The following is a 142,064-nucleotide window of genomic DNA, read 5'->3' as shown; positions in this document are numbered from 1 at the left end:
CACAAAAAAGTTAGTCTGTAAGTCTACAGAAAAATATTTTGGAATTGTTTGGGAACTTCGATAGTGCTAAAATGGGTTCAATAACTTCTTTATTTCCCATCCAAACCTATGTCATGCCTTGACATTTTTTGTTCGCCTTGTCAATACAAATCAATTTCTGCAAATAAATGCCCCTTTGGGCCACTTAAATTCACTCATTAATCTTTTACCGTGGTACACGCAGTATAATTTCACTATAAGTACCACATTACTTTTCCCATAATCTACAGTAAAAAATACTATATTCATGAAAAATGTTTACTGCATTCACACAGTTATTTTTCTCTGTGGGTTTTTACTGTGCTTTACAGAAGATAAAGTGAATAAAAGGTTTTCAGTTAGTTTGCTGTATATTTTTACTACGGCTAATCGTAAATTTCACTGTGACTACAGTAAATTTCTTTTTACTATAGACATATTGGAAAAAAAAACCATAGAGATTAGGGTGGATCATAAATTCTGACCCCCCAATTTTATTGGCGAAATGGAGTCTTGGGGATAGTAGAAGACCGTTAACGAGTTGGTTTCGATCGGGAAAAAATTTGAACATATTAGTGGGGGGGCCCAAAGTTGGGTCTGAAGCTCCAAAATAGAGGTTTTTGGGTGATTTCTTAGGAACTAAATGAGATATCAAAACGGCTGGGGTCTCAAAAGTTGCGGAATTTTATTCTCTTTCGATTGACACTACTGTCAGCTTCGTAAGACAACTCTTTGATGGAGCAACATTGCGATTTATCGGCCCAAAAATGTTCAAAAGTCCCGAAAATGTCATATAACTTTTTTCCCGTTGCTGGTAACCGACTTCCGGATATACCGTTCGATTTCTTGTAAAAAAATAATCAAAAAAGGTCAATACATTTTGTAAGCTCCGACTTGTAATTAAAAATTTCTGGGTCATTTAATGTAGAAAAATACAAAAATTTGAATTGTTTTGAAGCTATGCACAAGATATAAGCATGCCAGAGTAACGGCTGGGGTCTCAAAAGATGCGGAATTTTATAAGCTTTCGTTTGAGCCCAGAACGAGCCCTGTAGGACAACTCCTTCTATAGGAAACATGTGAAAAACTGCCAGAAAAAGCGTCGAAATTTCAGTCCCCGATGAGTTTGCTGGGAGCAGTGCTCTTTTTCAAGTTCTTTTTCATGCAGTTTTTCACATGTTTCCTATAGAAGGAGTTGTCCTACAGGGCTCGTTCTGGGCTCAAACGAAAGCTTATAAAATTCCGCATCTTTTGAGACCCCAGCCGTTACTCTGGCATGCTTATATCTTGTGCATAGCTTCAAAACAATTCAAATTTTTGTATTTTTCTACATTAAATGACCCAGAAATTTTTAATTACAAGTCGGAGCTTACAAAATGTATTGACCTTTTTTGATTATTTTTTTTACAAGGAATCGAATGGTATATCCGGAAGTCAGTTACCAGCAACGGGAAAAAAGTTATATGACATTTTCGGGACTTTTGAACATTTTTGGGCCGATAAATCGCAATGTTGCTCCATCAAAGAGTTGTCTTACGAAGCTGACAGTAGTGTCAATCGAAAGAGAATAAAATTCCGCAACTTTTGAGACCCCAGCCGTTTTGATATCTCATTTAGTTCCCGAGAAATCACCCAAAAACCTCTATTTTGGAGCTTCAGACCCAACTTTGGGCCCCCCCACTAATATGTTCAAATTTTTTCCCGATCGAAACCAACTCGTTAACGGTCTTCTACTATCCCCAAGACTCCATTTCGCCAATAAAATTAGGGGGTCAGAATTTATGATCCACCCTAATAGAGATGCTGAGAGTGCACATTTGATCACAAGCTCAAATTTATTCAAAACATTACACAGGTTTAAAATCGTGCAACACCGCGTTCAAAATTGTACATTAACATCTACCGCGGTCATTTTAAAATATTCAAAGAACACTCTCAAAATTTTTTTTGTAAAATGACAACAAAACCTCTGCAAATTTTCTATCACAAACCCTTTGTATTTTCAAATTACAACCACGTCGTATTTTTACAAGAAGTTTTGTAATTTAACGACATAAGGAAGACAGTTTTCTGGATCCATGAAGTCCTTTGCAGAATACAAAAGTAATCATCATTTGAAGAAAAAAGTCATTATATTACAACTAAACTGGTAAAATCGGGGAAGTTTCTTTTTTTTTTCTGGCCTCAGTAGAATATGACAAGAGTCATTATTTGAAGAAAAGTATCGTTTTTTAATTTTACGACAAAATGTGTAAAATCAATAAGATTTTTTGGTTGTAAAAATATGACACTTCCCTTCACCTTCTTCTGCAATGGTTATACTTCGATTTCCCTGACAGATTTGAACCCACAACTTTACTCTTTCGGTGCACGGTCTCTACCACTGAGCTACCAAGACACACGCTAGCTGGGGAGCCAGCTACCTAATGACTTTACTGTTCTTTAAACAAGTAAACGTTAGCAACTTAGTTCATCCAATTTCTTTTCATAAATTTACAACAAGGGTCATAAAATGTAACAACGATAAATTTAATCCAATTTTTTGAAGTAAATTAACACAAAGTATTGTAGTTGGAGATTTACGATAAAGTTTATCCAAAACTGTATCCTGAATTTACAACCAGTGATGTACTTGGAGCCTTACAATAAAGTTCATCCAAAAATATATCTTGAATGAACATCCCGTGTAATACCTCATCCAGATTTTGTTCATAAATTTACAACAATCGTTGTGTTTTGCGTTTTACAAATAGTTCATCCAGATTTTGTTCATAAATTTACAACAATCGTTGTGTTTTGCGTTTCACACATCACTGGTACTTTGACAAAGTGACGAAAGTCCACAATCTCATATTTTTCAGGAGAGTCAAAACAAGTCTAAAATTTGAGCTGCAAAATAGAGTTTTGGGATTTGATGGTTGGGTTTAACACCATAGAATCCTGAAGGCATGAGTGTTCTTTAGGTTCAAGAGCCATTGCAATCGGCAGCTTAGTTCCCGAGATAGTGGACATTCGCCATTTCTCAGCGTACGAACATGAGGTCAAAACGACGAAAGTCCAACCGTACTTTGACAAAACGACGAAAGTCCAACCGTACTTTGATAAAACGACGAAAGTCCATACGTAATTTGACAATATGGCGAAAGTCCACCTTTCCTGCTAACACAAATTAAATGAAACTTTTCAACTCTGGCATGTTTTATGTTCATGCCGTCACTGAACTCATGAATAATTATCTTAATTGGAAAGCAATAGTTAACTACGACCGGTTTTTGCAGTTGGGACTTTCGTCATATTGTCAAAGTACGGTTGGACTTTCGTCGTTTTGTCAAAGAACGGCTGGACTTTCGTCATTTTGTCAACGTACGGTTGGACTTTCGTCATTTTGTCAAAGTACAGTTGGACTTTCGTCATTTTGAAGTATTTTCCTACGCTGAATCTATTAGAGATATCGACATATGCTTTTCACCAGTCGACAGAAAATCAAAAGTTCTAGAACGCAGCCAAAAATCTCATTTTATCAAAATTTTGGACTTTCGTCACTCTGTCAAAGTATCAGTGACATAGTTCCTCCAGATTTTGTTCATAAATTTACAACAATCGTTGTGTTTTGCGTTTTACAAATAGTTCATCCAGAATTTTTTTCATAAAATTACAACGATTGTTGTGATTTGCGTTTTACAAATAGTTCATCCAGATTTTGTTCATAAATTTACAACAATCGTTGTGTTTTGCGCTTTACAAATAGTTCATCCACATTTTTTTTCATAAAATTACAACGATTGTTGTGTTTTGCGTTTTACAAATAGTTCATCCAGATTTTTTTCATAAATTTACAACAATTGTCGTGTTTTGCGTTTTACAAAGTGTTCATCAAAATTTTTCTCATCATTTTACAAGAATTTCTTAGAGTGAAACGCTTTTTAATTATTAGGCAGAATCCTCTGCAATACGAAGCACATTCTACGATGCTTTCATTTTCTTCATAATTACGAAACAGATGCCTTGATTCTTGCATTTGATGAAACGGAAAATCTTGTTAGGATTACCAGGTTGTCCGGAGCTCGCTCAGCGAACCAGCGCAGCCTCCGCGTGGCATCTGTCGGAGTCGATCCAATTAGCGTGACTGAGTTGACTGGCCTCCCGCACTCTCTGGTCCTGGATCGAAAATGGCGGGTAAAGGTGAGTGATTCTCTCACGATAGTAACACGAATAACAAGAGGCACTACACTACAAACTGTCTACTTAGTACACACTTACAAATGCATGCTTGCAAGTACACACAAACACATACTTGGCCAAGTGCAATGTTAATACGCTTAGGCCTATTGATGCGCTCAAACGTCAATACGTTATTAAATTATTAACTAAAAACTCAGTTCGAGGTTGAAGGTATACGATGAAAAGGTTCAGTAGGATCTTAGGAGTGCAGTTCTTGCTGTTTGTGAAACGATGCTTATGTAATGAAGTGCACATCGCGTGCAGAACAGCTCTGCACATCTTCACGCTTGAACTGGAGTTAACTTTATAGTTGTAAAAAAAATATCTTAATTGCTTTGGGAGAACTTGATAGGAAAACAACTGCCTCCTATACCCGCCAAACTAGAAACCTCCAATATTTCTATTTCTAATGAGTTCCTGGTGGCTAAAGCAAAGTAAGAATATCTTTTTTGATTAATGGGGTTTTAAAACGCACCCTTTAGGATTTTTCAATTTCGTTTTGAACAATAGCTTTTCGTTTTGTATTTTGAACACACTAAATTACCATGTAGTTATTTTGCGCACAAGCCATACACGAAACTGTGCGTGCATGCGTCTCAAAATGCACGAATTTCATGAGACAAAACGAATGTTTTCGTGCGGAGTTGCGCACAAATTCGTGCATTTTGAAACGCATGCACAGTTAGTTTCGTGCCTACACACTAAACTTCTTACGGATACATCCTATCTGTATTACGGACATTTTTGTGCAATTGCAATTACGGATAGATTTTGCTTGTAATACGGATGAAATCATCCGTATTACAAAGAGTTTTACGTCCGTACCATACGGATATTTTCGTCTGTATGTTACGGACACGAAAACCTTTGTATTACGGATAAAATCATCCGTATTACAAGCAAAATCTATCCGTAATTGCAATTGCACAAAAATGTCCGTAATACAGATAGGATGTATCCGTAAGAAGTTTACTGTGTACACTGAGAAAGAAACAGTCTTGATCAATACCCAATTTTGGGCGAGGTATACTTTATCTCCCAAATTTGGGCGAGGAAAGCTTCCTCGCCCAAATTTGGGCGAGGAAAGCTTCCTCGCCCAAAATTGGGCGAGGAAGGGAGTATCAGCTACCTATGGCTCCGCATGGTATTAAGACCCAAATTTGGGTGAGGAAACCTTCCTCGCCAAAATTTGGGCGAGGAAAACATTCCTCACCCAAATTTGGGCAATAAAGAATTCCTCACCCAAAATTTTAGTCATGATCATGACTCGTTCATTCTCAGTGTAGCTTACGCTTCGTTGTCTGTTGGTGCAGGAGTGACTTCGCAGCCGCTGCCCGCCGGGCCTCCAGTGGGCATCGACCTGGGGACCACGTTCTCCGTGGTGGCGGTGTGCCGCAAGGGCAAGGTGGAGGTGCTGGCCAACGACAGCGGCAGCCGCACCACCCCCAGCGTGGTGGGCTTCATGGGCGGCGAGTCCTTCGTCGGGGAGGCCGCCAAGGACCTGCCGGCCTCGAGCCAGGTCTACGGTACGCACCCTCCTTATTCTCTCTTTTTCTTCCAATCTTTGGGACTAAATTGCATTGTGCTTTCGCGGTCGAGCAACCAAACTGTCCCTCAAATTTAAATCCGATTGGTGCTAATATGTATGTAATGTGAACAAATATACAAATCAATGAAAAAAGAAGTACAATTTTATGCAATGACTATGAATGTCACACAGATTTGAAACCTTCCATCGCCACGTTAAAAGTTGTACGTGAACAATTACACTAGAAATCCATAGGTCAGACTTCTCGCCACTCCAGAGGCGAGACTTAAAAGTCTCGCCAAGTTTTGGTCAGATCTAAATGTCTCGAAAAATTTGGTCAGACCAAAAAGTCTTGCCACAAAGCGGTCAGATACAAAAGTCTCGCCATTTCGTGGTGAGACTTTTGTGTCTGACCGATTTGTGGTGAGACTTTTTTGTCTAACGAAATTTTGGCGAGACTTTCAGGCCGGACCAGGCGAGACTTTAATGCCATATTTGGGCGCGAAGTCTTTCCATCCAATTTGCATTGTAGCGTGTTCAAAGAAAAGCCTTCATGATTCGAAGAAAAACTACCGTCGTGTTATGCTTGCGCCATTTCCTTCGCACAATGTAAAATTTCTTTGTGAGACATTTAGAGTGTGCCTTCCGATGTGTTGCCTTGTCAGACGCCAAGCGGCTCATCGGCCGTCCCTGGAAGGACGACAATGTGCAGGCCGACCGGAAGCTGTGGCCCTTCGACTTGGTGGAGGAGAACGGGGCCCCGATCATCTCGGTCAACATGGACGGGAAGAGCGAGATCTTCGCGCCGGAAGAGGTGAGGTTTGTTCTTCAGTTCTTGCGAAGAATCTGACCTTTTCGGAAACGCGAGAAGCGCGATCGTTTTCCAAACCGCTTGTTTTGCGAACACTGTAAAAAATTCCGTACTTTTGTACGGAAATGATACAGAAAAATATAGTACGGAAGTACGGAGAAAAGTACGGAACGTTCCGTACTTGCTCCATAGGAACCCATGTAAATGGGTACGGAAAAAAGGTACGGAACGTTCCGTAGTTGGCAAGTACGGACGGTCCAGGCAAATTATTGACCAGACATGTTCCGTACTTTTTCCGTACTTTTTTCTGACAGTGAATCATGTGTTTGTAAGTTGCGAAGTGCTGTGCACTGGTGCTTGCGCCCTTCCCAAGGGCATAAGAAGAGTATTTATGCCCTTAAAAGAGTATAAAAGAGCATAAAAAGTGTATCTATGCCCATAAGAGCGTAATTTTTATGCCTTTCTTTCACCAATGCGGTCCTGTGAACAAAAGTTCAGTTCAATCGAGCCAAACGCTTCTTTTAAAAGCGTCACATTACACTGCTAGAAAAAACCCAACAAACCTAAAAAATTCCTAGCAATTTTTTTACGAAACAAAAAATTTACTTCCGAAGCGCAACAACTGTTTGTTGTTCAATGGAACCAGCTTGACAAGTGCAGTCCAGGCCTCGTTGTACTTTCTAAAATTCTCGTCGTGCTTTCCACGATCCTCGTTGTACTTTTCTTTCTGAGTTCTCCTTGTACTTTTCACAATTTTTCTCGCAGTGTACTTGACTCTTAATGCTACGTAAATCGTCGAAGAAAATGGACACTCTATTCTTGATTTTTGTTGAATGACACACTCTTAAAACTATGCAAAGAACGCTTTTCGTATTTCAAAGAAAACGGAGGCTTCGCATCCTACTACGGATATGACGAAAATTGGTTTTGTTCCTAATAGAAAGGAAAAATCCTTCACAGGCTGCGAAGAAATTCTTCGTAGGCTACACTCCTAGCGAATTCTTTCGTATGCAGCGAAGCCTGGTTTCTTTGTGGCTTCAAGGAACGCTCTTTGTCGGAATTTATCTGTGCTCAGCGAATGATCGATTCACTGTGAAATACTTAAGGGACTATTTCTCAGAAGCCGCTTAATAATCCCAGGGCATTGCTGTTGCCGTGTTGCCCTCTCTCTTTCTCGATGACATCTCGTATATTGTTTTGCACGATTTATCACGAGCTCATCTATTGATTGCATAAGCAGTTTTGCACCTGGGAATTAACCATCAGCCACCCTCCTTCTTCCTTTGGTTTGGTTCCTGTCCTCGGCTGATCCACAGTGATGGTCTGTTGCAGATCTCGGCCATGGTGCTGAAGGACCTCAAGAAGACGGCCGAGGACGCCCTGGGCCAGACGGTGACGAAGGCAGTCATCACCGTGCCGGCCTACTTCAACGAGCGCCAGCGCCAGGCCACCAAGGCAGCCGGTGAGCAGGCGTTGCCAATTCCAGCCGAGTGTGCAGTTTGCGAGGTCGTTTCTTGGTCATTTTGGGCATATGGGGAAAAGAGGGGGGGGGGGGTCGAAATGGACTCCCGGCCGACAACACACTCAAACGAATATGGCCAAGAACCCTTCTCACAGGAGTTCCGGACTCAATTTGTGTAAGACTGATCAAAAAGTTTTCGGCAAGGAATTGGGCCTGAAGTTGATTCTGACACAGTTGCGTCATTTCTCAAGTCATTCATGACACCGAGATTGGGGAAGGAGGTAGCCAAGGTTGAGTTTGATTTTGGCTGTAAACAAGCGCACAATGTATCTTGGTAGGTCCCGGCGAGCATCATGGGATAAGAACTGCGCGATCTACGGAAAATTCTATTCACCTCAGTACCTTCTTGCTGGTTAAGTTTACGGCAGACTCAAAACATATTTACTGTGCACTCTTATAAGCCTACGAAGCATTTGCTTTAAAACCACAAAGAAAATGAAGGCACGATACGAGTCACGTTCTATTGACTTCTTTCGTCGTGCAGGCGCCATCGCGGGCCTGGAGGTGGTGGGCATGATCAACGAGCCCACGGCGGCCGCCATCGCGTACGGCCTGGACAACGAATCGTCCACCAAGAAGACGGTGTTCATCTACGACCTGGGCGGCGGCACGTTCGACGTGTCGGTCATGGTCATCCAGGACAGCGAGTTCAGAGTCGTGGCGTCGGGCGGGGACACGCACCTCGGCGGCCAGGACTTCGACACGCGGCTGCTGAACCACTGCGTCGAGGTACACTGAAAACCCAAACGTGGTCTAGACCGCACCAACTGGTGTGGTCAAATGGATGCCATTTTGATCACACCAGTTGGTGTGGTCTAGACCGCACCAAACTTGGCCAAACGTGGTCTAGACCACCAACTGATGTCAAAATGGCACCCATCTGACCACACCAGTGGTGCGGTCTGGACAACGTTTGGTTTTGCAGTGTAGGTCATGTTGTACTGCAATACCTGAGTTTGACTGCAGTCTGGAGACCGGATCCTATCGGATAGGTCTATCCTAATCATAAACTTCGTCTTTGGAACTGGGCGGTGCGAGGGGTCGTCAACTCCTATCGAGCGTGTACGAAGTAATACAGTAATATATGGTAATATACGTCCTATATTACCGTTTTTGGCTGATTTTTCATACTACCTAGGCTAAGTAGTCTATTCGGTAATATTTATGAATTTTTAGCGGTAATATAAGAGTAATATAAAAGTAATATACAGCCTGTGTACGAAGTAATATGCAAGCTGACGACCCCTCGGGGCGGTTGCTTCTATTGGAATATCTAGAAATGAGAACAGCTAAGTCACGAGACCTGTAATTTGTCGGTGATTCCTGACGGGACTGCTGAAGACAGTCTTTCGATCTGGAAAGGAAGTTCGTGTGGTAAGGAGCCCACGCACTACATGTTATAAATGTTAAAAAGCTTAGTATTATGACTGCGCAGCGAAGATGGTTACCTAAGGTGAAGAGTTCTACCCTTGCTGCGCAGTCATAAAACTAAGCTTTTTGTTAGTATTACGAAGAAAAAGCTCAGTAGGATATTGGGAGTGCAATCGCGCACTCAGCTATTCGCACATGCCGAGGGGTGACCCAAGATCTAGTGTCAATGAATGAGGGAATGTGTTGGAATAATGTGTAAGATTTCTGCTGTATTTGTCACACTTGTTGCCTACGTGCAGGCGTTTTCCCCTTGAGATTGTGGGAATGTGTTCAAATTTTGTACAATGAATGTGGGTACACTCTAAATGCAGGGTGTCTAGCCCAGAAACTGGGCGCCCGCCCCACTTTTTAGGGTGCCAAATGTCGCCCAGTTCCTGGGCACCTTTGTCGCCTAGTCTCGGGGTGGACAATTAATCATACAGTAACCGGCCCTCTCCCATGATGGAGCTTACTCAGGTGTCTAGTTCCTGGGCACCTTTGGCACCTTGGTCGCTGCTGAGCCATGGTTGAAGGCAGGTTCGTTAATGGTTTGTCCACCCCAAGACTAGGCGACAAAGGTGCCCAGGAACTGGGCGACATTTGGCACCCTAAAAAGTGGGGCGGGCGACAGTGTACACACTAAATTCTTATGGACTTTTTTATGCATAGTTATGCATGCACAGATACGTCCATATGTTATGTATAAAATTATGCATCACTGTGTACATTTTATGCAGGAAGGTGCATAAAATGTACACAATGATGCATAATTTTATTCATACCTTATGGACGTTTCTGCGCATGCATAACTATGCATAAATTATGCGTCATTATGCATTTAAAAAGTCCATAAGAATTTAGTGTGTAGTTGTTCTCCCCTCGGCACATGCCATAATCTGGCCTCACCCCCTTTAAGCTGTGCTTGCAGGAGATCCGCACCCAGCACGGCATCGACCTGTGGGCCTTGAAGGACCAGCAAAGCCTGCAGGAGGTGCGCAGGGCGTGCGAGCTGGCCAAGCGGAAGCTGTCGAGTGTCCACGAGGCGCCGCTCTCGGTGTTCCTGGCGCGCCACCAGCGCGGGTACGCCACCAAGATCAGCCGGGCGCGCTTCGAAGACCTCTGCGCCGACCTGTTCCGGAAGACGATCGAAGTGGCCACTGAGGTGCTGGCCGACTCAGAGGTGGGTTCGCGCACTCTATTGTAGATGTACGGAGAACATCCATGTTCCGTACATGATACATGATAGTCCGGCAGACTGTCTCAACATTGAGAATCCAAACGCTATGTACTCATAGCGTTTGGATTCTCAATGTTGTCAATTGGTGCAATGCAAAAGCATTGCACATGAAGTGCAATGCCTCCCAATTCCTACGCGTTAGCATAGGACATTTTCGGGACGCATTGCACGTATGGTGCGATATCTCAGCTGCATTGCACCATACGTGCTATACTCATATCGTTTGGAATCTCAGTAAAGCCGTTTCCGAAACAAAATTTCAAAAATGAAAATTTTGGAGTAAGCGCGCCCTGATTTTGACTGAGTCTTTTCTTCAGGTTCCCCGCGCCGACATCGACGAGGTGGTGCTGGTGGGCGGCTCGACGCGCATCCCCAAGGTGCGCGCCTTGCTGGCAGCCTTCTTCGGCGGCAAGGAGCTGCGCCACTCCGTCAACCCGGACGAGGCGGTGGCGAGCGGCGCGGCGGTGCGGGCCGCGGTCCTCACCGGCGACACGCAGGCCAACAAGCTTGTCAAGCTCAAGGACGTGACTCCCCTGTCGCTGGGCACTGACGAAATTGGAGGAAGGTTCAGCGTCATCATCCCCAAGAATAGCCCCTTGCCTTGCAAGAATACGAGGTATTACGTCACTGTTGAAGACAATCAGTCGACAATTACCAGTGAGGTGGGTCGTGAGTCTTGATATCGTGCACTGCACGGTAAAAACGGTACCGGGTTTTCCCAGGAAGCCTATGGCAGAGACATAGGCGATTTCCAGGGAGTTCCTGGGAAAACCAGGAACCGTTTTTACCGTGTGGTGACTCAAAGGCATTAAAATTACGCCCTACGGTGTAAATTAGCACCAATATATTGTGGTGAAGATTTTGTCCCTGATACAAATGAAATTCGTCTAAATATCTATAAAGTACATTGAATTCTCGAAGGTATCTTATATCACTGTTAAAAAAATTTTGAATGTTTTAAATTTTAAAAGTAAACACTTAAAGAGCACCACCATAATACAGATAATTTCGCCATTATATAGACAATTTTCACTATACAACTCTGGGGGACCCTGAGGCATTGACTGTCTCTCACGCCCTTTAAGGGCGTCGTTTTATTCCTTTTATTGATAGAAGTTAAGTGTGTTATTACCCTCTGTTTTCAAGCGTTATCAGTTTGCAGACAGTTGGTGTAAATGATCACAAGCTAAGCAGTCAGTATCTTTGGACAGAATTCATCAGTTTGGTAACGATCCTAATCGTGCCTTTCTTGCACAGGTGTTCCAAGGTGAACGCCCGCTGTTCAAGGACAATCACAGTCTGAACAAGGAGGTCACAGTTGCTGTGCCCGTCAAACCGGAAGGCCAGGCAGGAGTGAACCTCACCTTCGAGATCAACGTGGACGGCCTGCTGACGGTGACCTGCGTGGAGCCCACCACAGGGCGCTCACAGGAGGTGCAGATTACGCAGAAGGAGGCCCACTTGCGCGACGCGGACATCCGGGCCGAGAAGGCCAAGCGCTACCAGCGCGAGGACGACGACGCACTGCGGGAGGTGCAGGAGCGGTTGCGGGCGCAGAGGTTCTTCTGATCAGTCCTCGACGCTCATGCATGTAATATTTATTAAGGGTTTGATTGTGAAACCCGTAGTTCCTCTGATACATTTTGTAGAGTTTTACAAGCAGTTTCCTGGCTTACGACAATTCTTATCGTTCGAATCAAAGTATTAAATCAAAATTGTGTTTCTGAAACACAAGGTACTTGTTGTTTACTCGCCTTCCCTTCTCTCCCGCACTCCACAACACTCAGCCTTTTACTGACTTTTTCTCATTAGCTTACGCATTTCTGTAAGCAACCATAATACTTAGTATTTTTTGTCAGTATTACTTAGCAATTGCTAATTACTGTACTGATATTACCGTTTTCTTAGTAAATTACAAAGACATTTTTAAGTATTTACGAACTAAATACTAAGTATAATGGTTGCTTACAGAAATACGTCTGCTAATGAGAAATAGTCAGTAAACGGCTGAGAGTGAAGGTTGGCGGTACCCGATTGCACAAAATGCATTACTGTTGGGAATGCCGCTTCGATCTCGAAGCTTTTGTACACTGCCAATCCAAGTGTGGGACAGTCTCACACTATTTAGTGCGAACCACTGTGTCTCATGCTAAGCGTGATGATTCTGTAAGCATGTGTTTCTTTGGACAATCTAAGAAATTCCCCTCACAAAGTCTGCCCTTCACTGCCATGGCCTTTCAACGGCCTGTGCAAAGTACGGAAATCTCTGGGTATCAAACAACGGAAAAAGCCTGGATCTGAAATCACGGAAAATCCTGTGTCTCAAATGATGGAAAGTTCTGGCCATAAATTAACGGAAAGAATATCCCTTTTTTCCACAGTGCAGAAGTTATAGGGCAAACATAAACTGTTCCACCAAGTCAGTCGGTTCTGATTCCACATTGACTTAGCCTATCCTATGGTCTTTCCCGGGCGTAAGGAAACCACCGTACAGCTTAACCGTGAATGGTACATTTAAGAATTCTTAAAATTTTCATCCAATTTCACACAATTTTAAACCTGTGAACTAATTCGCACAAATGTGTTCACGAAAAGCACGCTGCTCAAACATTCTTCCAAGGAATTAAATGAGCGAGCTGTTTTAGAGTAAATCAGTACAGGCGGTTAAAAAACTGCATTCGAGGTCGCTGTTAGTTATGCTCGATTCTGCGACATAGATAAGAACTGGTAAAAACCGAATTTTTTCGGCTGTGATGTTTGATCGAGGTTAGGGATTGATGAAGACTCAAAAGGCTTTGTAGGACTTGGTTTATTATGACTTTCAATCTACTGTACAACACACGTCCGCACGCCACCGAACACACACCACAAGAGGGCAAGGCACCGACGCGCAGCACCGGAGTACACCCGTCCGCCACCAGGGAGCGCCACCGACGGAGTACACAGATACACATTCACATTTAGATAAAGGCTAGATGAGAATTCGCCTCGTCAACACCCCTCCTCGAGTTATCAACTAGCCTTACTGGAAACATTCCAATTGTCGATCTATGCTTAAAGAAGCCTTCGGCAGGCAGACCCTTTGTCATCAGGTCTGCCTGCTGCTCACTCGAGGGAATATAACTAACATTTATTATCTTATTTCTGTGGAGATCTTTTACAAAGTTGTATTTTACATCTATGTGCTTCATTCGCTTGTGATCCCAACTATCCAACGCGTGAATAGTCGATTGGTTGTCTTCAAACACTGGCACAGGGCCCTTACAGTGAACTCCCATATCAACAAGGACCTGCTTTAACCATAGAAACTCCGTGAGTGCGGTGGCCAGGGCAACGTACTCCGCCTCCGTCGATGACAGTGCGACAGAGCCCTGCTTCCTAGTCCCCCACACCACAGTATCACCATACAGTTTTATAATATATCCGGAATTGGATTTTCTTCCCAAATCTCTGGCAAAGTCTGCATCAGCATAAACCTGTAACGGGGAATAAGCAGGACTTCCGTACCACAACCCAAGTTCCACAGTTCCCTTTAAGTATCTCAGGATTCGTTTTAGTCCCTTCCACTGGACTTCAGTGGCATTGGTCTGGAATTGGCTGTAGAAATTAACCGCAGCACAGATATCCGGCCTAGTTCCCAGTGCAGCATACATTAGACACCCAATCAGTTCACGGTATGATTTCTCACCAATTATACACTTCCCACTTACATCATCACTCGGATGAGTCTCCATTGGTGTAGAAGCTGGAGCGCAATTGTCCATTTTAAAACGCTTCAAGACACTATTGATATATGCTGTCTGACTAAGGAACAACCCATCATCAGACACAGATACCTTGATACCTAAAAAATGATTAACATTTCCAAGGTCTTTCATTTCAAATCTATTCATTAACTTATTCTTAATTTCTACAATACGTTTACCATTATTACACACTAGGAGGATGTCATCCACATACAGCAACAAGTACATCACAACAGTTTGACCTTCTTTAAGAATATACAAACACTTATCACTACGGCACTGGATAAACTTTAATTTAGAAGTTACAAAATCATTAAAGCTTCTGTTCCACTCCATTGGAGCTTGTTTCAGCCCATAAAGAGTCTTGTTGAGTTTACAAACATGACCAGGTTTTGCTTTCATTCCTTCAGGGGGCAACATGTATATTTCTTCATTGAGAACACCATTCAGGAAAGCACTCTTAACATCCATTTGATTAATTTTTAATTTCTGTCTGTTTGCAATGCTCAATAGCGTCCGCACTGTTGAGAGTCTAGCAACTGGAGCATAAGTCTCGTCATAGTCAATTCCTTTTCTCTGCGCACAACCTTTAATAACAAGCCTGGCCTTGTGCCTTTCAATGTTGCCATCTCCATCTAATTTGATTGTAAACACCCACATGCTCTTTATAGGATTCTTACCGGAAGGAAGAGGCACCACATTCCAAGTTTTATTTTTGTCTAGACACTCAATCTCTTCTTGAATGGCTTTTCTCCATAACAACTCATCATCCCTTCCCCCAATATCTTCAAAATTCAACGGTACATTATTGCTATAATTAACAGCACCAAGGGCTATTTCAAATTCAGTGTCGGAAGGACACGTTTCAGTACAAGTAATGACGTTATTATTTTGATTTAAGGCTATATCTATGTCCAACTCTGAAATATTGTCAACTGTATTAGCCAGCATACTAAGCACACAGTAATCCTGAAGATATTGTGGTTGGACCCTTACTCTAGTGCTCCTTCTTACTCTAGCTACCTCGTCCTCATTGTTTAATTGTTCCCTGAACTCCTCCAGCTCCGCTTGAACTTGGGCAGGTTCCGGAAGAGCAGGAACATCACCAGAAGCCTCTTCCACTTCCCCTCCTGGATCAGTGCCATCGTCAACATCCTCACTTACCTCAATATTTGTTTTCTTATCACAATCATAAGCCCAATAATCAGTAGAAAATCTAAACCTACTTTCATCAAAAATCACATCTCTTCCAACAATGACCTTGCCTTCCTCAAGCGACCAGAGTCTATAACCGTTATCACTGTAACCCAGCATGACACACTTCTTACTCCTAGAATCAAATTTTCCCTTAGTTAGGGCCTTGGGCTTGTGAAGAAACGCCACACACCCAAAAACCCTAAGTTTACTAATGTCCGGTTTACTGCCATACCAGAGCTCTGCTGGGACCTTGGCCTGCAAGGCGGTCGTTGGAGATCTGTTGACCAAATACACAGCAGTCATGGTGGCCTCGATCCAAAAACTTTTCTTTAACTCACAACCAAAAAGCATGCTCCTGGCTTTATCCAGTATGGTTCTATTAAAGCGCTCAGCTACACCGTTTTGCTGAGGAGTATAAGGTACTGTGTTTTCAAATTGGATCCCCTTTTCTGTAAAGAAGTCTTTAACATGCCAATTTATGTATTCCCGACCATTGTCACAACGGAACACACTGATTTTGGAAGAGAATCTACTGGTCGCTCTGGCCTCGTAAAACTGTATGTGACCAAGGACCTCCTTTTTACTTCTCATAGCAAATACAACAGCAAAGTGAGTATAATCATCAATTAAAGTTAAAATATACCTTGTACCATCATAGGCCGTGGGCCTTATGGGCCCACAAAGGTCACTGTGAATTCTCTCTAAAGGCCTCGTGGTTCTGGGTCGAGCCCCAGAATGTGGTAATTTTGTCTGTTTACCTAGCACACATGTATCACAGAATCTCAGTTCTTTGGATCGAAACTCACCACCACCACTTACCATACCTGACAGTTTCTCCATATTTCCACCACTCAAGTGGCCAAGCCTGGCGTGCCAGGTCTGGATCCCAACGCCAGCCAGATTGCAGAGCTCACGGCTCCCAGCAGTAGTCTGTAGTCCCAGATGGTAGACATTGTGTTCTCGGAACCCCATGGCCACAACATCACCTCCTGGTCTGTCACGGAAAATGTAGCACTTGCTGTTCCAGAAAAGCACCGGGTGTCCCATACCTTCAAGCCTGGAAATGGAAACGAGGTTATGTTTCAAATCATTCACTATAAGGCAGTTTGTGAGAGTAATTTTCCGTTTCTGGTCATTAACTATCGTTTCTGAAATTATATCTCCCTGCTCATAAGCCATGAGATACACATTACTTTTAGCTACATGAATTTTAACCGGTGAATCCAATTTTCTCCTGTTGACAGTCTTAGCGTCTGGTCGAACCAAATGGTTTGACGCTCCAGAGTCCAACAACCACAACACTTTATGAGCAAATACCTTAGTGGCCATAGCCTTTTCAGCGTCACTATAGACCAGGTCTCTCCAGTCTACTTGCTTTAGGTCCTCCTGTACCTCACTTAGGAAGGCATAAGCCACCCTCTCGGATCCCTCGTCGTCGTCGCCGTCGTCTTCTGCCTTCTCGATGTTAGCTACCGCGGCACTGCCGCCGCGGCCACCGCCCCGACCACGTCCCCGAGATGCTGATCCTCGTCCACGTCCGCGGCCACGGCCGCGTCCCCGGCCACGACCCCGTCCACGCACACTAGGATCGTGCGCGCCGCCGCCAGGCAGCCAGCAGTCCGCCTTGCGATGCCCGATGTTCTTACAGTTGTTGCAAGGGAACGGAAAGGAGCCCTTCACCTTGTAGGACCCGGCGAAGGCCGTGTTAGGCATGGGGACCTTTCGCTTGGTTCCTCGAGTCAGCTCAAATTCTTCTAACTTCAGTCGAACACCTTGCATAGTGAGGCCAACTGGATCACCATGGGAAATGGCCATGACGATTCCCTCGTAGTCCGGTCGAGGCATGGAGCGTAGAAACTGTGCCACCACACCAACATCGTCGATGGGGTCACCAAGCTGCCGCAGCTCCCGCGCCTTCTGGTCAAACCTCAGACAGTAGTCTGCGAATGTCTCCAACCTGGGGTCGTATCGTAGGTCCAGGAAGATAGAATGCAACACTAGACGACTAGTTGCAGACTTCTTCTCGAAGCGCTGGCCCAAGCTGGTCCACATGTCGACAGCCGTTGCTTTGTCTATGATCAGCTCCAGCTGGCTGTTGTCAATCTTCGAGACAATCATGCTCTTGCACTCCTTGTCCTGTTGCCGCAATTTGGTTACCGCTTCCTCTTTCCTTCTGGTGACCTGAGCTGAATCCGAAGGCAAGACCTCCTGCCTGTCCACCAGCTTGACCAGGCCCTCGTCAACCAGAGGCAGCAAGTTTTCCTTGTCCAGGAGCAGCCTCATCCGGAACTTCCAGCTGTCATAATTCTTTCCATCGAAGTGAAATTGCCTGGTCTGGTCGCCCTCCATTATGGCCAGAAAGAGTCAACACTGGAAAAGTAAAACGTTTGGGTCAAACGGAGAAACATTCAGCGGAGAACTAGAACATCTAGTTCTTGTCTATCAATATTTTTTTTTTTTCTTTTACAGCACATACATGCGCTTATTGTTCACACCATTAAACCTTAACAGTGTTTTGTCAGCTTAAGTTAGCCAGAACCTCCATAGGAACATCCTTGGAACATCCAGCATGCTTTCTAACCAACCTGGTTAGGTTAGGTGTCACTAAGCAACCATATATGTTTCTCTCGAGAGCTCTTTTGGAACATCCAATTGTTTTCTACCATAACGTATAGGTATCTAATTCTCTCGAGTTTCATTCCAGTATTTATGAAACCTTCAGAATAGCAATTATATCCCACCTGGTTAGTCGTGTTCACAACACGCTTGTGCACTTGCACGCTTTTCACTGTGGTTTTCGATTCTTCTGTCCTCAAAGCAAACCTAGTGAGTCAGCAGCGTCTGCCTGGGCCCATAACCTGATGTTTGATCGAGGTTAGGGATTGATGGTGACTCAAAAGGCTTTGTAGGACTTGGTTTATTATGACTTTCAATCTACTGTACAACACACGTCCGCACGCCACCGAACACACACCACAAGAGGGCAAGGCACCGACGCGCAGCACCGGAGTACACCCGTCCGCCACCAGGGAGCGCCACCGACGGAGTACACAGATACACATTCACATTTAGATAAAGGCTAGATGAGAATTCGCCTCGTCAACAGGCTGCAAAGACCATTTTTTCTATAAAAACACTTATAGTGGTTCATCGTAGTCTGAGCACGGTTGAAATGTTTCAAACGTTCGGTAACATTGTGAGTGGGGCATTCCACGTCAAACCATCATGGTCCAAAACGCACTTGCTCAGATCCGGCTCCCAATTTTTAGGCACGAAGTAGCCTTATAGTATCCCCCAGGATTCAGCCTCGCTGGGATTTGATCGCGTGGCCCCTTATGCAAGTCGAAACCTCTCTGTACGATTTTGATGAGATTTTGCAGACTGGTAGAGTTCTGAGACGTGATTTCAATTCTGGAATATGGTTGAAATCTTAGCGATAAATTTTGAGAAAATTGCCGTCAAAATCACTGTTTCCATAGCAAAGCTCGACTCGTCAACGAAAAGGGAAGAGAGAGGGGGGAGCCGAGCCAAACCCAACCAATAGCATGGCTCCTTTTCGCTTGTGTACAGGTTACCCCAAAAACGGTCGCTGCTTTGAAAAAGGACGTTCGAATAAAAAACTTTCCGCGACCGTGATAGAACAGATGTAACAATAGCACAAGAGGGTTTTTTGGACGCAGTCTTTTCATTGGCACTGCCTGATGAAAATTTTTAATGGGAATGTCTTTGCTCATGCGCGGAACATTTGTTTGATGTTTCTTTTCATTCAGTTAGCACGATGACCACATCGCTCCACCTCGCGACTTTCAGTGCTCATGTTCCTCGAACAAGACTCACCTGCGATTCGAAACCATCCCTACTGAGTTTATAAAGTTTGTCAAACCAACCGTCGTGGTGTTATTACGTTGTGAATGAGAACTATTACACATAATTGAAGAAAACATGACTAGAGAACCGCCTTTTGAAACAAGCCAAACAATTCAACGTCAGCAACAATGGCGGGGCAGTTTTAATGCGCGACTACTCGTGTTTTCGGCTTCACTATTTTCGCAAGGGCGCAGTTGCCGAGAAGATTGTTGCCAACCCACGAAAGTTAATTTACTGCCTCCTTTCCCGCACGAACATTTTAATAATGATTGACTTCAAAGATGTTCCAGTGTGGAATACATTAGCATTGGAATTTTTCGAATTTTAGGGCATTTTGATTTGATTTCTTTTTTGTTGCCAAGTTTAAATTTTGACGGGTGGCACATCGACCACATTGATACCCTTGCCATTCGTACCTAAACCACCCCCTATCCCTTTTACACAACTTTTTTCCTTTCTCCACACTCCTACACAATAACTATATTGACTTCGTGACTCCTAGGATTTCTTGAAATCGTATTTTTTATCTCATAGCCTACCACTCAAGGACCACTCATATAAATTTTTTGAAAAAATATTCAAAACTTTGGCCGTGGCAATTTTTTGAAATTTGAAAGAAAATTCTAAACCTTTTTTAAGTTTTTTAAAAATTGTGTCTTTAAGCGCTCAAATGGGTTGAAAACAGTAAATGGCGACATAATATAGTGAGAAACAGGTTTGGGGCCCTCAGCCTATGCCAAAAAGAGCGTTTTTGACTAAAATTAACGGTTTTTTTGAATTCCCAAAATACGCCATCTTACTTTTTGACCATGTTGGTATCAATTCCCAGTCAGAAGCAGACGGTCGACTCGACATCGTTTCGATGTCGAAATGGTCGTGGATCCGTCGACACTACATTTCGATGTTAATTCGAACATATGTGGACCATTCTTTAATTCATAGAATCTCATTATTTACGTTCGAGGAAGTACCACGGGCATAGTTTACGTATTCTTTCGATCACTTATCAACTTTTAGGAGCAATATTTTCTTTCGATGTTGAATCGACATAGTTTCGATGTCTCACGCGAAACCAATAATCATCGACTCAGAATCGATGTCGTATTGACGTCGAAGGGTGTTATCACCAGGTTGTCACAAAGTTCAAGTTAATCGTTCTTGGCCGGACTGAAATTTTGGGGATAAGAAGTGTTAAGAACTATCACAATGTATGCAGGCTTGAAGTGTACAGAAGGTTTAGCGGTAACGCTTCCAGAAAGTGCTCGTTTTAACAGCGTCTCTAACAGCCTCCTGTAGATGGCGTTAGTAGCGTCATAGCCCGCATAATTATGTCAAAAATGACCTATGGGTGAAAAGACTTGAATTTTAAGCCAAAATCTTCATCAACCGATAGGAAAAAATCCGTTAGAACTACTGATGTGCAATTCATAATCACATTTGCAATTATCGTTGTACCTGCGCTATTTGCATTTCACTCTCGCGTGCAGCTTATGTTCGCCTCCCAACTAGGTTGGGCCAGGGCTCAACAATGCTGTCCAAACGGGTTGGCCACGATGGGGGAACGCCGTCGGTTAACGGAAGAGTTGATTTTTGATAGACGCTTCATGATCGAAGTGTCTTTGAAATCGGTTAAATTGACATGGTGAGGAATGATGCCCCTGTACAAATAAATGCCATGGTATCCAGTGGCTCGTTTCAAACTTCTTTCAAGTGGTAACCGGCCTATACAGCTGTATGAATATGAACTATCTGCACTTGATTGCATTTTATTCCGCAGTTAGCTCGATTTCCATGACAATTTCGACATCGATTTCGACATCGAAATTTCTGTCATATTTTCGTCGATGTCGATGTTACCATCGATCTTGACATTCGACGTCTAGTCGACGTCGAATCGACCGTCTGCTTCTGACTGGGTAAAGGGCCCTAGGGGGGTACTCTAACTGCCAGCAAAATATTGGGGACGGCAATCCATAAACACCAGAGATATTGTCAAAAAACTTCAAAAGTTATCTTAGCGGATCGTGAAAAATTGACTGTATGACACCCATATCGCTCCCGTGCATTAAAATGTTATCCTAGTGTCTGACTTAACACTCTGGAACCATTTCAAGGTGAAGGTCAGTATTACAAGAGTTGAGGCCTACGACAAGAGTTGAGGCACTACACAGCGAGAAATCGTAGGCCTCAACTCTTGTAATGCTGACATTCACATTCAGCATTACAAGAGTTGAGGCCTACGATTTCTCGCTGTGTAGGCTGTGTAGTGCCTCAACTCTTGTAATGCTGACCTTCACCTCGAAATGGTTCCAGAGTGTGAAGTCAGACACTAGGATAACATTTTAGTGAACGGGAGCGATATGGGTGTCATATAGTCAATTTTTCACGATCCACTAAGATAACTTCTAGAGCTTTTGACAATATCTCTGGTGTTTATGAATTGCCGTCCCCAATATTTTGCTGGCAGTTAGAGTACCCCCCTAGGGCCCTTTGATACCAATATGGTCAAAAAGTAAGATGGCGTATTTTAGGAGTTTAAAAAACCGTTATTTTTTAGTCAAAAACGCTCTTTTTGGCAAAGGCTGAGGGGTCCCAAACCTGTTTCTCACTACATCATGTTGCCATTTACTGTTTTCAACCCATTTGAGCGCCTGAAGACACAATTTTTAAAAAACTTAAAAAAAAGTTTAAAAATTTTATTTGAAATTTTAAAAAATCGCCATGGCCAAAGTTTTGAATATTTTTCAAAAAATTTATATGAGTGGTCCTTGAGTGGTAGGCTATGAGATAAAAAATTGGGAGCCGGATCTGAGCAAAAGCGTTTCGGACCATGATGGTTTGACGTGGAATGCCCCGAGTGTACTATCACGAATAGCGTTTAAATCTTGCGCGAGCTTAGGATAGCCCATATCAAGAAAGCAAAGGAAATTTCAATCGTTTAATGAGCACTCGGTAAAAACGGTTCCTGGTTTTCCCAGGAACCGCCTGGAAATCGCCTGTGTCTCCGCCATTGGGCTCCTGGGAAAACCAGGTACCGTTGTTACCGTGCACAGGCCTCTGACGAAAGCAACAAGTATGCCGGAAGTTGAGGGGGAGGGGGTGCTCATCCCCTAAGCCTGGTAGAGGGGCGTGCACTTCTCCCCCCCCCCCTTTTCAGGCACCAAAGTAACATTTTCTGCTAGAAAGAAAGCTACAGCAAAATCACAAATCCTTTAATTTTTGGCTTCTAGATCGCTTTGGTCGCAGGATTTCTTAATTTTCTTTCTATAAACTGCACCGCTTGTCTCGATTCGCGGTGGTGTCTCGGCGCGATACGCAAAATCGGCCTATAAACACCTTTCCTTATATGCGTAAAATTGCGGTTGCCTCGTACGTTAGACATTTTCTCCGCGTATTTTACTTTGAAGCAATTTGTTACGTTAAGCACCGGGGGAGGGGGAAGGGACCCCGTTGGGTTAGGATGGATTGGACAGTTGATCTGTTGAAGCACGGAGCAGAATGGTTAGGTTAGGTTAGGTTAGGTTCCGCTCCGTGGTATGCACGAATCGTGCCTCTGCCGCTCGGAGTCACAATTCTGGTTTGGAGTCAGGGTAGGTGACGGTAAGGCCAGCGCAGCAACTGGATTTAATCACGATCTAACCACGAAGCAATGCCTCAGACGGAGGAAGTGACATTGATGCATGCTGCGCGATGCGCCCTTCCCTCCGATCGACCTGTGGTATCGCGGAAAAGTTGTGGTTGCAGTGAGCGCTCGATAAGCTCAACAAAATCGAGGCGCGACTTGCGACTCAGTTCTCTGAAGAGCTGGCGCGGCAGCGGCACTACCCCACCCCTCCCCCCTCCACTCTCCCCTCCACTCTCTTCATCCTCAGTTCGAGTAGGGCCGGCTCGGCTAGAATCGCCGGTGCACGGAGCGAGCGAACCCTGAGCCGACAGCAGCGGCACCGGCACAGGCGAAGCGCGTTGAGTCTATCAGTCAGCAGTGTGAGTTAGTGACGCCTCTCTCGTGCGAGGGTCCGCAGAGCCCTGCAGCAGCGTGCGTCGGAACCCTCTCGGTGTGTGCCGTGCCACTGTTCGTCCCATTGACATCTCTTCCTCTTCGTAGCGTGACCAACCGGCGTTTACCTCGTCTAGCAGTGAGCCGCTTCCACCGGCAGACTTCTCAGGAGCCATGGCGCAAGGTGAGTTCCGTTTTCTTTTCCTAGGTGCTGCAAGTGTGCTGTCTGACTGCGAGCGGGGTTCAGTGTTAGAGAGAGAATTGCCGTTCCACAAAAGTCTGCCGTAGGGAACGTCCATTAATTACGTGACGCCAGGGGGGAGGGCGTCTGGTCAGCGTAACGCTGCAGTACATCGAGGTCGAGCCAGCGTAACGCAACGGTCACCATGAGGGCACAACTCAGAAGAAAAATCAGCAATTTAAGGTTAATTTCGCGTCTCGAAGAGAAATTTTGCGTAACGTTACGCTGTGCCGAGGGGGGCTGCGTAACGACGTGGTACGTGGTGGGGCCGTGTCTCAAAGTGCCGAAAACCGCGTAACGCAATGAGTGGCCCGTCAGTGAGGCGGATCGTAAATAAACACTTCTAGCAGAGCCTAGAAGAAGGTACTGTACAGTAAGGAGAACATAGACCGGAAACAGTACCACGTCGTTACGCAGCATGTTCCAATCATATTTAATTATTTATTGCATTTTTTTGGGATCAATTAATTAAACACTAATCATCGATAAATAAGCGATTTGGCAGGCGTGTCCGGTCAACGTTCTTCCTTTTCGTGAACGCTTAAAACGCTTAAAACCTTACGAAGTATTGTAAGACTACATAGTACATATTAATTCACTTTCTTGTACGAAAAAATAGTTCTTAAATTAAGAACTTTTTCATTTGTAGGCTTAGGTATGCTCCAAATACTTTGCTACTCCATCTACTCCAGCTAATCCAGCTACTTGCTACTCCAGCCACTACACTTCGTAAGGCTTCAGAGTGTTCTTTACTCTGCCAGGCTTTGCTAGCAGTGTCTGTTTCCCCCGGGTCACAACCAGAGGACAGTGCTTTGTTGACTCTTCCACGTTTAAAGCGTTCACGCGCTTTCGTAACTTAATGTTTGAAAGCTGTCTACGAATGATGTTGCATCTTGTTTAGTAAAGGGGAAGTCGATTGTGACACTCTCCGACTTGTACTGAGTTACTGTTTAGTGACGTTTGTACGCTTAAATAAGTACATTAACACTTGTTTTAGACCAACAGAGATGCAGTGTAAGTGCAACTGTGCCTGGCGTGTCACTGTGCCGAAATACTTGTCCAAATGAGTGCCACGGCCCAGTGACGCGGGGTACAGACGGGGACGGCTGGGTGGGTATTCCCTGCGCTGTTCTCTCCTCCTCTATGGGCAGTTTGTTAGATAACCATTTACGACATGTCTTCACAGGATGAGAGTATTCTCTAGTCGCACGGAGGTGTATTATCGGGTTATTATTACAAGTCAGCGCGGGAGGGGGGGGGAGAGAGAGAAGAGAGTCCCTTTCGTGATGCGTAACGGTGCGTGTGATCCGTGTATGTCCCTGGGCTGTGTGCAGGGCAGAATAACTTAGCCAAAATTATTTTCAATTTTATGTTTTTGCTCTAACTTTTGAACAGCGAGGGCTGGTTATCTTGAAGACCGAGGGTTTGTTAGAAAGCCTAAAACCCACGGAGTTGTCGTTGCCTTATTACCCGAAGCGATCAAACTCCTTCTTGTGTTCTAATTTTTGGTTTCAAAATAACACTAACAGAAACTATTTTGTGACAAATTGATGTAGGACTCAAGGAGTGGTTTGATCGCCTCAGGTAACGAAAATTCCGTGGGTTCAAAGCTTTCCGACGAACCGTCGGTCGTCAATACAACCCTCGCTGTTCAAAAGTTGAAGCCAAGCAAGTGAAAACAATTTCGTTACGTTACCCTTTCCTCTGTGTGTGTTTTTTTTTCTGCACTGCCCACTGCAAATTTTACGTGTCCTGAAACTGGGCGCCATTGCAGCCTGCTCCAGTTTTTTGAGGCGCCAACCGTTATGTCCGATGCACACAGTTCGAGGGGTCCTATTCAAAAGATCTTCTCCGGGCGTTTCCCCCAAAAGAATCTTTTTTTAAAAAACGCATGTGAATTTTGCCATGTTTGATCGTTTGGGACGGCCGGATACGAGAGAAAGCGGAACATATTTCTACGGGTTTCTTTGATCTTTCATCTTCAGGTTTGCGTGAATTAAATCACACATCATATTGATGTGAGGCTGTATCGAATGATCAAACTGAGTGAAATTCGCCTGCGTTTCAGACAAGATTCTTTTGGGAGAACGCCTACACTGTAAGGTCTTTTGAAAAGGGCCCGTCGAGTTGTGGGTTGCGGCTTGTTCCCGAGCTGTAATGCATGGTTTCCGTTGGCTTTCAGGAGTAGGAGCGGCCGTGGGCATTGACTTGGGCACCACGTTCTCCGTGGTGGCGGTGTGCCGCAAGGGCAAGGTGGAGGTGCTAGCCAACGACGATGGCAGCCGCATCACGCCCAGCGTGGTGGCCTTCTTCCAGGGCGAGAGCTACGTCGGCCAGGCCGCGGAGGAGGTGGCAGCTCCCGCTACCAACAGGGTGTTCGGTAAGGATTTAAGGGTCACGTCACCTGTACAAACTGAAGTGTGTTCTCAGTACGCAAGTACACTAACTATAGATGCATACCTGGATGAGTACACTCCTACAGATGCATTCTTAGATGAGTTCACACCTGTAACGTATGAATCTGTAGGTATGTAGTCATCTAAGTAATGCATCTGAAGATCTATACTCAGCTAAGTATGTACTGAAGATGTGTACTCAGCTAAGTATGCCCTGAAGATGTGTACTCAGCTAAGTATGCCCTGAAGATGTGTACTCAGCTAAGTATGCCCTGAAGATGTGTACTCAGCTAAGTATGCCCTGAAGATGTGTACTCCGCTAAGTATGCCCTGAAGATGTGTACTCAGCTAAGTATGCACTGAAGATGTGTACTCATCTGAGTACACATTTCAGTTTGCAGAGCTGTTTAAAACTAATAGTAATAATAGCATCAAGCAGCTTTTTTTCGTAAGGCTTAAATAGCTTGTAAGGTTTTCGGAGTGTAAGATGAATACTCTTGGATTTTAAAGCAACTTCGTAATGTACCAAGAATTTTCGTGAATTGCCAAAGAATCTTCGCGAATTTTCAAGAACTGCCGTCATTTTCCACTTCCACCACTCTCCTCGGCTATTTTTTCCCGGAGGTACCTTTGTAAACTCCAAAGATTGTCTTTCACAGTGTAGTATACGTTCTCTTGTCGCATTTCTGTCGCTCAGTGAACCCAATGCAGGTTCTCAGAGGAACGCGCGTGATGGTAATCCTTTTAAATGGAAAATCGTCGTTTTCGTTATTGGGTAACGAAAACGAGGGTAAAGCAAACTTTTATCATCTTTTCTTTGCCATCCAGACGCTAAGAGACTCATTGGTCGTCCATGGAGTGACGAGAACATCCACGCGGACAAGAAGCTTTGGCCTTTCGAGGTAGTGGAGGAGAACGGAACCCCGAGGATCCAGGTGAAAGTGAGCAACAAGAGGAGGGAGATTTTCGCTCCCGAGGAGGTAAGAATGAAAGCAGACGTTGGATTATCAGCTTGCGTCCTAAGATTCATTTTTGAGTCTCAGTGTTGCAGCTTTGTTGAATATTCCCAATTTCAGGAATATTTCTTAGTTCTTTCCTTAATGACTCGGCTAAATATGTACCCGGCCACACTTGTGCATCTAAGCCTTCAAGATTAAATCAGATTATTTGTTTTCTCTGTTAAAAAAATTGTGTCTTAACAAGTACGGACACAATTTTTTTTTCTTTGCATTTGTGGTTCTAATTTTTTAAACGTGCATTGTGAGGTCCCTACACGGTCCGTCAAAGTTTGGTGCAAAGCCTAGATAATGTGCGGCAGGCCCGATACTGCGGTTACCCTACACTCTGCTAATGCGGTCAATACCCCATAAAGTCAGTGGTCAGCATCGTGCCTCATACAAACCGTGGTGAATACCATGTGTGCAGCGAATTATGTGCTCAGTCCCTTTTACCTCCGGAAAGTGTGGCCGTGGCTTTGATCTCGCGATACATGAGGTTGCGGCTAAATTATAGGCTGTTATACCTCTCTTCTCACCACTCTTTCGATTTCAGTGGAGTCTTCAGTCCCTTGAATTGTTCTGAACTTCATTAAGTTCCCTGCGGAATCACTGCTATAAACTTGAGTGTTTTGTGGCATTATTTGTGGCGTGCGCAGAAATTTTGAAGGGGGGGGTGGTCAGGTCAGGCCATGCTTTTTGACTCCTTACAGGGGGAATGTGACGCGATTTGCCTACCTTCCTGGCGGCTGTCTAGTGCCCGAAAGGGGCCAAACATTCGTTTCAACGTGATGTCACGCGTTCATGGAATGAAAGTGCGTGTAGAGCATTCAAACTTCCGCCCTGTGTCTCCACTCTCATTCCAGGAACATGACGTCACGTAGAAACGAACGCGACAAAATGTCACGTTCTTCTGAGCATTGAGTCTCGTTCGTTTCAACGTGAATAAGCTAATTTATATGGCTGATACACGTTCAACCGAACGTGATACATGTATGCTCAAAGGAACGTGGACGTTTTGTCACATTCATTTCAACATGATGTTCCTGGATTAAGAGTGTCTGCTGATCCATAGTGATGGGTTGCAGATCTCGGCCATGGTGCTGAAGGACCTCAAGAAGACGGCCGAGGACGCCCTGGGGCAGACGGTGACGAAGGCAGTCATCACCGTGCCGGCCTACTTCAACGAGCGCCAGCGCCAGGCCACCAAGGCTGCCGGTGAGCAGCCACATCAGCACGATGGCCACACATGGCCCGCACTGCTTGCATCTTGCGGAACATAGGCGCTGTTTAAGGATTCGAATTTTTGTAGAATTACGAAGAATCCTTCACACTAAATGTCATAGGACTTTTTTTGTCCCATGAATGATGCAATTTTAAGCACATCCGGTGGTGATGCAATTTTGTGTCTGCCAGGCGGGACAAATTGTCTGGTGAAAGTTCAATTTGCAGCAGGCGTCGGACAAAATGTGTCTCCAGACGGCAACAAAATTATATCAGCGTCGGATGTGCTTAAGGGGAGGTTCTGGTGAAAATGCTATTTTCTCCTAAATAGGTCCCACTGTGAAAAATTGTTAAAAATTTGATGTCTTATCAAGTATTTATTAAAATTTTTCATTGGGGAGGCACATTCTATGCCCTGAACCCAGTCGCAGAGCCTTTTGCGCTTACTATTTTGTCGTGAAAGGTTGGCTTAGACATTTTTCACTTCTTCGATTAATTTTTTAAAAATGCCAGCATGCAGATTTCAAAATGTCAATTGTATTTTTATTCGCAAGCTTCCTAACCAAGCATTTCACTATAATTGATCAAAAATGTACAAAATAGACAAATTTTAGGGACTTTTCAGCTTAAAAAGCTTATAATTAATAATATAATGGAAGTTTTGATCTATGCATGCCGGAATCTTCTGAAAATGAATCAAAGAAGTGAAAAATGTCACGGTCAACCTTTAACAACAAAATAGTATGCGCAAGGAGATTTTTTAAGATGCAGCCAAAATAGGCTCAAAAAGACTCTTCGACTGGGTTTACAGCCTGGCATGTGCCTTCAAAAGTCAAATTTTAGTCTCCTCAATGAAAAATTTTTTATTCCAAACAAATTATGACTTTGGGATCCATTTGGAAAATGGCAAGATTTTCACCAGAACCTCCCCTTAAAATTGCATAAATCGTGGGACAAAAAAAGTCCCATGATATTTAGTGTATTGCAAATTTACGAGAATCTCCGTAAATTACCTCACTGCTAATCCATATGTGAGACAGTCTCACATTATTTGGTGCGAACCATCATGTCTCACGCTTACAAGTGTGAGGTACATGCTTGTCTCTCGCTCAAGTGAGATACCGATGTACCACACTTGCAAGCGAGGGACAGACAAGGTGAGACAGTCTCAAACTCTGATTTCACTGAGAATGAAAGAGACACCACCATCACCCTTTCATTGGGTAACGCACGCACCGTTGCCCAAATTTGGGTGACGAGCCCGCGGTGACCAAATTTTGGGCAGTCATAAAATCGTCGCCCAAATTTGGGTAACGCCGTCGGCGACGCCGTAAGGTCCCCGATGACGCTCTTCCGGGGCCACCACGATGACCCAAGGGGGCGTTTAGGCCTCCGGTCATCGTGGTGGCCCCGGAAAGGACGCCATCGGGAACCTCACAGCGTCGCCGACGGCGTTACCCAAATTTGGGCGACCAAACGCCTGTTACCCAATTTCGGGTGATGAATTTTTCGTCACCAAAATTTGGGCAACGAAGTTGTATCACCCATTTAAAGGGTGATGGTGGTGACCAATTCATTCTCAGTGTTGCTGAGTAAGAATCTTCGTGATTACGGAGGAGGTGTCTTCGGCAAAGTTTTTGCCGGGAGTAACTTCTCTAATTCCTGAGATTTATAGTCACAGTGAATCCCTCACATCCTTACCGCAAGGATTAAGCAGTGCATGTCTAACTCAGTTCGTGTCAACTTAACAGTGCCAGTGAATGTTATGTTCGCTGCACACTGTCGGGCTCTAATCTGCCTCCTTCGTCGTGCAGGCGCCATCGCCGGCCTGGAGGTGGTGGGCATGATCAACGAGCCCACGGCGGCCGCCATCGCGTACGGCCTGGACAACGGATCGTCCGCCAAGAAGACGGTGTTCATCTACGACCTGGGCGGCGGCACGTTCGACGTGTCGGTCATGGTCATCCAGGGCAGCGAGTTCAGAGTCGTGGCGTCGGGCGGGGACACGCACCTCGGCGGCCAGGACTTCGACGCAAGGCTGCTGAACCACTGCCTGCAGGTTTGTCATTTGTTATTTGGGGTTTAGCCCTCGGGTTTCGTTATTTTGGTGCCCACATGATTCGGGACTGTTCCAATCCTTGCAAAGGGGTCATTCCAAAACTTTTCTGTTTTAAATTGATAGGATATAACTTGAAACTATTTCAGCCGAAGTTTGAAAATTTTTGGCCAAATAGTTCAGTAGATATTCATAGCTCAAGTTCTCAAAACAATGAAGAAAACGAAGGCGTTGTAGTATTGCTCCGTTTTAATGAAGAGATGCTTTGTACTATGACTAAGGATTTTCTTTCGCAATACGAAGCATTTCTTCGTAGATGTTACTATGTTTCAATTTTCGTCGTATTACGGAGCGATTCCTTGCAGAGTGTGTGTGTGTGCACACGAATGGAGGAAAAAACCAGTTCGAGTCTGTGAGTGTATTTTTAGTCTTCTGTGCTGACCGGACCTAAATTTGAATTTGCAGGACATCAAAGCGAAGAGGGGCCTGGACCTGCAGAACGACAAGCAGTCCATCCGGGAACTGCGCAAGGCGTGTGAGTTCGCCAAGCGCAAGCTGTCGTCGTTGTCGGAGGCCTCCGTCACCGCCTTCCTGACGCGCCACGACTGGGGCTACAACACTCGCATCACGCGGGCCTTCTTCCAGGACCTCTGTGCAGACTTGTTTCAAAAGACCATCATCCTCACCGAGCAGGTGTTGGCGGATTCCAAGGTAGAGTTGGTTTTGGTGCGCTCTCTGAGAAAATAAAAGTCATGGGCGAGGTATTCTTCCTTACCCTAATTTGGGCAAGGATTGTTTCCTCGCCCAAAGTTGGTCGAGGAAACCTTCCGCACCCATATTTGGGTGATAAAGAATTCCTCGCCCAAAATCTTCGTCATGATCATGACTCTTTCATTCTCAGTTCTGAGCGTTGGAGAAGCGGATTCAATGAGAATGGATGAGTTGTGATCAGGGACACGTGAAGAATAGTTTTTCTGGCCTAGGTGATGATAACTTCATCACTGAAATTTGGTTGAGGAGGGGTTCACTCCAAATTGGGCGATGATAGATGCATCAGCTTTTGACCAAATGGTTTTATCACCTCAATAAGAGCAAGGAAACTGACGTTACTCAAATATGGTTGATAAAGGTTTTCTCACCAAAATTTGACCAATTTAGCATTTCTCCCCCAAAATATTAGCCGAGATTATGACTCACTCTCTGTGTCAACGAAGACCCCCCCCCCCTTTTCTTGCGAAATCTTTGTGCATTGCCTCTCGAGCATCAATTAACAAGTTAAGTATTTCTGGCTGGCTGCGCACCAAATGTCTCTGGACAAAGTCCATGCGTGAATCGTTAGTTTTTGTTCCGATGAACCCTTCGTATACATTCGTTACGTAGTTTGCGTTGAAATGAATGATGAATATGTTAAGTCTTTCGTATGTAAATTGTGCGACAAGTTCTCAGCAGAAATCTGCTGTTAAAAAATATAACTTCTCTAATGAAATTGTACTAACTGTAGTGTGTGTTCCTTGGCCTCATTCCTGTCCAACCTCCTGTTGCAGCTGCAGCGCGGCGCCATCGACGAGGTGGTGCTGGTGGGCGGCTCGACGCGCATCCCCAAGGTGCGCGCCTTGCTGGCGGCCTTCTTCGGCGGCAAGGAGCTGCGCCACTCCGTCAACCCGGACGAGGCGGTGGCGAGCGGCGCGGCGGTGCGGGCCGCGGTCCTCACCGGCGACACGCAGGCCAACAAGCTTGTCAAGCTCAAGGACGTGACTCCCCTGTCGCTGGGTGTTGACATAGTTGGAGGAAGGTTCAGCGTCATCATCCCCAAGAACAGCCCGTTGCCTTGCAAGAATACGAAGTATTACTTCACTATTGAAGACAATCAGTCGTCAATTACCAGTGAGGTGGGTCATGAGTCTTGATATCGTGCACTGGCGGCTCAAAGGCATTGAAACGACGCCCTTTAGGGCACTCTTAAAAGCTGCACCATTACTATACTGTGGTGAAGGTTTTGTCCCTAATACAAACGAAATTCGTCCGAATATTTATAAGATACAGTGAATTCTCGAATGTATGTCATAACGTCAACTGCACCACCACAAGACAATTTCGCCATTATATAGGCTATTTTCACTATATAGAACTCTGGGGGGGCACCCTGGGGCATTTACAGTCTCCCACGCCCTTCAAGGGCGTGAGTCGTTTAATTCCTTTCATTGATAGTAGTAGTATTACCCTCGGTTTTCTAGTGTTGTCAGTTTACACCTGAAATCAAGCTTAACAGGCTCATCCGTCAAGATACCTCCTACGTAAATGTATGGAGGGATTACAAATGTATGCATCATTTCAAGCAGAACGTTTTCAAGCGTATAACTTTACGCTTGACTCAAGCGTAGAGTTACGCATTAGTTTTACCAGTCAAATAAAAGGGCATTTAGATGAAATCAACTCACTTCCTGCCTCCAGAGGCGTAAATAGTTTACATCCTATAAGGGCACAGTTTTCATACCTTAGTTTCATCAGTGTGCGAGTACAATTTACCCTCAAAGATGTTGAATAGAACTGCTTCGGCTGGTGGCTTAGTCCAATCCTCATGTCAGTAGGTACCGTAACTGCTCCATCATACTTGCGTCGCAAGTACGCACTTACCAATGCTTAAGATATGCTTAAGATTGCATACCCGGCCAAGGACACACTCACTGGAGCTGGAGCATTTCTCGGTTTGCATTTGTAAATGTATTGTAAGGAGACAGAGGTTGTAAATGACCAGAAGCTAAGCCTCCAGTATCCTTGGGCAAAATTCATCAGTTTGGTAACGATTCTAATCATGCCTTTCTCGCTCAGGTGTTTCAAGGCGAACGCCCGTTGGTGAAGGACAACCACAGTCTAAATAAGAAGGTCACGGTTGCTGTGCCCATCAAACCGGAAGGCCAGGCAGGAGTGGACATCACCTTCGCGATCGACGTGGACGGCCTGCTGACGGTGACCAGCGTGGAGCCCACCACTGGGCGCTCCCAGAAGGTGCAGATTACGCAGAAGGAGGCCCAGCTGAGCGACGCGGACATCCAGGCCATGATCGAGAAGGCCAAGCGCTTCCAGCGCGAGGACAACGACGCACTGCGGGAGGTGCAAGAGCGGTTGCGGGCGCAGAGATTCTTCTGATCTGTCTTCAACGCTCATGCTTGCATTATTTATGAAGAATTAGATTGTAAAACCCGTTGTTCCTCGGGTACATTTTTTTAAGGTTTTACAAACACATTATACTGGCTGGTTACGACAGTTTTTATCGTTCGAATCAATGTATTGGATTAAAATTGTGTTTTCAAGGGCAAGGTACTTGTTGCTTACCAGACTTCCCTCCTCTCGCACTCCACCCCAAAGTTGGCAGAACCCGATTGCTCAAAATGCATTTCCGTGGGGAATGCTGCTTCCGGCTGCTTCGATCTCGAAGCTTTATTGTCGCTAAGATTGCGCGGTGGGTGAGGAGTCGGCGACACGACACACCCACCGACACACCCACCACCCACACTTTGGAATTAACGGGATTCAGTCATAAATGTATTCATTCATAAATTGAGACACAGCTGACACTTCAAAGAGACATACTCTTACATCGTACACTGTAAAAAATTTGTTCGTAAATTTACAAACAATTTATGGGTAATTTCGTTGCACGAATTATTTGTAAATTTACAACGTTTTTTTGTTTTTTAACGATTTATGAATTATTCTTCACGCAGTAGTTTGTAAAATCACAAACTTTTTCCACGTTCCAATTTACGTGGACCGCTTTTGTTCAACCTTGTCACGCTGATTAAATGGAGATAAACTTGTTTCAGCGTGTTTTTACTCGTTCTTTACACACAAACAAATGAAAAGTGGTAGAGTAAAGAGAACGAGTATTGTGCTCAAAAATTTTTTTTCAGAGGATATCATTCATCTCAGAACTTACAACATGTACAGAAAAGACAATGGTATCATTTTAAAGTGCAGAAGTCCGTCAGTAAATCGTAAACGGATTGTTTTTCGACTTTCAATGGAAAATTTTGAGAAAACGAACATGTAATAAACGAGATTTCGGGGCCGGTGTCGAAACTAACCTCATTTCAACCTCTTATATCTTTTCACCAATAATGGTACCCTTAAAGTAACCATTACGAACATGTACTCCTATATTCAGTTAATATAAAACCTGGAATGTTTTTTATCACGCACAATGATAAATTCGGAGAAATATCAGGTTAAAGATCGTGTTGAATGAGCTTCGGCTGGACTTCGGAAAGCCGCTCCGCGCGCCAGCTCCGGGGGTGCCGAAGCGGGGGCGCGGAATTCAAAACAAAATGTAGAGCGGCAGAGCGTCTCTCAACACATTGAACAGGGGGCAGGATAAGCGAGGTGATGTAGATCATTTACAATCCACTTTTCATTTGCATAATAGTAAAGAACGAGTCCTTTCATCTTAATATCAATTGATTGATATTATACAGCTTTTTGTGTTTTTAGCTTTCTTTACTTCTTGTTTTGTTCTATGAAACATCTTGTAGTTCTATGAAACATCTTGTAAAATGACGAAGGCATCACCCTATTTCGTAATTTTACAAGCGATTTGTGCAACGAAATTACCCATGGATTTGTTGTAATTTTAGGAAACATTTCATATTTCTGTGACCTTGCTGTAGTATCATCGTCACCTTTGAGATGTATATAGCCCATACCATTTCATAAAGCAGTGTTCACAAACAAATTTCATAAAATTAAGAAGATTACAGTGATGAATAATCCATAAAACGGCCTTTACAAATAAATTTCATAAAATAACGAAATGTTATTGTTACTTTACAAGGAATTTGTAAAAATAAAATTCGTAAATTCACAATAATTTTTTACAGTGTAATGTGTATAAGTTACTGGGAAGAATTTCACTCTTCACTGTTAAAAAATGGTTGTACAGAAACAATCAGATGAGTGAAAATTTAGTCGTTCCAACACATAGAATTTCATCATGAACCAAAGCAAAACAAATGTCGTTGAATCAAGTAAGCGACAATTTGTCGTTGAAGAACAAAATTCCTGTTATCACCCTTAACGATACAATTTGTGTGGAAACATCATCTTTTGCAATTATCTGCTCAATTAAAGTATATTGTGAATAATCATCTGTTTTGTTCTTTTAAGACATAGAGAAATCATTACTCTTAAAAAAAGAACCATGCAAAATAAATTAAGCGACAAAAGTACTCCATGAATACTTGTCGCAGACATTACAAAATCTTTTTCGACTCACAATACTTGTCGTTGAATAACAACATTTGTTGTTGGTCAACGACTTGTTTTGGAAGGTGGACTGTTCATGTGTTATTACAAGTTAGTTGTTGTGAAATTATCCTTTAGTTCTTCCACAGCAAATCTTGTCGCTAAAAAGTTAGCGATAAAGGTGTCGCTAAGTTACGACAAAATTTTTATCAGTGTTCTATCAATTCAGTCGGTTCTGATTCTACGTGAACTTAGCATCCTGATGATCTTTTCCGGGCGTTAGGAAACCCCCGTACAACCCAATTCTTTAACCGAATAAAACACTAAGAATTCTTGAAATTTTTATTCAATCTCACTCAATTTCAAACCTGCAAACTTTTTCGCACGAACGTGTTCACGAAAAGCACGATGTGCAAAATTTATTCTAAGGAGTTAAGTGAGCACATTCCGATGTGAGCTGTTGTAGAGTAATTCAGAGTACAGGCAGTTTAAAAACTGCATTCAAGGTCGCTGTTAGTTATGCTTACTACTTTGATTCTGCGACATAGATTAGAACTGGCAAAAACCAAATTTTTCCTGCCAAGACCATTTTTCTATGAAAACACTTAAAATGGATCACCGTAGTCTCAGCACGGTTGAAACATTGTGAGTGTAAGATCTATCACAAATAGCGAAGTATTGACTCTCTATTTTCACTTTTTCACTTTTCAGCCTTATTTACAAAAAACTGGAACTCACTTTCAAAAAAGGGCGACGGTGTGAACTAGATATATGTGTCAAGTATCCTGTACAGAATACCTGGACCTGGAGATCACACTGAGAATGAATTGGTCACCACCATCACCCTTTTAATGGGTGATGCAACTTCGTTGCCCAAATTTTGGTGACGAAAAATTCATCACCCAAAATTGGGTAACAGGCGTTTGGTCGCCCAAATTTGGGTAACGCCGTCGGCGACGCCGTGAGGTTCCCGATGGCGTCCTTCCGGGGCCACCACGATGACATGAGGCCTCAACGCCACATTGGGTCATCGTGGTGGCCCCGGAAGAGCGTCACACAGTGCGGCCGATCCCGAAAAACGCGGACATAAATGACTTTTTCAATTTCAAGCTGCAATTGTTTCTACAGTGGGATTCGAAACTAGGATGATTCTTAGGTCTAAAAACAGTTTACTCATATTTTTGCACACCCGAGAACGTCTTCTGTAGCCCTTCAAAGATACGTGTTTTGGCGCCAACGAAAGGGGCAACATAACCTATACATGTTTCCAAAGCTTTTATCAAGTTCCTTGAGCCACCGAAGCAGGCTGCGCAAATGCCCCAGGTACAGCTCGATCCCTCGTCTTTCACGAGCAATAAGGAACTTTACCAATATTTGCAAAATAAGTATTCTAAATTAACTTTTTCTTAGGAGCCCGCGCGTCTTCAAATTCACATAGTTTCGATTGAGATATAAAATGATTCCCGGGGATTCCCGTCGTTTGGCGCACATCAAATTAAAGCTTGATACTTCCTTGATCGATTCCAACAAAGATTGGTCCCAGCACGCCCCAGCCGCAGTTGTGCTGAGCAAGTATGTTCCTTGATTTCTGCACTTGTCGCCATATTTCCACCTTAGTGAACGGGTCGGTATCGATACAACAATCACAGCAGGGACAGTCAAATTGAGTCTCCTCAAGTTTGGAAGGTCGGTGAATCCGTCCGTGACCGCATTTTTGACAAAACAGGGGCGGAACCAGGAACAAAAAGGGGGTAAATTTTGAAATTTGACCAAATTGTTTAAAATTTTGTATTGGGGAGTTTTAAGGGTATCTAAATCCGTTTTTGGCAATTTTTTGGACATATCAAGTAAAATAGAACTTTCCCCCCTTTTAACTCCCTGATCCGCCCCTGTTATAGCAAAATTAAGTTTTGAAATGGATTTAGAGACCCTTAAAACCCTTCGGTGCAAAATTTCAGTCTGTTTGAAATACTTTTAAAATTTACCCCCTTTTATATTTCTGGTTCCGCCCCTGCTGTATCAAAATTAAGGCAAGAAATTCAGGGGGTCGGCCTAATGAGTGTAAGTTGGGGTACCCGTGGCGCCACCATGCGGCGGGGCTAAGAAGCTCTGTAGCCAACCTACTAAACATTAAGACACACTAAGAATTGAGATGTTTGAAAGAAATTGAGACGTTTCGAGCTGCAGAATTTTTTTCGCCTTTTTTCTGACAATAATTTAGCCATTCTCTAGTCACATTTGAGTTGTTTATTTTGCTAATTTGTGAAAACGTAAGAACAAAATGATTGTGTGTGAAGTTTGGCAGCGGGCCCCGAGCAGACGAAAATAACCCTACTTAACTTACGAATTGTCAAGCAATTATTCGATCGAGGCAACAGTATTTTTTGTAAATGTGGTATTGTCAAGACCGGCGATAACATACTTCGTCATATTTCAAATAAATAACTTAGTGAACAAGCCTGACTTTTGTCACAGCCATGGTCACAAATACCATCAACAACACCCCGATCACGGGACAGCTTCGTAGCCCCACCGCATGGTGGCGTCGTGTCGTCCCCTGCGAGTGTAGGCACAAAGCAGGCTCGTACCGACCCTCTGAATAGAAACAGAGACCCCGCAAACGTATCTGAGCGAAAGCTCGTCGGCCTACGTTTGCTAGGAACAGTTTTTTTGAAATATGTCCGTCTTTTTCGGGATCGGCCGCACTGTGCGTCATCGGGGACCTTACGGCGTCGCCGACGGCGTTACCCAAATTTGGGCGGCGATTTTATGACTGCCCAAAATTTGGTCACCGCGGGCTCGTCACCCAAATTTGGGCAACGGTGCGTGCGTTACCCAATGAAAGGGCGATGGTGGTGACTCTTTCATTCTCAGTGCAATTACTTTCCGAGAAAACGTGCGCACCGAAGGTTGGCAGCGTTGTTTTTTGGCCGAAGTTTTCTACACTCATAGGGTACTTGGGTTAAATGTCTGGCTGAATTTGGAATCTATAAGGAACACATTACTACAAGACAAAATTAAACTCCTTAAGGTAGGAGGGAGTTTTCAATGAAAACTAGGCACTTTAAAAAAGGGGGCTTCAATGGGTATTTCCCACCTTAAGAAGTGTGAACCATATTGGGTGTTGCCCCTTCACGGTAGAGAACCCACCACACGGTAAAAACGGAACCTGGTTTTCCCAGGAAGCCTATGGTGAAGGTCTGGGCGATTTCCATGGAGTTCCTGGGAAAACCAGGAACCGTTTCTACCGTGCAATCTTCTCTTAATATTTTTGTCCCCCCCCCTCCCTCCCTTATGCATTTTTACGCACAATATTCGAGTTCCAGGTATGCACAAAATCGTGCAAGAAAGCAAAGAAAATTTCAATGGAGCACAGGCCTCTAACAAAAGCAACAAGGGTGCCAGAAGTGGGGGGGGGGCCTCACCCCCAAAATCTGGTAGAGGGGTGTGCAAACCCCCCTCCCCTCCCCGCAGGCCCGGGAGCACACCTCAATCGAATGAAGTGACCATCATACACGTTGCGCCCGTACTCCGGTATCGCGGAAAAGTTTCGGTTGCAGTGTGCGCCCGATAAAGCTCAACAAAAACAAGGCGCGACTTTCTCAGAGCAGCTGGCGCGGCACTATCCCTCGCCCCCCTCCCGTCTCCCCCAACGGCTCGGCTCGAACGCCGAGTCAGTCGGGTCGAGAGCCGAGCGGCAACCGAAGGAAGCGCGAAGCAAGCGTCACCAGTCAGTCGTCAGTTCAGTCCAGTCAGTCGTAATTCAGCAGTGTGCGTGAGTGTTGCGTCTCGCGTACGTCGAGTTCCTCCCGGCGTGTGGCGTGCCACTGTTCGTCTCATTGACAGCTCTTCTCAGAGCGCGGCCGTTCATCCCAACGTGGACCTCGTCTAGCAGTGAGCCGCTTCGACCGGCAGTCTTCTCAGGAGCCATGCCACAAGGTGAGTTCCGTTTTCGTTTCGTAGATGCTGCAAGTGTACTGGCAGACTGCAAGCGGGGGTCCGGTCGTAGGCTACAGAGACGTAGCATCCCGAATTATACATTTCTAGCAGAGCCGGAAGTGAAGAACGACAAGAAGAACATAGACCGGAAACAGTACCAGAACTCGGCCTTTCCAAGGGTTTTGCCAAGTTCCAATCATATTTCGCCATTGACTTCAGCTTCTTTCGTCTTTGAATCGGAAATGGACCCACACCGTTAGTAAATCAGCGACTTGTGGCAGCTTTTCCGGGTTTATGTTCCTCCTGCTATTCACTCAGCAGGCCTCTGCTGAGTTCATGTTTCGCCTAGAGCAAGCCCGGAGTCAAACTTGTCTTGTTCCCTCTTCCACTTTGAAGCGATCACGCATCGGGGTTCGCTTTCATTGCTCAAAATTTTGGTGCAGTTTGTGTGTGATGTTGTATCCGCGTTGAATAGAGGGACGTCCCTAAAAGAACGTTACGCACTTGGGTAAAGGGAAATCTGGTCCTTGTTACGCTGTGGTACGGGCGATGAGCTGGGGGTGCCAGGGACAACGTAATGTGACGCAAAACATGTCATTGAGGGTAAATTATGAAATAAACAAAAAAAACTGAGGTTACAAAATCACGTTTAGCTAAGAAATTTTGCGTAACGTTACGTTGTCCGTGCGGGTCGGAAAAAACTGCGTAACGTATTTGATGGACGGCCCCTGACTGCATTTTTTACACCGCAATTTCATCGGTAAGTTTACCTTGCAGTGGCACTCCGGTTTGAATGCATAAATTTTGCCTGCTGGCCGCTGGCCTCGAAATACCCTCTGACAGAGCCAAGCCGCTGAAGTGCCGAATTTCAGCAGTTTGTGAGGGCATAATCCGGGTCCAGAAGGCTTTATTTTGGCATCTAAAACGGAGGGGCACTAGATTGGCAAGGAAACCAACAGAATTGCGGTTCAACTGCCTGGCGTGTTTCTGTGCCGAAGTGGCCAAGGCCAAGAGGCGCGGGGAATACAGGGACAGCTGGGCGGGTATTCCCTGCGCTTCCTGACTCGTTCAGAGCATTCCCGATTAGGATCTTCTCAGAAACCTCCACTCCACTGTAAAGCAGTTGTTGTAAGCATTTGGAGGTTGGGGGGGGGGAATCGAATTTCAGTTTTTGCTCTTTTTTGACTCTTTGGGCCCACACCTGACCATATTTCGTCCCACAGCACAGCACCGTCAAATCGGCATAGGGATCTTTTAATTAGTACAATTACTGTGAGATTAGGTTAGGCCCTTTAACTTTAAAACCTGCTTTTCTCAGTCACTTTTTTTGGGCCTTGCCCTTGCGCACAGGATATCTCGGCGAACTTTGTGTGATCAGTGTCCCTTTATAGCTAAAAGACAGAGAAAAGTTGTTTTTCCAAAAAAAAATTCAACCTTTAGTTATAGGTCAAAGAATGTCCAAAAGCGGCATAAAACCAGTCATGATTCTAGTTTTCAAGATTAAAACCGCAAGAAAACATGTTTTTGAAATCCGGCTCCCTTGACTTCTTCATGTTGATCATAAAAAGAAGTGGCAACTTAGTCAGATTTTTGGGACACCATTTCTATTTGAAATCCTGCGCGCAAGGATTAAAATCCAAATGTCGGCCAAATCCAAAAAGTTTGCGTGAATTAAAAGAGTGCCATCAGACACGCAACGCAACGAAAGATGGTATAGGGGTAAAAAGGCATGGAGAATCTCATGGTGATGCCCATGTTAATGTCAGGGTGACTATGATAAAAACATGAAGACATTACAAATTTCACTTAACCCCCCACCCCAATGAAAATGGCGGGCAGCTTTCCCTGACCACAATGTGTCCTGAAGTGCACTCTAAATGTCTTACAATACAATTTGACCTATGTTATTCATATGTTACAGTGAATTCGGCGCAAGCATTAATACGAAGCAATATTCCTTCGTAATAAGGATCTTTTTAGCTTTTTCATTGTAAGATACAAAGAAAAACCCTCGTAATACGAAGAAAAACCACCTTCGTATTATGCTTGCGCCATTTCCTTCTTAATATGGGAAATTTCTTCGTAAGACATTTAGAGTGTGACGAAAATGGGCTGATTTTTTTTCCCTTTCATTTAGCTTGTATCGCATGAATCAAATTTTCTAGTCACACACGGTTCGGTGAATCGGTGAATTATCGGATCCTCCTCATAAATATCGGGTGAAGCCTTATGGAGGGATTCTCAATGCGTACGATGTTTTTTTTGTTTTTTTTTTTGGGGGGGGGGGAATTGTATTCTCGCGACCCGTATGAAAAAGAAAACACCCCGAGATTCTTCCGATTTTACCCGTCGGGGTCGTCCGAACTTTGGCTTTACATTGAGTCCCATCCAAATCTGTCCACTCCAAGGATGTGCACTTGATAGCGTGAGGTCTTTCCGTTGGCTTGCAGGAGTAGGAGCGGCGGTGGGCATCGACCTGGGCACCACGTTCTCCGTGGTGGCGGTGTGCCGCAAGGGCAAGGTGGAGGTGCTGGCCAACGACGATGGCAGCCGCATCACGCCCAGCGTGGTGGCCTTCTTCCAGGGCGAGAGCTACGTCGGCCAGGCCGCGGAGGAAGTGGAAGCTCCTGCGACCAACAGGGTGTTCGGTAAGGATTTAAGGGTCACGTCACCTTGCCGTCTTCTCATACACTGTACCAAAAAAAGTTGGCAACTCACAAAGATACCTTTGGGAAAATGCTGGCAAAGAGCCCTTCGGAAATATCCAGAGGACGTCCTTCGTGAATTTGCAATGAATCTTCGTAAATTACCGAACGTATTCGTGACCTATAAAGAATTGTCGTAAGCTCACAGAAGTCCCTGCGGCAATTTTTTCCCAAAGGTTCAAGCAAAGGTTCCTGTGGAAATTCCGAATATATATTTTTCCAGTGAAGTGTACCTTCTCTTCTGTCGCTCTGTGCAAACTCGCAGCACGTACTCGTTGGAACGCGCGTGACGGAAACCTAACTTTGGGGAAATTGTTCCCAGATTTTTTCAAACGAAAACGACCAGGTAAAACGAGTCGATTGAATCTTCTCTTTGTCAACCAGACGCCAAGCGGCTCATTGGTCGTCCGTGGAGTGACGAGCACATCCATAAGGACAAGAAGCTTTGGCCTTTCGATGTAATCGAGGTGAACGGCACCCCGAGGATCGAGGTGAACGTGAGCGCCAAGAAGAGGGAGACTTTCGCTCCCGAAGAGGTGAGCATGAAAGAAGTCGTCGAATTAAAACCAGCTTGTGTTCCAAGATTGATCCAAGATCCAATCTTGATTTTTTTTAGTCTCAGCGTTGCGGTTTGTTGCTCGGTTCGTTGACTTTCCTTCTTTCCGAGAACATTCCTTGGCTCTTTCTTCTGTCTTAATGACTCGGCTTAATTTTGTACCCAACATTTAAATTAGATTTTGTTTCCCCTCTGCAAAGGGCGTTTTTTTCTGTGTACAAGCCAAACTCTATGCAAGCTGCAAGGGCAATGGTTTTTGTAATGCGAACACGTTCTTCGCAAGGTTCTGAGAGTGCATCCAAAATTCTGCCTCTACTGATTCATGGTGATGGTCTGTTGCAGATCTCGGCCATGGTGCTGAAGAACCTCAAGAAGACCGCGGAGGACGCCCTGGGCCAGACGGTGACGAAGGCAGTCATCACCGTGCCGGCCTACTTCAACGAGCGCCAGCGCCAGGCCACCAAGGCAGCCGGTGAGCTGACACCAGAACGATTGACATGTTCCTCGCTGGTGAACCTTTTCGATAGGCCTCGTATCTGAAAGGATTTTGCTTCAATTCCTCCTCAAAGTACAAAGTAGCCGAAATCCTTCGCAAGTTGGAAGCAGTGCATGTGAAAATGAGGGAGGGGTTGCCTATTCCTTACTTTGGTAAACTCACGATTCCGGATTCCTACGATTGCCGAAAAAATACTTCAAGAAAGTGACAGCTGATGAGGAATTTTCTTTGCTTGTGAGTGTTTTCTGTCACTATCTCAGGGTAAAACGATGTCTGTCCATTGAAACTTCAATGACAAATCCTTGAAATTTTCGATAAAATTTTAAAACAATTCCGAAGGATAATGCAATGTTCACTGCACTGTGAACGGCTGTTCTACACACCAATGTGGACTTTTTGATGCCTAATCATGCATGCAAAATTATGTATATAAATTCATCATTATACATTAAGGAAAGTCCTCAAGAATTTAGTGCGTAATCTGCCTCCTTCGTCGTGCAGGCGCCATCGCCGGCCTGGAGGTGGTGGGCATGATCAACGAGCCCACGGCGGCCGCCATCGCGTACGGCCTGGACAACGGATCGTCCACCAAGAAGACGGTGTTCATCTACGACCTGGGCGGCGGCACGTTCGACGTGTCGGTCATGGTCATCCAGGGCAGCGAGTTCAGAGTCGTGGCGTCGGGCGGGGACACGCACCTCGGCGGCCAGGACTTCGACGCAAGGCTGCTGAACCACTGCCTGCAGGTTTGTCTAATGTCACGATAGACTTTGCTCGGTTATCATGTGCTGTGGTATTTCTTGACAAGTTGCACGCCACACTCGCAGCACGTTACTGACTTTTTGCTCAGTACTCATGGGAAGTAATTTTTGTAAATATAACCAGTTTTTCAAAAGATCAAGCTACTCATGAACTGTTCAATACAATGGTGAAACAAAGGCATTAAAACTGTGCGCCTGGAACGGCATAAATCGTTAATGCCTTTGAAAGGGCATCAAAACTTTGATTGAAAGTCCTATACCATTCACGCCTTTCCCAACCTTGGGCATTAAACGATTCAGGCCCTTAAAGGGCGTAAAAGGATGCTTATGCCCTCAAGGGCATAGTTTTTATTATGCCTTTGTTTCACCCTGTAGTATACTGACAATCTAGTAGAATTTAGTAGAAATTAGTAACAAAAAGTCAGTAACTGTCTGACGGTGTATATCGGTAAGAAGCGTGCGAGTAACGTAGGGTGCGAGACTTTTATCTTCAAGTTACATTCTTGTGTCAGGCTCTGTCGATCACTGTCTATGATTCTGGAGTGTTCTTTCAATTGAATCTTCAGGAAATGAAGCTACCTTGCAAATCCAAGTGTAGGACAGGTCGACACTTTAAGGCGTCGACCAGTTTGTCCTACGCTTGCAAGTGTCGACCTCAGCATGTCCGACGGCTGAAGTGTGGGGCCACAACAGGAAACTCAGCGTAATTTGTCGTAGGACAAACAGTGTCCTACACATGCAGGCGTCAGACACAAAGTGGTCGACACTTCAGAGCGTCGGACACAACTGGTCGACACTTGCAAGCGTAGGACAAACTGGTCTACGCCTTAATGTGTCGACCTGTCCTACACTTGGATTTGCAGTGTAATTATCCCGAACTTAAACTTCCAGGACATCAAGAAAAAGAGGGGTCTAGACCTACTGGCCACAAAAGACAAGCAGTCCATCCGAGAACTGCGCAGGGCGTGCGAGTTGGCCAAACGCAAACTGTCGTCGATAGCGGAGGTCACTCTCAACGCCCCTCTGACGCGCCACGACTGGCTTTACAACACCCGCATCACGCGGGCCCTTTTCCAGGACCTCTGTGCAGACTTGTTCACGAGAACCATCACCCTCACCGAGCAGGTTCTTACGGAATCAAAGGTAAAGTTGCCCAAAATAATTCCTTTACTTGGCCACAGTACTGGGTTTTTCTTTACCTATTGGATAGGAACAGTTGTAGGTTGTACGCAACCCTAATGCCCACAGTTTAAAACTCTTGCAAAGAATACTCTTTGCAATCTTTGCAAAACTAAAAAGAAAAAAAAGTTCTTTGCACTGCAAAGAAATTTTCTTTGTAATGCCAATAAATTTCCTCCTAAGGTTACGTTTAAAATTCTTCAAACAAAAATAGGTGGAAGCTACAAACAAATTTGCTTGCACCTTACAAACATATTCTAGGAACAAAGCAATCTGCAGCTTTGTTTAAATTTCTTGCCATCTCAGTATCAATTTATTCTTTGCTTCGGACCTTTCATAATTCGTCAACTAAATGATGGGGCGCAAATATATTGCTATCTGCCTAAGAATTTCAGGCGTTCCATGGCATCACCACTCTCGATCAACATATAGGGAGGGCACCTGTTAATGGGGAAGTTCTAGGCATACTTGAACAGAAATTTCGCTCTAAATTTGCCATCAACTTGTACGGATTACAAATGATCCTTATTTCGTAGCAGTCTGCGAGGAAATTTCCAAAAAATTAAGTTTCTGTGCAATTCAAAGACACTTTTTGCAACGTTTTTCGAGTGCACCCTCCTCATTCCTTCATCGCGATAATGAGATCCCAATCGAAACGCTATGAATATAGCACTTATCATGCAATGCACTGAGAATGCAATGGAAAAGCATTTCATCAATAATTGGTGTGATGGAGACGTCTTCAAACGCTCTGCACCAATTGACGCTACACTCACAATGTTTGAATTCTCTGTGAAATTCCTCTCGCAGCTGCAGCGCGGCGCCATCGACGAGGTGGTGCTGGTGGGCGGCTCGACGCGCATCCCCAAGGTGCGCGCCTTGCTGGCGGCCTTCTTCGGCGGCAAGGAGCTGCGCCACTCCGTCAACCCGGACGAGGCGGTGGCGAGCGGAGCGGCGGTGCGGGCCGCGGTCCTCATGGGCGACACGCAGGCCAACAGGCTTGTCAAGCTCAAGGACGTGACTCCCCTGTCGCTGGGCATCAACACTCTGGGAGGAGTGTTCAGCGTCCTAATCCCCAAGAACAGCCCCCTGCCTTTCAAGAAAACGCAGTCGTACAGTACAACCGTCGACTATCAGGAGCAGTGTGGCTCCAAGGTGAGTTTTCAATTGTTAAAGAAGTTCATTAGCTAAGGAACGAAATCAACTGCATATGTACTCTGCAAACTCAGTTGTGTGCCAAGCAAGTATTACTTGGAGCGCACTTCTTTGCTGCACGCCCCTCGCTGGTGAACGAAAAACTTGTGTTTACTGAGTATGTGATTTCCAAAACAATTTTCGATTGGTAAAATATGTCTTCTAGCAAGATTTGTGTAGAGAGTCTGAAAATTCGACGCCTCGTATCTTTTCTGAGCGAGGTGAAGCACCCTGTAGAGAAATGCCTCCTCAGTCCTTTGCATTAGCATAGGGCACTTTCGGGATGCATCGCACGTAATGTGCGATATGGCTATCGCATCGCACGTATGGTGCGATATCTCAGCTGCATCGCACCATACGTGCTATACTCATCGCGTTTGGAATATCAGTGTATTCATAGTCTCAGCCATTTTGGCCGAGCTTTAATAAGCGAGCCCCATAGTTCAAAGACATCTGGAGGGCAAGCCCTTCGGACTAAACTCTGTAGTCAGACCAAACTCTTTGGTCAGACTGAACTCCGTAGTCAGACTAAACTCTGTAGTCCAAACTTTTTAGTCCACAGCTACATTTACACCTAAGCCGGCTCAGTATGGAGGTCAAAGGCCTTCCCCTGGCTAGTATAATGCTTTGTGCCGCGACAAAGATCTTAATTGTTCTTGCTGCGCCACAACAGTCCCAATGGCTCTCATCCTTGCGACATTAGACACTCCAAGTTTCCCAAATTACTGAAATGAGCATAAAGGTCGTCATGGTAAAGGGGCGTGTTGCTGACATAAACTGCATGTAAAGGTCGACTCGTTTCCATTTTTCTCGCGCGTCAGAAATTGACTTAGATACTTCTCCTCAGACGCTCCGAGCTTTTTTTCGTATCGTGAAGAAAAAGCCCAGTAGGAATCTGTGAGTCCACCTTCGTTTGCTTCCAACAATCATACTTGCCCTTGTGTCTCGTAGGTGTTTCAAGGAGAACGCCCGCTCTCAAAGGACAACTACTGCCTCAACAAGGAGTTCTGGGTTGACGTCCCCAGCAAGCCGGCCGGCGAGGTTAGTGTTGACATCACCTTCGCGATCAACGTGGACGGCCTGCTGACGGTGACCTGCGTGGAGCCCACCACTGGGCGCTCCCAGAAGGTGCAGATTTCGCAGAAGGAGGCCCACCTGAGCGACGCGGACATCCGGGCCATGATCGAGAAAGCCAAGCGCTACCAGCGCGAGGACGACGACGCACTGCGGGAGGTCCAAGAGCGGTTGCGGGCGCAGAGGTTCTTCTGATCTGTTATCGGTGGGCTTACTTGCAATATTTATTTAAGAATTTGATTGTGAAACCCGGGGTTCCTCGGGTACATTATCTAGGGTCTGAAGCCCGTTAATGTAGCTGCTTGTGACAAAGGTTTTTGTTTGAATCACAGTTAAATCAACGTTTGAAATAAAAGGCATTTTCCTGTCAACCATGGTATTTGTGCCCTCCCTCCTTTCTTTCCTTTATTCTTTTTTTCTTCGCCTGGGTATTAATAACTGATAATTGCACACCCCATTTCCGCCGCGGCCTCTAACTGTAGAGTGGCAAGTAAATACCAAGAGCCTTAATAATAGACCCCAAAGTTGGTGGTGCGAAGATACATATTCACACTCTTTCCGAAAAATGTTAAACAAAAAAAACGGGGTAAAATTGTATTTTCTTTCTGCGTACAGGGCAATTTTGGCCATCGAATCAGAAAAGTTTTTGATCACATTGCACAGTGTTTTTTTCCTTGCGTACCAGTCCTTCTCGACGCGGTATTCCCCGTGCAGCTGCCTTGTCGGCTGCACTCTCATTTCCAATACCGATCAACGGGCACAAAGCAGCAGGGTATTCCCCATTCCATACAAACAACTGGTAAGACGCCTGTTTCTCACGAAATGTACTATGTCCAGTTATAAATCTTACAAAGAAAACGAACAACATTTCTTTACGATGCGAAGAGATTTGCAAACATATTCTGGAGCCATTTTCCTCCGTAAGTCTAATTGTAGTGCTTTTTACATCATTTTTTGATCAAATTTTAACGAAGTTCCTACTGTTACAGAGTCCTTTCTGTTCATCGCAGGAAAAAACACATATTATCAATGAAAAGAGGGTTCTTCAAGGATGACTTTGAAAACAAAGTGGTTGACCTACTGTCATTTTCGTGGGGTGTGCGAGGGGCACAAGACAATACAACATATTTGCCCAATAATGACAAAATATAACTGCGCGCAGAGCTACTCGGTCCCCGCTAGCAGTTTTCCATCCAAAATTTGTCCACTTGTTTTACATACTCAAGCAGTAAAAATGACCCTCTACCTTTGAGAAATAACATCGGGAAGAATTTTATATCAAAACCTTTAAGAAACGTTAAAAAACATGTTAAATTTTTCATTGTAAAGTTTTGTCAAAAACCGTCAGATTGCTCCAATCCCGAACCCCAAGGGTCATTTTGTGGGACCTCACCGCCAAATTTTCAGGGCGATATCTCAGACTGTTCTCTCAAAATCTTGCGCGCAAGCTCTGAAAATCTAAAATTGAGAAAAACGGCCTAAAAGATTGAACTTGTCTAACCTAACCTGTAAATAAATTTACATGAATGACTCTGGAGGATAAACGTTAGCGAATTTCCGCAAAAGCTTGTCATATTCTTGAAGAGGATTGTCAAAATATAAAACCTAGACCAAAAGCAAAATATCGACTTTATTAAAAAATAATGGCGCTACTGCCCCTTAGGTAAATTTAGTAGGCTACGCATAATGTTTGCGCCAATTTCCTCTGCCAATTCCACTTAGAAAATTTTGAGTGCAGACCCCCTTAAAATTGCCTCAGTTTGAAAATGTTGTTCGCGACGATTACACGCACTCAATATCGTGCGAAAAGTTCAGAGTTACCAACTTCAGTGTGAAGTGACTGGAAAAGTACGTCGAGGGCGTGCTTGAGTACCTCCCTGGGGGTGGGGCGGGACGTAGGTATTCTTAAGTCGATAACGGTTTTTAGGGGTTCCGACGAAGGAGGACCCCTATTGCCCGGGACGGATAAATTCTTTTCTTCCGCCGACGCCAATCTAAAAATGGTTTCCGCCAAATTATTCCTTATCGTAAAAAAAATAAAAATTCCTGAAAATTTCGAAAATTTATCGTAAGAATTTAACGTAAACGACAAAAACATAAATTTGCAACAATGAAGCACCCTTATCCCTTCACATTTTCCAGAAACGTTTCAAAGACAAAATGTGCTACTCCCCAAAACTAAGCATCCTGACTCATCAAAGTGACAAAAAATCGTCTGTGTTCTAAGAAAATGGTTAAAACATGAAAAAAAGTCTCCATGGCAACGACACAGTGCCATCGTACCAACTGTCAAAATTTAAAGTCGCTGATAAAAAGAAATCGAAACGCCGTGAAATTCGAAAATGCCAATGCTAACGCATTGCACCGTGTCGCGACATTGGAACATCTTTGAAGTCTGTCAGTAAAAAGTTCGTAGCAGAAAAGACGCAATAAATTAATTTTCGGGGGTTGGCAACAATTTTGTCGGCGTCTGCGCCCTTTCGAAAATCGCGGGGCTGAAAAAACGAGTAGTCGCGCATTGAAACTGCCCCTCCATTGTTGCTGAGGTTGGATTGTTTGGCTTGCTTTTAAAGGTTGCGGTTCTCTTGTGATGTTTTCCTCAATTCTGTAATCAGCACGACGGTTGGTTTGACAAACTATATAAACTCGGGAGGGGTGGTTTCGGATCGCAGATGACTTTCGTTTGGCGAACATGAGCACTGTAAGTCGCGAGATCGCGAGATGGACTGAGATGGTCATTGTGTTAACTGAATCAGGTTTGGGATGTAAAAATAACGGTAGGATTCAAAGTTACGTAAACAACGGTAAAATTAACGTAATTAACGTTTAGACGACAGACTCCAAATTGATTTCCACAACCGGAACACCGTGCAATGCGTTAGCATTGGAATTTTTTTCATCCGGAAACGCCCGGATTCGTGGTACAAACTCCGCGAAGAATCGCTTCCTAATACAAAGAAGGCGATTGTAAAATATACAAAGAAACGACTCTTATGGAGCAAAACTCTTCGTTACGCAAAGCATTTCACTTTATTATTTTACAATGATTTCATTTTCTTCGCAGATACGAAGCAAGCGCTTCTTGACCTTTTATGAGTTTGTACCGCTCCCACGTTCATCCGAAAATGGATTTGCTTATGTAACGCTCGCGCTGTGTTACGCGAGAGATGGGTCCCGATCCTGCGTAACATTGAATCAATCGGGTGAACGAGCAAGGGGGCAAAAGTGGTCCATAACACCGTCAGGTAAAGAACCGACGGCCCCGCGACTCGATCGCGCCTTGTCAGCACTGCTGTCGGCAGTCGGCAAGCCGCCCCGCCAGTACAGCCAGCACCAGCACCGCCCGAAGAACGTAGGGGACTCGGACTCGGCGGCGCGCTCGGCTCGGGTTCGCATTGCAACGCAAGCAACGAAGCCGGCGGCCGGCATCGGCAGTCCGTTCAGAGGAGTAGCAGTAGCTTGGCTGCGTACACCGCACACTGCGGCGCGCTATTTTCCTTCCGATAAGTCCCGCGATTCGGGACCTCGACGTGAAGCGGCAGCAGCAAGGACCAAGCGAGAGCACCCGTCGTCCCGGTACGTCGATGTTCAGTCATCCAACGCGGTACGCGTGACGTCACACGCCTCCGTCCGATTGAACGGCCGAACTTCGGAAGTGAACTTCGTGGTTTCCGAATCGTCGCGCTCGGCAAGTGTGCTGTGCGGCCGGCCGCTGATTGCGACTGGGACACTGTGGGATTCATCGCGGCGTAGCGTCGCGACCGGCGCGACGGGGAATACTCTGCCGCTCGTCGAGTGGGCGGGCTGGTGCGGCAAGTGCGGCGGCGGTGTCATTCTCTCGTTGACTTTGCACGTCGGCGGTCCCTGTGCCGTTGCGTGCCTTCGCTGATCCGCTCCGTAGCATCGCACCGGAGGTGAGCGCCTCTTTCTCCATTGACTGTACGTACACTCAGAGAGTTTTGGTTGTCACTGTATGAAAATTTCAAGGCCGAACGACCGATTTCTAATAGACGGCCTTGGGTGAAGAAAGTTTTGGTTGTCACTGAATGAAAATTTCAAGGCGAAACGATTTCTGTAGAACGCCCTTAGGTCAAGAAAGGTTCGGTTGTCGCTGGATGAAAATTTCAAGGCGAATCTACTTATTTAGAACGGTCTTTCGTGAATATTATGAATAAGAATCTTCACCGGAAACAGTAGCAGAGATCGGCTTTTCGGGGTCTTTAATGTTTTCACTTGTTCAAATAATGGAATGAAGCGGTGTCAGGTATTTGGGTTCAAGAGAAACACACATTACCTTTGAATTAGCGTTACGTACGATTTGTTTCCGGTTTGTGTGATTCCTCATCTCCCTTGCTGGTTCAGCTGTAATTCATCAAGGATGTCGCAATAACATTTCTCGCTGATATAATGTTTTCACTCTGTAAGTCCTGGTTTTCTTATGCATTTGGTGGAGAAACCAGGATGGCCCTGGGAAAATCAGGACAGAGTCCTACCGAGCACACCCGCTTTTATTTGTTTTAAAATAACTTCAATGGCAATGCTCTGAGTAAAAATGTCATCAATATGATTTCTGACAAAATTTGCACTAGTGCATATGCCGGTCCCGAAAACGAACGACACTGATAGATTTCCGGACGGTGGTTTCTTAGGTTTGCGACTTCAACGCGTTGGGACTAAAAGAAAACGATCCTGCTGTAAGTGTAACTACTTATCGCGCATGGATCGTTTCTGCGTATTCACAAAACGGTCATTCGGGCGGCTGACTAGCCTGCGATTGCCTGAAATTGTTTCAGATTCCGAACCGTGTCGCGAAATTTGAATTATACCTTTAGATAGATAACACCCATCTATACCCCTTGCTTCACGTCGCTTTTATCAGCCGAAGACAGCAGCGGGGAATACGTGCGTGTGGAAAGGTGTTCTTGGCGCTCTCGGGTTCACGTTTACTGATCGCAATAGACTGAGCCTCTGTTGCACTGTGAGAAAAAAGTACGGAACATGTCTGGTCAATAATTTGCCTGGACTGTCCGTACTTGCCAAATACGGAACGTTCCGTCCTTTTTTTTCCGTACCCATTTACATGGGTTCATATGGAGCAAGTACGGAACGTTCCGTACTTTTCTCCGTACCTCCGCACTATATTTTTCTGTACCATTTCCGTACAAAAGTACGGAATTTTTTTACAGTGTGTACGGAGGATGGGGAAGGCACGTACGTACAGGAAACAGTGGCAATAATTGATAGATTGATCTGCGGAGAGGATCCAGGCTCGAACCACTAAATATTAAACTAGGCTTTCCCAATGGTTTCAGTGCGATATGGGATTCCCTTTTATTGCAGGCTGAAGCATTTCTAAGGATAATTATCTGAAATTAATGTAGCGCTTAAAGAATGCTGTGTAGCCTCTGGACTGTAATAATTATCAGGGATTTTATATTCAGGAACTGTTTCCGGTTTTGGGCTTTACACTGTTAAAAATAGTCGTAAATTTACGACATTTTGTATAACAATTATGTCGTTTTAAAACGACATATTTTGTTACGACTCAAGGCGTAAATATACGACTTGAGTCGTAAATTTACGAGATATTTGTCGCTAATTTTAATAGCGAGACGTTCCGTTTTGAAACGAATTACCGTCGTAAATTTACAACTTAATCGTTAGTTTACGAACGATCGTAATTTATCTATTGAGTATGTCGTGCAGTTATGACTTCAGTCGTACATTTACAAATCTTGTCGTAAATTTGTGTAAAGAATCGTAAATGAACGACACAAATCGTAAATAAGCGAGCAAAATTGCAACTTTTCATCAACTTTTTGGGGATTTCAGATTTCAAAATATGTAATCGCGATTACGACAATGTCGTAAAGAAATGATTATTTTGTCGATCAGTTACGACCAAGTAGTTTCAGAACGATTCTTGTCGCTATCAAAATCTTCGTTCACTCTCATTTCAGGAACGTGACATCACGTTGAAACCGTTGAAACGAACGTGACAAAATGTCACGTCCGTTTGAGCATTGTGTCCCTTATTGTTTGGCTGTGAATTGGCGAACCAAAAATTAGCTTGTTCTCATTCAAACGAATGTGACACAATGTTGCAACGAATGTGACCCACTGTAAAATTCGGTTTACAAATTGTGGGATTGTGCTAGTATGGTTGAGATATCTGGCGTATTTGCCCACTTACATGTGCTGCTTTTGCCACCTGAATGTGGACGGAATGTGTCCAAACTTTGTACAATGAACGTGGGGAGTTGCTCCTCCCGTGGACTTCCTTTGTCGCTCCTTGAGGGCGCATTTTCTTCATTTTCTGTTACTTTTTCCAGGACATGGCTCGGCAGGGATCCGCACCAGAGGTGGTGCTGGGCATCGACCTCGGCACCACCAAGTCCGTGATGGCCGCGTTCCTGGAGGACGACGTGGAGGTCCTGCAGAACGACATCGGCAGCCGCAGCACCCCGAGCTGCGTCCACGCGTCCATGGACGCCGGGGACGCCGTGAGGGACGTCGGGGAGGCCGCGCTGCGCCTGGCGGTCAGCCACCCGCACAGCACCGTGCGCAGTGAGTAGCGCAGACGCCGGCGGCTTGAAGTCGGTGGGGCACTGAAACCAAGTCTACGCTGCTAACCTAACTGTCTACTAGTACACACTTACAAATGCATGCTTGCAAGTACAAACTCACAAACTCATGCTTGGCCAAGTACACACTTACAAATGCATGCTTGCAAGTACACACTTACAAACGCATGCTTGGCGCCGTATACGTAACTCCATGCGTCAAGCATGCGTTTGTAAGTGTGTACTTGCAAGCATGCGTTTGTAAGTGTGTACTTAGTAGACAGTTAGGTTTGCAGTGTGGTGTAGGATAAATCGCCTCACTTGGACGTGTAGACTTTGCACTCTCCACACTTTATTAAGTTTATAAACGCTAAAAACTCGCTTACAATCGAGCAGCTCCCAGAGCCCCATGGTGCAAAGGTGGAGAAGCCCGCATTTGAAGTGTGAAGACTGCACTCTGCACTTCCAAGTGCTGAGACTGCGAATCCCTCACCTCACTCCTCGTGGAGTTCTTCACAGTTTGTCTGACAGTGAGGACTTTATACTAACGTAGCACTCCGTTCAGCCTTTGAGTGTACCATCACCCTTTCATTGTCCTTTCATTGGGACGCAATACCTGATACCTGTTTTGTCAATATGCTGATCCAAGCACGGAGAAATTACTTGCATAACAGTCGGGTCACCAATTTCTTGTTAAAGCATGACGTTTTCTTAATATACCGTTAATGTGGTCGAAGTAGGGGTGTAAGTTTGTCGAGGGCCGCTGAAAACATTTGGGTCACTGACGGCTCGTTACCGACTTAAATACAAACAAACATTAGCAAATTAGTTACTTTGAATCCATGTACGGTAAGATTTGCGATGATGCCCTCCTAAGGTTGGTGATAAGCACCTCTAAGGATTTTCGATGAACGTGACCTCTTGCTAAATTTTGCAGTAAGAAAGGACATTGCATGTACGTGACGTACATGATTGCAAAATATTGCATTCAAATTCGTGATGTGGGTTTTAGCAACGACCGTGTTTCGTGAGGAAGTGCCTCTTGGTTGACCGCACTCTCTATTTCCAGACGTGAAGAGCGTCCTAGGACGGGCCCACCAGGACGTCGGCTCTGACCATCACCTGGGCCCCATCAAGCTGGGCCAGTCCAACTTGGGCCATGGCGTGTCTATCTACCTGGAGGGAGGCGTCGTGATGGCTGCGGAGGAGGTCGGTACCTTTGCCGAAGACTTTGCTCACTCGGCCTGCACACTAAATGTTTGTGCACAATTTTGTACGCGGTGATGCATAATTTATTTTGTGTACTTTCGAGCATAAAATTGTGCGTGAATTTGCATAAATTTATGAATCTTAACGCATGATATTATGCAAATTTCACGTATGCACAAAATCGTGCAAGTTGCACGTACAAAATTCTACCTTCACTGGTAAAACTAAAGCGTAACTCTATGATTAAGTCAAGCACAGAATTACGCTTGAAGACGTTACGCTTGAAATGAAGCATACTCAGGAAATTTCCCCATGCATTTAGATAGGGGGAATCTTGGCGGACGAGCCTGTAACTCTTGATTTCAAGCGTAAACTGATTACGCTTGAAAACAGAGGGTAGTACTACGCTTTAGTTTTACCAGTGTTATCATTTTGTGTGTGCTCACGCATTGTGGTGTTTCGGATGAGCAATGTTGTCTTTTTTCCTGTGTGCAGGTGACCAGCATGCTGCTGGTGCACTTGAAGAAGGCCGCGGAGGAGCAGCTGGGCCGCGGCGACATCAACTTTGCCGTGATCGCAGTCCCCGCCTACTTCAACGCGGCTCAGCGGAATGCGGTTCGAGACGCCGGTGCGTTGGATCCGTTTTCGTCCTCCGTCCTCTGTCCCACTCCCCCAGCCACCGCACTTACTCCGAGGGCTTATTCGTTACCGTACACACCAAATTACTCTGAAGTTGTTTGTGCATAAGCCACTTTCTAAATGTTATGTTCAATCTTGTACGAGACATCCCAGTTTTCTGTGCACACGTCATTTCTGCATAATTTTCGTACGAAAAAATGCTTATTTTTCGCCTTTTTTGTACAAAATTGTGCGAAATTTTGTACAAAGTTGTACGAAAAGTTCGTGTGCACTTTAAACTGTGATGTCTTGTAGTAAATTTGTACAAAAATATTTAGTGTGTATGCACAGTTGTGCACATAGCTTCTGCGCGATGAAAATGCTTCATAGTAATTTAGTGTGTGCCCTGTGCGCTCAAATCGGTTATTACGCTTAAAGGTACGCATGGTTTCGTCGCATTTCGCATGTTTTCTTCGTAAGTAGTCTGCTATCTTCGTATTACGCATGATTCAGCAAGGTGCGATGAAGTTTGGCGCCATTTGGCGCATTACGCATGTATTCATGCGTTTGTTAGGCATTTCCTGTTATCATTGGATTCAGAGGGTGTGGAACACGATGTTTAAAGGAAAGTAACATTGTGTACGTTCCTGGAATGACAGTGTTGTGATTACCGTCAACGGGGGTAACTTGGGACACTTTTTCACGTGTTTTGATCGCCAGAAGCAAGATTCTGAACCCAGACCAATGGATCCTAACTAAGTTAAAGTTTGACCCTTTCCCCATGATTTCATGCTTGTCTGGTTAATGTGCCTCGATTATATCGTTTCCCACACTGTCCTTCGAAGTATGGTACAGCCTACAGATAATGTGTGGTAGGCGCTCAACTGTGGTTACCCAAACTTACCACACGTGGAAATGCAGTCAATACCCCTAAAAATCAGTGGTCAACAAAGCACCACATGAAATTCATGGCGAATACCACAGCAAATATGTGGTCCGTCCTCCATACCTCATAAAAGGGTGGTCTTGACCACGCAATACATGAGGTAACGGCTAAATTATAGGCTTGTACACCACTTATTTGACGTGGTGTTCTTCTTACCACATTGGGACAGTAGGTAATTAGCTACATTCCCATGTAACTATTGATGTTAATGGATGTAATAAATTTAAGTCACAACATGTAGACCAAGAATTCAGGAACTTTAGAAAATTCAGGAAATTTAGGAACTCTTGTAGGACCGATATTGGACTATATCTAGGGCTCTACGTGGAACTCTCTTTTCTACTGGTATTTTCCAGGCATTTTCTGAAAATTTCAAAATATGGATTTCCAGAAGACAAAACTGCAGAGCAAGGCATCTCTTCACATCATGAGCGTAACATCCGAAGTTTAAGTTATGTCAGGGACCGGGTCAGTCAACTTCTAGAAGGCTAGGACTGCTGGAAACATGAGGAAAAGACTGTCCCAGGTTACACCGTATAAAATTTCGATTTTTGATAAATTGAAGTCTGGACCGAAGATGGGAAAACTATAATCAATGCCCTTTTGCGAACCTTATTGTCTGTATGATCTAACAACCCAGAGAGACTAATCGGCCAAATCTGCATTTCACTCCTTGCACTAGTGTCAACTTGTCAATGATTGACATTTTGTCAAAAACCCAATTATATAGTTTCCCGTTTCTCAAATACTAATTGTGATTTTATGCACCTCTTCCACCTTTCCGCGCGTGCCCTGAGGCCTCTGAAACAAAACCCTGCTGCGGGTTTGACGCTAGGAACCCCCGTCGCTGAGTGGCAGCACCAACAAGCTGTACAGGGTAGACTGTCCCAAGTTACCCCCGTTGACGGTACTGACCTGCCCCCCTCTACCGCTGTCTGCCACAGCGTACCTCGCTGGGTTGCGGGTGCTGCACTTGGTGAACGACACGTCCGCCGCCGCCCTGGTGTACGCGCGAGAGCGCGACCAGCCCAAGACCGTCCTGGTCGTGGACGTCGGCGGGGGCGGCAGCAGCGTGGCCGTGGTGCGGACCGAGTTCAGCGCCGTGCGAGTGCTGGCCGCGTCGGACAGGCGCCTGCCGGGAGGGGAGGACTTCGACGCCCGCATGGTGGAGCACTTCAAGGAGGTAAGCGCTCCAAACTTTGTGAAGTACAGGACTTCGATCATATGCACGTGCTCTAACAACTTCGTGTCTCGTAAAAGCAAATCAATCAGTATGTGCGTACTTGTTCTACTTGCTCCACGAAGGATTAGTCGCGAAATTACGTCGGTTTTTCTCAGCAAGCTTCATGTATGCTTAACAGTTGTAAGGTTTCGTCAGCACTGAAAACCTAAACGTGGTTTCGTCTGTTTTGGCCAAGATTGTGCAATAGTCATTTGTTACATTCAAAATTTCTTTTAGTAAATTTGGCGGTTGTGTAGGAAGAAACGTGTGCATACTCAATGTGAAATAAGTTCGTTCAAACGACGAATCTTTTTTGGCTTTTCTTTGTTAGGTACACAGAAAAAGCTTCTCATTACGAAGGAAGAACCCAGGGGTGAATCACAGGTGTACTCAAGTGTATAAGTCAGCCTGTACTCAGTGTACTCACAAGTTTAGATTTGGCAAAATTGTCTAGTTTGGAGTAAGGTTTGGTGTTGCGTATTGTCTGAAACACCAAATAAAGCCTTTAAACGTCTAAAAATGTGAAATTTATGAGCTCTCTAAGCTGTACTCACCCTTGTGTACACCAGAACGCCGAGTGATTCACCCCTTGGGAATAACGGATCCATAATCATAATACAATTGCACTAAATTCTTCGAGCTGTTCAAAAATGGTCTTCGTTTTCTTCGTTAGTATTGGTTCAATTTTCTTACCCCATCACGTTGCGGGCCCGCAGGTCATCAAGCAGGCCCACGGCCTGGAGGTGACGTCCGCCCGATCCCTGGAGATCCTCCGCGGCCAGTGGGAGAAGGCCAAGCAGAAGCTGTCGCGCATCCCCAGCACCAAGATGGCCACCTTCCTGCCCGACGGCGACCTCGACTTCCAGGCGGACGTGTCCAGGGCCGCGTTCGAGGAGCTGTGCCGCCCGCTCTTTGAGGCCATCGTCGACGAGGTGAAGCGCACCCTGCTCAAGGCCGAGGTAAGCCCCCAACCTTTCGGAGTATTTTGAGTAGTCATGGAACAAACCAATTAACTTTGTTATGCGAGTAGATAGTTCGCAAATAACGGAGTATTTTCTATGGGAGCTTCTGTATGCTCAAAATACTTTGTCGTAACAAGCTGCGTTTCGTGGAAGGGTTGAAATAGTTTGTAAGGTTTGCAACTGCAAATTGGCTGGAAAAAGTCTCGCCAAAGTTTTGGTCAGACAAAAAAGTCTTACCATAAAATGGTCTCACAAAAGTGTCGCCATTTTGTGATCAGACTTTTATGTCTGACCATTTTGTGGTAAGACTTTTTTGTCTGATAAAAACTTGGCGAGATTTATGTCTCGCCTCTGGAGTGGCGAGAAGTCGGACCTTTGGATTGTAGTGCAGATCACAGTCATTAACTTCCAAGAACAATATTCCTCTGTCCGAATATATTCTGCAAGTAAGATGAGCGAAAATTTGGTCCAAAAATAAGTGTCGTGAGACAAGTCCCATCCTCTTGCATCTATTTTTAGATGACATTCCCCACCTGTTCTCCCACCTGCAAGGTTTAGACCTTGCAAAAGTGCACGGATTCAACTTGACTTATACCGTTCTTCCGCTTCCTTGATCAATTTATTCCCACCAAATCAGCTTATTATCTACAGTCTCTTTGATGAAACTGCAAAATTATCTTCTTCGTAAAATCAGTGGCCATTGGGCGTAAGGACGTAAGTCACATGAGAAACCCATTGAAATTAGGTTGTTCTGTCCGATGACCACTCAAATGTGCATGATGTGAGGACAATTGTTTTGGAGACAAGTACCTTCTCCCCAGCCTGTCTCGATGTAAAGGCGAGTGGTTTGTCCATAAATCTTGGGAAAATTTTTACGATGAGCCAGTGGTTTTTTTGACATGGGATTTTTGTTTGCTCCCAGGTGGCGGTGAACCAGGTGGACGACGTGGTGCTGGTGGGCGGCTCGTCCCGCATCCCCGCCCTGCGCGCCATGGTGCAGTCCGAGCTGGCCCAGCGGCCGCTGTGCAAGGCCGTGAGCGCGGACGAGGCGGTGGCCAAGGGCGCCGCGCTGCTGGCCGCGCAGTGCGTCCGCCTGGAGGAGGTGACGCCGCTCGTCCTCAAGGTCACCGCGGCCGGCAACGAGGTCGTCGTGCCCGCCAACACCGCCCTGCCGTTGACACTCGCCATGCCGGGCAACTCCACCGTCGTGGTAAGCTTCAGCTACCGTTTTCAAGCTTCAAACGGTAAGTCTCGGTCCTGGATCTTCCAGGACCGTCCTGGTTGCCCTGGAATATCCAGGACCGAGTCTTACCGTGTATGTAACGACTTAGAGAATATGGAAACACCGCTTTCTTTGCTGTAAATTTCGTGGCTTGAACGGGTTTGAATTCACCATTTAGTCGTCCCCCTTCTTTTCGCATGCGCAGCGTATGCCCACGAAGTTGACAAATTTTTTGTCTAACCTGCCTATGTTCGTGCTGTAGTGCACGCAGGACCTAAGTCTTCGTGTTCACACACAACTGTTGGGAAGAGGCATGTCCCAGAATGGTTTAGATCGATGTACGTAAAACGCTCTCGGGATTAATATTAAAATCTCTAATGGATGCATGCATTTTATTGGAAAATAATCCACGTGGGAGAAGGGAGCCTCTCGATGTGGCCCCTTTGACGGATCTTAATGGAAAATAGAAATAACCGAAATCTCCCTTGACAACTTTGCCAAAACAACATGTCTTGATCCATCTTGTTTTTTTTTAGAAGTTCTTAAGAACAGTAGCGGTGACGTCACACTTGCCTGCTTGTTGAGTTTATATGTTGATTAAAACTCTCACCTCTGTCTGGACAGGTGGAGCAAGGCTGTCTCGATCAGCCGAGCCTCGTGGTCATCCACGAGAAGAAGAGCGTCCAGGCAGTCAAGTTCAGCATCGACCCTTGCGGCTTTTTCCGCTTCCTCGACAGCCAGGGCGCGTCCATGAAGCTGTTGCCTCGCGGCTGTATTGGCGGTCCAGCGCTGACCCAGATCCGGGACAAGGTGCAGAGTCGGATCCAGGACGAGGAGGAGGACCGGCGGAGGATCGAGTTGAAGAACGAGCTGGAGGAGAGGTGCCGGGCCTACCTGAGCCAGGAGGAAGAGGTGCGTGTACACTCTATAAGTCTTACAGTGAAGATTCTCCTCACACCAAGCTCTTCAGGACCTTCTTATTGCACAATATGCATGCACAGATACGTACGTAAGGTGTTTATATTATTTTGTCTCATTGTGTACTTTTTATGCATCTTCCTGCAAAATGTCCCTTGGTATCTGTGCATGCATCGTTATGCCTATCAAAAGTCTGCAAGAATTTTGCGGGCCTACGGTGAAAGTTCTTCCTTGTGATGGTGCGGCTGACTTTGTACCGTTGGAAATCCATTGTACAATTTCGTCGAGTTAGTGCAGCCTTGCACTATGAGGCGTTTAGAGTGTAGGATTTCGCTTCCCCTTTCTTTTACGTCCAAGAGGGAACATTCATTCCGTCGCGGCTCCGTTACACTGTGAAAATTTGTCGTCACTTTCTGACAAAAAACGTGGAGTATATTTTTATCACTTCCAAATGATGATAATCTCATCACAAATTGATGACATTTTCATCAAAGCTCCTATACTTATTGCATGGACATGACAACAATGTCATTAATTTATTTGATGACATTCAAGGAAACTTAGCTCTCAAATTTTCTCAGTGTAGTTTGGTCACTGAAAATTGAATGGCCAGACTGATGGCCAAAATTTGGTGAGACAAAAAAGTCCCGCCATTCTGCGGCGAGAAACAAAAGTCTCACCATATTTTTGGCGAGAAACAAAAGTCACATTATTTTTTGGCGAGAAACAAATGTCTCGTCAAAAATAATTGATTGGGATATATATCCTTGTATCCAATAGAGTGGGTTTGCAATTTTTGCCATATTTTGGCGAGACATTTGTTTCTCGCCAAAAAAAAGGTGAGACTTTTGTTTCTCGCCACAGAATGGCGAGACTTTGTTTCTTTCCCCAAGGATGGAATGAATTCCGTCCTTTGACCTCTCAGTGGCAACATGTCCTTCCATCGATCCACATTGTTCCCTCTATTTCGCAGGCAGCGCAGGGCGACCCGGACGAAGCCCTGGTCAGGGACTTGCGGCGCGACTGCGAAACTCATCTGCAGTGGCTGGAGGCGAACCCCACCGCCGCGAAGGAGGAACTGGATACCCGGCACGCTTCACTCACAGGCTGCTGGCTGAATCTGGACGAGAGTCGAGAGCAGAGGAGAGCTGCCAACGCCAGAGAAGCCGAGAGGCAGAGAGTCGAGAGCGAGACATTCAAGATGCGCAAGAATCTGGAGGAAAAGTGCCTGTCGTACCTGCAGGAACCAGAGGTACGCCCTACTTCAAAACGAAAGGGTTTCTTTCTGCTCTTAGAACATTTCTATCGGTGTAAAACATAAGGTCCCTCTCTAAAAGTATTTCGTAATTTTTTTCGCAAACTGTTCGTTGTATTGGTAGATTATGATCATTGTTCCTTTTCGACATGTAACCTCACCGAACGCGATTGAAGAATCTAACATTATTAAATGCGACCCCGTCAGTTAACGATTTCAATCAAAGTTAAGTGATCAAAATTTCGCTGACGAATTATTTTCTCAAATCGTGAACGAGTGTGACGCATGTTCATATTTCTGATAGTTCGGTCACATTCCTACGTCTCACATGATCTAACCGCACTCATTTACTCAGGATGCTCTCTGAGTTTGACTTTTGCGGAAAACCGCATTCGTCTTGCTGTTGTTCACCTGAATTCCCCCGCGTCAAAACTGGAGCACGCTTTGAACCTTTACGAAGTATTTTTGGCATTCATAATTAAAACTTTCTTTCTTTCTTATACGACGAAATACTGTAGTTCGTAAATTACGATCCAGTTTCGTTGTAAGCGTACGTGGGCTCAAACTACTTTGATATTGGAAGCTATTTCACTTCGTAAGGCTTAAATGGTTTCTAAGATTTTCAGCGTGAACTCGTGATTAGATTGATCTTGAACGTGTTCCCTCTTGTTTCGGCAGGCAGCATATGGCGACCCCGACGCGGATCTGGTCCGGAATTTACGACGCGAGTGTGGACGGCACCTGCAGCTGCTGGACGCAGACCATGACTTCTCGCTTGATGAGCTGGAGCTCAAGCATGCGTCGGTCTCGAGCCTTTGGTCTGAGCTGAAGGAGAGCCGAGAGCGGAGGGAAGCCCAGCGCGAGGAGGCCGAGAGGTTGCAGAGGGAGCGTGAAAGAGAAGCGTTGAGAAGGCAGAGGGAAGATGAAATAAGAAGGCAAAGAGAAGCCGAGAGAATGCAGAGGGACGATGAAATAAGAAGGCAAAGAGAAGCCGAGAGAATGCAGAGGGAAGATGAAATCAGAAGGCAAAGAGAAGCCGAAAGAGGGCAGAAGGAAGCGGAGAGAAGGCAACGGGAAGATGAAAAGCAATGGGCGGCTATCAAGCGAAGTGAAGAGCTAAGAAACCAGAAGGAGGGTGACATGAAGAAAGAAGCAGATAGAAGGCCGAGACAAGCCCAGACGTACAGCCAGGTGGCCCAGAAGAGACCTGCCGCCGGGAGGAGCGATCAAGGTAGAGCCCCCCAGCCAGCCGTGCATCGTCGTCCCTTCTCTGGATGCGGTAACATCCGCAACCGCGAGTCGGAAAACTGGTGGGACCAATCGGACAACCCACGGGCGTGTTATTACCAGGTGGAAGACCCTAGTGCGCAGTCAAAACCAAGGAGTTTCGTGAAACGAGCCTGGGATTGGGTCGTGGGCAAAAAGAAATGAATTTATTCCTACCTTGTTGCTCCTTTCGAGCGTTCATGGACATGAAAGTGTCGGCCTCGTTTCCTCTGTTATATTTTTCTTAAACTTATTGGATACACGTTGTGAAGCCCACGGCCCGTCGCAATTTTAGTGAAGGGGGCTATGAGGTTAAATTTAGGTGGGACAGTTATTGCCTCCTTTCATTCTACATCTAGAACAGTGTCCAGATCGCAACTTCATCTGATTCAAATTGCCTTTGTATTTATAAGTGTCCCTAGTGTTTTTGAGTTGTACGCTAGTGTGCTCTTTGTATGATTTCGTTCTGTTCTTACAATACACTGCCGGTCGCTCAGTTTCAAGTTCTTTTCATTCGCTCCCCATGCAGTGTCGTCTAAGCCGCGTTCGTGTCGCCGCAGGTGCTGGAGACGAGGCGGGGCCGCGCGACCCGCGAGTCGCTCTGGAGGACTCGGTGCGCCAGATGTACAAGTGCGTGTTCAGGAGCGAGGCGCTGCGACGCAAGTCGTTCTCGCTGCAGCCCCAGGACCCCAGGCCCAGCCCCAGGCTCCCCGCGACGCGGGTGGTGCGCGCGCTGGCGGACGGCGAGGCGGTGAGGGCGCTGCAGGCCGCGGCGACGGCGGGGCGCGCCCTGCTGGTGGTGGAGCAGGTCGCGGCGCCGGGCCGCCTGCTGGTGGCGCTGAGCGCGCGCTTCCTGGCCGGCCACGGAGCCCGGAAGCCGGTGGAGAGGCTGCTGCTGCTGCGGGACGCGCTGACGACCACCGGCGAGGACCTGCTGCTCCGCCTGGACGGGCTGCTGGCGGACGCCGGCGTGCAGGTCGCCGTGCGCGGCGTGGCCTGGGAGGAGGCGCCCGGCCCCGCGGCCGTGGTGGCCTCGCAGCTGCTGGCCCTGCTGCAGGCCAGGGCGGCGGCGCAGCGCACTGACGCCTGCCCGTCCCGGACACCGACGCGGGCGTGGAGCGGCAGCCACTGTCTGAACAGGCGCATCGCCGCGGCGTGCGCCCGGCGGGAGGACTCCGTCAGGGCCTTGTTGGAGGTCGCCGACGAGCTGCAGGGACTCCTCGGCGGCGCGGGACTGGGCGTGCTACGCCGGGCGTGCCCCGCGGTGACGCCGGAGGCCTGGGCGACCCTGGACGGGGTGGTGAGCGCGCTGGCCGACCCGCGCAGCCTGCACGACGTCATCGACGCCCTCAAGCAGCTGCGGCGCCTGGAGGCGCTGGCCGCGGCGCGGCTGGACCGCCTGCTGCACGCCCTCAACGACTCCACCCTGCACGTGGCCGCCCGCATTCTGGCGGCGGTGCTCGCCGCGGCCCAGGGCGTGGCCGCCCTGCTGGCCTTCTCCGGCCCGGCCGACCTGTCCGCGGTGCGGGACTGCTTGGCGGCGCTACGCGACGTGAGCGCCGTGGCCGCGGCGGCCAGGGGCAGCGCCGGCGGCAGGCTGCGCTTCCAGTCCGCGCGCGCCGCGTCGCCGCTCGTGGCGAACGTGTTGGCGGCGGCCCGCGACTGCGTGCTGGCCAGCGTGCGCGACAACGCCCTGCCGCTGTGGACGCGCCACATCCTGGTGGAGGACGACGACGACGTGTTTCTGGAGGACGCCGTGCAGAGCGTGGAGTCGGACGCGCGGCGCGCCGTGCTGGCCGACCTGCGCCGCCTGCGGCAGCAGCGCAGCGACGCCGGCGGGCCGTGGCGGTGCCCGCGGAGGCTGCTGGCCGGTTGCTGCAGCGCGCCGCTGCGAGCGGACTTCCCCGCGCTGGAGGACGCCCTGCAGGCCCTCGCCACGGCCGCCGCGCCCACCGGCCCCTGCTGCGGGCACTGCAGTGCCGCCGACGGCGAGGCGCGCCCCGTCGACTCGCTGCGGGACAGCTTGCTGGGCGCGGGGCGCTGCCCGGAGGACCTCCTGGAGCCCACCATGATCCTCCTGTCCTCCACGGACTGGACCGCGGCCCACGAGCACGGCCTCGACGTGTCCCGCGTCGTGGAAGGCCTTTGCGCCGAAGGCCTGCCGGAAGTAGAGTGTAGCGGGCCGCAGTGAGGGGGAGGGGGAAAGTCGCTCTGAGGAAGTGGAGCGTCTTGCTCTGTTGTATTGTATATTTGTTGTCTGTTTACGTATTGTCATTTGAAAATGAACCTTTATTCTAAACTACCTGAACATAACTGTCATTGTAAATGTGTATTTATACTTAGCTACTGAACTTTTTCTGTATTAATTTCTGCTTTTTGCGTTAATTTCTTGCCTTGTAGTGGGATATTGTGAGAGGGAGGGGGTGCTGCTTTTAGGAAATAGTGTCGTGGTTTGGTGTATTGCATCTGTTGTCTGTTTGTATTATTATTGAAGAAATATATTTATTCGAAATGACTGAACGTGTTCTGTTTTCATGTTTGATTTTTATCAAAGCTGGTTTGTTGCCTTGAGTCTTAAAATGAGAGCTATGGAAACGTGGGCTACAAAGTTTCGACGCACCACGGGATTTTCGACTCTTAGGACACGTAGATTGCAGCCTCAATACGGCTCAAATTTACAAACGATTGCATTTTGGGGTTAATGACACATAGAAGTTATTGTTTTATTCGTGAAGTATCTGATAAGAGCAAGAAAACACAAGGAAAGGTTCAAAGGGGGAAAGTACAGGAAACAAATTTTTGGTGCAAAACAATGGGCAAATTCTGTTGAAATTACGGTCGCTGAGCGGAATAAGAAGACGATCGGCTTGGCGTGTAGACACTGAAAACCCACCGGGCAGATTTCTCACCACTCCAGAGGCGGGATGGAAAGGCCTGCCCGCGTTTGGTCAGACCTGGACGTCTCGCCGAAGTTTGGACAGACCAAGAAGTCCTCGCCGCTGCGAATGGTCTGATACTTTGGTCGGATCACATTTTGACCAGTATTTTGCAAGAAGTCCATACATGAGACGATTCAACTCTGCAAACTCAACAGTGTGCTGAGCACACTCTGTTCAGCATGTACTCACACTGCAAAAAGAGTACTCAGATGAGTACACTGCAACAAGAGCGTGCTTAGATGAGTGCACTTTGACGAGAGTGCTCAGGAAATGCATGCAGTTTAGTACGCGCTCGTGGGAGAATGCTAAAGACAGTGTACTCGTCAGTGCACGTTGAAGAGAGCGTAACTCGTCGGTACACGCTAAAGTACTGAGTACACTGTTGAGTTCGCAGAGAATACGGGCCCCTTGAGGCGTGGCGTGGACACTGTAACCACTTGCAAAAGAAAGCGACCTCCCGGCCGGGCCCGGCACTACCCCGCGTCCAGGCGGCTTATGGGATCTCCAGCAGCTACCTGAGTGCGGGGTAGCGCCGGGCCCGGCCGGGAGGTCGCTTTCTTTTGCAAGTGGTAGGAGAGAGAGAGAGAGAGAGAGAGAGAGAAGTCAGTCTCCACTGGTTTTCTTCTCTCCTTCCCTTGTGCCTTCCACTTCCAGTAGTCCGTCGCCGTCACCCGGAGCGTGTTGTGTTTAGTGCGAGCCGGACATCAGCCGAAGGCGACGGTGCGACGCGGACTTCGCCGGGGCGGCGCGGCTGGCGAGCATCCCACGCGGCGGGGATTTGTGCGAAACTGAAAATTTCACTGTGTTCAGCACACACTGGGAGCCCACCCTGGAAAGAGAGGTATATTTTTCAGGCGCCGCCTGCATGGGAATCTCAGGCGTTACTTTTGCTGTGTACACACTTTTGGTACGAAAGTGTGTACTGGGTGCACACTTAAATTTTCAGTACGCGCTTCGCAACGGCGGCATCAGGCGAAACGTATCATGCCGCCCACTCTCACTCCAGGAACGTGACATCACGTAGAAATGAATGAGGCCAAATTTCACGGTTTTTGGGCATTGTGCACGCACGGTAAAAACGGTTACTGGTTTTCCCAGGAACTTCCTGGAAATCGCCTATACCTTCACCATTGGCTTCCTGCGAAAACCAGGTTCCGTTTTAACAGTCCGCACAGTCATTTGGATGTGAATTAGCCAAATCAGCTTATTTCACATTCCGACGAATGTGACATACTGCTCAAAGAAACATGACATTTTGTCACATTTGTTTCAACGTGATGTTACGTTCCGTGAATGAGAGTGCCGTTTGATGTTTGTTTATCCAGCCCGTACCACCATGGATTGCCCGGTGTGCTTCTACCAATGGGACTTGCAGGGACGCCGGCCGAAGGGTCTGCCTTGCCAGCACAGCGTGTGCGCGACCTGTCTAGGGCGCCTTCCGGGTCCGCAGCCGCTGTGCCCGACGTGCCGTGTGGTAGGTCCTCCGAACTAAACTCAACTAACTCGCCAAAAAAGCGGCATGGCAGAAAAAGTCATGCCCAGAATTGGCCAGATTTCCATGTTACGCTAATTTTTAGTCATGCCAAGTGTCGGTCAGGCCAATTTTTGGGTCATGCCGGTTTTTGGGTCATACCAGTTAGGGTACCGTCATGCCAGGTTTTGGATCATGCCAGTTTATTGGTCATGCCGGGTCATGCCAGTCTTTGGGTCATGCCAGGTTTTGGGTCTTGCCAATTTTTGGGTCATGCCAGTCTTTGGGTCATGCCAGTTTTTGGGTCTTGCCAATTTTTGGTCATGCCAATTTGTGAGTCATGCCATGGCATGACTTTTCTCATGAAACTCATCGGTAGCACCATCGCGAACTTTGAAGTGACGCCAGATTCAGGTCACGTCACATGTCACGGCATGTCTTACGGCGTGACTTTTGTGTCACGCCAATGTCGGTGGTACTTTTTTTTTGTTGGCCATAAGGTGGCCATGTCCGACCATTAATGGTGTATACCATGTGTTGCAGGCGTTCGCGAACCCTGTGCCGGACAACTTCGCGCTGGTAGCGTGCCTAGAAGCACTGGAACTTGAGCGGTGAGTGTGACAAAAGACCCACGATCCAAGCCAATTTTCTGTGACAATTCGTCAGTGATGTAGGTCAAAACCAACTATTTTCCAAAGTAAATTTTTCTTACGTGGTTAATTTTTTTTTACTTGTAATTGGAAACGGGACGAGGCGCCACTGCAGTGGCAAGGAGGCTTACCAACGGTCTCGATGATGGGAATCACTCAGGGATCCTTAACTTACCTCATGAGGGCATCATAACGTTATCATAAGAGTTAAAGTTATTACCCTTAACTTCTAACATCTTTTCAAAAGGGTAGGTTATTGGCTGAGCGATAGCGAAGCCTGTTACTCCAGTGGGGTTGAAAAGTTTTTTCTGTCTGTCTGTCTGTCTGTCTGTGTGTCCGCACTACTCCTCCTGAACGGCTCGGCCGATCTCGGTGAGATTTTGCACACTCTGTGGGTATGTCCTTGGCTCGGGACACGCGAAATTTCACTACCCTAGCTCAAATGGTTCAGTTTTTATAGCCAAAAAACACCTAAAAACGGCGAAAAATCGAGTTTTTTGCAGATAGATTACTTCTGTCTTGGAGAAAGGGGGGTCCGGGGGGCGGGGCCCCCCAGCCCCGACAGGGTAAAAAGTTACAAGGGTCAAGATCGTCTTATCTGTAGATAAAACAACCCTATTTAGAATGTAGGGGGGTCTGGGGGCGGAGCCCCCCAGCATTCAACAAGTTAAAAAATAACCAACAATGGACAAGCCATTGCCTGCCGCAGGCAGCCTAGCGCCGCAGGCCAAGGTAGGTACTTACGCCAGGCGCGGATTGGAGAAACAGGCAGCGAGACATCGCGAAGCCTGTTACGACAAGACGCGGTCTGGCGTAAACCTACCTTGTTTTTTTATGTCTCGAATTTGTTTGGATATACTTTTGCAAGTACTTTCATTAGCCCGTACCCTTAACCTTTAGCGAACATTGTCTTATGTTACGTTACGAAAGCAGTGTTAGTTAAATGTTAAGTTAAGGATCCCTGGAATCACTGAAATTCAAAGGGTGAGACATCTGACCGATTTTCGGTGATACAAAAAACGGTCAGACATCAGCGAGACTGGCTTAGCTAGGGGATATATCAGCCTTTACCCGTGATACACCATAAAGAATGACCGTTTTTCGGTCATACATCGAAGCATGACCTTTTTTCTGTCTTTCATTTCAGTATGACCCTTTTTCGGTCGTACATTTCAGTAAGACCGTTTAACCGGTCAAAAGTATGACCTTTCTATTTTCAGTGATGGATTTGCTTACACTGCTTTTTCAGCATCAAAGTCGTTGGTAAGTCTCCTATGCCGCTGCAGTGGTGCCCCGCTCCGTTTTCAATTACGGCCGTTTGCCTGCCCTTGACCAGAGCAAATGTGTTTGAGAGCTTTCGGCAGTGTGTCCCCTGTGCTGCAGGTGGTGGTGCCTGGACTGCCAGTCGACCGCCTCGACCAGGTGCATGGGCGAGCACGACGTCCGGCGGCCCAAGGCTGCCCTGCGGCAAGGCCTGCAGGATTGGATGCCGGCAGCAATGCGGGGCCTCCAGGGACTCCAGGACGGCCTCCAGGGGCTGCAGGACGGCGCCGCCCTGACCGCCCTGCGGCTGCTGCGCGGAGTGCCCGCCGCCTGCAAGGTGACCCTGCGGCAGGACGATGGCGGCGAGGCCTTGGGCGCCGAGTGGCGCGTCGAGGAGCACGCCGAGGACTCGCTGCTCAGGACGCTCGTCGTGGCCCTGGCTGCCAGCGGCCGCCTGCGACAGGTGGGTCTCACGGCCTTGCGTCGCCTCGAACTTCTATGACGTCGCTCTGGCTCGAGGCACTGAGGCACTGAGTTACAATCATAACTAAAATTTTTGGTGAGAAAGGTTTTTTACCCAAATTTGGATGATAATACGGTGAAAACCGTACCTGGTTTTCCCAGGAGGTGGTAGAGACATATGCCATTTCCAGGGAGTTCCTGGGAAAACCAGGAATCGTTTTAACCGTGTGTGTGTACACTGCAAGAAAAAGTGTGAATAGTACAACAAATGTACAACAAAAACTGTACAATAAAAGTACAACAGGGATTGTAGAAAGTACAACAAAAATTGTACAAACCACAACGAGGCCTGGACTGCACAGCACTCGTCATGCCGGTTCCATTGTACTTTGTACAACAATTGTTGTACTTTAAAAGTACAATAAAAACCTGATAAAAAATTTACCAGAAATTTGTGTACTTTTGTTGAGGTTTCTTCTTGCAGTGCACATATAGCTAATGCATCTTTTATTTTGGGTGATAAAGTATACCTTGCTCAAAATTGGGTATTGAGACCCTTTCATTCCCTGTGGGCTTAAGCCCAGTTGGGCGCTGGGCACGAAAACTTATGAGATTTATTGAGCCTAAAATCACGTATCTGGAATGGACGCTTGCTCACCGCCGAGTGAACAACAAAAGTAATAAAAAGCAGGAACCAGCAGCGCCCCACGCAGCGAGCCCACTGCTTTGGACTTCGTACCAACGCTAGTGTGTGGTTGTCCAGTGGTTTCGTTGGACAACCATACAGCTAGTGACCAATCAGGGTTGAGCTTTTGACCGAGGGGAAATAATTTCGAGTGAACTTCACTTAAGGTAGAAGAGTTTCAATCAATTTCGACTAAATTTCATGAATTCCGAAGAAATTTGTCATAATTAAATTAAATATTCGAGGGGTCCTATTCAATATATCTTATCTACGCGTTCCCCCCCAAGACAATCTTATCTTAAACGCAGGCAAATTTCACTCAGTTTGATCATTTGATACAGCTACAAATCAATATAATTTGTGATTAAATTCACTGAAATGTAAAGATGAAAGATCAAAGAAACCAATAGTGCATGCAGAAATATATCCCGCTTACTCTCGTACCCATCCCAAATGGTCAAACTGAGTGAAATGTGCCTGCGTTTAAGACAAGATTGTCTTGGGGGGAACGCGCGCAGATAAGATCTTTTGAATAGGACCCCTCGTATTGTCCTTAAATTTCAATGTACGTCTTTTTTAGTTGATGCTTTATTTGGCGATCTCTGAAAGGGTCTATGGGGTCTATGAACCAGCAAGGGGTACTTACTGCATTTGTATGTCAGTGCAGGGAAGTCCTGCGGAAGGCGCCCTCTGCACCGCCGCTGCCGGCCGAGCAGCGCATCGAGGAGCTCGCCTTGGTTCTCAGCACTGCTGGCCCTGGCGCTCGACGGGGCGAGAAGGAAAAGACGCTGCACCGCGTGCGACAGCATGGGGTGAGTGTGCAGCCACACTGGTAAAACTAAGGCGTCCATGTCCACTTTTGGAGTGACTTGGGCCCCCAAGAATCTTTCCATACATTTTGTAATTTTCTTTGAAAGTTTATTTATTGTATGAAAGATGTGCATGAAGCTAAGATATTATCTTAAATTAAATTGAGCTGATTTTGCATGATGAATGTGCGCATTATCCCCGTGGTTGTAAAATTGAGCATGGGTTTTCATTACGCTTGAAGTCGAGCGTACTGACTTTACGCTTGCAACCAGCCGAAGTCGTTCAAAAGTCCGACCTCTGGTGGGCATGGTGCAGGCGCAAACGTGGAGAACTCCCACTCTTGGGGACCTGAAAATTTCACACCTCCGCATTTGAAGTGTTGATCAGTTCTCTACAGTTGGTTTCAAAGTGCCCTCTAAATGTTTGTACTTGTACTTGTAATGTATGTACTTTTATTGTCCATAGCCAGGGCCGTTTTTGTACATTCAGAAGTTAAGTACAAATTTGTACATAAATTAGGGGCAATATTTCCATATTGTACTTCAGTACTTAAAAATTGTACCTAATTTATGTACAAATTTGTACAGAACTTCCGGTAAGTAACGCCGTGCTGTGCCTGCAGGTGCGCAGGGTGACCGAGGTGGACTGCAAATCCGACCCGGCCTGGTGCCTGGACTTCCTGTGCAGTGCCGCCCCCTCGCTGGAGGAGCTGGAGGTGTCGCACCCCGGCGAGGACCACCTGAGCGTGGTGCACTGCATGCCGCGACTGCGGCGGCTGCACTTGGGGTGCGACTACGGGCCCCTGGCCGCCCTGCTGCCCGCGCTGCCGCAGCCCAGCAGCCTGCAGTGGCTGCGGGTGTTCGGCCTCCCCTCCGCCACCACCCAGTCCCTGCTGCGGGCGCACGCGGCCTCGCTGGATGTGCTGTGGCTGGGGATGGGCGCCGCGCCCGGCGCGGACTGGCCAGACGGATGCAGCGACCTGGACGCCTTGCTGGGCCCGTGCGGCCTGCGCCTGTCGCGCCTCGTGCTGCTGCGCAGCCACGGCCCGGAGGGCGAAGCTGCCTGCCGCGCCCAGGTGTCTGCGGGACGCCGCGCGCTGGGCGGCTGCACCGTGCAGTGCTTCCAGTGTGCTCGTGTTCCAGAGGAGGCCCTCTAGCGACACAGCGCGCGTGCGAGTACTCAACAAATCGAAAGGCGTACATTGTATGCTCTACCTGGAGCATGCCTGAAAGCACGCTCTAGCTAGAGCATGCATGCCAAGCATGCACTGACTAGTCCATACATGCCATGTACACGCTTCCTGATGCAGAAAACTCCCCATCCCTTACACTCTCATTCCAGGAGCGTTTAACGCTGTAATGCATCACGTTGAAACAAACGTGACACAATGTCACGTTCGTTTGAGCATTGTGTCACATTGGTTTGAATGTGAACAAGCTAAATTTTGGCCGATTCACATCCAAACGAATGTGACACAATGCTCAAACGAACGTGACACTTTGTCACTCGTTTCAACGTGATGTCACGTTCCTGGAATGAGAGTGTATGCACCAGATTCATTCAGTTAGCGTGTACTTTGCATGTTTTCACTAGTAAGTGCGTGCTTGGCAGGCATGCGCTAGCTTGAGCGTGCTTGCAGGCATGCTCAAGGTAGAGCATACAATATATGCTTTTCGATTTGTAGAGTACTGGTTCGTCCAAGTCGAGATTGACCGCGCCGAACAGTGTCTGCAGTATGGACACTCGAAAGAACTCGTGAAGGGACCTTGCTCGGACCTTGCAGAGAAAACCAAATGTTAGCACACTGTAAAAAAATTCTGAAATTTCAGTACAATTTGTTCAGACTTTGCAGTCTGAATCGGTAATTCAGAAAGTTGCTTTGAATTTTCAGACTAGGAACTCAGAAATTTGAGATCACACCGCTTAGTCTGAATTTCAAGCAGAAGGTCTGAAAATTCTGATAAAGTTTTCAGACTTGTCATCCTGAAAGCTGTTTTCATAATTTTGGTATGAAAATTTTGACAGATTGTCTCCTAATCAAGTCTAGGCGTAAGGCGTTGTATAAATGTATCGGAAATAATAATGTACACCCGTGCTTCACGCAGATTCGTCTGTGTACGGTAGATTAACCGTAAGAGTTGTCCAAACTTGCATTCTGGACTTGCCGAAAGGAGCTGGTATCCTCAGAAGAGAGTCACGCGGCACGGCTTCCCCCGCCGCCAGGCAGCGCCCGTAGCGCAGTGGTACCGAGCTCGTCTCGTAACCAAAAAGTCCCGGTTCGAACCCGGGCCAAAGCGAACAAGTGAAAAGTGGAAAGGAGGTACCGTCACACGTTGGTGGTTCATATTGTTCTCTTGTTGATTACTTTCTCTTTGATTTAAATATGGCACTTTTATTTAATATTTCAGAGTAGCAGTCTGAAAATGTTTTTCAGACAAGTAGTCTGAATTTGGAATTCAGACAGAATGGTCTGACTTACTACTCTGAATTTTCAGACAACTAGTCTGTTTAAAAACTTCAGACTAAAATTATGAAATTTCAGTAATACTTTTTTTACAGCTGCAAAGAAAAGTTCTCCACAATCACAACGAAAAAAAAAATCTTTTTATGTTTACATATCAAGTAAAGAAAATTATATATAAGCTATGAACAAATTTGATTGCGCACCTCACAAACTTTTATATGGATATGAAACAACTTGCAGTCACACGTGAATTTCTGCGCATCTAAAAATTAATTTATTTGCAATTTTGAGACCCAATTTCACCAATTAAATGTTCAACTAAATGACTTATGACAATTAAATGATATGGCACTAATACATTACAATCTACATGTTAATTTGAGCATATTATCATCATCATGAACTGATCAAACAAACATCTGTTCTTTGCTAGTTTACAAAGACATTTTATTGCAAGTCTTTAGACTTAAAACGCAAGTTGCAAAGAAAATTCTTCATAAACTTGTGACGATTTTGTTTAGTTTTACAAGGACCCTGTTTTTTTTTGTTGCTTTCTTTTGCAGTCACTGAAGAAATTACTTTGCAGTGCGACTTCCTTGGCAAAACGTTTTAGTTTGAACTCAGTTCTTTGTCACAAAATGTCTGACGACCTCGTTCTGTTTTCAGCAAATTTTGTTTGATGGGAGGTTGTCGCTAGAAAGTACTTATCGTTTTTAGGTTTGACGTGACAAGTCAATCTGGACCATGTTTCTTCCTCTGGTAATTTCTTTGATTTTAGGTTGTGTTGGAACACTGAGTGTACTTAATGTTGACAGTCATTTGAGAATCATTAAAGGTGCTTTTCATTAGGAACGGTTTGATTTCTTTATTCCCTGATACGATTTTGCAAACACTTTGATTCATTCGTTTTTTCACAACTATAGTGGCAGTTTAGGATAGATTTCGAAATCCACCAAATTTTGTTTCAACTCTTGGTTGGTCTGAAAATGTAGAATGCAACCATGTTTAATTTTTAAAAGTTGAATACAACCGGTACGTTTACAAAGCGAATTTCCAATCACGTCATCTTCCATCTGCTTGAAAACTTATTTCCTACATTTTGGCTCAAACGGGATTGCGATCTCTGAATTTTTGTGGGTCAGGCGTATCGCTCCTTTGGCGTATGTCACGAAGATTTAATTTGCAGCTGACGTCCGATTGGTCCAGTTCTTGGCTTTCAACGCTTCTTTAAATACGTACTGTGGACATAAAAGTTTTTAAGTGTGCAAGAATATTGAATGGAATCCCTCCCGGCCCGCGTGGTTCAAAGTTGATTTGGAGTCATACTCGGCACTTTTTGCCTCTGCCGACGAACAAGGCATTATTCCGGAGACGGCTGACTGTAAGTTAAGTCCGTTCGGTCTCTGAATGAGGCATTTTGCGATAGTGAAGAAGAGAAAGAAGAAGATGCGGCGGTGGGGGTAGAACATAACAAACCCGCATTTGTTTAGGCAGCTTGTCTGCTTACGGGGCGGGGGCGGGTGGGGGCCATTATGGCCGCCAAACAAATGAGGGTTTGTGATGTTCTACCCCTACTGCCGCATCTTCTTCTTGCTCTTCTTCACTATCGCAAAATACCTCATATGCGGCTCTACAAAACGACGCGCGTCCGACGACTGTCCGTCTGCTGGCTGTTGACTGAGCGCCGCTGGGCGAGGGGTGAAGAGGAAGGGGGAGAGAGGGACAGAGAAAAAGAGAGAGGAAGATGAAGGGAGAGAGGGGAAGGGAGAGAGAGCCGCCGCCAGTGCGTGGTAACTCCGGCCTTATAGGATTCTCTTATTTGACCGAACTGGAGGAGCAGGGCGCCAACGTGACACGGGCTAAAAACAAAAATCCTCCCGTGTTAGGGGCAAATCTGCAACGGAGCTATTTATCGATATTTGACGTATTTTTGATAGAATAATGCGTATACAATGAAAGGAGGCGTAAATGAAACAAAATTATTTCATAGCAAGTTAGTTTAGACCCAATTTAGACCTTTTCAAATTTTGTCAAGCGTTTTTGCTTGTAGGTTGGTGGAATCGGGTTGTCGTCTGCTGAAGTAAATATAAACAATAAACAAAACATACTGTCCGCTATTTTGTTTACTAAATTTTGTAAACATCGTCTGCTTGTTTGTAAACAAACTTTGGTAAATGTAGTCTGCATGTTTGTACACAAGCTTTTGTAAACATCTCCATGTTTGTAAACTCTCCTTTAAGTATTCTTTGGGCCAAGATTTTGAGGTGTTTACTTGGATGGATAAGAGTTTATGTCCTTAATTCTTTGAAAAGGGATTGAGAAAACAATGTTCATATATTCTTTTTGATAACATTCTTTTATTAATTAAACGGCTGTTTCAGACACATCTTATAAATTTATTAGCCGCGACAGGCACACAAAAGTGCGAAGCCTTCTGCCACCAGGGGAAGACTGCAGCTATGGCATGAACACTCTAAATTGAAAGTTGTCTTCTTGCAGTGCTCGCAGCGACACTTTCTTCAGTCAAAGATTAGTGTCCTAGCGATCCAATTTGCGTCTATCTAAATGGTGCTTCTTCCTGGCAATTGTGAGTGCATGCTTGCAAGTACATAAAAGTACGTAGTTGTGATCATAAACACACTTACAACTGCATGTTGCATGTATGCGCTCAGAGGCATGCACTCGCCAAGAAAGCACTTGTAACGGTCTACCTGCGAAAATGCACTCAAGTGACCCAGGCACATTCAACTGATCATAATCAGCAGGGCAAAATGGATGGGGTCTGGAACGACATGATCATTCAATGTGTCCGTTCCCATGTCAAAAGAATTGTTGTCGTTGTTTTCGCTGTCATCAACATTATCCATTCCTTCATTTGGGTGGGATTCCATTAAGCCTGGATAAATAAAAAGATAAATTAATTTTTGAGTGCATAAAAGAAATGGCAATTCATATTTCTTAGAACCTACCACAATTACAGGCATGTTCAGCACCAGAATTGCGTTTGAATACAGAAATGTTGTCTTGACCAGAAGATTCAGAAGAAGAGCCTAGACATACAAGAAAAGATTACTTAAAAAGTCTACCACAGCCCATTTCTCTTTGTTGCTTTGAGAAAACAAAAGGAAAACCTACAGGAATAATTGTTTCCTCTGGCCTCAAATTCAGTGCAGGTCTTGTAATGTTCACTCATGCTTGGAACAGCATTGCACTTGTGCTGCCCACTAGGATGCAAATCATCGGGAGCAAAGCGCCTAGCACACACCTATTTATTGCTAACCTTTTTCAGCTGCAGCAGTTTAACTTTGACACAAATTAATCCACAATTTGTACCTAGAAATAAAAAACAACGGGAGATTAAGTGAAAAGAAATATTTAACTGCTGTGCGTGCATGGCAGAAGAGGGCTAACAGATAAAAAGAAGAATATTAGCAAACCAAGCAGAGCAAACAAAAACACAAGTTAAGAGGCTTTAAGCAAAAGCGTCAAAAGAAAATAATGCAGAAAGCAAGACAGGCATTGAAAACCATCCAAGGCATCAGAGCATATTCTGTGCTATAGAAGCCATATAAGAACCTAATAAATGAAAGAAACCAAAGAGAAGTCTTGTTAAAGAATTACTAAGTGTCTTACTCTGAATATTCTAGGCTTTTGCAGACAGATTACATACTTTTTCACATTGATAGAACATCTTTTATGACATATCAGCTGCACTCAAATGAAGCAGTAAATAAAACCATCTGGAGCACCACTGGCGTATGCTATTTCACGATAAGTTCCATTAAAAGTGGCACTTGCTACACATCAAACCGCTTACCCAGCTGTGAAAAGGATGGCAACACATCCAGCCATAACTTGTGCACTGAAATTTTGATCAGAACAGTATCTTGACAAGTACCAGCTTAATTTATCAACCAACAAACCGGCTGTAGGAACATACTCTTGATGCCAGCACACAAGTTATGCTTGAACGATTAATGCTATACGGGCTTGAACAGAATAATGTCACATTATTACCCAAGTAGACACAGCTCACGGATGCATCGAATTGAATGTTATATTGAACAGATTATCCAGATTGGTCAATCGCCACTTGAAATTACAACTTGTGAACTGTGTATACTTCATTACAACATGAATAACATTGGAATGAAAAGAGTGAACAAATTATATTGACTTATACATCCGTGTGAGGGAATCATTTGAAGCTGGCTTCGTCGTTTGTGTTTGTGCTACACATTCCACAGTTTTCACATTTGACAATGCTGCTGCCTGATGCCCGTGTAAAGTATCTCTTTCCATTTCTTTTCTTCGGTACCAAGGATTCCTCTCTAGCCTCATCCTCAGATCCTCTACGCTTTGAGTGCATCGCTCTGAAACCTAAATAGGGAAACAAAGAAGCCATAACACACGTTACACGCAACCTATATGAATGCGGCAGACTCCATTCTATCCTTTTCCATTCAACTTCAAGCCTAGATTCGGTTACTCTTACTATAAAAGAGTTAACCTTGTGAGAAAGCATGCTTCCAACAGATAGGCTATGATTGATAATGAAGGAAACATGTGAACATGTTAATAGATACTCGAACACATAGGGTTATTAATATTGAATAAAATGCAACTTGAGACGAAAGTAACGATACGTTAATGACATTACAGCAAATATCTTAAAATTACAGAAAATGTACGTACCTTCCGTTCCGTAGCACCGTGGAAATGGAGTGATTTGAACTGGAGTGGAGTGCAGGGTAGAAAACACGACATTTTAAAATTTTAATCAGTACTTCGTTAATAACCCAAGAACTTTCCTCAAACATCTTAAAATAACTTTTAAAGTCATTCATTTCTATTTTTAAGCTTTATTTCGCTTTAATTTAAAATAATATATATTTGCGAGGGCTTTTAGTGTTCTAGGGTTGCCATCCCTGCTCCTCCAGTTCTGAAACCCCCCAAGCGCCCACCTCCTTTCCCCCACCCTGGGAGTTACCACGCACTGGCCGCCGCCGCCGCCAGCCGTGCCGGGAAGTAGCTAGAGAACTCAGAGTCAGAGACAGCACCGCAGGCAGCAGCAGCAGACAGTGCAGTGAGCGACACCAAGTCAAGCAGTTCGGTCAGTCGTCACCAGTGGCCGTCCGCGCCCGCGCGTTTCTGCCGGGCTCGGCTAAACGCGCGAGTTCGCCGACGCAGTGTGGCGTCCGTGTGGCGCGACGGGGAATACTCCGCGTCGAGGCTGCCCTTGCTATCTCCCCGGCCCTGACGCGGCACCACACTGCCGCGCCCCGCGTTGCCAGCTGAGCGGGGAATACGCCAGCAGAAGGTAAGGGGCCGTCTGTTGATTTCGTAATGCACTTCCCGATACTTTTTGCCCACCCTCTCATGTTCTGCTCTGCAGCGTTACGCAGGACAGACTCTCACTTTCTCTCTCTCTCTCTCTCTCGGAGATACTCGTACGTCTAGCGTTTCGCTTGTCTCTTCCGGGGCCGTCAGCAAATGGGTTAGTTGACCTGTGGGAAAACATGGCGGCGCCTCACAACAAAGCAGAAAGCTTGCTCTCGTTGCGAACTGTTGATGGCACTCAGTGCACTTGCATATCGGATATCAAATAGAGTCAAAATATTTATTCAAGGTGATCTCCGCACTGTAGATTGCCTCGGGCAACTATTTTCGCACTTTGAGTGAAGTGGCTTGCTGCTATGTTGTAGGACTCCGCCATGTTTCGCGTACGGAGAATCTAGCTCATTTTTATTTACGCCAAACAACCCCCTCCCTCTCTCTCTTTTCCAACAACTGAAGGGGCTGGTCACCAACAAATATCAGTGCACTTTACAGTATTTTAGGCAACTGGCTGAGCGCTCCTGTTACCTGATCTGACGCTTTCTTCATTAATGTGAGGACACAAACTTAGCGTATCGTCAATGCTTCAATCAAGCGTAAACATAGTCTATTACTTATTTCTTGGAAGAGCAGAACTGGAAGTTAGAAATGATCCGACGGGCGAGCTGATCTCGTGTGAGCAGCATGCTACATTTTTAATTAGCGCGTACTGAACGTGGGTTGGGTTTTTGGTCTCTCACTGCGTAACTTTTTTCAAACTTTTCCAAAGTGCGATCGCCTTTGTCTCAACCTTCACTTCACACCGAGAATGAAAGAGTCATGATCATGACTAAAATTTTGGGTGAGGAATTCTTTATTACCCAAATTTGGGCGAGGAAATTTTCCTCGCCCAAATTTGGGTCATAATACTATGGTGCTATATAGGGAGCTGATACACCCTTCCTCACCCAAAATTGGGCGAGGAAACGTTCCTCGCCCAAATTTGGGTGAGAAAGTAAACCTCGCCCAAAATTGGGTATTGATCATGACTTTTTCATTCTCAGTGCAGACTTCCGTTTGCAGTCCTACTTTCGGGTACTGTATTAGAATACCATGTAACGCACGGTTTTAGGTAAGTTGCGCACCCACCAGCGCACTTGCTTGGGCGAAATTTCAAATTAAAGCAACGCTTTTCTAACGGAATTGGTAATCCGTGGACTAAATGCCGAACATAGCGCACGCTACTGGCTCGTGGACATAATACAGTACTTATGAACGTTTCAGGTCTATTCTGAGGAAGGGAAGGAGGTGCGCGCATGTTCCTCGACGCTACTGCTCGGAAAAGGAGAGTTGTAGCAGTGTAGTCAACGTTCCACTTTATCGGGGCCAGTCCCACAGTCATATTTTCTAGAACTTAATTAACGAGTTTAGGCGTAACAGACCCATTGAACAGCACATTCCTGCAGCCTTGCCGCAGGACTAGCAAGCCTCCAGGGCTCCCCACCACCGGAAGTGAGCCAAAATATCTGAGCAGTCACAAGAGGTGTGATTATTTTGGTTATTTTCGGTCATTTCATCCAAAATCCTTTCGTTGCGGTTAGACTGCTCTGGAACCATTTGACACGCAGCGTTTTCTAGGGTGGGGAGGTGGATCCGGTTGAGTACTTTACAGAATCTACGCGTGAAACCACTGTGCACGCACACGCAGCCAGTTTACGTCGTAATTTCTGACGTACTGTTCCCCACACCCTCTCGGAGCTAGCACGGAAGGCCTCTGTTTTTCTTCGGGTCCTATCTCATCGGAATCACGTTCGCTTGTCGTCCGTCGGACCGCGAGTCTGCGTGTGGTAAGGTGAGCCTCACTCGCCTCACGGGTCGTACTTCCAGAGTAGTCGCAGTGTTGCACCGCAGTGAGCCGAAGACTCGCGTAACGTGTCAGTGTTAGCTCCATTCCAACTCGCTGGATCTGTATTCCTTCAGAGTGAGGTGCGCATTCCTGTCACTTCTTCCGTCTACTTTTCGGAGTTTCTTAAAACTATCAATAGAGTACTCCAAAGAAGCTCTGGCCCGGAAGAAGAAGAACAAAACCGGAAGTAAGAAATTGCAGTTTCTATGAGAAATATACGCTGCGGACCCTCATGCGCAGCGTATATTTCTCATAGAAACTGCAATTTCATACTTCCGTTTTTGTTCTTCTTCTTCCGGGCCAGAGCTTCTTTGGAGTACTCTATTCTTAGTCATCTGCACGCGTTGTCCTTATCAACATGATAGAATACGCTCCAACAGCACGGTACTAATGATATGTACTTTTCACTATAGACGCTCATTCGTTCAGTTTTGTACGAGACATCACAGTTTTTTTGTGCACACGAAATTTTCGTACGGAAAACTGCACTGTTCACACGTTGAGCACTTTGTGAACTGGTTGAAAAACTTTGTTTAGTAACGCGATGCCAGTGGGTTTTGGTAGCTCATGATGGATTAGACGCCGGAGGCATCATAAGTTAGCAGAATAAAGAAGGGTGAAGGTAGATGGATAGGTGGGAGGTGACAAAGGAATCATCAGATCTGTTTCCGGTGTTCTTCGTTGCTTTGCTTCTGTTTCAGAGATAGCTGAAACTGTCTATTTCTTAAACTCGTCATCAGAAAATTGACCCTTTCGTGATTCGAAGTTCTTCCTGGAGAGGGTTGTTTCCCGCTGATTGCCGTATCAGAGGTAGAAAGACTGCAAAGTGCGCGAACAGTCGTTTTTGTATGGAAAGCGTTGCTTCCGGTTTGTTCCCTATCCTGAAGGAGTCTCCTTGTCGTCTCTCTTCAGCTCTCCCCGTATAGGGATTGAGCCGAATACCACCGACAGTCCTGAGCGGCAACGGAGAGCACGCCCTTAAATCAAGAACACTGTTCAAAAGACTCAAACCCGTTTCCGCTGCTAGTGATTTGGCACGGTATGTAGTATCTGGCAAGCAAGCAGGGACTTTGAATAGAACCTGGACAAGTCTGATAGTCAGGACTATGACAAGTGGACTGAGCATCTTAGCCATTTCACGATTGAATGTATATTCAGTGACGACGTACACCGGTGCAGCGGAACTTGTTCGTACACCTCCAATCACTGGAAAAAATAAAGCGTAGTATTACCCTCTGTTTTCAAGCGTACACCGTTTACCCTTGAAACAAGCTCATCGGCCAAGATTCCCCTTATCTTAATGCATGGGGGAATTTCCAGAGTATGCTTAATTTCAAGCGTAACATCTTCAAGCGTAACTTTATGCTTGACTCAAGCATAGAGTTACGCTTAAGTTCTACAAGTGATTTGACATTTTTTTGTAACTGAGATAATTATCAGTCTTTCGGAGCAAAACGTTTTTTTTACAGTGGTGCGTTGTATGACTGTTTCGATCAAGGGCGGATCCAGGGACGGGTTCAGGGGGGGGGCGATGTCGCGAAAGTTGCCTACCTACAGGGGTAATGTGCGACTTGTTGCCTACCTTTCAGGCGGCTTCGCCGCCTTCAGGGGGGGGGGGGCGACGCCCCCATCGCCCCCCCCCCCCCTTGGATCCGCGCCTGGTTTCGATCAATCAAGGGCTTTTTTCAAGGGCTTTGTGTTTTCGGTGAGCTGGTTTGCTGGATCCCCGTTGGAAAACCAGGAACCGTTTTGGCCTGCTACCTGCCCTATTGCGCTTTCAGACACTTGTGACGCAGATAAGATTTGAACTGGAATGAAAATCGTTGGTTCAATGTACAGTGAAACTTCGACGAAGAAATCACTTCGTAACACGAATAAAACGAAACGCTATGCAAAATCTACGATGAAATGCTTCGTATTATGAAGCATTTCTTCATTATACGAAGCAATTCTACAATGCCTTCATGGTTATGGAGCAAATAGGGTACTTTCGTAGATCCTGAAACCGGAAGCAAGCAGACCAGCAGACGCCAAATTGGCCGGAAACTAACCTCTCTTCGGATCTAAAACTATAGCCGAGCTGTAAAAATATTGCTCGCGGAATACATATGCACTGCAAACAAGTATTAAACGACTGTTTATGTTCAAGTTTGGCCGATACGTTTGACTAACGTCTCTTTCCCATGTCAAGTTTGGATCTACTTCCGCCAACATGGCGTCTGTGTGCTTCCGGTTCAGGGATCCACGAAAGTACCCTTTTCCTCGCAGTCTGTTTAGAGTGTCTTATTATCCGTTTCAGCTACTGACGTGGGCATGGTCCTCCTAAAGATCCGACCCGTCCGAGTTATGAATGTGAAGCCACCCCAAGGCTGCTAGTTGAACCCCTAACCTGGACCCTGAAACTCTGTTGGCAGTGGAGCAGGATGGGCCGCAAGGACGAGGTGGTCCTGGGCGTGGACCTCGGCACCACCAACTCCGCGGTGGCCGTGTTCCGCGACGACTCGGCGGAGGTGCTGACGAACGACATCGACAAGCGCACCACCCCCAGCTGCGTGTACGTCAGGGACCTGGAGCGCCAGGTCGGCGAGGCGGCGCTGCGTCTGGCCGCCAGCTTCCCCTTCAACACCGTCAGGAGTAAGTGCGAGCCCCGGGGGCGCACACAGAGCGGTCCCATCCGAAAGACCTCATCAATGTGTCTTAATTAAAAGACCTTATTTGGGCGTTCCCACCAAATGAATCTTATCGGAAACGCAAGTGAATTTAGCCTAGTTTGATCAATTGGGACGCTGAGCATACTTCTACATGCACTATTGGTTTCTTTGATCTTTCATTTTCAAGTTTATGGGCAGTAAATCATAAATCGTACTGAGTTGTAGCTGTCAAATGGTCAAACTCAGTGAAATTCACCTGCGTTAAGATTCTCGGGGGGGGAAGGCCCAGACAAGATCTTTTGAATCTTTGAACCTGCTGGAGGAGATAACATTCCCGACAATCTTACATTTAATGTGCAGAATGTTATGAAAACCCCATGCTGGGGCGATTCGTAACAGCATGCAAGAGTTTGGAAAGCGCCTTAGATTTCGAAGATTACGGATTCCAGATTGATGCAATGGAGATGCATAGCCTAGATAAAGGGTCAGACTGCTCACCTGGCACAAGTTTGACACCGATATGCAGAATATTCTTTATTTGTATTGTCCGAAATCTGTTACAAATCGCCCCACTCTCCCTTACTTTATCGTCCAAATTTGGGTAAAGAAGGTTTCCGCACCAAAATTTGGGTGTTAATTGTATATTAGTTATCTATATGGCCAGATAGGAAGTAGGAAAGTTCCCTCATCCAAAGTTGGGTGATGAAATAATGCTCAAACAGATTTATGCATTTACGAAAATCTTCCCCAAATGTGATGTCATCACGTTCCTGGAATGAGACACTCTACCAAAAATGTCCTGTAAATGCTGTTAATTTATTACCAGTTTTCACTGTAGGTCAATTCACAGCGTTTACTGTGATCTGCTCACGGGATTCACTGTGATCTTGTTCACGGTGTTCACTGTGATCTGGTCCCCAGTGAACACTGTGAATTTGACGCCACTGAGCACCGAAGTACTGCAAATCAGGCTTCAATTCACGGCGTTTACTGTGGCCAGATCACAGTGAACACTGTAACTGAGATCACAGTGAACGCCGTGAACTAGTTCACAGCAAACGCCGTGAATTGCATAACAGCAAACATTGGTAATAAATTAACGGCGTTGACAGGACTTTTTTTGTAGAGTGGAGTGCGTGCTTTTTGGACAAACTTGTAGGGAATTTCGCACGAAGTTTAGCGACTTTTGTCTGGAAAATTCCGCTTGCACGAACTGTGTGAGGCTTACTATATTGTACTTGTACTGCATACTAAACGCAGGTACTGTTTGCCTGTAAGTAAATGTTGTGACACTAATTTTATTGAAACTTCCTTCGTGTCATGTGCGTTAACAGTAGCATTTACGCTTTTTGTAACAGTGAGTTTAAGCCTTAAACGAAAACTCATTTATGAGGTTGGAACAAATTAACTAATTTCAAATATATCAATTTTATATGAAACGACTAATAATTAAATTGCATTTGTTTAGACGTGAAATCCGTTCTGGGACGAACGAGCGTGCCCAAAGGAGAGGCCCCACTGGGTCCAGTGGTGACAAGAGACGGTGCAGTTAAGAAATCTATTTCGATTGTAATTGACAACACTGAGGCCGCCATATCATTGTCTCCTGAAGAGGTAAGATGCACACTAAATAACTACGTTGTTTTTTCTGCATAGCTTTTGCACAGAATTGAGCATACAACGCACAAGTTCGTGCGCAATTACGCACAAATTCGTGTATTTTAAGACCCATGCCATGCGCAAATTTGTGGAGTCCTCATATAGTAAGAAAGTGTGTGGGAATTTCGTGTTACAATACAATGTCAATTGTTGTTAGTGGGAGGAGTTCATATTCTTAACATCAAAATTCAAACACCAGAGAGACAGATACATAGACGCTAAGGCAAAAAATGAATAATGGGTCACTTTTTTGAAAAATGCAGATTTGAAATATTAATTTTAATCGAAGTAGCCTAAGTAGCTTTGAATGTTGAAATATGATCCCTTGACTAGGTTTCACGACGTAGTAGCCCCATTAGGGTGCGTCGATATGCACGACTTTTCAGATGCAACTTTTGGATAGCACTCAAAAGTTTCGTTTTTTTGTGCTGATTCCATAAGTGACCTCGGTTTTGCGATAGGACAACTCCTTCATGACCCTACCGGGCGTTTTCTGCCAAAAAGCGGAGTTTTTGTACTTTTTCTTGTTTTTTGGTTCCACATTCCATCCTAAACTGTCGGGGCGGCTGTTGCACGGTCGGATGGTCTCCGCCTACACTAAATACAAGTTTTGCAGCTTGGCTGGACCACCGTACACCTCACATATGTGTCGCAGAGCTCAATTTTCATACTTTTTTAACCACAATTTTTTAATTTTCCCCCCTTTTTTCAGCTTTTATCGAGGATTGTACTGACCAAGTCTGTCTATACCATGACCAGAGGTTGTATAAAGGAGTGTAGGGGCACATAGAACGCAAGGCAGTCGGTGGACGGGGGCTTGCTAGGGAGGGGGAGGAGGGAGGGAGGGGAGGTAGTGGAAACAAATTCCCCAAAACGGCCCAAATCAGCTGCTCTTGCCGAGCGCCACTGTGTAATGAAAGGTCGGAAAGTGGGACATAAAATATTTTATCGTTCTAAGTGACTAGACTTAATATAGAAAGACGTATTCTAGTGAAAAAAGTGCCACAGGACCATCCATACGACACAGGGACATCATTATTGAAAGAGAAGTGGTAAAAACGCCGAATTTTTAGATCTTGACGCCCATGGCCTCTGCTGGTTGATGAATCCGCGGCTTTTCTCGACGCCAACTGGTTGAGGGGTAACAGGACAACACGTGATAACATGAGGGTCATCGAGCCAGGTGGGAACTCGAGATATTTGGCCTCAAAGTACACACTTTTCCAAAAAAAAAACAAAAATCCACCAAAAATGCTGTTTTTTGACAAATCCGAGCCCCTGGCTTCGGCTCTGCGACAATCCCGCACCTTTTATCGACGTCAACTGGTAAAGGAGTACCAGGAAAACACGTTATAACATTCGAAGCATTGACCTGAGGTTGAGAACCTCAAGCGTGTTGTTGTCGTCCCCCTCAACAAGTTCTTGCCGAGAAAAGTTGCGGATTCACCATAGGGCCTAATGCTAGGTGTCGAATTTGTCAGAAAACGGCTTTTTTGGTAGATTTTTCAGAATAATATTAATTTTAAGGCCAAATATCACTAGTTCCGCACCTGTCTCAATGCTTCTAATAATGAAACGTGTTGTCCTTGTACCCCTTTACGAGTTGACGTCGATAAAAGGTGCGGGATTGTCGCAGAGCCGAAGCCAGGGGCTCGGATTTGTCAAAAAACAGCATTTTTGGTGGATTTTTTTTTTGGAAAAGTGTGTACTTTGAGGCCAAATATCTCGAGTTCCCACCTGGCTCGATGACCCTCATGTTATCACGTGTTGTCCTGTTACTCCTCAACCAGTTGGTGTCGAGAAAAGCCGCGGATTCATCAACCAGCAGAGGCCATGGGCGTCAAGATCTAAAAATTCGGCGTTTTTACCACTTCTCTTTCAATAATGATGTCCCTGTGTCGTATGGATGGTCCTGTGGCACTTTTTTCACTAGAATACGTCTTTCTATATTAAGTCTAGTCACTTAGAACGATAAAATATTTTATGTCCCACTTTCCGACCTTTCATTACACAGTGGCGCTCGGCAAGAGCAGCTGATTTGGGCCGTTTTGGGGAATTTGTTTCCACTACCTCCCCTCCCTCCCTCCTCCCCCTCCCTAGCAAGCCCCCGTCCACCGACTGCCTTGCGTTCTATGTGCCCCTACACTCCTTTATACAACCTCTGGTCATGGTATAGACAGACTTGGTCAGTACAATCCTCGATAAAAGCTGAAAAAAGGGGGAAAAATTAAAAAATTGTGGTTAAAAAAAGTATGAAAATTGAGCTCTGGGACACATATGTGAGGTGTACGGTGGTCCAGCCAAGCTGCAAAACTTGTATTTAGTGTAGGCGGAGACCATCCGACCGTGCAACAGCCGCCCCGACAGTTTAGGATGGAATGTGGAACCAAAAAACAAGAAAAAGTACAAAAACTCCGCTTTTTGGCAGAAAACGCCCGGTAGGGTCATGAAGGAGTTGTCCTATCGCAAAACCGAGGTCATTTATGGAATCAGCACAAAAAAACGAAACTTTTGAGTGCTATCCAAAAGTTGCATCTGAAAAGTCGTGCATATCGACGCACCCTAAGCCCCATCGGTCTTCCTCGGTTACTGTGGTACGGCAGTTTAAAAAAAAAAATCTCATTCAACGAACGTTAATGAAAGCAGATGATACTCGTTTGGTTTTCTTATGCGGGGTAGTATGGGGGCTCATTCCAAAGATAGTATTTAAAATTGTGTCTGAATTAAAATACATAGACTAAATACATATAGATCCGAGCGAGCTGGCCAGTGTTGGTTGGTAGCCGTGCCGAGCTGTGGCTTGCACCGGCCGCCGCCGAGCCCGAGCCGGGCCGAATCGGGAGGCATTGTTGCGCGAAATTCCGCGCAGACTGCGAGCCTCACAGAGCCTCACGCCTCACTCACTATCCCACCCCGGCAGCCAGCCCCTATTATATTGTTAGGATACACTTTTGGTTTCTAGACTCTCGAGTAAAAGCTAGCTGACACCTTCATGTGTTTTGAATTGTTCTAGGAATGTTGAGAGGTAGTAAAGGTATCATCTGCTAAAAACAGGCTGATTTGGCCCAATTGACTCATGGAACCAATTAAGCCACGAGCCTAGTTTTTCGTTGAATTTTGAAGGTCTGTCTTTGCTGCCCGATATGTGGCGTTGTGGTCGTTGCTCAGACATTCGCGCTGCCGCATTTGAGATCGATTCGCTCACTCATGGATTTGTAGCGGCCCGTCAACAAAAATGGCTTTTAATTGATTCGTGATCCACAATTGATTTTTTACCTTATGGCGTCATCCGTTTTACATGACCATTGGTTCGTTTTCGTTCTTTTAGTGTGGTTACCGCTGTGCCTCCTCTGCTGCCCTAGATTGCCGCCACGCTCCTGCTCGAGTTGAAGAAGGCCGCGGAGCAGCACCTGCAGACGGAGGTCAGCTTGGCAGTCCTCGCCGTGCCGTCGTATTTCAACGCGTCGCAGCGCAAGGCCGTCATGGACGCAGGTACACTCCAAATATTGTGCAGTGAAGATTCTCCACATTATGGTGAAAATGTTCCATATTAAGGTGGCCCAGCTGACTTCACAACATTCCATTGAGAATTCACTGTACCTTATATTTTGACGAATTTCATCGGTATTATGGAGAAAATTTCCACCACAATATGTTGGTGCAGCCTTTCACCGTAAGACATTTACAGTGTAGGCCTCTGTGTACATTAAACACATTATCTTTAAATACAAGGACTCTGAAAGAGACCTTTTAGGATCTAACTCACTGGACCAATGTCTTTTTAAACGATGACAAAAAGAGTAAATAGTTGGGCAACGCTTTGCTGACGCAAACCAAATTCACATCCTGTTTCGACATTAATATTTTCATACATGAATTTGATAGCTTTCTGTATTATTTTCAACTTGAGTAATCAAAAGCCTGTAGTTAGTGATGTGTTTACGGGAGTGAGCTTGACTGGGATATATTTCCTGGTATCAAATAGAGTGGGGTTGCAGTTATTGCCATTTTTTGGCGAAACATTTGTTTCTCGCCAAAAAAGTGGTAAGACTTTTGTTTCTCATCAGAAGTGTGGCGACGAATTTGGTTCTCGCCACAGAATCGCAAGACTTTTTTGTCTCGCCAAATTTTGACCATCAGTCTCGCCATTCAATTTTCAGTGAAGCATGGACCACATTTTGGGTCCACGGTTACAATCGTAGAATTCCCTTTGTTCCACGATTATCAGAGTTGCTCCATTCCTGCACTTGTTCATGTACACTTCCCGAGTATCCATTTGCAAGTGTGTGCTTGCTGTGCAAGTATCTCTCTAAATCGCTACGTAGTTTTTTAATGCAATTTTGAGCACATCCGATGGTGAAACAACATTGCCATCGCCTGGCGACACATTTTGTCCAAAGCCTCCTGCGAATTGTGCTGTCTTTGAACAATGCCGCCCGCCTGACGAACGCCTCGCGGACGCCAAATTGTACCATGTCGGATGTGCTTCAAACTCGAGGGATAAATCGAGTCGCGTGAGATTCAGTGTGCATTTTTTTTTATCCGACACGTTTTGCTTCAGCTCAGGGGAAAAGCTAAATTTGTACACCAAAATTCATCAAACACGTTAAAGTCACTTTAAAAAGTTTAAAATTCATCGAAATTTGACTGAAATTCAACGAAATTCGACTGAAATTCAACGAAATTAGACTGAAATTCAACGAAATTCGACTGAAATTCAACGAAATTCGACTGAAATTCAACGAAATTCGACTGAAATTCATCAAAATTTGACTGAAATTCTTCGAAATTCGACTGAAATTCCTCGAAATTCGGCAAAATTTGACTGAAATTCATCGAAATGTGACCGAAATTTATTGGATTTGTACACTGAAATTCACAGTGATTTCCCCTTGCTCTAGCCAATCTGGCCGGCCTGCGCGTGCCGTTCATCATGAACGAAACGACGGCCGCCGCCATGGCGTACGCGCACGACCGCGACGGCGAGGAGAAGACCGTGCTGATTGTGGACGTCGGCGGTGGCGGCAGCTCGGCCGCCGTGGTCAAGGTGGCTCTGAACCAGGTGGAGGTCATGGCGCACTCCGATGTCCGCCTGCCCGGTGGCGAGGACTTCGACGACAGGATGATGCAGTACCTCACTCAGGTGCGTCTGATAAAAGTGTCTTGTATCCGCCAAACCTCTCTCGGGCGTTCTAAAGCTACTCTTTTACCAGAAATCAATTGGCGGGGCACGCTCTTCGCCACAGGTTACCCGGGTCGGGCTGCCCTCTATGGGAAGTTGCCAAAATTGTGGGTCCTTTTGTGTCTTTGGGCCACAGTTTCCTTATTTTTCAACGTATCGACCTGCGGTTTGATTCCTATGACTGGGCTTTATCTGCCCTGCTATCCCACACACTAACCGAGCATGCAGCTCAAGCATCTCCCTGTCAAAACACGCTAAAACTAGGCAAAATGTAACTTCCGTGCTGTCCATTGTCCAAAAAGTCCGTGTTCCAGGGCAAAAATCTCCTGAACTATTTGTCGGAGAGCAAATCCGCGAACAGCCTTTTGTTCCGTTGGCAATCTTTTATGACACCCTTGGATAGCAATTTATTCCAGTGATTCGCACCCCCTGCTTTATTGGATGAGAAAATGTCCACCGTGTACTGGTTTTCAAACATCGTCAACTTTAGTTTCGCGCCTCACCGCCGAACCTGTAGCGAGAAAAGTTTGGCTCAGCGTCCAGAATGAGCGGCGTGGTTTCCTCTTTCCGGCGCGGTAGGCGGATTTTCGCTGGAGGGCTCCATTCCGGCTGGCTGGACCATCAAAGGTGAAAATCCGGCATGTGTCAGGTTTGTGTGTAACATTCCGTGTCATCAATAGCAAGCGTGCTACTCGGCCTATCGATTTCGGTCCACCTGGCCATTTTGCGCTTTCACGTCTCTTAAATTTTAGGCGAGACACCTGTTCGATTTGGTGAACGGGTTGGTCCGTTTTCACGGTTTGTTTGATGATGTAACGTCCGTGCCATGCACATTTTCGGTAACTTCCGTGCCATTCCCCCATGTAAAGTATGGGGGAAAAATCAAAGTGCGAGAAAATCCTGGCCTCCACTGTTAAAAAAATTCTTAAATTTAATACAAAATGTCATCTTAATTTTAATAACCTTTTGAAAGGATATTAAAACTCATAAAGGTTTGTGAAGTTTAAGACAATTTCTTACATTTACGAAAACATTTCTGACAAGTAATGAAAATATTGGTAACTTTCAGAAACTTTATTAAAATTGAAAAACACGTTCATAAAATTTAAGATTGTTTGCCAAATGTCATAATTTGTTTCTTAAAATTCAAAATTACTATGACTTCTCATATTTGATTCTCATCCTGCCAGTTAAAATTGTGATCATTGGACGCTTCACTACCAGTGTACGTAAAGAACAAATTTGGATGATCTTGGTCATGTGAAGTCGTGTTTGGAGGCCCTGGGATGAGCGCTTCCGCTGCCTAGCGGAGTCTCCGCCGAGAGGCTTGGAGTCATCCACATCCTAGAGCCCGCCTCGCAGAGCTCACTCGTGGCGCAGTTGGTAGCGTCGCGGTGCGGTAATCCGGAATTCCGGGTTCGAGACCGAGTTTCAACCACGCTTCCAAGCAACTTCGGCAGTGAAATCGACTACTACCATACAAAGAGTATCTCATTACGCATATAAGGTGTTAAATTTTTCCCTACTCTGTATTAAATTCTTCTTAAACGCAAAAACAACTTTTAAGAAACAGATTATTACTTTTCAAATTTGTTCTTACTTTTAAGAAGAAAATGTTAATTACTTTTACTACCAAAAAGTCTTTGTAAACTGCTTCATAAAAAAGTTTCTTAAAATTAAGATGGATTTTTTTAACAGTGATCCTTCGGAAATGCGTTTAGAATGACCCCTAGAATACAGGAAAAATACTAAAAAAAATTTAGAACGAGATAATTTTTTCATTTTTTTAGGAGCCAAAAGGACCCACAATTTTGGCAACTTCCCCTATAAGAGTGGCGTTTGGCGTTTATGTTAGGGTGTATTCGTGAATTAATCTGATCATTTCAGAAATACGCGCTGAAATTCATGGAGGAAAACTCTATTACCTATCGTGTTCATGGGAACTCCGTTTAGTTCCAATCTTTTTTTCGAAAAGATTTTCGCGACTTTGGAGCAATACTTTGGTCTTCAGGGGAGGTAGAATCTATCTTTTCTCAGATATTTCAAAGAGGGCTCCTCCGCAGCAATCCTGAAATGGACGCAGGGGGACCACCTCCGAGCTTATCCGACTAACATTTTGTATAGCTCTCCCGTGATGTTATGAAAACTGAGCAGAACAATGAGAGGGTCACCTTTCCCTCATTCTTTTTCTGGTTACGAACTTTCTTTTCGTGATTTCCTGATAGTAAGGAATGCATTTTTACTCAAGTTCCGGAAATTTTTCGCCGAAAGTCAAGAGTTTGCTAGCTTTTATGGAGAGCTCCACTCAGAAATTTCGGAAAAAGCCCATGATTTGTCTATTCCTTTTCTCAGAAATTTCTGACAGGCACACAGAAGTGCATGCTTGACAAAGCTCAAACTTGCCATTCACGCTCCTTAGTGCACATGTAGAGATATGCCAAGCATGCATTTGAAAGAGTGTAAATTAAGAAGACAGTTGGGTTTATAGCGTATCCTTCGAGTTTTGATCACCGTTCTTCAAGTTTTGATTGCTGTGATTAATTTTCCTCGATCATGCTTTCAGTGCATCAAGAGAGATCTTGGAGCAGAGGCCCTGGACCCGCGGGACTGTGAGATTCTCCGAGCGCAATGGACGAAGGCCAAAGAGAAACTGTCGCGGATCCCCCAGGCGACCATCAGCATCTTCCTGCCCGGCCTGGGGAAGGAATTCCGGTGCGACGTGAAGCGGGCGGACTTCGAAGAGGAGTGCGCGGAGCACTTCAAGAGCATTACTGATGGGCTGCTGGCGACGCTGAAGCGAGCTGAGGTAAGTACGTTCTAAGGCATTTCGTTGGTGCTGTTTGTAACGCTATACTAGACTTGTGTACTTAGTGCACATCTCAAGGAGTTTACATTCTAAACTCCTGTGACTTTTTAGAAATTCATTTTTATGCACGGTAACGTACGTAAGATGTGCATGATAATAATATTGCATCATTGCGTTCATTTTATGCATCTTCTTGCATAAAATTGTACACAATTGTCCATATGATTATGCACACCTTACGCCCGTACATGCGCATGCCTAATTATGCATAAAAAAGGCCACAACAGTGCAGTGTGCACTAACAAGTACCTAGCCTGTGGAGTCATGGACCTGCCTGTCAAGTACACATCTTTAGGCGTGCACGTGCGCTATGATGTAGTACTTGGGCACGCGCAGTCCATTGATCCAGTTCAGGAGATGAAAGGAAACCGTGCTTTCTTGTACACTGGTATGGATGTGTACTTGCTTAAGTGCACGCTTCTATGGATGTGTACTTGCTTAAGTGCACTCCTATTGATGTGTACTTGCTGAAGTGCAAGCTCCTATGAATGTGTACTTGCTTAAGTGCACTCCTATGGATGTATACTTGCTTAAGTAAAGTACACTCTAAAGCTCACGTTAGACCTTGTGGTGTGGTGGTGCACTTTGTACCTGGTGGGTGGGATATATAGCTGAGCGCATGTGTTCTCTTGTCTAATTTCTCACGTTGCGTTGACTCGCAGGTGAAACCAGAGCAACTGGGCGAAGTCCTGCTGGTGGGTGGCTCCAGCCGCATCCCTCAACTGCGCAGCCTCGTGCAGGAACTGGTGAAGGGCAAGCCGCTGTGCAAAGCGGTCAACCCGGACGAGGCGGTGGCCAAGGGGGCTGCCCTCATGGCCGCCAAGCGCGTCGAGCTGAAGCAGGAGGTGCTGTCCCTGGAAACAAGAATTAGGATGGGGAATAAAGAGGTTATTGTGCCAGCAAACACCAAGCTTCCTCGCGAAATTCCTCTCGTGGAGGACGCCAACATAGAGGTATGGATTAACGCTGAGCAGCGAGGTATTTGGATTGTGGACCCTAGCTTGTTGAATTATGTCCTGGTCAAAATGGAGGTTGCTCCACTAGTTCATTTCTACACACCAAATACTGTATCATGGGACTGACTTTTTTTGTCCCCTGAATAATGCAGTTTAAAGCACATTCGTCGATAAAATTTTGTGTCTACCAGGTGACACTAATTGTACAATGAGAAAGCAAATTGCAATAGGCGTCAGACAATATGTATCACCTGGTCCTGGTGGACACAAAATTGTATCGACGGACGTGCTTAAAATTGATTGCATCAAACCACTCTAATAAATCTTGATTATTTCTTTTTACCGTGCGCAATACTCAGCCTTGTTTCAAGCAAATCACTATATTTTTCCGTGTCATTTTCTCAGATTCTTCAAAAGGTCGGACGCGGCAATGCCATGGCACGAATATTTGACAGTAGACTTCCGTCTGCTCACCTGTTAGGAATTTACCACAGTGGATTTGTCCAATTTGGGAATCGTATACAGGGAAAGATAGATTGTCGTTTAGATGGGTGTCTACCTTCAGCTGTACTTCGAAGTCTCGCCAAGAGAATGCAGAGGCGCCAGGAAAATGAGAGAATAGAATCACAGAGAGTGGAAAGTAAAAATGCTCTCGAAGACCTGCTTCGTCATGTGCGTGGCCTTGAGGTTAGTCTGTGATCGTAGGGTGATCACGGTGTATCCCCACACCGTGAGGATTACAAGCTCACTTTGTAGCACTACACACCGAATGTCTTTAAACTTTTTTGTTCCATGGATGATGCTACTTTGAGCTCATTCAATTGTGATACAAATATGTGTGCGCCAGGTGGGACAAATTGTCCAATGAAAATGCTTTTTGCCCAGGCGCATAGGGTCACCAGGCGCGAACAAAATTATGTCACCCTTGAATTTGCGTGGGACTCAATATGTCCCACACACCAAATGGGACTTTTTTTGTCCCCCATGCAATTTTAAGCACAACCGACGCTGATACAATTTTGTTCCCGTCTGGCCACACATTTTATCTGAAGCCTGCTGCAAATTTTACTTTCACTAGACAATGTGTCCCGCCTGGTGTACACAAAATTGCATCATTCATGGGACAGAAAAGTCCCATGATATTTAGTGTGCATGCTTTATAGTTTAGCTACAGTTATGTCGGTGCTCTTTGGTTAACAGATTCCAGACGACGGTTTTCGGAATGACCTGGTCGCATTGCGCGACAAGTGTGAGAAGAAACTGCAGTGGCTGAACGAATATGGCAACAGACAATTCGCTGAGTACGATAACTTGCGTACTGAAATTGCAGATGCTTTGAATGACTACAATGCCAAGCGAGAAGCTGAGAGGACGAGGGTCGAGGCGCGGGAACAACTGTGCCGAACACTGCAGGAGATACCGTCCAATGTTAAGGTGAGATATTTAAAGAAAGAGAATGTGTTTTCACGAAATAACTACAGTCTGTCTCAGGTCGGAACGAGCCTGGAGACGATCGCGTTGTTGCAGCGGTAGTGCGGCTACCTGCTATTGAGGGTCGCAGCAGCCTGTGCCGGACCCCCGCTGCGAAGGGTCTGTCCCTTTTCATTTCAGAGGTGTTGCTGCAGTTGCCGAGGGAGGAGGCAAGTGAACCTCGCCACACTCTACCAATAATGTCCTGTAAATGCCGTTAATTTATTACCAGTTTTCACTGTAGGTCAATTCACAGCGTTTACTGTGATCTGCTCACGGGATTCACTGTGATCTTGTTCGCGGTGTTCACTGTGATCTGGTCCCCAGTAAACACTGTGAGTTTGACGCCGCTGAGCACCGAAGTACTGCAAATCAGGCTCCAATTCACGGCGTTTACTGTGGCCAGATCACAGTGAACACTGTAACCAAGATCACAGTGAACGCCGTGAATTGCATAACAGCAAACATTGGTAATAAATTAACGGCGTTGACAGGACATTTTTTGTAGAGTGCAGGCTCGTTCCGACCTGAGACGGACTGCACTGCACACATTAAATGTCATCGGACTTTTTTTGCCCCATGAATGATGCAATTTTAAGCACATCCGGCGGTAATGCAATTTTGTGTACGTCAGGCGGGACAAATTGTCTTGTAAAAGTAAAATTTGCAGCAGGCGTAGTTCAAAATGTGTTGCCAGACGGGAACAAAACTGTATCAGCGTTGGATGTGCTTAAAATTGCTTAAGGGGGGACCCTGGTGAAAAAATCGCCAAAATTCCAATAAATAGTATTTTCAAAGTTCATAGATAAAAATGTGCATAGAAGGTTTCAGATTCAACAGGTTGAACACCTTTAAGCTAAAGGGGTAGTTTCTTTATCATTTGGAAGGAAATAACATTGAGATCAGTTGTCGTTGGCTTCTACGCTCAACTTCACAGCTTTGCTCAGTCGACAAAAAATTTTGTCGTAGAAAGACTTCCTGCGTTCCTGGTTGACACCTACATGAGTCGTCTTGCATGGACTCTATTCATTGATGACTTGTTGACAAATTTTAGTGATGGAATCTTGATATCAGCCCTACTTTTTTTAAAACACACCTAAAAGTTTGCAAAAAGGGAAAAAAATCACTTTTTTCTTAATGTTAAAATTTGAAAACTCATATATCTCAGGACAGAAGTTGAATTTGAAAATTCCGTCACTAAAATCTCTTCTATACATCTTTAGGATAACCCAAAAAAATTTTCAAGACTTTCCGTCCCAATGAAAGACGCAGGAAGATTTTTCCCCAACGCTCCAAAAAACACTAAAAAGCCACTTTTCTCAGAGACTGTTCAACATTTTGGATTGAATTTTGTTTTGGGAACTCACCATAATGAACCTAATAATTAAGCAAAGTTTCAACTTCCTGGGATTATTTTGAAGCCTACTTGAAAGTTTCACCAGGGTCCCCCCTTAAATCGTGGGACAATAAAAGCCCCTTGACAGTTAGTGTGCAGTAAGTAATCTTCCTTCTCTTCGAATCTGATTCGCAGGTTCTGAATGATAAGTTTGATGAGAGAGTGCTCAAGTTACACAAGCGTTGCACGGACAGGCTCGCCTGGACTCTCGACAACCCTGACGCGTCCGAAGAGGAATACATCAGATTTCGCGACAAGGTCTCAGCAGCAGCAGACGAGATTCATAGCGATAGACAGCGGCACGCTGCAGACCTACGCAAGGCGGAAGTGAGGAAGACGTTCGAGTCGAGGGTCCAGACAACTTTACAGTCCACTAACATCAAGGTACGCAACACAGACTATGTCACTCAGTGGCGTGCACTGTAAAAAGATTAGGAAGCTAGGAAGAAAATGAAGGCATTGTAGAATTGCTTCGTATTATGAAGAAGTGCATCATATTACGGAGGAGTTGGCATCATAATACGAAGCATTTCTCATTGAACTGTACAATGACTTCGTTTTCTTCGTATTATGAAGCGATCTTTCGTAGGCATTTTACTGCGACACAATAAAATTCGCAACGATTATCGTCTTATTTTAGGTTTGGTTATCTCATATCGTGTGTTCACTTCCGCTTATCTTTCAAATCGTTCATAGTCGAACATTTAATCGGCAAAACGGTGACGACTCCAATTTTGGTCGAATCTGAACTCTTGTTGATCGAAATGAAGTAGTGGTATGGTAACCAGACCATCAGTGATGGCTGTTCGGACCATGATTTAGTAGGTCTGGAGTCACGGAGTGCTCAAAAGTACCTGAAAATACCTACTACATGAAGTAAACCACAGGACACACACTTCTTTCATACCCGTCGTGGTGCGTGCCGCACTCCAAATAGTTTTGAGCAACTTCCGAAGTGGGGGGGGGGGGGCCTCGCCACGGCACGGAGTGCTCAAATGTGCCGTGCTGCTACCCCCTGGTGTTTGCACAGACGAGTTCAAAGAGTTGTTCTCGTGGTAAGACAACTAGCAACTTACCTGGCACTGATGAAACAAAGGCCATATTAGTATGCTCTTGAAGGGCATTAACGAACTTGCGCCACTGGAACGGCGTGAACCGGTTTATGCCTTTGGAAGGGCATTAAAATGTTGCTTGAAAGTCCTTAACCCATTCACGCCCTTTCAGAGGGCATTAAACGATTTACGTCCTGAAGGGTGTAGTTTTTATGACTTTTTTGTTTTTCAAGTGTCGTCCTCGTCGAGTGGAACGCACTAAATTCTTGGGGACTTTCAATTGCATAATTATTCACTTTTCATGCAATCGTGCATGCACACATACGTACGTAAGGTGTCTAATATTATGCATTACGGTGTACAATTTAGGCATCTTCCTGCTTAAAATGCACACAGTGATGCAAAATATCATACACGTCTTACGCACGTATCTGTGAATGCACAGTTATGCCCAAAAAATTTCAAAGAATATAGTGTGAAGGGTCCATTGACTCGTGTATTTTGATCGGCGTGAATTGTTGCCCATCCGCAGGTGCTTGATCCCTGCACGCGGGATCATTCTTGTGTGACTTATCTGTGTGCAGTGTTGTCTACTGTTGCGAACTTATGTTTTGTGAAACGTTTGCAGGAAGGACCCAACAATGCCCTCTACAAGTCCTACTGCCAAGATATAGAGGAACTGTGCCGAGACGCATTAGGATGGCTGCGTAGCAGTAGGGGTTCCCTTGCTGACGAGAGAGAACTATCAGATCGGCTCCGCGTATTTGAAACGGAGGCAGCGGGAATCCATCGCAACTACGGTGAACAAGTGGCGGCGGAACAAAGGCGAGCCGAAGCTTTCCGAGCTGCCGAACAGAAGGTTCTCCAGGCGCTTAATCTTAAGGTAAAATTCGCAGAACGGTCTCAGGTCCACGGTAAACACGGAACCTGGTTTTCCCAGGAAGCCAATGGTGAAGGCATAGGCGATTTCCAGGGAGTTCCTGGGAAAACCAGGAACCGTTTTTACCGTGTCCACACTTCTTTCTACAATTTTTTTGCGTGGCCTCAAATGATTTTGTGCCGAGGGGGAAACAACTTGAATTTTGGTGTACGTTTCTTTTGACGTTATGTAAAATATCGTTGAAATAAGCTTCAAAAACCGTTGGAATAACGTGAAATAAGGAAAACCAATGTGAAATAGCGTTGAAATGGACTTGAAATAACGTTGAAATAGCGTGTAATAACGTGAATTTGGAATAACGGTGTTCAAATTTTTTCGAAGTTGTTTGCCCCTTGTTGTGTGTGCATGTGCAATTTTTCGCAAAAATTTGTACTCCGGAAGGTTTAGATTCGCGCGAATGTCTTATTAATTTGTGTCAAAATTACCCATGTGCACTAGGCCGCATCAAAAAAAAAAAATGTTTTTTGACTCGAACGGGGTTATTTTGAAAGATCATGTCCTAGTACGACTACCCACCAAATTTGCTCCTACGGATTTGTTGGATTTGTTCTTCGCGCGCATGCAGCGGTAGACGTGTACTAGGGTCTGCATACAGTAACGAGGCCAAGAACGTCTAGACTTGCAAGCTTGCCCAGGACACATCTGTTGGTGCATGCCAGCTTACACACACACACACACACTCACACTCAAAAGCTTGCAATGAAAAGGACTTTGCAGTACAAAGTATTTTCCAGCTTTGTATTACAAACTCCCTTGCGAACTATTTTCTTCGCATTGCAAAGAAATAGTTCGTAAGTTGCGAAGAAAAAAGTTTCCAACGTTGCGAAGCATCGTTTTGCAACGTTGCAAACCATTTTCTTTGCAAGTTGCAAAGTAATACTTCACAATGAATTAGCCGTAAATGAGCTTACTCACGTTGAAACGAATATGAATCCACGGGGAAAACGGAACCTGGTTTTCCCAGGAACTCCCTGGAAATCGCCTATGTCGCTACCATAGGCTTCCTGGGAAACCCCGGTTCCGCTTTCACCGTGTAACGCTTAAAGGAACGTAACAATTTGTCTCGTTAGTTCCAACGTGATGTCACGTTCTTGGAATGGTAGTGCATGCGGTGAAATTAATCTCAGTCCACGTTCCAGGTTCTGGAGGGGCACCCCTGCTACGAGGAGGCTGAGGCCTTGAAGAAATCTTCCCGGAAGCATTTGAGTTTGCTAAAGCACGAATCAGACCTTTCTACAGAAATGTTGGAGAAACTGATTGAGTCTATCGACACTGGATTCGCGACATTGGAACAAAAGAGGGTTGAGGAGGAGCAGAAGTTGATGAATTGGATACTAACCTTGGAGCAAGAGCTGACGGATGGTTTGCAGGTAAGCGTGAAAGTGTGAATTCGTTCAACGCCTGTCACAAAATTTTGTCACTAAAAGTCCAACATAGTCTTTGGGCACATCCATAATCGTGCCATAAGCCTTAGCATATAGCGAATGAAATCTTAGTTTAGGGTAGTAGGAGCGATGCTTCTAAAGCGAGAGTTGGATGTTTTAAAACGTTGTATTCGACATAAAATAAATTGCTTTTCAGCATGCACCCACAGACTTGTCCTTAGCAAGCGTGCACCTGTACACTGTGGCTAAAAGCCACGGAAAATTATGTAAACAGCTTGAGGTAGTTCTCCGTAGCCCCCTTGTCAGTATTCTCTGTAGGCTCTTACAGTATTTTCCGTAGGACCGCACAGTGTTCTCCCTAGTACCTTACAGTGTTCTCCGTAGGACTATACAGTGTTCCAGGCCCTACGGAGAAGTCTGTGCTGTCCTACGGAGAATGCTGTACGGCCCTACGGAGAATACTGTAAGAGATTACGGAGAGGCAAAAAAATTAACAGAATTTCCCGTACCTTTTTACCACAGTGTAGATTTGTTCTTCAGTCCGAGACCAAATTGCGAGTGAAGGACACGTTTACAGTTTTAAGCCTGTGTACAGTGCTACAGCGTGCACACTTGGAAGCCTACAAAGAACTACTCGTTGTAATACAAAGAAAACGGAGGCTTCGTGGCCTACGAAGAATATCGTTCGTAATACAAACCATTTTGTTTGCAATTCAAAGAAAAAAATCCTTCGCAGGCTGCGAAGAAGTTCTTCCACTGCAAGGAAAAGTGTGGATAGTACATCAAAAGTACAACAAAACTGAACAATAAAAGTACAACAGGGATTGTAGAAAGTACAACGAGAATTGTACAAACCATAACCAGCCCTGGACTGCACAGCACTCGTCATGCCGGTTCCGTTGTACTTTGTACAACAATTGTTGTACTTGAAAAGTACACTAAATTCCTGATAAAAAAATTTGCCAGATAAATTTGTGTACTTTTGTTGTGGTTATTTTCTGCAGTGTCGTCCGCTACAAAGGCTTTGTATGTATTACAAACAAAATTGTTTGTATTACGAACGATTTTCTTCGTGCTGCGAAGCCTTCGTTTTCTTTCCATTACAACGAGTAGTTCTTTGTAGGAATTTATCTGTGTGAGTACTCACCGCGTTTTTCTTTTTTGGCAGGAGTTCGACAACGACCCACTGCTTGTCCAATTGGAAAAGTGTTGTCGTAGACAACTGATGGAACGCCAGCCCCGCCCGTCCTTGCAGGTCATAGGCCATGCTTTGTATGCGGTGAGAAATGTCCTCGGCCATCTGAGGCAGTACCGTGACAGCCAGCAGAAACGGCAGGAAGCGGCCAGTGGGGCTGAAGCTGCCTACCACGAGGCCTATGCTGTCGGGTCGAAGCTATTGTCATATTTGGGCTTTCCCGTGCTGCGGCCACCGCAGCCCGCTAGACAGAGTCTGTGCAGCAGGGTGACTTGGACTCCGGGCGTCTCGACGAGCAGCTCCGAGCAGGCCCAGTCCCAATTTGGCGACCCAGAGCAGCCACTGCCGCCGCCGCCTCAGCCCGCTGCCAAGGCTGTGTCCAGCCACGCGGTGTGGATTGTCAACGAGCGAGCCCAGTCCCAGTACCAACCAATGGACTTCACCAGCGGTGACCTTGGGGCGGACAAAATGGAGGTGGATAGTGGTAAGGAACCCCAACCGTTACGTTACACTGCAGAGCCAACGGTAAGTTTCCTTGCATCAAAGTTGGCAAGCCGCTTTGAATGCCAAAATTTGGCAAGCTTGGCCTGCGAAAACTCCCCAGCTTCCCTTAATTTGGCTAGCTTATGAAGATTTCAGGTCGAAGCTTGCCAAATCTTGGCAGTCCATAAACGGCCTGCCAAATTTGTGGCAGGCAAACTTACAATTGGCTTTGCAGTTTATTTTTGGTACAAAATCTTGCCACAGGTGTGTTGCAAGCTTGCGAAGAATTTGAATCGTTCGCATTTCAAAGAACGCATCTATTTTGCAAATTACTGTGTAGTTTGCAACGTACATACACGTGCTTCGCAATTTGTGAACTACCAGTTCGTGTAATGAACCCTTGACAACACATTTGTCGCATATTACGGTCCACCCGGTCCACCAGTTCGTTTAATCAAGTTAAATTCTTCGCAAGCAGCGAACCGAATACTAGTTCGTAATCGGAACACATTCCTCGCAAGGTTCTCAAAGTACAGACCGTATCGCCACAACCGTCAGTGTGATAAGGGCACTGATCCAAGTAGATCAATTATTTGTACATAAATTAGGTACAGCTTTATAAGAACTTTAGGACAATATGGAAGTATTGTCCCAAACTTTTGTATTACACTGGTAAATATGGCAATAGTTGTGGACAATTAAAAGTTCGTAAAATTAGGTCTGTACGTGAGATCCTTTCGGAGACCACGGCGAACCGGAATGGAAGGTCCGTGCTTTTTCTGCTCCTAAGTTCCTGCAAACTTTCCATACCAAACAGTTTTTTTTGCAGTGGACAGTTGGGTTTGTTGAGTGCGACTCATAACTGCCTTTTGAACAGTGTGCCTTACCGTGCCGTTTGCCTTCCAGAAGGACTAGTTCATGAACGCGCCAATGGCCACATCAGGGGACTGGAGAACGCGCATATGTCCAACGCGGAGACTCCGCGGGAACGTCCGGGGTGTGGGCAGTCCGAACCATGCAACGGGACGAAGCAATCTACTCGCCTCCCTCATGTACGCACGGATATTGGACCCTGCTTGCCTCCATATTCTAGTACGAAAACCTTTTTTTTTTTACTCGTTCTTTACACACCACTCACTAACATACAAAACTCTTTGTGAAGAGAACGAGTATTGTGTTCAAAAATGAGTTTTGGGGGGACATCTTTCATCTCAGATCTCACAGCATGTGGGAAAATGAGAGTGGTATCAAATGAAAGATGGAGTGTCAGTCGCTTGATCGTAAATGAAGTTTTTTTTTACTTGCAATGAGAAATATTGAGAAAATGAACATGAAAGAGAGACGTTTTTAGCGCACTATGTGAAACTAACCTCTTTTCACGTGTCTGTATCTTTTGATGTTGAACGCCACTGAAACGCAAAGTACAACAACAATGACACGAGATCTTTGGTCAACAAAAATCTAGGAGGGTTTTTTGCAAGTGACAATGGATAATTTTGAGAAATTTGGTAATAACGAAACATTGTTTGACCCTAACCATGATACATGTCTCAGAACTGCAAGCTGTGTCATCTTAATGAATTTCTTTTTGATGGTGTTGCATGTCTTATGTTCGAGATGAGAGATGAAAAAATAAGTTTCATTTGACTGTTTTCTAAAATAAATGTGTCTTTCTGAGGGTTTTGGTCATGGAAAAAGCAGGTTTTTGGCACGGACTCACGGACTCTAGTGTAAATTCGATTATGCACGAGAATCGATATCCCGAGATATCGCGATGCATCGATGTTCCCTGCCTGAGAGGAGAACCAACCGGAAGCGTTCGTTAAAAGGCAAAATTACAAATCGTCTGAGGAGAATTCATGTAACGATCAGCGACTGACACATCAATCTAGCTTTGTAAAGAACGAGTCCCTCCCTTGTGATATCAATTCTTTGATGTCTTTCCTTCTTGTTTTTTTTTTGCCGGTGTGATTAGTTTACGACACCAAATTGTAGGTGACAAACGTTTGAATGTGAACAAGCTGGTTTCTGGCCAATTCACACCCAAACGAATGTGACACAACGCTCAACGTGATGTCACGTTCCTGGAATGAGAGTGTCGTCGCCCTCCCAACTTCTCTAAGCACCCGTTTTCTTCTGCGCAGACGAAGGTGCAGTCTGCGGCCGACGACTTGGCACGGGCGGCGCTAGAAGAAGCGCGCACGGCGGGCTGCATGGCGCTGATCGTGGACCGCGAGGACGAGGCCGGGCGCGACCTTCTGTCGCTGTCAGTGCGCCTTGTCCGGGACTCCGGGGACGCGGTCGAACTCCCGGTGCTGGTGCGGGACGCCAGGTGAGACCTCCCTCCCCTCTCCTATGATCTAACAGTGGGCACACTGAGAATCCAAACGCGATGAGTATAGCGTCAATTGGTGCAATGCAAAAGCATTTGCACATGAAGTGCAATGCCTCCCCATTCCCATGCATTAGCATAGGGTCTTTTCGGGACGCATCGCACGTAAGGTGCGATACGGCTATGGCATCGCACTGGCATCGCACGTATGGTGCGATAGCTGCATTGCACCATACGTGCTATACTCATAGCGTTTGGAATCTCAGTGCACGCTACATGTGTATGCACTTTTATGTCCGTAGCTATTGACGTGCACACTAAAATTATTAGTACAATTTTGTTCGTGATGTGAAATTTTTGGTAGGCAGAATCGCACGGATTCCATTGCTCACATAAATTTTCTACGTAAAGTGCGCATGCGGTAAATCGAGTGAAACCACTTTCTAAAAGCGTACGAAAGAATTTAGTGTGTACTGACGTCTAAAGCTTTCTACAATTTAAGATAAATTAGGGACTATGTTTCCGCATTGTTCTTAAGTTATTTTAAAATTTATATACAAATTTGAACGTAACTACTCTCACCTGCAAAACTACGTCATGCGAATGTTCAAAATGTTTATGTCGCTTCGACTTTACTGTAAAACTTTATACTGTTGGTAACTGAAGAAAAAGTACCCAGCTAACTAGTTTAATGGTTTAAACCCGTTCTAACCTGCAAGTGCCACTTGCGGGATCATTTTACGGAGCCAGTTCTTGCTGCTCTTAAGTCAGTGCTACTGTTAAGTTCTACACACTCATTCCAGGAACGTGACATCACGTTGAAACGAATGTGACAACGTGTCACGTTTACTTGGGCATTGTGTCACGTTCGTTTCAACGCGTATAAAGCTAATTTATGGCTAATTCGCGTCCAAACGAACGTGACACAATGCTCAAAGGAACGTGACATTTTGTCACATTCATTTTTACATGATATCACGTTCCTGGGATGAGAGTGTAGTGCTGCGTATTTTTAGCTCCACCTAACCTCTGTTTCCTGTGTCCAGGAGCTTTAATGGATCCCCAGACGAACTCGTCCGTGACACTTGGGCACGTTTCGAAGAGCTGTGTCGAAGTGTGTCTTTGGATCTGGGAAGCTGCCTGGAGTTCCTGAGTGCGAGCAACTGCAGCCCCTTTGGTCCAGCCTTCGTGAAACTCTGCAAGGATAGGGCGCGGGAAGATGTCGTGGTTTTGACCAGCACCTCTGTTCCCCTGGACGAGAGAGTGGTCATTGCCTGCTACGAGCGGTCCATCCCCAAGTCCTCACGTGCGGAAATCGACGAGCTAGTGAAATTTTTCTCTGAAGTGAACAGTTGGCGGCAGACACCAGCCCGTGGCTGCAAGACATGTTTGGTGGGGCTTCATGGATGCTGCTGCAGCCACCCTTGGCGCACATACTCGTCTTCCGTCGCGTTTCTCATGCGGAATCGGGAAAAGTTAGCAAGTACTCCGGAAGTGCTTTTACAATGTGCCCCCGATGTGTTGCTGGACATGAAGCAATTAATGAAAGAGACTAATTTTCTTGTTTGTTTGGCTGCATTCGGTGAAGTGTTCTCTGAAATCCACAAGGTTTCACAGTTGGTGGTGGATTTCGATATGGACTTCAGTGAGTACTGGACTGGTCTCAGTGACTGTAAGAGGGCATTCTCATCCAATTCATTCACGGCTCAAGTCAAAACTGCCGCTGACAAAGTCACATCAAAGAATGAAAGCCTCCGTTCACTAGTGCGAGCCATCATTGAAGTCGCGCACACTGTGGTGTGTGCAGCGAGGACGGACTTCAAGTTCTGCAACGAAATCCTACAATGCTTGGTCTCTGAAGATAACCACCCTCGTGGCCACAGTAGCAAACAAGTCTCTTCAGAATTGGTGTCGTTCAAGAGGCAACATTCCCGCGCCATTTCGGCCTCTCCGCAGCGCGTCTTGAGCAGGGTGAACCGGTCGGAGTTTGAGAAGGATTACCCAGCCTTGTACAAGACCGTGCTGCGCGCGCTGACAGCGCCGCTTCTGCCGCCCATGGGTCCCCGCTCCGACGAGCAGCTCCGGGTGGGTGCCCGCCGCACCACCCGCACCCGGGCGGACCAGGTGGAGGCCGCCGTGCTGGTGGCAGCCAGGACGCCGGAGGGCGTGGATCTGTCGTTCGATTTTCAATCGTAATTGTGCAAGTTTCCTTTGTCACCGGGTTTGATACAAGTTTTCATTGTGATGAGAAACGTGCTGATGTTCCTTGAATGTGGATTCCAAATCCTTCTGTTAAACACAGCTAGCTATTTTAATTGTTATTTCCGTATTGTGGTCGAGACAACTCACTTGCCATCGTGGCCCATGTCGTTCCGATCTCTCAGATTCATTCACCAAAGTTTCATTGAAATTATTCTTACTTGTTCATGATAATTTGTTTGCATGAAATATATTTGCTTTTTTTTTTGTCTTATTGTGTCGAGAGTGAAATTGCAATTGTTCTAGGTTTAAGTTTAAGGCCTTCTTTCTCAAAGGTGCGAATAAAACAGTCAACGGATGAAGTTTTCCTATAACTTGTTGAGTGTTTCAACTTCAATTTGCCTCCTCCCATTCCTTTTTCCATAAAAAAAAAACCTGTAACTTAAATGATAAGACATGCCTCGGAAAGGAACAACGTGGCATTTAACATGAGTTATGCCAATACTAAAACCCAATACACAAAGTACACACTTACAAATGCATTATTTAAAATTTATTTATTTCACTTCAAGAACAATTCTTAGTAAAATGTAACAACATACGAATCATTAAAGATGTTTCTTGCCATGCTCGCCCGGGTGGAAAGATCTGTAATTTGTTCTGTACTTGAAAAGTGCAACGTTAGTTTTCCCTCACTGAAAAACCAAACGTGGTCCAGACCGCACCACTGGTGTGGTCAGATGGATGACATTTTGACCACATCAGTTGGTGTGGTCTAGACCACGTTTGGTGCGGTCTAGACCACGTTTGGCCACGTTTGGTGTGGTCTAGACCACACCAAACGCCCCAAACGTGGTCTAGACCACACCAACTGATGCGGTCAAAATGGCATCCATTTGACCACACCAGTTGGTGCGGTCTAGACCACGTTTGGTTTTTCAGTGCTGCAAACAGGTTTTTGGTTCTCCTGGAAAATGATAAAAATGGAATTATCCCCTTCCGCTTCATGGATCAAGTGGGGTCCCGACCTTGGGTTTGGTAACCGCTGCCAAGTTACCATAGAAGACGCATCATTCGGAACTATCACGGAACCGTCGAAATTGCCGAAAAGAAGGTTCCTCGGAGGCCCCAGTGCACTGGCCGCCACGACGAGCACCTTGGCACTCGCCAGTCCAATGAACTGATCAGTCGCAGTTACGTTGATGCGCGAGCGACTCCTTAGTCCTCACCCCAGTAACACTAGGCCTCACTTCGGACGTGGCCGCATGTAAACGCGCGTAACAGCAACCGTAACGTCAATGTAGTTCGCTCTAACTACACTCCCAATTGAAACACAGCTTTTTCTTCGAAACTCGAACAAAAAGCTTGACTGCGCAGCGAAGGTAGTAGCTTATGGTGAAGAGTAGTTCTCAGTAACTTATGTCCAATGTCTTATTACATATTATGATCGAATTTCTCCGTACTATGATAGATTTGTGTCGTATAGTACTGAGAATTATGACTGCACAGCATTTCCCAGTAGAAAAATGGGATTGTAAAAGAAAGCCAATGCGCCGTGCCCTGGCCTATCTACCGCACAGCGGGTCTACAAAAATGTTTTCGATGTGTCCCCAAAGTTCTCATGGTAAAAACGGCTCCTGGTTTTCCCCGGAACTCCCTGGAAATCGCCTATGCCTTAACCATTGGCTTCCTGGGAAAATCAGGCTCTGTTTTTACCGTGCTTTTACTCTGTTGAGACTGAGCCTATATTGTGGCTGTGTCTTGGCAGTGTCTTACAAGCGTTACTTGCCACCTTCCGAAGCTGTTATCTGAAATTGCGCACGGGAATTTATTCTTAGTTCGATGAGAAATGGGAAGTGTGGTAGAAGTACGGAGGTTCCGTCAAAAAGCAGCGCAATGCGTCCTCTCCCTTAAGTACCTGAAAGAGGAAAAAGCAATTCGATAAGCTCGTGGAGTCACTGGCATCTTAGTGTGCAATAACTCGCTTCGCACGCCGGGGACGCTTACGCCTCACCATCAACAATAATCTATTCCCGATAAGAGCGCTGACGTGGGAACAACATTCGCTCTAGAGTACACACTCTAAATGTCTTACAATGAAATTTGACCAATATTATTCGTATGTTACAGTGAATTCGCTGCAAGCATAATACGAAGCAATATTCCTTCGTAATACGAATCTTTTTAGCTTTTTTATTGTAAGATACAAAGAAAAACCTTCGTAATACGAAGAAAAACCACCTTCGTATTATGCTTGCGCCATTTCCTTCGTAATATGGGAAATTTCTTCGTAAGACATTTAGAGTGCATCAGCGGAACATTAGCGAAATCCGAAAACCGGCTAGAGGTTTCGCCTTCGCTCACTCCACAAACTGAAGAGTGAGCATATCAATGCTCCAGGTTGAAGCACGCGTACGTCACACTCCACAAAATGAATGTCCCTCGTAGTACAATTTTTGCACGTGTCCTCACATAATTTTGCGCAAGCGTCCATTTCGTAAAAATTTGTACAATGTCTACTGTGCACCTGGAGCATCAGTGACTCACACATTTCGAGCCCAAACCCAACACAAGAGTTTTGTTCGTCTCGTCGGGATAAATCCATGTACTAACTGGTTTACCTTTAACACATTCGCTGCGACGGGGTTTTGGGCGGAAAAGCCTAGACTGCGAAGGCCTCCCCAGAGAAAACTATTGACCGCACAAAGCTCGGACACATACCATTCGACTTCTCATAGGGTCAAAACGCCAACGAGCGAATAAAAAAAATACGACCACGGGTGTTCTCGTATCGCAGTATGGGACATTCCGCCAGTGCGCGGCGCCCAGACTGCGATACGAGAACGCGCGTGGTCGTATGAGCAAATTTCTCTTCTGGCCAAAACGGGGAAACAGGAACAGGTAGGAAAGAGCGACCAAATTTGTTTTGACCTGCTAGGTCTTCCGAAAATTTTGGTTTTCGTTTCGACGTCCTGCGACCATTTTCGTACGAGAACGCGTGTTCTCGTACCGCATTTTAGCCAAACGGCAGTTACGAGAACGGCGTTCTCGTATCGCAGGAAGCGCCATGGCCAAAAATTAATTCTTCGCCAACGCACCAAAGACAGGCAACATTGCGAGACGCCGGAGAAAATTTTGCCCAGGCGCATCCTGCGATACGAGAACACCGTTCTCGTAACTGCCGTTTGGCCAAAATGCGATACGAGAACACCGTTCTCGTACGAAAATGGTCGTAGGACGTGGAAACAACAGCCGAAATTTTCACGAGACCTTGTAGGTCAAAATTTTTTTGGTCTCACTTCCCTATCTATGCCCGTTTCCTCGTTCTGGCCAGAACAAAAATTTGGCAAAATACGAGGCGGCATGTTCTCGTACCGCAGTTTTGGCCCGCCCGATACGAGAACGCGTGTTCTCGTATCGCAGCGAACGTGTTAACAAGGTTCTTTTGGGGGGTCCGGGATGAACTGTCGCGAAGAGCACACCGTATCCCGTGCCCGAAAGTACAGTTAAAGCGAAGTGTAAAAGAACGGGATTCACTCAGTTTTTTTCTGAAGTGCTCATATATCACTCCACTATCACTCCGAAGCACCGAGGACCGGGGGATAAGAAGCATTTTAAGAGCGGACGCTTTGTAGGACCCGCCAGTTGGATAGCGCCCAGGCCATCATGAACCTGTCCGTCGTGTTCTTGGTCTCCGTGGCCGCGGCGGCGGTAAGTTTGCTTCCCTCTACGGGCACGCTGGTGTGGTCCATTCCATGGTCCAGGAGGGATCCTGGTAACAACAAGGCCAAATTGGGCAAGAACATTTTTTTAAAAAAATGTTTGAAGCCTAAAATGTGCATGGTAAGATTCAGATTGAGGGGTTTCAACCTCAAAGTTAAGTGGAGATTCTTGATCATTTGAAAAGAAAAGGTCAGTTGTGTCATAAGCTAAAACGCTTCACTGCACTGCCATATTTGACCGACAACAAAATTTATTCTTTGAGAACTCACCTACTTCGCTTAAAAATGGCCAAAGTTTTAATTTTGGGGTTTTTCTTTAAAGCTTTACTTGCAAGTGTCACCAAGGATCCCCCTGAACGTCGGTGTGCGCTTCACACAAAGCTCTTGCGGTTAAAAAAAAAAAACAAAAAAAAAAAACGCAGTTGCACTTTTTATGCATAGCTATATGCATGCATAGATATGTACGTAAGGTGTGTATAAAAATGCACTGGTAAAACTAAGGCGTACTATTATGCCCTTCGTGAAGCGTACAGCCAGTACGCCCTTCTTCAAGCGTACAAGAGTTCATGCGCTCCTTTCTTCCTATCTAAATGCATGGGGGAATTGCCTTGAAGCGTAGTTGTACGCTTGAAGAAGGGCGTACAGTCTTGAAGCGTAGTTGTACGCTTGAATGAAGCGTACAACTACGCTTTAGTTTTACCAGTGTGTGCATCACTGTGTGCATTAATGCATCTTCCTGCATACATGTGCTTACATAAATAATTATGCATTAAAAAGCCCACGACAATTTAGTGTATTCAAGGAGCACTCTCAAAAGCCTACTAAGCGTTTGCTTTGTAACTACGAAGAAAATGAAGGCTTTGTAGAATTGCTTCGTATTATGAAGAAACGCCTCGGGTTACGAAGGATTTTGCTTCACAATACGAAGCATGAATTCGTAGATTTTACAATGCCTTCATTTTCTTCGTATTCCGAAGCGATTCTTCGTAGAGTTTTCACTGTGAGGGCGCAGGTCAAAAGGTAGTTGTATGCTTGAACGAAGCGTAGACGCTTTAGTTTCGCACCAGTGCTTTTGTCTCGTTTCCGACGAGGCCTCGTTGACGGCCAGCTCGCTCTGCAGGTGGTGGAGGGCGCCATCACCGCCGCGCCCCGCACGCTGCGGCGCAACGGGCAGCCCCTGTCGGCCGCCGCCCCGAGGGACGACTGCCGGGGCCAGACCCGCCGCTGCACCGACTGCAGCACGCTGCTGGTGTGCGCCACCATCGGCACCGTGCTGGTGCCCCTGCAGTCGCTGGCCTGCCCCGCCGCCACGCCCTACTGCTCCGGCGGCGCGTGCGTGGCCAGCATCCAGGCAAGGGGAAATAACTCCAGTCAAATTTGTACACCAAAATTCATCAAACTTAGAAAATTTACTAAAATTCATGAAAATTCATCGAAATTTGACTGAAATTCATCGAATTCCGGCCGAAATTTATCGAATTTCGACCGAAACTCATCGAATTTTCACTGAAATTCGCCGAATTTTGACTGAAATTCATCGAATTTTGATTAATTGTCATCGAAATTCGACTGAAATTCATTGGATTTGTACACCGAAACTCACAGTGATTTCCCGTTGCATCCAGGACAGCGGCTGCAGCGCGCCGCCGGCCGCCGACCCCGCCTTCACCTGCACCGGCAACGGCTACTTCCCGTCGCCCTCCGACTGCGCCAAGTACTACCTGTGCGCCGACGGCCTCGCCTACGAGTACGACTGCAGCGCGTACCCCGGCACGGTCTACAGCCACGAGAAGGCCCTCTGCGTGCCCAGGTACGGCTCTGTCCAAGGTCCTGGCCCTGGCACACTACTAATTCAACTGCATAGGGCAAGTTCACGCTCGCTCAGCCTCCTATTGCCTTTTCCTCTCTTGCTGGTAAAGTATTTTAAACAGACGTTGGATGTACTATCTTCTCTTGCGCTAATTTTGATCGTTTTATAGATATAATTGTTAATATGTCACGTACATATCAAGAACTTCATTTTCAGAGCACTAGTTGGAAAAAAGATGAATCTAAAGATGTGTCAAAGCAATAGACTCTGCGCAGACCTCAGGTCCACTCTCCCAATTCCCCCTCATTTTGGAGAGCTGAGTGGATATGGGCCCATAGTCCATTGTAACGTGAATATTTAAGTCACAGAAACCACTTACCACGTGATTTTACTTTTTCGAAAATTTTCAATTATATCTTATGCTTTGTTGAAAAGTATGTATTTGCGACATTCATTTGTTTAGTTTTGGTTCTCCCTGCAAATAGTTGTACGTTTCTCCTCACTGTGGCAAAAAGGTACGGAAAATTCTGTTAATTTTTTTGCCAGGATTCTCCGTAGCCCTCTTATCAATATTCTCCGTAGGCTCTTACAGTTATTCTCCGTAAGGCCGTACAGTTTTCTCTGTAAGTCCGCACAGTCTTCTCCGTATGGCCTGGAAGACTGTATAGTCCTACGGAGATCACTGTAAGGTCCTACGGAGAATACTGTGCGGTCCTACGGAAAATACTGTAAGAGCCTACGGAGAATATTGATAAGAGGGCTACGGAGAATTACCACAAGCTGTTTACAGAATTTTCCGTAGCTTTTTGCCACAGTGCTGAAAACAGTAAGAAAATGGAGTTATCCCCTTCCTCCGCTTCACGGATCATTCACTCTCTCTGCCGTACGAATAAGTAGGGCTACATTATCCATAATACGAAGGAAATGGCGTAAGCATAGTACGAACACTGAGAATGAATTGGTCACCACCATCACCCTTTAAATGGGTGATGGAACTTCGTTGCCCAAATTTTGGTGACGAAAAATCCATCACCCCAAATTTGGTAACAGGCGTTTGGTCGCCCAAATTTGGGTAACGCCGTCCGTCGACGACGCCGTGAGGTTCCCGGGATGACGTCCTTCCGGGGCCACCACGATGATCGGAGGCCTCAACGCCACATTGGGTCATCGTGGTGGCCCCGGAAGAGCGTCATCGGGGTCCTTACGGCGTCGCCGACGACGTTACCCAAATTTGGGCGATGATTTTATGACTGCCCAAAATTTGGTCACCACGGGCTTGTCACCCAAATTTGGGCAACGGTGCGTGCGTTACCCAATGAAAGGGCGATGGTGGTGACTCTTTCATTCTCAGTGAAGGTAGTTTTTCCACGTATTACGAAGGATTTTCTTTGTATCGTACAATGCAAATGCCAAAAAGAATCGTATTATGAAGACATATTGATGGTGCTTCCACCGTTGCGCCGAATTCACTGTAACATAGGGTCAGTTGGGGTAATTATTGGACACGGGGTTAAAAATGAGACAGCTGATTCTTAGTCAAGGATTGCCATTTTTGAACGCATGACATACCAAATGTGATGTTTTTATTGAGAAAATAGCATTTGCTACGGCACAAGTTCTAAAATCTCGATTCTTGACTAAGAGTCGGCCCCGTGTCCCCCTAATAGGGTACTTTCGTAGAATGCTGAACCGGAAGCAAGCAGACCTGCAGACGCCAAATTGGCCGGAAACTAACCTCTCTTCGGATCCAAAACTATAGCCGAGCTGTACAAATATTGCTCGCGAAACACATATGCACTGCAAACAAGTATCAAACGACTGTTTATGTTCAAGTGTGGCCGATACCTTTGACGAACGTCTCTTTCCCATGTCAAGTTTGGATCTACTTCCACCAACATGGCGTCTGTGTGCTTCCGGTTCAGGGATCTACGAAAGTACCCTATTACCCGAAGTGACCCTAGCTGGGATTTCATGAGACATCCAGAGTGATTTGTCGCCTTCCCCGCGATGCCCGCAGCGCGGAGGCGGTGTGCGCCCCGGCCGTGTGCAACAGCAGCACCTTGCTGGTGTACCAGCGGTGGCCGGGCGGCGCGAGCGTCTTCTTCCTGTGCGTGGACGAGCGGCCCGAGCACGCCTACGTGGCGGACTGCGGCGCCGACAGCGCCATCTCGCCGGACGGCGTGTGCAGCCTGGCCTGCCTGCGCGAGGGCCGCCTGCCCGACGCCTCCAGGCCGCAGGGCTACTTCGAGTGCGTGCGGACGGCCGGCGGCTTCGGCAGCCCCGTGCCCGCCACCTGCCCGCCGGGCACCGCCTTCCACGCCGCCTCGCAGCGCTGCGTCGGCGCCGCCACCAGTAAGGGAGGGTGGTGATCCATGACCATTCTGTTTTGGTACAAAATCGACGGTCTGGCAGGACTCTCGAAAGTTTCGGTTCCTTACTTATTTGAACTACACCCCGACCCTCTTACTTTGAGTAAAACCACAAGAGCGAGGGGGGTTTGCACGCACTCGCGTGAGGGGTTTGCACGCACTCGCGTGATAGTCGCGTCACTCTGTCAGGAATGGCGCGCGAAATAGTGCGCGCAATAGCCGAAATCGAGGGCGAAATCACTCGCGTAATAGTCGGGTCATCGATTCCTAGTGAGTACATACCCCCTCGCACAGGCGCTCATCAAAATTTTTGTTTCAGCATTTTGGGTAACTTGGGTATATTCAAAGTCTGGGATATTTTTTCTCACTACCGCATCTGAAGAGATATGTTCTATGTCTTGGGTTTTTCTCCAAATGTCGGCAGTCCGTCAAAATATTCAACCTCACATTTGATTCTATGTAGTTTGTTGCATGCTCAGGGAGCCTTAGAGTCGTAAATTGCATTTTGGGGATCCATGACCATACATATTTGATTCATTTTCGTCTAAAAGTTCGCGTTTTGCTCCAGAATATGGATAAGGGTCGAACAACTGTCCCAGTTTCCTCACGGATCGTGAACCACATGCACTGTTAAAAAAATTTCATTACATTTTCATTACATGGTAGTGAAGCTATAATCATTACAATGTAATTAAAGTTTTCATTACACATATGTTATTAAAATTTTCACTACAGTGTAATGAACGAATGTAGTGAAAATTTTAATGACAAAAACGTAATGAAAATGATCAAAGTTGACGCAAATTACACAACTTTTTGTTTCAAGTTGACACAGAGTGAATTCACAACGACTCTGAATGCAGAGAAGAGGTAAAAATTGAGAGACCCAGGACGGCTCTGGTCTGAGGCAGTTTAGCTGCCTGAGTGAGAAAGATCGGGTGCTGACCCTACCAAACGGCAGCCCGTAGCCGCCTTCGAGCAACATCAGACAAACCTATTTGGTCACTTCAAATATCGCTCCATTCCCCCAAACTCTTCGCCATGAGTTAGAAAATCCAGCACTTCGCATGAACCACGGATACATTTCAGAATATCTCCTCACATTTTAATTTTTTAATACGAAATACAGAGTTGAGAGTGATCCCCGTGTACCATGCGACACCTAGCGGCAGACTTGCGAATGACAGGTTTGGCATATGACGCCGTAATGGACGACTGTAGGAGAAAAATTGATGTTGGCAGCCAATAGAAGACTAAATTAGCTTAACTTCGATCCTGGAGAAATCCAAAAAATTTCACTCATGCTTTAATACTTTTGAAAAATTTAATGACACGTAATGAAAATTTCATGACAAGGTGCATAATGTAATGAAACTTCCATTACATGGCTAATGTCATTAAAATTTATGACCGAGGTAATGAAATTTTCATTACAGGGACATTCCAGGTGAAGTCAACCAGGCCTTAGCCACCATGGGCTCCGATCCGGTTCTCGTTTTCAGGGTTTGTTACCCCTATGGTCCCATGAAATAATCGGTACTTGGTTTGGGGTCCGGCCTCCCAGGGGCTGGGCTATGGCCAATTTACTTTTTTGCTAAATATCGGAACAACGCAACTTTGGAGGGCAATATCTCAGCAACCATTGGTCGGAGGTCAAATTCGAGACCAGATTTGGAAAGAGGATGAAAAACTGAATCTTTTTTGTCTTTGAAGTTTTTACGTCCAAAAACTTTTTATAACTTTAAAACTTTAGTGAAGTTTTCAAATTAGCGCCATTTCCTAGATCCTCAACCGATTTTGACCAATCTGGGCTTAAAAGATAGCTTAAACCCTTCCCTAAACGAAAATGTTAACCAAAAAATGTGTTCGGCTTCGTTCCCGAGAACGAGCCATTTTCGTGAACCCCTGCAACCACGTATTTCACCAAATTGTAGTGACGGCCGCACTCGATACCACACTGGACGCTCTCTTAGATGTTTTCGGCTCAAAGCAAGTCTCCGGGTTGCTTTTCTGAGGTCAGAGGACCCAAGCGCCTGTCAGGTAGGCCAACAACCATCAGACCTGCAACGCACTAGTGACAACAGGGTGGCCTACCCCCGCCACACTGTGCGAAAAAACCACGGTGAATCCCGTTAATTTTTTTGCCGGGATTTACTGTAGTTCAGAACACAGGATTTACTGTGCCTGGCTACAGTATTTACTGTGCCTGGCTACAGTATTTACTGTACCTTGTACAGTATATTCCGTACTCCACTCCTGTGGTACAGTAAATCCCGTACAAAGTACAGTGGATCCTGTAAAAAAGGTACAGTAAATCCTGTACTCTGATCTACAGTGACAGCTGTACTTATCACTACAGGATTTACTGTGATTTTTTCCCACAGTGCACCTCGCCGTGATATCTACACGTGGGGGTGGGTGTTGTTGTTGTTAGTGATTGTTGCACGGCAGGGTAAGGGATGTTTCAGGCGTTTCAGTCAGCATTTGGGTACAAAAACATGTTTGAGGTTTCTGACGTCAGTCCCAGCAGATTTGACAGCACGCTTCCAGGGCATTTTAGGATTAATCTGAAGGCATACCATAGTAAATAACATTGAAGATAGAGGTTAGTAGTGTTAAAGATGATTAAGCTGTAGTTAAACGAGATACTTTTCTTTATGCTTTCCCGCAGACTTGACAGCCACGCTTTAACGGCATTTTGGCATTAATCTGAAGGCATACCAAAAAGATACTTTCCTTGACCAGGTAAATAAAAGTATCTTCTTTAACACTTCTAACCTTTATCTTCAATGTCATTGACTATGGTATGCTTCAGATTAATTGGCTGAGCGATAGCGAAGCCTGTTACTCCATTGGGGTTGAAAAGTTTTTCCTGTCTGTCTGTCTGTCCGTCTGTGTGTCCGCACTACTCCTCCTGAACGGCTGGGCCGATCTCGGTGAGATTTTGCACACTTTTTGGGCATGTCCTTGGCTCGGCACACGCGAAATTTCACTATCCTAGCTCAAGTGGTTCAGTTTTTATAGCCGAAAAACACCTAAAAAACGGCGAAAAATCGAGTTTTCTGCAGGCAGATCACTTCTGTCTTAAAGAAGGCCCCCCCCAGCCCTGACAAGTTAAAAAGGTACAAGAGATCTAGAATAAAGGGGGGTCTGGGGGGCGGAGCTCCCCAGCATGCATCAAGCTAGAAGTAACCGACGATGGACAAGCCATTGCCTGCCGAAGGCAGGCTAGCGCCGCAGGCCAAGGTAGGTACGCCAGGCGCGGATTGGAGGAACAGGCAGCGAGACATCGCGAAGCCTGTTACGACAAGACGCGGTCTGGCGTAAACCTACCTTTTTCTTAAATGCCGTTGAAGCGTGCTGTCAAATCTGCTGGGACTGACAAAGAAAACTCAAACATGTATTTTTACCCGATTGCTGACTGAAGCGCCTGAAACATCCCTTACCCTGGCGTCGTGCAACAGTAACTAACAACAACACCCACCCCACGTGTGGATATCACGGCGAGGTGGCGGGGTGTACACCCTCAGATTCTTATGATGAAAGGGCCATTGTAACATACGTTGAAATGAGAACATACGTACTACAATAAAATTCATGCGTAATACGATGATATACATGCGTAATACGATGATATACATGCGTAATACGATGAAATTCAAGCGTAATACGATGAAAAATTAAGCATATTACGTATGTGCAAATTTATCACTCGTGTAAATTTTATCAGAATGTCAGAAACATGTCTGAAATCCTGATCAAAATTCGCGCACCTCTGAAAGCTGAAATTCTGAAAACTTACTCTGATATTGATGGTGTGAGTTCTACAGAATGTCAGGAGATGTTTTCAGCTTTCAGAGGTGCGCGAATTTTGATCAGGTTTTCAGACAGGTTTTTGACATTGTGATAACATTTACACGAGTGATGCGCACCTTACGATGAAAAACCATCGTAATACGTAAAAACGGTCGTAAGATGTTGAGTGTGTAGTACTGGTCCGATCGCCCAGAGCGCGCTGCCTGTCCCACTGCAGGGGCAAGGTACACTGCAAGATCAGATGTGTGCTTAGTACACAGCTGTGGGAGTATACTTGTAAGCACACAGCTATAGGAGTATGCTTGGGTAAGCATACATCTATAGATGTGTACTTGGGCAAGCATGCATCTGTAACTGTGTCCTTGGAGAGGCATGCATTCCTCTCACCCATTTAAAAGCACACAGCCATAGATGCATGCTTGCCCAAGTACACAGCTATAGGTGCATGAGGTGCATGCTTGCCCAAGTACACTTCTATAGATGTATGCTTGACAAGCACACTCCTACAGATGTATGCTTCCAAGCATACTCCCACAGCTGTGTACCAAGCACACTTTTGATTTTGTAGTGTAGGCCACCCTGTCGTCACTAGTGCGTTGCAGGTCTGCTGGTTGTTGGCCTACCTGACAGGCGCTTGGGTCCTCTGACCTCAGAAAAGCAACCCGGAGACTTGCTTTGAGCCGAAAACATCTAAGAGAGCGTCCAGTGTGGTATCGAGTGCGGCCGTCACTACAATTTGGTGAAATACGTGGTTGCAGGGGTTCACGAAAATGGCTCGTTCTCGGGAACGAAGCCGAACACATTTTTTGGTTAACATTTTCGTTTAGGGAAGGGTTTAAGCTATCTTTTAAGCCCAGATTGGTCAAAATCGGTTGAGGATCTAGGAAATGGCGCTAATTTGAAAACTTCACTAAAGTTTTAAAGTTATAAAAAGTTTTTGGACGTAAAAACTTCAAAGACTAAAAAAGATTCAGTTTTTCATCCTCTTTCCAAATCTGGTCTCGGATTTGACCTACGACCAATGGTTGCTGAGATATTGCCCTCCAAAGTTGCGTTGTTCCGATATTTAGCAAAAAAGTAAATTGGCCATAGCCCAGCCCCTGGGGGGCCGGACCCCAAACCAAGTACCGATTATTTCATGGGACCATAGGGGTAACAAACCCTGAAAACGAGATCCGGATCGGAGCCCATGGTGGCTAAGGCCTGGTTGACTTCACCTGGAATGTCCCAATGAAAAATAATGACGTTTAATGAAAAATAATGTCAGAAATGTCATTAAATTTCATTCATTTTTAACAGTGCAAGTAAGATTAAGAAAGGCTCTGAATCTGCACACACTTATCATCTACGATGGTAACGCGAACGTAACATACGCTGAAAACAAAACATGCGTATTACGCTGAAATGTCATCGTACTACAATCGCAACCAACGTACCTTACGTTGACAACGTGCGTAATACGTTGAAAACATGCGTATTACGTTGCAAATCCTGCGTACCTTACGTTGACATTCGTGCGTATTATGCAGGTTGGAAATTGGTCGTACCTTACGATGGAAAATCATCGTATTACGCACGAAAACCAACGTAAGATGATAAGCGTGCAGCTCTTGATGTGCCCAAAACCGTGAACATAGGCGCTGGAAGGCATCCGAGGCTACTCTGCACAGAAACAGCAACGGCGTGATCAGAAACAGCTGTAAGGTTACTTAATAACAGTATAGTGAACGCGATAATTTTTTTTTAATCGACCATATTGAAATGAGCTTGTGAATTCAGGTTTGTCTTTGAAAGAAAAAAAAACTTAAACACATGTCTTAGCTTTGAATATGTGGAAGACTTGGAGAGTTAACGGTTCTCAACCGCCCATTTTCAAGCCTCGGATGAAGCTTTGATCGTTTTTGGAGGTTTTTGTGGCTGAGGCGACTGGTAAAAAGTACACTTCTTGGGCAAATGAATAGCATGGTCGTGGTGCCCAACGGGTTGGTCATGGTGCCCCACGGAATGTGTTACAAATAAAGTATTCAAATGCAAACATTTAAACCATTATTTTCGGCCACTTCCTCTCCCGGTTGTCGTTCGGCCCTTGGAGGTGAAACATTTAATAAAAAATCAGGTCGAAACACTCAACGGCATGACTTAAATCGTGTGCGCGCAGTGCCCAAAATAACGCAATTGAGTAACATTGACTTCGATGTTTGAACGGTCTAGCCTAACCTGCGGAAAAAGAAGTACTCAGAATGATATCCTCGGACGTTCGTGTTCCCTATTAAAGGCCTGCTTATGACAGTTCTTCAGACTACCACACTGCAGTCCATTTACATGTCCTGGACTAGAAGGAGTACGATTATGCACGTTTGTTCGGTCGTAGTGTTAGACCTATGTCAGCCCCAAGTGCGGTCAAAAAGGGGTATCTGAACAAAGCTACCCATGCCGCATGGAGCCCGTTCAAAAAAAAAACAAAACTGCCCGCTTGCACGAGTAGCTTTCACTTGGCCTAAAACTCACAAGCCATAACGCTCACGTACCCTAATCCTCACTCGGCCGAATTTTCACTTACCCTAAAACCAATAGTTTCTTCGGAAAGGAATTTTGTTGCACTAAGCCTAATTTTCACGCGCCCTAAAGTTCACTTGGCCGAATGCGCAAGTAAAGGAATATTGTGACATTTACCCGAATTTTCACTCACCCTAATTGTCACTGAGCCTAAAACACCATGGATTCGTTTCGATGTCTTTTCTGTTTCACTTGCCCTAATGCTCACATAGCCGAATTGTCACTTGCCCTAAACTTGGTGGAGGGGGTAGACTGGCCACGCCACGGCGGCCACGCTGGGTTGGGAGGGGAGCGGTGCCGCCGACGCAGGGTGCGTGCCCAGTCAGAACCCCACGCTGTGATGTCGATTGGGTTGCCTATCTCCTCGGCTATTGTGTAAACACTTGGGGTAAAGGTTGGTGCCCTGGTCAATCGCAGTGCAGTGGCAGAACGGGAATAGAAAGGTAGACGGCTATGCACGCAATGCCAGCTTGGAGCTCCAGGTGTACTTAGTGGTTGGTTGGTCGAGACGGAAAGGGAGCGTCCATAAAATACGTCACGCTATGACGTCACGAAAACCCTGCTGGATGCGGCATGCGTGTACGAAGGTTTTACGCCCATAGCAGGGTTTTCGCGACCCGTTTTCGCTCTCGCGGCTCCGTAACGCCCAAGCCCAGCACGCGGCGTACACTACAAATTCAAGGCCACATGAAGTCTCGCCAAAAAATGGCGAGACTTTTTTGTCTGATTGCGGTATACAGGCCCGAACAACGTTGCGCCGCATGGAAGCTCATTAGCGCCTTAGTCAGAAAAGTCTAGCCATTTTGTGGCGAGACATTTCTGTCCGACCAAAACTTGGCGAGACTTTGTGTCTCACCACATTTTGGCGCGAAGTCTTTCCATGTAATTTGCATTGTAGTGCTCAGCGTCGCTCAGCGTAGTGTTACGGCCCTGTAGCGCTCGGAAAGTAATGCCGCGCTGTAACAATCCTGTCGCAATTTTACTCCGATTCCTCGTTCCCCGTTCCTGTGCGATCAAAATTAGAGGCCAAAACCCGGTAGACCGCAGACCTCTGCGCGGCGACTTTCGGCGATTCCGGAGAGAGGAAGTGCAGTGTATCTGTCGACGAGCTGTACCGGCCCCAGACCCCGCACATGTCGCCGACTTTGTTTCACTGAATAGGGACTGCCTGGGCACAGCCTGGCCCGCCACCCTCGCCCAAGGATCGGCACCGTGACAGGTCAATTTATGGCCCCGTGCCTAAATGGTTAAATTTTCCAGCGGTTCATTTTAGAGTTGTGAAACTTGCTCAGATGGATTCAACGAGCCATTGCGGTGTCAGGCGACTAAAGATTCTAGTTCTAGCGACCATTTTGACCTGGGCTTTCCCGAACGAAATCATGTCCGGTGGCGGGGCTAGTTCTGGAAAGCTAAGGTCAAAATGGTCCTAGAACTTTATTTTTGAGTTGCCTGACACCGGAATCATGCGCTGGGCCCCATTCGCCAAATCCTAAAACTCTAAAATAATCCGTTCAAAAATTTAACTGCCGGGGTCTGGGGCCTATAAATCGGCCTGTCACGCTGCCGACCCTTCGACTCATCGGCTCCGGCGCGTGAATGAGGCGGGGGCGGGGGTCCGGCAGGGGGCCCGGCGCAGAGACAAAGCAGAGGGCTGCATGCAGGCGGCCAGGAGGGGCACGGGCGGGGGCAGGCGAGGGTCAGCATAGCCCGTCTACGACAGTGCCTTTTCAAAATTCTGCGAGATGACTAAAGTCGCCGTGCAGAGGTCTGCGGTCAGTGACCAAGCGGGCAGCCGGGCTAGCCAAACAAATTTAGTTAAAGTCCAGCCTCTGGGGCCTGCGCCTTCCGAGGCGCGCAGCGCGCCGAGCACAGCGCACCGCACTGGGGCCTAACACGGCGAGCGACGCGGCGAGCAAAAGGGGCTAACATGGCGAGCGTTGCGGCGAGCGAAGCGCCGAGCACTGGGGCCTAACACGGCGAGCGACGTGGCGAGCACAAGGGCTTACGGCGAGCGACGCGGCGAGCACAGGGGCCTAACACGGCGAGCGACGCGGCGAGCAAAAGGGGCTAACATGGCGAGCGTTGCGGCGAGCGCAGCGCCGAGCACTGGGGCCTAACACGGCGAGCGACGTGGCGAGCACAGCGCCGAGCGCAGCGCCGAGCACTGTAGCCTTACACCGAGCGACGCGGCGAGCACAGGGGCCTAACACGGCGAGCGACGCGGCGAGCACAGCGCCGAGCCAGCGGGTGGAAACTCTATTGCCGAAATAGGCATGCAGAGGTGTTTTGTTCACGCTATATCTCAGGTTCCAAGAGAGATAGGTGAAATCCGTGCGCATATTTGGAATCCTCATAAAATTTCACGTGGCGTAGGGTATGTTTAGTGTCAGAGGCTGAGTAAATGATCGGTCATTTTGCCATAGGAAAGTAAAAAATAGGTCAAAATAACGCTATGAAAGAAGGATGGAAATTTTCGCTTTTCCTGGAAATAGCTATTTTGCGTTCCTTAATGTGAGAGAACGGAAAGACCAATTCAAAATCTGAGCACAGATCTGAATTCAGCGCACTTTTCTCAGTGCAAATCACTTTTCGGGTGTCAAAAAAGGTAGTCAGTACCCTTGAAACATGCGGTCAATCGCAGACTGTTTTGTCAATTCTACGCAATGCAGTTGCTGCATACCTTGTTTAAGTTACACAGCGACGGTTGACTGTGATAATACAGTAATGCAGACTGCATGACAGCATTTTGCACAGGAAATTTCTTTAGGATTCTGAAAATGGCCAGTGAATTACCCTACGAGGTCCCGTTCTCTTGCATTAAGGAACACAGCAGAACAATGCAACGTTTCGATCCTTGTCTCAAAGTGTTATTTTGCTCAATTTTTTGGCAAAATTTTGGCAAAATAATCGATTATTTCCTCAACCTTCGTCATAAAACATACCCTACGCCACGTGAAATTTTATGAGGATTCCAAATATGCCCGCGGATTTTACCTTTCTCTCTTGGATCCTAAGATCTAGCGTGAACAAAACACCTCTGCATGCCTATTTTCGCAATAGTTTCCACCCGCTGGCCGAGCGCAGCGCCGAGCACTGGGGCCTTACACGCCGAGAAACTTTAGTTGACCTGCAGCGCGGCGGCGGCCGCCGTGCGCTCCAAGCGGACTCGGGGCGGTCGGCCGCTGCAACGAACACTGTTGTGAGACATCTCACCAATTTTCGGCGATACAAAATGTATCACCGATAAAATGGTCGTACACGAATGTATCACCGAAAAAATGGTCGTACACGCTTGTGTCACCGAAAAAAGGTCGTACACAAATGTATCACCGAAAAAAAGGTGATACTACCCCAGGAAAACAAGGGCCAATCTCGCTGATGTCTCACCTTTTTTTCGGTGATACATTTGTGTACGACCTTTTTTCCGGTGATACATTCGTGTACGACCTTTTTTCCGGTGATACGTGCGTGTACGACCAGTTTTTCGGTGATACATTTTAGTATCACCCTTTTTCGGTGAGACTGTTATGTCTCACCCCTCAGAGAGTGAGATGTATCACTATTTGATTATCAGTGAAGTCGTTTATCTGGGCAGCCACTGCACCCAGCGCATATCTAAAGACACCTACGTGCTCGTGAAAGAGTGGCGAGCAACGTACAGTTTGGATAAAATAGTTATTTCTAGCCGTCTTGGGCTCAACCTTGTCCACTAAAAACGAGTAAAGCCGAAAAGTTATGCACGAATCGAAGTAGTTGGTGTTTGGGAGAGAAATCGTTGACCGACACGCATCGAACAGGTATCGACGAGTTCCTTGTTCTCTGCCAGCCGTTCTGACACCTGTCCCATGAATCTAGGTGCCTCCGTTACCGAGGTACGGCTTCTAACGTCAAGTACTGCGTCCAGTTCCGTTTTCCTCTGGACCGGGTGCAGGAATGGACCTAGAGAGTGGGACCAAATATCAGGCAATTCAGCGCGTTGCGCTGATTGCGGTCCCGAAATTTGTTTTTTCGTCCCACTCCTCCCCGTACGGAAAACTTAGTTCTTTATTCTGCGCGTCCAGGCGCGCCCCGTCCCTCCGAAGCGGCCGTCTTGTCCGTCTCCTTCGCACCCGCGCGCGGAGTGGGGGTGCGAGAGAGACGCTCCCCGGCTCTCGGGCGCGGCCGCCGCCGAGTAGTGGTGAGGGAGCAGCGGGGCCGCGCGGCGCGCAGGGCGGCAGGGTCCTGCAGCGGTTCAGTCCAGGGCGATTTGACAGGTCCAGGGTGGTCGTATCGGGGAGGAGAAAACGGCATCGTGAAGGGAAAGGTTTGGCGCACATCGTTCATAAGGAACAATTTTACGCTGCGATGGGTCGAACAGAAACGCGGGCGAGTTGATTGAAAATTGAACAAGTGCGCGGACTAAAAATCTCCGTTCAATACCATTTGTGGGGAAATGAACGCTGTTTACGGAAAATAAGCAATTGCTATTTTGTTCCACATTCTTTTCTGAACATTTTAATACCTGTCGCACCGAGTTCGGATAAAAACTCTGGTCGCCACGGGCGTTGAAAGCAAATTGAACATTTCGAACGGTTTTTTGCAAATTGCGGATTTTGCCCAACAGTCCCAGAATGGGACTCAACGGTTTCTTGTTCTCCACAGTCGAATGTACGTGTCCACCAAATTTCAGCTTTTTACTTTGTTTTTCCAGCTAGTGGCCCTTGTATCCTGGGCTACACACTAAATGTTTAGGTAGAATTTTGTGCGTGCTACCCACACGATTTTGTGCATACGTGGAATATGCATAATATCATGCGTGAAAATGCATGAATTTATGCAAATTCACGCACAATTTTATGCACGACGGTACGCAGGTTTAAAATTGTGCATCACCACGTACAATATTGTACATAAACATTTAGTGTGTAGGACCCGAGGCGCGCGCGCTGCCGGAGCGAGGCCTGCCGGGCTGCCTCCGGGCGGACGCGTCGCGGCGCGTCGCACTCAGGGCGGTGGAGTGGGGGCAAGCGGCACCGGCGGCTGGCTCGGACGCAGCCGGTGCCGCCGCGCCGCATTTCTAACGCTGCCGTTCGAAAACTATTGCACTTGGAATAAAACGGACGACGGCGTTCGATTGGAGAAACTTGAGCGCAGTTTTTGGCCCGTCCCGTTTATTTTTTTGTAAAAAAATGACGGAGGAACGGGCATATGATGCATGCTGTGCGTCCGTTCGTTCGTCCGTTCGTCCGAGGACTTCCCGTGGTCCGATCTTGACCAAATTTGGTATGCAGCCTCCTTGGGTGATCCTAAGAACCGCGCGGTGGCAGCAAATCCGATCCGAGCCCCGTGGGCGCTGCTGCAGGTGTATCATGGTCTACGTGGGGTCGAGGAGGAGTTTTGCAACGGACACAGCTAGCAGGGCATGTAGGGGTATTTTTGGAATCGGGGCGACGAGACAAAACCAACGGTGCTAGTTTCAAGCGAATCGGAGAAGTTTGGACCCGGGTTCAAATCCCAGTGGGGTATATTTTGAACATTCTTTTTATTCGAGTTTTTGCATTGTTTCTTATGTTTTTGAGGGCGCTGATGACGAAAATAACATCTATTTTGTCCCCAGACTCAGGTTCAAACCCGTCAGGGTTAAACAAAGGCGAAATTCACACATTTGTCAATGCACGGGACGGGCCAAAGTTGCCGATGTATATCGCTACTTTTCCTGTTATTGGTTTCATTCCGAGCCGGGGCGACAGGTAGTATGGGCTATAGAGGCGATTGACTGAATCCGCTGTGGAAGAAAACCTCGAAAATTTCAACTTTAAAAAAATCCTGCGGGAGCTGCGCGCGTCCGATCGTCGTTCCGATTGCTCAGGCTTGCAGAGCAGACCTTGTTCGCTAGCGTAAGGGGGGTTATTTTTTACTTTTGCCATTTTGAACACAACTTATCGGCATGAGTTAGAAAAATGGCAGAAATTACGAATTTTTGTGCAAACTTTCCACTTTTATTGTGGAAGATGTGTGGCCACACGCAACGCCCTAGTATTCTCGCGATGCCCTGAGACGGGACGGGTGCTCTTTTCCACATTGGCAAGGAAGAGACTGGGATGGGCCGGCCCATGGGCGTTTCGGCTGCGGTGGTAGAGACCGCTCGTCTCGCTCAGGTGACTTCTGTTTCAGCCGATACCGCCGCCATGCCGCCGCACTGGCGTGAGCCGGCCGCAGGCCGGTCCATCCCAGCAGGGCTCAAGAAGAGACCTTACCGGAGTGCAGCAGTCGCATCGAACGCAAGCTCAAATTTCATTTAATTGGAATATTTCGTTACTACTATGTAAAAGACGGACCGAGGGGTCCACTACTCTGGTAGTCGTGTGTACACTAGATATTTTCACTGTTTTAATCGGCTTTTGGAAGGTTTTCTTACAAAAATAAGCAAAAAATGTCCCTTGCAGACCAAAATTATAATTTTTTTTTTGAAGAATTTTTGTAGTTAATCACTGGTAATCAGTCATCCTGTATACACTTCTGAGCTGAGTGGTGGACCCCTCGAGACGGAGAGATGCCGGTCCCGTGGCAGCAGCGCGGGTTCAATTTATTATTGTGGTTGAAGTAAGCAATCCCAACAAGATGCAGCCCACTGCACATTCACGCTTCTTAGAAGTGGCTCCCTCCCTAACGCCTTGCAGGTAGGCAACCCCTTTGGCGGGCCGCTGGGCTCCCTGTCCGTGGAGGGTAGTGACAGTCTCCCGCCCTGCGCTCGCCTGCCCCTCCAGCGCCGCTGCCGTACCCCCCCTCCTCCTACAGTTTTAGGGCAAGTGACAATTCGGCCCAGTGAAAATTAGGCCGAGTGAAACACTTCCTACGCACGTGCATCTTTCGGCCATATGACATTTAGGGTAAATGAGAATTAGGTCTAGTGAAACAAAGCACCCACACCATTGGAAAACGGCTCAGCACCAGAAAGTTAGGGCATGTGACAATTCGGGCAAGTGAAAATTAGGGTGAGTGAAACAGCACTCCAAACCCGTTCGGCCATGTACATATTAGGCCTAGTGAAATTAGGGTGAGTGAGCATTAGGGCTAGTGAGTTTTAGGATAAGTGAAGATCCCCCCGCTTGCACTTTGGCCAAAAACAGAATTTGACCTATTTTTGCGAATTTTCGAGTCGCTGCAGCTCCGAAACTAGACCCACACCCAACAATTCCGAGATAGTAACGTGTTTGGGCATGGTATGGGCTACAATTTCCGCTATTCGGTTCGGATTTTCACGATACGGGCATAGACCGGAAAACTCACTGAAAATTGGTTCAAAAAAAAAAAAACATTTTCTGCGATTTTTTACACTTTTTACCACCTTTAGCTAGTCGCATCTCAAATTCAAGTACATTTTCTGAATCCTCACAGTATCCCCTTTCAAAAACCGTGCTGGGAATCATCGTAGCTTGAATAGTAACGGATTTATCGGCCAAAAAGTGAAAAAGTGCGAATTTGCTTAAACCATCAAAATGTAGTTTTGACTAAAACTTTGAGGGCGCTTTTCTCAGGAACTACTGGACCGATTTGGCTGAGATTTTGCACAGAATTTTTTTTTGGATAAGGTCTACGTACAAAAATAATTTTATTTTGATCCAAAATGGTGACCTACAAAAGTGGCCGATTTGGGGTGGAATGCCCCATTTCTTAAGCGGAGGTTCTACTGAAAATATTGCATTTTTCAAATTGAGCCCCAGTGTAAGGTATTTGTTGCAGATGTATGGTAATACATAGTCAAACATGAAATTTAGAGCTCAATACCTCCGTCCAAATCCAGTCAAAGAGGTTTTTTCAACCTATTTTAGCAATATCTTTGAAAATTCTCCTACGCAAAGTATTTCAACGTAAACTGATGATCTGGACATTTTTCACTTCTTTGGCTCATATGCAATGAAGCGTGGTATCACCAAGACATGGGACGCAACAAATTAATTTTGGCGTTGCTTTTCAGAAAAAAAGACACTAAAATATCAGGATTTTCACCATTTTCTTGAAATTTTATTGACATGCTGTCTTAAAAACACAGCTTATGATTTTGTAATGGACCCAGTATCTTACTAATGCCACGGTTTATCAAGTATGAACCAAAGAAGTGAAAAATGCCCAGAACATCTGTTTACGTTGAAATACTTTGCCTAGGAGACATTTTCAAGTTAAGACTGGAAATCGCAGACAATTCCTCTTCGACTGGATTTGGGGCTAGGTATTGCTCTCCAAACTTCAAATTTAACTAATTACTATGAAATACTTTAAATTTACAATGAATATTGATAATGGGACTCAATCGGAAGAAAGTAAGATTTTCAGTAGAACCTCCCCTTAAAACTGTTCGTATCGCCGTAAGGAGTTTTAAGAGTGTGGGAGTGGCGAGCCGCATGCAGCTCGCCAGCCTCGTGACAAGCCAGCGACGTACTTTATCGACTGCGGGCTGTACCACTGCAAGGCCCCATTACATCAGCCTCGTCAAAGATCCCACGCATATGCGTGTCCGTAAGGACTTAAATATGCAGATATCTGCATATTTAAGTCCTTACGGACACTGGGTTAGTACGTTACGCATGCGATTTGATCCTTAATGCAAAGGTTTCGTGTCCGCTAGTTACGGATGTCAAAAACTCTGTATGACGTCAAAGAATGTATTAAAAACTAAATTCCATCCCGTTGATTGAACAAAACCATCCGTTACGAACCCCGTATCCGTAAGGAGCTGACTGACAGAAAGGACCAGCGCATCGTTGAGTCGCATGTGGGACTACGCTAATTGTTACAACATTTGCGGGTCATTTCTTGTCCCACGACTTATGCAGTTTTTAGCGCATAAGGCGGTGTTCCAGCCTGCTGGCACGTATTAGCAGACGCCTGCAGCAAAGTATTTACTCTAGACAATGTGTCCTGCCGGGCTGCCACAAAATTTTACTATCTCATAATTGTTTCATCTATGGGACAAGAAAAGTCCATTATGACATTAAGAGTGCGCGTTCAGAAAGGGCCTCTAGCGCTCAGTGCAGTCTGAAAACATAGCCAAAGCGTTTAAATCGAAGTTTTTACCCAGCTTTTTATTCATCTGTGCCATGTGAAATGCACCGCAAAAAAAAAGTCACTGATGGAAACATGTTGCCCATTTTTTCAGATTACCCTCAATGTTTTCATTTTATTGAATGTACACACTAAATGTCATGGGACATTTTTTGTCCCACAAGTTATGCAGTTTTCAGCTCATCCGACGGTGATACAATTTTGTTCCCGCCTAGTGACACATATTGTTCGACGCCTTGAGCAAATTGAACTTTCATAAGGCAATTTGTCTCACCTGGCGGACGCTAAATTATATCACCATCGGATGATCTTAAAATTGCATTATCCATGGGACAAAGAAGTTCCATGACATTTAGTGCGTATTTGAACTGTTCAAGTAAATGCTGCTTTCAAAACTTTGCATATGGATGGAAAAGAGGCAGTGCAAATTATTTCAGTTTGAAGGCTGTATCGAAATGGCGAGAGAACGTTCGAGAGGTGGCAAAGTGATTAGATTAGATAGTTGCGGCTGATTCACATCCAACTTGCTTGTCTGCCGTCAGTCAGTCAACAAATCACAGGTGCGAGTGGTAGGGTTGAGCTCGTTGGTTCTCGCTGCTTTTTAACAGGTGAGTTTGTACAACACGATAGGATAGACACCCGAAAATTGAAAGGTCAGACTTTTTGCCACTTCAGAGGCGAGGCAAAAATAAGTCTTGACAAGAGTTTTGGTCAGAGCTGAAAGTCTTGCCGAAATGTGGTCAGACCAACAAGTTTAACCGCACGCAACTTGGTCAGACATTTTGGTCTGATTACTTACAGTTTGGACACAATTGTGAACTTATTCAATGCTGTTTGATGTGACCTGTACTGTGGTCTGATCATTTTGTGGTGAGACTTTTAGGTCTGAGCCAATTTTAGGAAGGCTTTCTGGTTTGGCCAAATTTTGCAAGACTTTTTGCCAGTGCGTGGTGGGGGTTAGGAGGTGCGCATTAGGGTTGAAACTGGAGGAGCAGGCTACCAACAAAAAACGGAGTTCAAATTTATTTCCTGCGACATGACAAGCATTGGCGGTGGTTAGGCAACGATTAAAAAATGACCGTCAGTTGGCAGTGCATACGCCAAGGTACAATAGACAGTTTTCTTTTCCGTTTGAATTATGTTTTGAACATGACATGTTGGTGTAAATGCTCCTGCCGGTGGAATCCCATAAGGCCCACTACGCACTGATTTTTACCTCGCCATATTTTGGTGCTTAGTCCCAGAAGGGTAATTCCAGGAGAGATTTGCCACCTTTTGCATGACCATCTCCGATGTCACCCATATTTTAACGTAAAATTTGCATCCGTCATGAGACAAAAAGTCTCATGACATGCGGTATGTGCTGAAAAAAAAGTCAAGTTACAGCAACTAGGATTTTAGTGCCAATTACCAGACAGTCTAATTGAATAGGAACCAACAAGGAATCTAGTTACAAATACCAGACTGCCTAGTTGATCTCTGCCTAGTAAAAAGCAGATTCTTTGTAACTCTTACCATGCCATCAGGCCCCCAATCTAGTAAAATTAACTAAACTTCTAGTAAAATTTTTGAATTATAAAAAGAGAAAAAAGAAGAAGAAAAAGGGATTTTGCGACTTTACGCCCCCACATGTATGCTGGGAGAACGTAGAGTTGAGGTGAAGTATTTTTCCGGCTTGCATCTGGCCGGGATCGAACTTCCGATCTTCCACTTACGAGCCAAGCTCGGTACCACTGCGCTAACACGCCACATTGGGGAGCCGTGTGTCCCCGCCCGATGACACTGCGCATCGTTTAGCCGCTCATCTAATGCAGCTATAAGAGTGGCATTTCCGGCTACAAAACGGTGGTTTGGAGTTTGCAGGGAACCAAAGGGATTCAAGACGCATTGTTAAAATATAGTCCATTGCCATCTTAAGTTTGACGACAGTTACTAAGCAGTATAGTTACATTTACCAGGTATATTAACTAGACGTCTGGTAAATGTTACCATACCCATGCTAGTAGATATAACTGAAAATCTGGTGTAAAATAGAAGGTTTTTGGTTATTATTGCCAGTGCTCGTTTAACTAGGAACAGTCTGGTACTTTTAACTAGACTTTTTTTTTTAGGGTAGGGAACAAACAATTAGGGCATTTCTCTCGCTGCTATGTTGCTTTCTTTGAAATACGTAGCACGCTTGAAACGCACGACTGAGTAGCGTCCAACTGTGCATTCCAGGTTGAGCACCACGCAACCGACCGGAGTTTGGCTCTGAACCGAGCATGGCGGACCGGCAAACTCTCCCTACGGTAGCAAACGAGAGCGGAACCAAGGGCACCACCTTGGGCGTCCACGTAAAAGTGAACGCTGACAAAACGTGAGTATGGCTCTGATGCCCCTCCTCGGCTCGTTATTGACGTGTTCGTTCTGCGTCCATTTGGCATCCTAGAACGCAACAGTGCTGCTGACACTGTTTTGTACACTGAGCTTTTTCTTCGTAATACGCGGATTTTCTCAGTAGAATATTGGGAGTGTAGAAGTCCAATGTTCCAGGTCTCTTATTCCCTAGGGCATTTATCGCTTTGGGCATTCTATCGACATCGTGTATTCCTTTTGTCCGGGCTCATTAAGGCCCAATATCTAAGTTAAACCCCAAAATCGAACATAGTATTTGGAAATACTCATTTACAAAGAAGTGCTTTGGGTAAGGGCATTTATTCTCTTGCTGAAATATTTTTTGAGCTTGGTAGGATGTTTGGATGGCTGGATGGTACAGTCACTTTTCCACTTTATCGAGCAGTTTAAATTTCACCGGGCCCTGAAACTTTTTTACGAATAATGAGATCTCATTGAAACTTGGTATGCTTTCCTTCTATCACCCCTGCTGATCAAACCCTAAATACAGAATAGAAACCAAAGACAACTGTCACAATAAAAAAAATCAAATGATTCCATTTAATTTTTTTTAAAATTATAAATGGTTTTGATAAAATTTATTCTGGTTCGTTTTAGCTTTTGTGACAGTGGAGTTGACAGTAAAGAAGACTTCCAAGTTTGTTAAAGTTCTGGTCCAATTTCAAGTTGGGGCGAGGTTCTTATCATTTCTCGACTGTGTTTCAGGCATGATGAAAACCCCGTTCAGTTTGAAGTGAGGCCAGGTGGTGGAATCATACCACCATTAAAAGGAAATCTTTATCAAATTCAAATCGCGGCCCTACTTGCTCTGCGTGGACTGCAGCATGGTTACAAGTTTTCTATTACGTCAGAAGAACGGGGTTACGGCACACTTGACGACGTGACGTTCAAATTTGAAGATAAGTTGTTCCACATGCAAGCTAAACATTCTGTGACAAACGACAAAATAAAAGCAGACGAATTTTACAAGCCAAAAGGAGATTTTTCTTTGCAAGAGCACTTCTGTTCGTTTTTAGGATGTAAATGGCTAGCTGAAAAAAATAAGCAGCAAGTAACAAATTTTCTGATCTTCACAAACAAGGGCATTGTCCCCGCTTTGAAAGATTCCGTGTGTGATGTCAATGACCCTAAAATTGCCGTAGAAGAATGTGAACTGCCCGACTTTCTGAAGACTTTACTCGGTGGCACAAAGACTGCAGATGATCAAAAATTTTACAAACTGTCAACTAAAGTGATGAACCATCTGTCAGATCATCTGAGCGTCGCATTTAGTGAAGATCCAAAGAACCAGAAGAATATTGAGAAGGGTGCCAAAGAGTTCTATAAAGGATTATCCAGTGATGAACACGCTCAGTTGAAAGAAGAATATTTGAGAATGCTGATATTGGCAATTGACCAGCCCAATCAAGATGCACTCAAACCGTTGATCAAAGAAACGTTGAGGAAAGTCAAGCTGCAAATTGTTGGAATTGAAGAACTGAAAGTCCCAGATGTCCATGTGGACACACTTTACGACTGTTTCAATAGATTTGTGATGGACTGGGCTACAGATTATAGCCCAAAACGTACAAAACGAGGGCCATTGACGAATGAGAACGTTTTGAAGGATTGCTTTGGTAGCTACTTTCAAAATTATATTATGAATCGGCGCTCACTGACTACTAGTTCTATTAGTTTCTGCAATGAAACACCTGCTTTCAACACCCTCGAGTCTTTGACCCACCGTCTAAATGTCCTAGTCACCACTCAGCCAAGAACGTGCGCTTTTCTCACAGAACTCTTTCTACGCACAATTGGGAAAAATGTCGCGGCATATCCTTGTGCAGTGTGTCACGATGCTGGAATGGAGTTGTTGTGGGGTTATTGTCGGCACGACGGAGCGTTGTTGCTCATAGATGATGGTGTGGGCCACGGTCACGAGGCTCTGCGGATTGCTAAACAGCTAATCGACATCAACAATAAAATTCAAGTCTACGTGATTTCGAATCGAAAATACGAGACCGAGTCTTGTGTTGTCGTTCCTGAAGTTAAACCTGCTCACATCACTCAAGAATCCTTACAAGCTATCCTCAAATTGAAAATCAACTATCAGGGCAAATTGGTGGACATGCATTCCCTCGTTGGGGCCGAAGCAGCTCTCTTAACTGCTTTAGAAAGTACGGCTGTGGAATCCCTCGTTACGTATAATGCTAGTCATTTGGAATATTTCACAAAAGTGGGGAACGAATTAGACCCTCGGCCGAGGAGCTACAAAGAACGCGATTTGCAAAGTAGTGAGGGAACTTTTTCTGAGTCAGAAGTTGTTGATTCCGTATTCCGCGAGCGACATGTTATTGTTTCTGCCCCTGCCGGGGCAGGCAAGTCCGCTCTACTGAACAGTGTCGGCTTAGTCATAAAGGAACTCAAGTCAGACTTCTGGGTTCTGAAATGTGATCTCGAAAAGGCACGATGGGTGTTTACCACAGATTCTGCAACCGCACCATTTGAAAGTGACAAGTTTGTTTCCTGTCTTGAGCTCTTAAAAATACTGGCGAATTTTGAAGAGCTATCTCCATTTGAAGCAAACCTGTTTGAGCTGGCTACACATGGTAAAATGGCGATTCTTTTCGACAGCTTTGAAGCAATAAACTCATCTTACTGGGATATTTTTTTTTATTTTGTCAAAGGTTTACTTCATTTTGAAAACGTCATCTTGATTGCGTCACGAACAAGCCCAGAGCAGCATTTGCGTAAAGTTGATTTTGTCGGTTTCCAATCTTATTCTCTCTGCAGCCTGCGACCTTCGGAGCAAAAGGAACTACTGGCTCGACTACTTGACGTGAACGAGAGTTCCTACCGCGAATGCTATGAACACGCAACCAGAATTCTGGAAAGCCCACTAAAGGAAGACCCACTAGAGCCATTTTATGGCAATCCTCAGCATTTAACAATGGTGGCAGATCTTTTTCTTGAGCACAAAGATGAAATCCATAAAATGAACAGGCAGCAAATTTACCAGAGTTTTATGGATCAAATGTTCCAGAAATACTGGAAAGTTTTAGGAATATCAAGTAGCAAAAGTGAGAGAATAACTCAGATTAAAGATACAGAGCGGATTGAAGTGGAAAATCTTCATCAGCTTCTTGCAATAAGGGCCCTGATCCTCCCCGGATCAATTAATGAGTACGAGTTTGTAGAAGAGTTGGATACCGCAAAGAGAGTCCAGGCCAAGGAATTCGGACTCGTTACCGAGTGTGAAGAAGGCACGCACATTTTCTTGCACCGAACCTATGCAGAATATTATTTCAGTCTTTATTTGAAGAATCAAATGGCTAATGGAAAACTCACACACCATGACATATCGATTGTTTTAAAGGCAGAAGATTTTGCACTTGTTCGCTATTTCTTGGATAGAAAGTTAGAAGGCAGCAAGCCAGCACTGGGTGGCGCTACATCATGGCCGCTAAAGAGTCAAATCAAAGTCACGTGGCCGGATGCTAAAACTGAAAATACTAAACTTGTCGAGCTGATTTCGAGTTTAAACCAGGACGTTCCATTTAGTGTCTATTTCCTGCCCCACAGAAATTTTCTTGACACAGCTTTACTTGAAAACTTACCTGAATTATCTGCGCACCTGTGGGCCCACAGACACCTGATACCCGAGGCTGAGATCATTGATGTATTCTTTGCCGCCGTATTGACTAAAAATTGTTCCATGATAAAAATGACACTGCATGAATTAGCCAAAAATAACTTTGACGCCAATCTGAAAGTCACTTCAAGGCAACTCACAGCACTCCATTTAGCCTGTGCAACGGCTTGGCAGCCATGCGCCAACATCGACAAGATGACCGATGCAGTTCGCCTGCTCGTTTCAAAAGGGGCTGACGTGAATGCACGATCCGTCGATGGTGAAAGACCTCTTCATTTCGCTGGGAGAAGTGGCAACCCATCAGTGGTGAAGTTACTTCTGGAAAGGAGAGCCAAAGTTGACGCAAAAACGAACAGCGGAATGACAGCACTACACTACGCAGCTAGTGACGGCAAGGAAGAGATAATTGCCCTTCTCCAATCACACGGCTGCAATATGCTGGCAAAGACAGCAGAAGCGGAGACGGCACTGCATTTGTCCGTCAAATCCAACCATGAAGGTGCTGCAAAACTGTTGCTATCGTTTCAGTGTGAAATCGATGCTACAGATAGCAGCAAAATGACGGCACTTCTTTACGCAATTAAAGCGAAAAATATAACCATGGTGAACCTTCTCCTATCTTCAGGAAGTAACGTGCTCCAAAAGTCACATTCTGATAAGTTACCGTATCAAGAAACTGATGACAACAAATTACATGCGATTTTGTTTAAGGCTACCCTACAAGCCTTCCTGAACCCACAGAAGCATTTGACGCCACCTGGCAAAGAAATCGAAGCAAAGCCGGATCAGATAACACGTCTACATTTAGCAGCACTTTCAGGAGACGAGCCTACTTGTAAACGTCTCCTCGAAACAGGTGCAGACGTCAATGAGGGCAGCCTTAAAGGGAACAGGCCATTGCATTTTGCAGCTCTTGCGGGACACAAAAGCATAACAAATCTACTCCTGAAAAACAAGGGTGATATTAACATGCAAAATGAGGACGTGTGGCGCCACTTCATCTTGCATCTCAGATTGGCCATGCAAACGTAGTACAATTGCTGCTCGACTACAAATGTGACATGAACATGCTAGACAAGAACGACCAGACACCTCTTCACTTTGCATCTCTAAATGGCCATGCAGCAGTAGTGCAACTGCTGCTCAACTACAAATGTGAGGTTGACGTGCGAAATACAGAGAAACTGGCACCACTCCACTTAGCATCACTACGTGGCCATGCCAAGGTAGTGAAACTGCTACTTGACTGCAAATGTGACAATAACGTCCGAGGTAAGGACAGAAAGACGCCACTTCACTTTGCATCTCAGAAGGGCCATGCCAATGTAGTAAAGCTGCTGATCGACTACAAATGTGACGTTGAAGTTCGAGACAAGGCGGAGCGACGCCACTTCACGTAGCATCATTCTATGGCCACGAAGACGTAGTTAAACTGCTGCTGGCAAACAAATGTGAGGTTAACGTGCTGCAGGAGGACGGCATGACACCACTTTACCTTGCCTCGGAAAACGACCATGCTGAAGTGGTAAAGGTGCTGCTCGAATACAATTGTGACATGAACCTGCGACAGAAGGACGAATCGACGCCACTTCACGTTGCATCTCAAAATGGGCATGCTGAAGCAGTAAAGCTTCTGCTCGGCCACAATTGTGACATTAACGTGAAAGACAAAGACGCATGGACGCCACTTCATTTAGCATCACTCAATGGCCACGGAGACGTAGTTAAACTGCTGCTCGCAAGCAAATGTGACGTTAACGCGCAAGGCAAGGATGGCATGACGCCACTTCACCTTGCATCTCAAAATGGCCATGCTGAAAAGGTAAAGCTCCTGCTCGACCACAATTGTGACATTAAGGTGAAAGACAAAGACGGATGGACGCCACTTCACTTGGCATCACTCAATGGCCACGGAGACGTAGTTAAACTGCTGCTCGCGAGCAAATGTGACGTTAACGTGATAACTAAGGATAACAGGACGCCACTTCACCATGCATCCCACAATGGCCATGCTGAAGTAGTGAAGCTGCTGCTCGACGACAAATGTGCCAAAAACGTGCACGACAACAACGGATGGACGCCACTTCACTTCGCATCAAACTTTGGCCACGAAGCCATTGTTAAACTGCTGCTCGCAAACAAAGGTGATATTGACGCACGAGATTATGATGGAGCGACGCCACTCTTCATTGCATCTCTGGAAGGACATGCAAACGTTGTAAAACTGCTGCTCGACTGCAAATGCAACTTTGAGGTGCCAGACAAAAACAAAAGAACGCCACTTCACGCCGCTTCTCAAAATGGCCATGCTGACGTGGTTAAGCTGCTGCTTCTCTTCAAATGTGACAAAAACGTCCAAGATGTGGACGGTGTGACGCCACTTCACTTCGCATCAAACTTTGGCCACGAAGCCATTGTTAAACTGCTGCTCGCAAACAAAGGTGATATTGACGCACGAGATTATGATGGAGCGACGCCACTCTTCATTGCATCTCTGGAAGGACATGCAAACGTTGTAAAACTGCTGCTCGACTGCATATGCAACTTTGAGGAGCCAGACAAGAACAAAAGAACGCCACTTCACGCCGCTTCTCAAAATGGCCATGCTGAAGTAGTGAAGCTGCTGCTTCTCTTCAAATGTGACAAAAACGTCCAAGATGTGAACGGTGTGACGCCTCTTCACTTGGCATCTCAAAATGGTCATGCAGACGTAGTCCAACTGCTGCTCAACAGCAAATGTGACGTTAACGTACGCAATAAGAATAAAGTTACGGCACTTCACGCAGCTTCACTGTTAGGCCATGCAAACTTAGTAAAACTGCTACTCGAACACAAATGCAACATTAACGCGCTAGACGAGGATAGCAGGACGCCACTTCACATTGCATCTCTAAAGGGCCATGCTGAAGTAGTAAAGCTGCTGCTCGACTACAATTGTCTTTTTAACGTGCAAGACAGAGACGGAGCGACGCCACTTCACATAGCATCATTCTTCGGCCACGAAAACGTAGTTAAACTGCTGCTCGCGAACAAATGTGACATTAACGTGCATGATGCGCGCCGACTGCTGCCACTTCACTTAGCATCTCTTAAAGGCCATGAAAGCGTTGTTAAACTGCTCTGACGAAGCTGTAAATAACTGTTTGCCTGTCAGGGGCAGAACTCCCAAAAGGCTATTTTCTGACTAATCTCAAAGATCTGGAGGAATCGATTTTTTTTTGTGGAAGTTGATAGGCACAGCTTAGAACTGTTCGTCAACTATTTAGAATCTTTTTTTTTCAACCCGTAGAAATTTAAGGGAGTATTCGCGTCTCTGTGTCCCTTTAAGAGGTTATTTTATCCCCTTTTTACGACGACTTTTTAAAAACTTTGTGAGACAAACGGTGGAAAGCAAATGAAAAACAAAAAAGAATTTATAGAACATTTTAAAAACAACAGTGTTTTATTTTGTCTTTTATTCTAAGGAAGTTATGGGGGTGCGCACAGTAAGTGTCTTACGGTGAAAAGCTGCACCAACATATTATGGTGGAGATTTTCTCCAAAATACCAACGAAATTCGTCAAAATATCTGTAAGGTACAGTGAATTCTCAATGGTATGTTACGAAGTCAGCTGCATCACCATAATATGGAACATCTTCACCATAGTATGGAGAATCTTCACTGTAGAACATTTAGAGTGCGACAATAACCAGCCAAACTTACAAAATTTGACGGCGCGTAACTTTCCGTCGGAAGTTCTTAACTTTTTGGGAATCGGTTTGCGGCATCTTGAACATTTAAAAATTCTCTTTTCTACGCCCTACAATCATCAATGTAGCCCAAGGAAAACCTTCATAAAAGCCTTACTGAAGTTTGTAAATATGTTTGGTTTTGTTTTCGGAAATGTCAAATAGCCATCTTATAAGCTGACTTCCGCAGTTCTCTCTCCCAGTGCAGAGGGAAAGATAACTCAAAAGCCGTTGCATCAAGCATCTTACAATGGAGGGATATACTCAGTAAAGATAGTAGTTTATTAATAGGGCTAAAGCGTGCAGCTAATGCAGTTGATGTTAATTTATGAGTTAAATGAAAAATTTGACCTCTCTTTTCCCCCTGATTTCAAACTTTTTAGTCTCTACTCTTTACGCAAATTTTGGAAAACTTAAAATTCTTTTCCATTTTTAAACTGTAAAAACAGCACTACGTACACCAAACCTCTAAAGCAAAGACATTGCGTGCACTTTGTGACAAAATCTACACCATCCCTCGGCACTGTTGTAAAACAAAAGTCCGCCCACTCTCCAAAATAGATACTGTTAAACTCTAAAAAAGAACTCTATTCAATCGTTCTTTCCACTGGAAACATTTTTTTGCGAGAACGGCGGCTGTGCCCTGTCACTTTCTCCTGGGGTCTGGCCTTGCTGCGGTGACAACATTGGGAGGCTGGCGGTGCTAATGAGTGGCCCCGGTACAAAGAGGGCGGACCGGGCGCCCTGTCTGCGGGCAGTGCCGACGAGGAGCTCACAGAGGCCGTCCGGGACCACCAGCTCCGTCATGGACAAGCAAATGGTAAGTATTCCCTGATAAACCTAAGGCGTAACATTATTACGCTTCAAGAAGGGCGTGCAGGCAGTACGCCTTTCTTCAAGCGTACAGAGGAAACTTCCCTATGCATTTAGATAGGCGGTATAGGGTGATCATTGTTTGCCGTAAAATGGGAGATCCCTTTATATTTCACCGTTAAAGGGTCATGTTTCGTCCAACAAAACAAGGCCCAGTTAAGCTGATGTCTGACCTTACTACGATACAACGGAGTGTGAAGTCCGAAGTGGAAGCAGATTCGTTTCTTGCACAGTATCGGAATGAACTGGATTGAATGCTACAAGGTAGGTTTACGCCAGACCGCGTCTTGTCGTAACAGGCTTCGCGATGTCTCGCGGCCTGTTCCTCCAATCCGCGCCTGGCGCACCTACCTTGGCCTGCGGCGCTAGCCTGCCTTCGGCAGGCATTGGCTTGTCCATCGTCGGTTACTTCTTACGTGTTGCATGCTGTGGGGCTCCGCCCCCCAAACCCCCCTTAATTCTAGAAAGAGTTGCTTAATCTACAGATAACACGATCTTGACCCTTGTAACTTTTTAACTTGTCGAGGCTGGGGACCCCCCTTTCTTCAAGACAGAGGTGATCTACCTGCAAAAAAAGTGATCTACTTGCAAAAAAACT

At 45.7% G+C, this 142,064-nt stretch overlaps 8 protein-coding genes across 42 annotated transcripts in view; all 8 read left to right on the top strand.

The window, feature by feature from the left end:
• The window catches only part of LOC117641869 (heat shock 70 kDa protein II-like), a 15,948-nt gene extending 3,467 nt beyond the window's left edge, over window positions 1–12,481 (top strand). For 5 of the 8 annotated variants that reach the window (XM_034379611.1, XM_034379609.1, XM_034379607.1 and 2 more), the window contains exons 2-9: window positions 4,062–4,200; window positions 5,553–5,765; window positions 6,433–6,581; window positions 7,911–8,040; window positions 8,585–8,829; window positions 10,427–10,690; window positions 11,065–11,409; window positions 12,005–12,481. In XM_034379611.1, the coding sequence (XP_034235502.1) occupies window positions 4,188–4,200; window positions 5,553–5,765; window positions 6,433–6,581; window positions 7,911–8,040; window positions 8,585–8,829; window positions 10,427–10,690; window positions 11,065–11,409; window positions 12,005–12,316 (1,671 nt within the window). In that variant the 5' untranslated portion in view covers window positions 4,062–4,187 and the 3' untranslated portion in view covers window positions 12,317–12,481. The remainder of the gene's footprint in view (window positions 1–4,061; window positions 4,201–5,552; window positions 5,766–6,432; window positions 6,582–7,910; window positions 8,041–8,584; window positions 8,830–10,426; window positions 10,691–11,064; window positions 11,410–12,004) is intronic. The other 3 variants (XM_034379613.1, XM_034379608.1, XM_034379614.1) reach the window with 2 other exon arrangements.
• A 10,568-nt stretch (window positions 12,482–23,049) lies between these two features.
• Window positions 23,050–47,979, top strand: LOC117641868 (heat shock 70 kDa protein 1-like). Of its 12 annotated transcripts, none has more exons than XM_034379595.1 (9): window positions 23,050–23,147; window positions 23,663–23,738; window positions 25,984–26,175; window positions 27,020–27,171; window positions 28,275–28,404; window positions 30,225–30,469; window positions 30,932–31,177; window positions 32,011–32,355; window positions 33,296–33,787. In XM_034379595.1, exons 1-9 carry the CDS (start codon window positions 23,094–23,096, stop codon window positions 33,611–33,613), a joined length of 1,758 nt encoding a protein of 585 aa, XP_034235486.1. In that variant the 5' UTR covers window positions 23,050–23,093; the 3' UTR covers window positions 33,614–33,787. The 12 variants fall into 12 exon arrangements, with proteins under 12 accessions (XP_034235486.1, XP_034235484.1, XP_034235494.1 ...); XM_034379593.1 differs by having other exon boundaries at window positions 25,978–26,175; XM_034379603.1 differs by having other exon boundaries at window positions 23,139–23,157; window positions 25,978–26,175.
• A 3,863-nt stretch (window positions 47,980–51,842) lies between these two features.
• Window positions 51,843–66,967, top strand: LOC117641018 (ribosome-associated molecular chaperone SSB1-like). Its single transcript, XM_034378111.1, has 12 exons — window positions 51,843–51,872; window positions 53,941–54,175; window positions 55,241–55,380; window positions 55,876–56,008; window positions 57,889–58,127; window positions 58,883–59,125; window positions 60,051–60,338; window positions 60,975–61,262; window positions 62,242–62,520; window positions 63,202–63,754; window positions 64,350–64,771; window positions 66,884–66,967. The coding sequence occupies exons 1-12, from the start codon at window positions 51,858–51,860 to the stop codon at window positions 66,965–66,967; spliced, it is 2,919 nt and encodes a 972-aa protein (XP_034234002.1). The 5' UTR covers window positions 51,843–51,857.
• Window positions 66,968–68,394: 1,427 nt separating this feature from the next.
• LOC117641017 lies at window positions 68,395–73,428 on the top strand. Its single transcript, XM_034378110.1, has 7 exons — window positions 68,395–68,532; window positions 68,743–68,810; window positions 70,070–70,112; window positions 70,465–70,575; window positions 71,922–72,071; window positions 72,692–73,144; window positions 73,411–73,428. Exons 1-7 carry the CDS (start codon window positions 68,395–68,397, stop codon window positions 73,426–73,428), a joined length of 981 nt encoding a protein of 326 aa, XP_034234001.1.
• A 6,216-nt stretch (window positions 73,429–79,644) lies between these two features.
• On the top strand, window positions 79,645–107,895 carry LOC117641867 (chaperone protein DnaK 2-like). 16 transcript variants are annotated; one of them, XM_034379578.1, is made up of 17 exons: window positions 79,645–79,853; window positions 84,170–84,389; window positions 85,875–86,020; window positions 89,428–89,557; window positions 90,967–91,208; window positions 93,811–94,053; window positions 94,776–95,066; window positions 95,475–95,756; window positions 96,270–96,503; window positions 96,551–96,709; window positions 98,071–98,319; window positions 99,616–99,870; window positions 101,067–101,297; window positions 102,481–102,991; window positions 103,897–104,042; window positions 105,135–105,322; window positions 106,369–107,895. In XM_034379578.1, exons 2-17 carry the CDS (start codon window positions 84,179–84,181, stop codon window positions 107,516–107,518), a joined length of 4,668 nt encoding a protein of 1,555 aa, XP_034235469.1. In that variant the 5' UTR covers window positions 79,645–79,853; window positions 84,170–84,178; the 3' UTR covers window positions 107,519–107,895. The 16 variants fall into 16 exon arrangements, with proteins under 16 accessions (XP_034235469.1, XP_034235480.1, XP_034235477.1 ...); XM_034379589.1 differs by having other exon boundaries at window positions 79,718–79,853; window positions 84,178–84,389; XM_034379586.1 differs by lacking the exon at window positions 79,645–79,853 and adding an exon at window positions 80,309–80,423.
• Window positions 107,896–111,066: 3,171 nt separating this feature from the next.
• LOC117641016 (probable endochitinase) lies at window positions 111,067–115,802 on the top strand. The gene is made up of 5 exons (XM_034378109.1): window positions 111,067–111,232; window positions 112,364–112,613; window positions 112,849–113,053; window positions 115,071–115,301; window positions 115,742–115,802. Exons 1-5 carry the CDS (start codon window positions 111,188–111,190, stop codon window positions 115,800–115,802), a joined length of 792 nt encoding a protein of 263 aa, XP_034234000.1. The 5' UTR covers window positions 111,067–111,187.
• Window positions 115,803–130,751: 14,949 nt separating this feature from the next.
• Window positions 130,752–141,151, top strand: LOC117641880. The gene is given in 5 exon segments (XM_034379637.1): window positions 130,752–131,444; window positions 133,057–133,195; window positions 133,939–137,849; window positions 137,852–138,232; window positions 138,235–141,151. Coding segments are annotated over 4 exon segments (6,141 nt in total). The 5' UTR covers window positions 130,752–131,444; window positions 133,057–133,100; the 3' UTR covers window positions 139,989–141,151.
• Window positions 141,152–141,270: 119 nt separating this feature from the next.
• Window positions 141,271–142,064, top strand: part of LOC117641881 — a 9,576-nt gene continuing 8,782 nt past the window's right edge. The window contains exons 1-2 of one of the 2 annotated variants that reach the window (XM_034379639.1): window positions 141,275–141,413; window positions 141,617–141,730. In XM_034379639.1, coding sequence (XP_034235530.1) covers window positions 141,707–141,730 — 24 coding nt within the window. In that variant the 5' untranslated portion in view covers window positions 141,275–141,413; window positions 141,617–141,706. Of the gene's footprint in view, window positions 141,414–141,616; window positions 141,731–142,064 lie in introns of both variants that reach the window. The other variant, XM_034379638.1, reaches the window with a different exon arrangement.

The sequence above is a fragment of the Thrips palmi genome, unplaced genomic scaffold (assembly GCF_012932325.1).
Source record: "Thrips palmi isolate BJ-2018 unplaced genomic scaffold, TpBJ-2018v1 HiC_scaffold_15, whole genome shotgun sequence".
Taxonomy (NCBI): Eukaryota; Metazoa; Arthropoda; class Insecta; order Thysanoptera; family Thripidae; genus Thrips; species Thrips palmi.
This window is presented reverse-complemented; position numbering and strand designations above follow the sequence as displayed.

Bases quoted from the DNA above. Each gene is read 5' to 3' on its own strand.
- LOC117641868 (XM_034379593.1), top strand. From the start codon at position 23,094: ATGCACGAATCGTGCCTCTGCCGCTCGGAGTCACAATTCTGGTTTGGA. The intron at 26,176-27,019 runs GTAAGGATTTAA...TTTGCCATCCAG, and splicing joins CGCTACCAACAGGGTGTTCG to ACGCTAAGAGACTCATTGGT. The intron at 31,178-32,010 runs GTAGAGTTGGTT...CTCCTGTTGCAG, and splicing joins AGGTGTTGGCGGATTCCAAG to CTGCAGCGCGGCGCCATCGA.
- LOC117641016 (XM_034378109.1), top strand. From the start codon at position 111,188: ATGAACCTGTCCGTCGTGTTCTTGGTCTCCGTGGCCGCGGCGGCG. The intron at 111,233-112,363 runs GTAAGTTTGCTT...CTCGCTCTGCAG, and splicing joins TCTCCGTGGCCGCGGCGGCG to GTGGTGGAGGGCGCCATCAC. The intron at 112,614-112,848 runs GTCAAATTTGTA...CGAAACTCACAG, and splicing joins GGCAAGGGGAAATAACTCCA to TGATTTCCCGTTGCATCCAG.
- LOC117641017 (XM_034378110.1), top strand. From the start codon at position 68,395: ATGCCAGTTTATTGGTCATGCCGGGTCATGCCAGTCTTTGGGTCATGC. The intron at 68,533-68,742 runs GTGAGTCATGCC...CATGTGTTGCAG, and splicing joins ATTTTTGGTCATGCCAATTT to GCGTTCGCGAACCCTGTGCC. The intron at 72,072-72,691 runs GTGAGTGTGCAG...CTGTGCCTGCAG, and splicing joins ACCGCGTGCGACAGCATGGG to GTGCGCAGGGTGACCGAGGT.
- LOC117641018 (XM_034378111.1), top strand. The intron at 54,176-55,240 runs GTGAGTAGCGCA...CTCTATTTCCAG, and splicing joins CCCGCACAGCACCGTGCGCA to ACGTGAAGAGCGTCCTAGGA. The intron at 62,521-63,201 runs GTACGCCCTACT...TTGTTTCGGCAG, and splicing joins CGTACCTGCAGGAACCAGAG to GCAGCATATGGCGACCCCGA.
- LOC117641867 (XM_034379576.1), top strand. From the start codon at position 82,862: ATGACAAGTGGACTGAGCATCTTAGCCATTTCACGATTGAATGTATAT. The intron at 86,021-89,427 runs GTAAGATGCACA...CTGCTGCCCTAG, and splicing joins TATCATTGTCTCCTGAAGAG to ATTGCCGCCACGCTCCTGCT. The intron at 95,067-95,474 runs GTATGGATTAAC...TCATTTTCTCAG, and splicing joins TGGAGGACGCCAACATAGAG to ATTCTTCAAAAGGTCGGACG.